Source organism: Cupressus sempervirens, chromosome 11 (assembly GCF_028749045.1).
Source record: "Cupressus sempervirens isolate cs-2001-9-10 chromosome 11, ASM2874904v1, whole genome shotgun sequence".
Lineage (NCBI taxonomy): Eukaryota > Viridiplantae > Streptophyta > Pinopsida > Cupressales > Cupressaceae > Cupressus > Cupressus sempervirens.
In genome coordinates this window covers 376,675,421-376,797,316 of record NC_143128.1, presented here as the reverse complement: position 1 = coordinate 376,797,316, position 121,896 = coordinate 376,675,421, and the positions used below count along the sequence as shown (strand labels likewise).

Here is a 121,896-nt window from a genome sequence, read left to right as displayed (position 1 = left end):
AAAAGATTGAAATTAATCTCTAAAGATAAATGATGATAATGCATGAAATTAAAAGTTTAACATTTAAATCTACAACCACATAAATAACTCAAGTCATATCTAAGTCACACATAAACATCTAATCTGAAATGATAAAAAAGAATCAAAAGATTGAAATCAATCTCTAAAGATAAATGAAAATAATAAATAAAATTAAAATTTAACATTTAAATCTACGACCACATAAATCATAAAACGTCATGTCTACAACTACAGATCTAAATGATAAAAATGAATCATAACATTGAAATCAACCTTCACAAGAACATGTGCGATAGATCATTCCATATGGGCCCAAGACATCATGGTAAAGGGCATCCCATGCAACTTACATAATTAGCACTGTCCCAATAAAATATCAAATGCATACTTTTTCAAATTGAAAAAGGGGAAGAAAAACAGCCGAGCCTTCGCTGGACCGTTTATAATCTCCATAATAGAGTTGATTAAGAATTTTGGGTGGCAGGGAAGATTGATTCGAGGCAAAAGTTGGTCGTATGTGATGGGAATGGCCGAGTGGCATGAATATAAGAATTGAGAAAAGCAGAGGAGGGAGGAGGGTTTGAAGCACAGCAAATATAATGGGGGAAGGCAAGCCGAAGGTTGTGGTTATTGTGGGCGCCTCGGGAGCTGGTAAGTCTCGTCTTGCCATTGATTTAGCTCAGCAGTTTCCGGCCGAGATCGTGAATGCCGACTCGATGCAAGTAAGTATTTTCTATTCTATTCATTTCAATTCTCTTCTCGTTGTTCTCTCTTCTTGTCTATCATACTCAAATGCAATCCTCGCAGGTTTATGAAGGCCTGGACGTGTTGACCAACAAAGTACCATTACACGAAAGAAAAGGTGGGCATTTAAATTGAATTCTCAATTGATTACTTCAGTCTTCTCCCTTGAAATCCCACCATTCTCATAGAAGATGTGATGAGTTGCTTTTTCATTACCATCTAATGGTGCCGTGAATGTTGTATAAGATTCCACTTGGAATGTATACAGCTGCATATAGCTTTAAAATAAAAATCTGTATCTTTTTCTAAATCGATTCATCCTTTGTCATCTGGGTCACGTCGTAGCAGAACTAATACCTTTGTCAAATTACCTAATAGTAATGAGAGATTGACGACGGTCACTAGTCTGACACAGAGCAGAGTTAGTTACAATTCAGTTTTTTAACATGTTCCTCTAATGTTTTCTTGTGTTATCTTAAGTACTGTGTGCAAGATGTGAAGAGTGAATATTTTGTGGCTCAGACTTTAGATGAAGCCGTGGAAAAGGAGTTACAAGGCAGATCAATTATAGAATGGACAGGAGGATGTGTTTTGGAGATAGCAATTTTTCGTTTACCAAGCAGCCTTTCTCCAGGTTTTAGGGACAGGGGGATGTGTTTTGGAGATAGTAATTTTTCTTTTACCAGATATTGAAAATGCAGGGTAACCAGTATTGGAAAAAAAAATTAAAATTAACATATGAATTTTGAAATACTAGACCAGAAAACACTTTAGACAAGCTAAAAGAATTGTGATATCGCTATTAGGATTCAATTGTGTAGTTTTTTGAGTCAAACTTATTGACCCATGTTTCATGAGTAGTGGTTTACAGGAACTCACCTCTCATGAGAATGAATGGAACACTTAACATTCATTGCATGTAGGTAATGCTCATACTCACAGGGTTTAAGCACTGAGACTTTCCGGGAGGTTTCCCATCCCGGCACTACTCCAGCTTGAGCAATCTTAAATATAGAGTTTCCTCCATGGTTAAGTCCACAACATTTGTAAAACCTTCAGCTAGTGTCGTGCCTTATGAACCTTTGTGAGCATCACCTAGATACAATGAGTGCTAAGTGTTCCATTCCATTTCATGAGAGATGGGTTCTTGTGAAGCACTAATCGTGGAACATCCTGATAGCAATATACAATTTCTCATGTTGTGAAAAATATCACCTACTTACAGCTAAAACAAATGAATCCAAATAAATAAATATTTAAGTAAATCTACGGAAAAAATCAAATATGAGCCCTTACAATATCAGCCTGAAACAGATTCTGAATTCAATTTGGGTGGCGTAAGCTTGTCTATTATTGTTGACATTGAAGACTTTGTTTGAAAAAAATTATGTTACGAATATTCTAATGGATTTTCTCTGGAAAGAATACGATAAAGATCCCTTATTGTGGGAAGCCTCCCATGCTTTTGCAATTTAACATATAACAATTTTTTTTGGGATGCTTCTTATGTCTTAAGTTTTAACAGTTTAAATTTGACTTATCATCCATGCTGAACAAGGGTCTCAGCTGGCATTTGAATAACCTTGTATCACCACCAATAAGACGAGATCATAAGTTTGGTTTCCATTCGACAATTCCCTAACTTTCATTAATCGCGGCATGTTTTATTACTAATTCCTTGCTTCTAACTAGTGATGCACTCCTGTGTACGTTCTTGCTTTTCTGTATCAAAATTGATGTCAAATAGTTGATGTTTATCATTTTGTTTTTAATTGCATTTTGGTTCATCTGGAGCTTGTGTTAGGAACGAGTCTTCCCAGTTCTTGTGTAAATGGATTGGGATTATATATAGTAAATTTCAACAGGTGAGTGCTATCTGTATAGCTTTATTAAATTGGAAAGTCTACCTAGATTACTCACTTTCCTCTCTACTCTATTTGAGAAGGCTTGATCTCAGTCACAAAAAGTTCACAGAAAGCCTTCCACTCTTTCTTTTGTTTTTGGTCTCTTTGCTGCCCCCAAGATGCTAGCAAGTCACCAATTTTAGGAAACAAATACAGGGACTTTACAATTTCATTAAAAAATGGGATCAGGGGGAGGGGTTTGGTAGGATGTCTTTCCCCTGTCCCCAGAATGGCCTGATGTTCAGGATGGGAGTTTTGGCCCTGGTGATGGTTTCCCAGGAAATAGTGGTACAGAGTTAATATGTTCTGTTAAAATAGAACTGGGTGAGGGATTATTACATATGCCAGTTAGATATCTCACCTGTGAATTGAAAGAAGTTTTTTGACTTTGGAAGAATAACTTAAAAAGTGATTAGTCCCTTGATCCTTACTGCACAAATTCGGTTCCTGTAATGATTTGTTCAGATAGTTTATGAAGGACCAGAGTCCGTGGTCATGCCAGAATCCTTATTTCACTTTGGAGTCTTATAGTCTGAGTTAGTAAAATGGCCATACACAACACCCTTACATGAATTGGTTTGACCTGAAGCTTAAGACCAAGAATCAGGAATCTTCTCTTGTGTACCTAAAGTTTTTTGTAACTTCCACTAGCATGGTCCATGAAGGCTTGGTCCTATTAGTGTGCCTCATAGTGTTGTTGAAGCTGGGGTGAACTAGCAAGTAGTTGCAGGGGAAACCTTTGACCTTGTGAAGAAATCTTCTTCATTACTTCATGTGCTATTATAAAGGGTGTCTTGCTTAGCTATTTTTATCAGGACATTTCCTTTTCACATCTTGTTATTTTCTGTCGTTGACATCCAAATAATCAGTTTTTTGTCTCAAAAATCAGAAAAATGAGAACTAATATTGAAAGGCTAAGAGTAATAGATTTTAGACCAGATCATATTTGTTATGATGAATTTTCATGTTCAGTTTATGTCAGGTTTGGTTTTGCTTCTTGATTCATATCTTTTCTTTGTGGCCTTGTGTATAGTCATTAACATCAATGAAGAAAGTTTTTATAAAACTATTGTCAATTTGACATTGGATTTCTTTAATGTAGATTACAACTTAGAGGTTGAAAGTTGGTTGACATGGATTAGTTCTTAAATTTCAACTTACACATACCAAAACATCTCAATACAAATCAAAAGGATGAATTTAAATGTCATAAAGAACTCAGCATCTGATTTCATGACTTATTTTCTGACACTACCAAAATTACTTTAGGAATACCATCCATAGTGCTTACTAAACTTGGTCATCGTAGAAAGGGCTTTGTTGAATTGTCAAAAAATTGTTGCATCGCATCTTAGGTGGCAATTGTATGCACAAAGTTAAGGACAATACTAAATCTAACAAGGAAAGAAGGTTTCTCTATGTGTACTCTCAAAGGTACCAATGAATGCATTGAGTTTGTAGCAAGCAGTTAAAATGTGTAAATGATAATGCAAGCAATAAAACAAATTTAAGAGACACAAGGCAATAAGCATGGTGCTTTGACAATATGTATTGCAATACGATAAGGAATAGTCTAAATTAGGTAACACGCTGATCAACATAAATGAGAAACATGTCAGAGGTGGACACAATAGAGATGCTTTTGGAGAATGTGTTAATGTAGTATAGCCCCCCCGTCGAGTAGAGCTTCCATGTTGCAAGGTTTGAAGGCTTTGGTTTAAACTCTAGAAAGGGATATGGAGCCTTATGAGTCAGGTGAGTCCTTGTTCCTATGACCCTAATATTCGTTTGCGGCAAACCCTTAACAAGTCTATAATTCCTATCCTATTGAATTTGATGAGGGAAAAGTTCTTTTCTTTTTTCCACTTAAGGAAGCATCTAGAGAGCTAATCTAGGCCTGGTGTATTTCTCACATGCCGAGATGATTCAGTTGTTTGTTTCTTCAAATATGACCTTTTTGGGATTAAAGTATAAATAGGGTATCGAGCCTTATGTCAAATTTAAATAATGCCAAGGTCATTGGCCATGGTTCCTGAAGTCAGCTTGGTCCAAGTGATAAAGCAAGGCAATTGTGCTTCACAATCTATGGCTGGTGACATGAGGCAAAGATGGATAATGATACACAAGGGGCTGAAAAGTCCAAGAAGTTATATTAATAATCAAACTTTTAGGTATAAGTCCACAATTTTATATATTGACATTTAATGTTCATAAAATATGCCTTTCCTAAATAATTATAATATATAGAATGTTTGCAAGTAGTTTGAAATCTTGTGGAGTTATACAAAAGAAATAGTTTTGGAGGAGCTCTTCAGATTTGGACAAAGCAAAATTTCAGGATTATGATTCTAGCATTTCAGAGTTCAGATTGACATTATATGTTTAGGTTTCTATGCCTTAGATATAAGATGAGGGAACCTAAGGCATTCCAAGGACACTTAATCATGATAATGCACATTGTAGCTCTAAGCAAGCCCAAACAGCCCCTTTATATATCAATGGTACATGCAAATCATTGATAAAGCCCTTGCAAAAGAAATATTGCTAGAGCATTTTTAGAGTGTGTATGTGCCACTGCCAAACTAGGGTTAGCGGCACTTAGTAAAAACTGATCACAGCCTTTATTTATAATAAAATTGTGTGATAGTAACAAGACTTAAAAGGGCTGACCTTATAAATAAGTCTAGGCAGTGAAATTAATAGCAATTCAAAGGGGTCCGACCAAGACTATGAAAAGTGTAATTATTCTCAAGGGGCCAGTTGAGATTATTAATGATTATCAGTGGCCTGCAATTAAAGAAGAAGATTGGCAACTCCAACTTCTTAAAGAGACAACAATGTTTAAGAGTTGTCTCTCTCAAAAATAAAGAGATAAGAGGGAAGACCATTACATCGGGAGGGCACAAGATCAGGAATCAATTGAGAATCATCTATTGGAAATAAAATCAATTCAGGACATAACAATTTAGAGCAGAAATTCAGGATGACACTCTGCAATAACGGTATTGGAATTTTTTTGTACCCCGATATTTAAAGCAAACATCAGTTATCACAAAATTTTTTTTTTTTAAGGTTGACTTCATTGCAAAAAAATAGTGACTCATGCCAGCAATTGAGTACAAATCAATGAGGTACACACAACACATCATTGAAGGCACCCTCCCCAAAATCAATGGTTCCTTTCCCAATCATGTTCATATATGTATATCTGGCCATCAAAATTGGTGGCGTGTAAGAAGGCTCAAATAAAGAGAACATGACTGTGAAGATCCATATGATGAGAAGTCCCTGAATCTAGAAGCCATCTCCCTGAATCATCACCTATAGCAGCATAAAGAGCTTTTCCTTTTCCTATTCCAAAAGTGCGACCCTTTACCTTATCGAGTCCTCTTTGTTGTGAAGAAGAAGCTGATGAGCTTCCTGATTGTGTTGAGGGCAAATTGATCTAATTCTTTTTAATGAGATGCTTCAACTCATCAATTTGTTGACATCCCATTTGTGCTCATCATGCCCTGATTTCTTGCAATATGCACAAGAAGGCAACTCTTTCTTGGATTATTCTCCGGAGGGGATGAAGAAGAATGCGCACTATCCTTTTGTGGATTTGGCTTGGATGACTGCTGGTTCTTGCCTTTCCCTTCGCGAGCCACCAAACATGCGACTTAAAAGACTTGAGAACCCCTTCTCTTGTTCAAGCATCAACGTATATGTGAGTTCATCAAAAGATGGTGTAGTGTATGAACTACTAGTCAACTGTTGGGTTTGGAAACTAGAGACAAAGGCTGCATATTCAGGTTAAAGCTTGTCCAACAAATTGAAAACCAATCGTGCATCCTTTTTATCAATGCCACAGTCCTTTAGTTGTGCTCTAAGCCCATTTGCTCAAGTTACATAGCCTTGGATAATATCAAAGTTCTTAGGATCTAAGTTTGTTTGATCATTGTCTAATCTATAGCCTCTAACCTCATCAGTTCTGCCAAACAAATTAGCAATTTTTCCTCAAGCCTCTTTGACTATTTTACACTTATCAATGTGAAAAATGAGATCAAATTGAAATATACTTTCTCAATGCTCCAAGAGCCATAGTATTTTTATGATCCATTTAACTTGAGCATTTGGATCAGCTTGACAATTAGATGGTGCTACAATAGCACATCAATGTAATGAGTTAATCCTTTCTCCATTAATTCACTCCAAGCATGTATTTTCCATGATGCATAATTATATGGAGTTAAAAGATGAAACTTAGAATGCATAATGCAAATAAAAGAACACAAAGAGAGGCAAAATCACCAAAGATACCCCCGAAATTTACACAATCAAATAACCCCCCCCAAAATAATTATTCTAACACTTTATACTTAGTGCATGTACAATTGCCACCTATGAAACAAGGCAAAGTGGACTTCTGATTGCAGTGATTACAACTGCAAAAATAAGGCTATAGTGAACTAAAATAAACAATGAACAGTATCCATCAAAGATCCTTACTACTACAAATGCCAATATACACCCAAAATGGACCAATGCTGAATGTGATATGTTCACTCACAATGACTATCTAATAGCAAAAATGAGAAGACAAAAAATTATGCACTTTCAAAAGAACAACACTTGAATATGTGTTTGTGTGAGCTCAAACAAAGCGCTGAAAGTTGCAAAATCAAGGATTAGACAGGTACACTAATTAAAAATTTGCAAATTAAAAATTTTGGGTGGCAGGGAAGATTGATTTAAAGCAAAAGTTGGTCATATGTGATGGGAATGGCCGAGCAGCATGAATATAAGAATTGAGAAAAGCAGAGGAGGGAGCATTTGAAGCACAACAAGTATAATGGGGGAAGGCAAGCCGAAGGTTGTGGTTATTGTGGGAGCCTTGGGAGTTGGTAAGTCTCGTCTTGCCATTGATTTAGCTCAGCAGTTTCCGGCCGAGATCGTGAATGCCGACTCGATGCAAGTAAGTATTTTCTATTCTATTCATTTCAATTCTCTTCTCGTCCCACCCTCTTCTTGTCGATCATACTCAAATGCAATCCTCGCAGGTTTATGAAGGTCTGGATGTGTTGACCAACAAAGTACCATTACAGGAAAGGAAAGGTGCGCATTTAAATCGGATTCATCAATTGATTACTTCATTCTTCTCCCTTGAAATCCTACCATTGTCATAGAAGATGTGATGAGTTGCTTTTTCATTACCATATAATGGTGCCGTGCATGTTGTATAAGATTCCACTTGGAATGTTTACAACTGCATATAGCTTCAAAATAAAAATCTGTAACTTTTTCTAAATCAATTCATCCTTTGTCATCTAGGTCACGTCGTAGCAGAACCAATACCTTTGTCAATTACCTAATAGTAATGAGAGATTGACCATGGTCACTAGTCTGACACAGAGTAGAGTTAGTTACAATTCAGTTTTTTAACATGTTCCTCTAATGTTTTCTTGTGTTATCTTAAGTACTATGTGCAAGATATGAAGAGTGAATATTTTGCGGCTTGAAGCCGTGGAAAAGGAGTTACAAGGCAGATCAATTATAGAATGGACAGGAGGATGTGTTTTGGAGATTGCAATTTTTCTTTTACCAAGCAGCCTTTCTCCAGGTTTTAGGGACAGGGGGATGTGTTTTGGAGATCGTAATTTTTTTTCCCAGATATTGAAAATGTAGGGTAACCAGTATTGGAAAAAAATAATTAAAATTAACATATGAATTTTAAAATAGTAAAGTAGAAAACACTTCAGACAAGCTAAACAAATTGTGATATCACTATTAGGATTCAATTGTGTAGTTTTTTGAGTCAAACTTATTGACCCACGTTTCATGAGTAGTGGTTCACAAGAACTCATCTCTCATGAGAATGAATGGAACATTTAACATTCATTGCATGTAGGTAATGCTCATACTCACAGGGTTTAAGCACCGAGACTCTCCAGGAGGTCACCCATCCTGGCACTACTCCAGCTTGAGCAATCTTAAATACAGAGTTTCCTCCATGGTTAAGCCCACAACATTTGTAAAACCTTCAGCTAGTGTCGTACCTTATGAACCTCTGTGAGCATCACCTAGATGCAATGAGTGCTAAGTGTTCCATTCCATCTCATGAGAGATGGGTTCTTGTGAACCACTAGTTGTGGAACATGGGTCAATGAGTTTGAATCAATAAATTACAGAGTTGAATCCTGATAGCAATATACAATTTGTCATGTTGTGAAAAATATCACCTACTTACAGCTAAAACAAATGAATCAGAATAAATAAATATTTAAGTAAATCTACGGAAAAAATCAAATATGAGCCCTTACAATATCAGCCTGAAACAGATTCTGGATTTAGTTTGGGTGGCGTAAGCTTGTCTATTCTTGTTGACATTGAAGACTTTGTTTAAAAAAAATTATGTTACAAATATTCTAATGGATTTTCTTTGGAAAGAATATGATAAGGATCCCTTCTTGTGGGAAGCCTCCGATGCTTTTGCAATTTAACATATTATAAAGATCTTTTTTGGGATGCTTCTTATGTCTTAACAGTTTAAATTGACTTATCATCCATGCCGAACAAGGGTCTCAGCTGGCATTTTAATAACCTTGTATCACCATTTAACTTGAGCATTTGGATCAGCTTGACAATTAGATGGTGCTACAATAGCACATCAATGTAACGAGTTAATCCTTTCTCCATTAATTCACTCCAAGCATGTATTTTCCATGATACATAATTATATGGAGCTAAAAGAGGAAACTTAGAATGCATAATGCAAATAAAAGAACACAAAGAGAGGCAAAATCACCAAAGATACCCTCGAAATTCACACAAATCAAATAACCCCCACAAAAATAATTATTTTGACACTTTATACTTAGTGCATGTATAATTGCCACCTGTGAAACAAGGCAAAGTGGACTTCTGATTGCAGTGATTACAACTGCAAAAATAAGGCTATAGCGAACTAAAATAAACAATGAACAATATCCATCAAATATCCTTACTACCACAAGTGCCAATATAGGCCCAAAATGGACCAATGTTGAATGTGATATGTTCACTCACAATGAGTATATAATAGCAAAAATGAGAAGACAAAAAATTATGCACTTTCGAAAGAACAACACTTGAATATGTGTCTGTGTGAGCCCAAACAAAGCGCCGCAAGTTGCAAAATCAAGGATTAGACAGGTGCACTTATTAAAAATTGCAAATTTTGAAAAATCTGTCCACCAAAATTAAAAAATACCTGCATAGGAGTGAAGTGCATGAAATTCTACTTCAAGTTAGGAATCTTGCATAAAAGAAATGAGTTAGAACCCCAAAGTTATGGGGTCTCAAACTCCGCTTGCAAATCAATTTGTCAATGGTGAGGCGTTGAAATTTTTCAAAAATTGTTGACACAGTGTTGATGTTATTAATTCTTGACAATTTTGTACCTGTCACAACAAAATTGCAGGCTTAAAGTTGATGCCTAAACACCCATCATTGGGAAAAGCTTCCTTGCGCGTGTGACACATGTCAAAATCCTATCGGTCCTTTTGTGTGCTATGTGGAAAAGCCTGTGATCGCTTCATATCATTGATTTTTCTTGCACGTGTCTTATGATCCACATGTTACTTTGACTGTCAATTGGGATCTCAACATGGCTAGTATGTTGTGTACCTACTTCTTGCATGTGCTTTGGTGTGACAATGACTTTGGTCCCACATTCTATGTGCCATATTTCTTTTACTCTTTTTTATTGGTGATCATACAAGGGATAAGTAAGTTGCTTGGAAGTTAGCTGTGTATCATTGACCATGGGGGAGATCGATAGGGGGCATATGTAGATGCCATTGATGGTATTTAGTAGGAGCCTACCGTGATAGGAATTGATGCTAAGGTGGTGGGAAAATCTTAGATGTCGTCGAAACTTGTGGTCTTTACTAGGAGGGATGGATCTGCTAAGGTTGCTATGAGTTCGAGTCAATGTTGGTGGATGATAGGTGATGTCAAGTACAATTTTTAGTAGGGTGTACATAGGTAAGTCGGCCCGCATAAAATAAAGAAACTAGGAAAAGTATACAGGCATTCAAAGAGCCTAAAACACAATTTTTTCCTCAAAGCACTATGGGAAAAAATTGCCTGAAGTAGTGCGAAAAAATAGTTAATATAATCCCAAAGAATAAATTTGAAATAGAATCATACTGCTTTTGATTGTCTTGGCCATGCAACTCAGTCTGCTTAATCAAATTTTCCTTGAATTCAACTTTCACTAAATGTAGACAAATTTATAGTCAGTTTTACTAAAACAATCTCCTAGATGCAATGGTGAGGTCGATTTGGTCCAAGGCGCTCCCAATAAATGTTGTTCCCTAGATATGAGAATATGGCCACTTCAAATGCAAGATCTCTCTCAATATAGTACACAATAATGCTCCAATGACTTTGATACCATGTAATAATAACTCTGATAAAAGCTTGCCAACAACAACATAAGATCTAGAGGCCAATGCATAACACAAAGACAACAGAGATGATATAGACGAGAACATACTGTATTCTCATTGATGATGCAATAATGAACCAACTAGATTCAATAGATACAATACAATGTGGATGTGCTTGCTTGTATAGGCAAGACAATAGAAGACTATGATAATTAGTTGATATGTTGTAATGCCCCTTTTTATCTCTCCATGGTTAGTGGTTTGGATTAGCCTATTTGTGGCCATTGTAGGCTAAGTCAATTGGTTCAGTTGGTAGAACCAGAGGCAAATTCCCACTCTAGAAGAGGGTCAGTTATGCCCATGTTGCTATAATTGGCCGTGCACCTGGATCCGCCTTAGTTGCAGTGATGACCTGTAGCACCTTAGAGTTGACTAGGCTCAAAGATTTACAAATTATAGTATGAGATTGTTAGAGATGGACCTTTACTATTCTTAGTAAAGCAATTAGATGTGTAGTGGATGCATTGGTTGACTCCCTTGTTCAAACGGAAGTGGAGAATAATGAGTATTCATAGAGTTATGTTGTTTTAATTATTAATAAAGTAATATTTTATTAATAATTATTCATTTATGACACATTATGAAATAAGGTTATAATTGCACTTTGATGAATGGACCAATTCATTGTCAAGATGGGGCCAAATGATTTAGTCATGTGCATTTAAATGTCAAATGTCAAAAGGAGGCCTATTTATTATTTGTTCCCTAAGTCAACGTGAGCACATGAAAAGCAAACATTTAATGAATTAAATAAAAGGAAGCAAAGTCTTTTTCATTTGAGAAATACAAAGCAAGTTATAATTTAATTATGAATACAATCTCCATCAAAAGCAAATACATTTTCAAGTTATGAGAGGAATGAAGCTGAAGATAGACTTGTTTTGGATAATTATATAAAGCCAAAACACTAAAAGTCAAACCATTCCATGATGTTGCTTTTTGTTGATTCCATGAAGAGAATTGTGCAAGTGTTTGCAACAGTATTTGGCTTGAGGAGTTGTGAATCTCTCCAATTATTGGCACTTTGAAATGGTGAGAATCCAGGGAAATTGTAATGTTCCCAACTTGGATGACAACGATGTAATTGTACATGTACTACTTCATATTTATTTGTAATGATTTTTATTATTTAGTAATCTAGAGGGCAGTTTACTTTTGAACTAAAAGTTTTATTATGGTCAATTTGGATCTAGTGGTTCTTTTAAAGACATGTTTTTGTTTTGTTTCCAATATTCTTTTGATTCTTGGAAATCCAACTAATATGACAATTGTGATTTCTAGGAGTACCTCATCATCTTCTAGGCACAATAGATCCAAAGAAGGAGTTCACATCTAAGGACTTCCGTGACATGGCTATCCCTGTAAGTCTCTTATTATGATCTGAAAGTAAGTTTATGTTTTGTTCATGTACAGGCTTTGTTTTTCTATCATGGACAATAAATAGCTAACCAATGTGTTTTCCTTTGGTTTGATTTTTCTCTTTGTTCATTGAACGCAGAGAAAAAAATATACAAAATAAGAATGTTATTCCAGTTACTATTTTCTGAATCAGATTGGATCTATAAGTTAACATACACTATACATTTTATTCTGTATCATTCAATAGCTTTACAATGTCTGATCTTTGAAAGAAAAACTTTTTCCCTTTCATGCATCGTTGATTTAAATGTGGGACTCATAAATCTTGCTTTTTCTTACCAGATTATTGATTCGATAATTTCTCGCAAGTGTTTGCCTATCATTGTTGGGGGAACAAACTACTACATACAGGTAAATCACCTGCAAAATATAAATTATGGTCAAAAAATGTATGTTCAGTGAGTAGTTCTCAAAGGAAATATGAACATTTTCTTTTCCAATCAACTACACAGATTGTATAGATAAGGTCAATAAACGTCAATATGAAGTGCAATCAATTTATCAAATAACAATACCTGGAAGATACAGAATATGAGCACTAGTGGATTTATTCTATTTCAATCTGTTACAGATGTGGAATTCAACCAGTTGCTATCCATGAATGATATGAGAACATGTTAAGGAAAAATCATCTTTTTCTGTGTCTATCTAATACAATTTACCAGTGAGCTTTATGTAAAGTCATATCTATAAACATATTAGGAACTTGTGATGTGTGTTTTGCTCCACTACACATACAAAATTGAAGACTTAGTATTCCATGATGAAACACAGAATGTGCAACTGTCTCTTGAATAAGGATGCTCATATGCTAAACATTGTAGATGAATTGTTTAATAAAATGAAACAACCTCAAGATTCCTTCTTAATTGTGGACTTTCACTTAATTTTATGACGTAATAGCTGGTTATCACAAATGCACTTACGCTATTCATTAAATAGATATCAACTTGACTTTGATTTCTTCTCAAATAAACTGCAAGGAGATAAAAGCTATCTAACTCTAAGAATGTAAGAGAATGTGGATGATGGAGTGAGCTTTTAACCAATCTTTGCTTCACCCTGTCAACTAGGCATAAGAGGGTACTAGCTTCTAAGGATGCAAGAATGATTTTCACATTGTCAATGCTTATCCAAATACCCTATGAAGGCATAATTTGAATGAGCATCTCCAGTAGAAGTTTAACACTTGCAATATAGGCTTAGATCTAACCTTGTACTATTACTTGCAATCAACAAGTACCAAAAGGTATGGACACTAACTTCACCATTATATACTATTCAACAATATCTTCCACTCATCTACTTCTACCTAGCATGGAATGGAATCTAATCTAAGTGAGAAATTGAAGAAACCCTGCAATACTTAAAAGCAACAATAAGTAATCCACCATGAAGACCAACACCGAATCATCAATTACTTTTATACCATTATGGCAACAATTTCATCAAGTCTACTCTCCTACTCTACTACTAGTAGCTAACTTCTTGTTGTAAAGTTTTTGCTAAATCCTTATCTCTTAATCAGACTTTCAATCCAATCTTATATGCTGAGAATGATCTTCTAAGTAGTATGAATATTGATGAAATTAGTGGTTATTATAATGTAGATACAATACTAAATATTTAACCTTTAATTGTGATAGAGAATCTTAGATATAAATTGCAGGATATAAAATGCTTATAGGAGCAGACTGCTATAACTGTGTGTCCTATAATCTGCATTTACAACCTACTTATATATCCTTTCTAAATGTTATGTCCCTTCTTCCTAACTTAGCACCTATAGGAGAGATATATATATCATTAAATGCCAACATTAGAAATATATTACTATTAAGAGGAAGTATGGTCTGTACTATCAGACTTGTACGTTTATCTTGGTTAATATTCTTAACACTCCCTCTTAACCTGATAATCCTATAGAGAGATATTATATCTAGCAACACCAGTACAGATGAATAAACAAGAATTAATACTCTATATCTATTTATCTCTTCTTAGAATCACACGATACAAAGTCATATTAATAAACCTGTGATATGACAAATCGCTGCCACTAGTGATATTATAGAAGATAAATCTGAAGAATAATCTCTTCATTTATCCAAGTTATGATTTCATAGAAACTGGTATTTCCATATCACAACATGATCTCGAGTTTTAAGATATACCAGAATACAGGATAAACTTGGAGAATACTAAGATTCATCCTTTATCCAATTTGTGACCCATGAACATAGCAATGTCAATATCTCAATATGATCTTGAACTCATCTAGATTTTACAGTAGAACTATACTGTTTAGCACATTATCTAAGAGATCATCACCTCTCATAATGTTTTATACAAGTGTTCATTATTTTCAGAGATCGTCACCTCTTAAAATAATGAATAAAAATGAATACACATGGTGGAGCCCATAACAGTCAATAGCCTGACAAAATAAAATTATTTTATTAATAATCAAGAGAGTACAAATGGATTAATACTCAACCATACCAAGTCTCCTCCTGAAGTATTCCATCTTCACTCTAGATAGAGTTTTGGTGAGTATGTCTGCTGTTTGATCTGCAATGCAAATGTATTCCAATTTTACAGAATTCCTATCTACCATATCTCTTACATAATGGTAAGGAATTTCAATATGCTTGGACTTGTCATGGAAAATTGGATTCATTGAGAGCTTGATGGAACTCTGATTATCACAATGAATAATCGTGGGATTCATAGCTTGCCCAAATAATCCCACAAGTAAGTTCCTTAGCTATATTGCTTCTCGGGAGGCCATTGCTTTTGTAATGTATTCGGCTTCTGTGGAACTCTGTGCTACTGAAGATTGCTTTTTACATATCCAAGATATCATTGCTGATCCCAAACTGAAACAACATTTTGAAGTACTTTTCCTGTCTTTAACACTTCCACCCCAATCTGAATTAGTGAATCCATGTAAGTCTAAAGCAACTTTCTCATATTTGAGTCCAAGAATGCATTGTAAGTATTTCATAATGTGTTTAACTGAGACTAGGTGAATCTCCTTCGGTTCACACATAAACTGACTTAAGGCATTAATTACATAGCAAATATCTGGTCTTGTATTTACTAAGTACATAAGAGACCTAATCATCTGTCTATAGAGAGTAGAATCTATGGATGGTGATTCTGCAGCTACTTCCTTAAGTTTATGTAGATTAGTCTCCATTGGAGAAGACATAAGTTTGCAATTCCACATTCTAAATTTCTTTAAAATATCTGATGTATACGTTCCTTTATTTAGTATGATACTTTCAGAATTTTGCCGTACTTCCAGTCCTAGGAAGTAATGAAGGAGTCCCAAATCTTTCATCTCAAATTCTCTAGTTAGATCTTTCTCGCACTAATTTATGAGATGATCATCACCTATTATTAGTAGATCATCAACATACAGTATCAGAATTACCATATCATCTTTATCTCTTTTATAATATAAATTTGGATCAGCTTCATTCTTGGAGAATCCTAAGCTAGAGATGCTTATCAACTCTTTTGTACTAGGCCCTGGGAGCTTGTTTAAGCCCATAGGTAGCTTTCTTGAGTCTGCAAACAAAAGCGTTAGGATCATAAGTTTCAAATCCTTCAGGTTGCTCCAGATATACTTCTTTTGAAATCTTTCCATTTACGAATGTTGTTTTCACATCTATCTAATGTACCTTCCATCCCTTTGATGCGGCAATTACTAAGATTGCTCTTACGGAGGTATATCTGGCAACAGGAGCAAATGTTTCTTCATAATCAATCCCTTCTTTCTAAGAAAATCCACTGGTTACAAATCTGGCTTTATACTTCTCAATACCACCATCAACAACATGCTTTATTTTAAATATCCACTTGGAAGAAACAACAAATTTTCCTTTGGGTCTTGGAACAATTTCCCAAACATTATTTTTCATGATAGATTGGTATTCTTTTGTCATAGCTTCTTTCCGAGCTGTATGTTTAATAGCGTCAGAGGGATTGGTTGGCTCTGTTTTGGATAAATCACTTATGTTAGCTGTATAACCAGAGAACCTTTTAGGTCTTTTGCTTTCTCTGACTGTTTCGGAAGGTGCAGCAAAGTCTTGAGCCTCTTCAACTATTTTAATGGCCCAAAGTGGTTTGTTCTTTGAATTTTCTTCAAGGTTCATATTTCGAATTTCATCTTTGATTTCTTCTAAGTTCTCCCTCTGGGACCTAGATTCATTATTTCTTTTAGAACTAGATATAGGAGAAGGTTTATCAGAACTTATGACTCTTTTGAATGCAAAATGTTCTTCCAAGATTACATCTCTGCCAAGTTCAATAGTTTTCTGTCTAGGTATGAAAATCCTATATGCTTTAGAAGTTTCACTATACCCTACAAAAATACCTTTCCTCCCAGAGGGTTCTAACTTGGTTCTCTTTTCTTTTGGAACATGGATATATACAAGACATCCAAAAATTCTAAGATGACTTATATTGGGTTTTACTCTAGTAAATACTTCTTCAGGTGTTTTATCTTTAAGATAGGAGTGAAGACTTTTGTTTTGAATATATACAATAGTACAAGAGGCTTTTGCCCAAAGATAATATTCTAGGTTTTGGTAAAAAATCATATAGCCCTATTAGCTTCTATAATTGTCCTATTCTTTCTTTATGTTACCCCGTTTTGCTCTAGGTTATAAGGAACAATGTACTCCCTCTTAATTTTTGATTCTTTACAAAACCTTTTAAACAAGTTTGAGGCATATTCTCCTCCGTTATCAGTTCTAAGGACTTTAATTTTATGTCCTAAATTTTTTTCAGTTAATGCTTTGAATTTTTTAAATCTTTGTAGGATTTCTTCTGATTCCTTGCATTTTAAAAAGTAAATCCATGTTTTCCTAGAGAAGTCATCTATGAACAAGATATAATACCAGAATCCTTAAGAGAAAAAATAGACATAGGTCCACATAAATCTGAATGAATTAATTCTAGTACATTATTTGTTTTCCTAGTACTATTATGAAAGGAACTCCTGGTGCTTTTACTCAGAGCACACCTTTTGCAAATACTAGGGTGGTCTTTATTTAATTTGGGTAATCTAGTAACCATCTTTTCCATAGTTGATAAAGTTTTAAAATTGAGATGCCCTAATCTAAACTTTCGTGGACTAGGGTTTGAATGGATTGATTGCCATATTTCATTTGAATCTTTAGCTTCGTGGACTAGGGCTTGAATGGATCGACTAGATTCTGTAGTCAATTCATTCAAATATCCCTTTCTTTGACCAATTAACTTTGCTCTCTTGATGGAAGAGTTCTTAGCCCAAGTTAATACTTTTCCATCCACGAATGCAACATTGTGTCCATCATCTTCAAGTGCTATAATTGAGATTAGGTTTCTTTTAATCCCTGGTACATAGAGTACACCTTTAAGAAGAAGAATATTTCCTGATTTTAGTTTCAAAGTACAATTTCCAATTCCTTCAACGAAGTGTGCTGAGTTATCACCAATGGTAACTTCATTGTTAACCTTCTCTGCTAAAGAATCTAGAGTTTCTTTGTATCCCGTTATATGTCTAGAAGGTCCACTATCAATTACCCATGCTTTATTTGAAATTTCATTTGATATAGAGGAATACAAAACACGGTTCTCAGGATCATAAGTATCCTCTTCTCTAATGACATTTGTACAATTTGCCTGTTGTTTGGAATTTTCAGGGCAATTAGATCTATAGTGTCCAAATTTTTCACATTTGAAACACTTTATTTTAGATAGATCTTTCTTGGGCTTTCCATTCTTGGACTTGGAATTCGCATTTGCAAGGGGTGGAATTTTGTGGTGCCACAGGAATTTGGTTTCCTCTAGGGCAGGCAGAATCTGTCATGCCTAGAAGAATTTCCTCTTTGCTACTTTGCTGTTTACACTTAGTCATTTTCTTCAGCTTAGAGGGATTGTCTTTAGCTCAGAGGGTAGGAGGATTTATATAAAATATAATATTAAAGTATACTTTTCTTTCTTATACTTTAAGCTATATTTTATATAAATATTGCCAAGATGTTTGAGATAGCTTTGAGCTTTATAGGAATTATAATAAAGATTCTAGATTTTGGGAGTTCTCAAATAATTTCAGACAACCAAATTTTAGGATTCAATATGCCTTCGACAGTGTTATAATATCCCTTACTAGATTTGATGCAAACTTGCAACAAAAATCACAAATTCGTGGTTTCGACATTTGATCAAACATGTAGGCATGAAAATAACTTTCAGGTTTACCACACAGAACAATGTTTTATATTGTTCTGCAATTGTCTGACAAAATAATTAGTGGAGCTCAAAGTAATGAAAACAATGATTCAATCAAGACTAAATATAAAGATAATTCACCATTAATCATGCAGTTCTGATGGAAAAGTTTCAGACTTTAATCACTCACAATAATTTCATTCCCTTTTGATTTGCAAGAATGAATATAAACTAATAATACAAATACCTGGAAAATATGCACAAATATGGCCTGTGAGTAATGATACAATTATTTTGATGCTGTTGTTGAATGATTTTCTTCAGATTGGCATACAACTGGTTGGCTAAACTTTTTGTAAGTCTAAGACTACAACTTTCAAAATTGTGACTTTAGGCAATGGCGTCGTGAGATAAATCTCTCCTCTCAGAAATAGGGGAGACTCCCTTCTTTCTGTAGGTGGCTTCAATAGAAACTTAATTGAAAATTACAAAAATGGCAGTTCTCTTAATAGATTCCTTTTTTCAAAGAATGTTGTGCAGACAATTTCAATTTTCAAATTCAACTAAAAGGTCCTATTACTACGAATATTGGTGACTCGTTATTAACATAAGAGCAACTCCTAAGGCAATAGTTAACTATAAACCTAGGTGAAATAACAACAGGAACCCAAAGTCTCTTGCAATTATCTTGAATTTCTCATTTAGTAAAACACTTGTAAGGCACAAAGTCTTTTGTCTAGTGTCTTTTGTCACAATAACACCTCAAATTAAAGCTGAAAGTCTATAGCTTTTAGTATTTTAGAGCCATTATTAACTATAACAATTTCCCTTTTAAAGCTCAAAGCCTTTCAAAAGGCAAACTGAAAACTCAAATGATTCGTACAGGGAAGGTATAATAATGAACTCAAGAATGATTAAACAATGCAACATAAGAAAACATTATACAATCTTAAGACTTGCAACACAAAGTTTGGAAAGTCTTGGTTCTCTTATTCAATTTTGAAAATTGCACCATGAAACACAGTTTTCAATGATACAATATTGCAAGCATAGCCTCCTTGCCTAAAATCAAAAGATGAATATTTGCAATGAGAGAAAGGTGGAGAGAACAACCACCTTGACTTATTTAAAAACTACCTTTGACTTGTTCAGAGACTACCTATGATTTATATAAAAACTACCTATGACTTATTCAAAGTTACATGCCTAATGCACTTGCAACTTGATTGCATGGAGCGACTATACATGTACATGTTTTCTTGTAATTATAGAGTGTTATGCTTCTACATGCAATCTGTCATAAACACTACACCTATTTCTAGAAAGCATAAAAAGTAAGTTTCTAGGACCACTTGAATGAAATTTTCACAGAGTATCTAGGAACTTCCCAAACTTTTGCAGAGACACATACAATTGCTGCATCCGATTCACCTGTATGCTGTGTAATAACTGTTACAATCTGGATTACATTTTCACTTCCAGAAGTAATATTAGTACACTCTGCCAGTTTGTTTTGCAGATTATTCAATGAAGTCTTTTAGTTTGTTAGTATATCAATCATTCTGAAGTCAAAGTTGTACACTTTAAGCTGTAGATGAATAACTCTTGCGAACATTGTCAAAACACCCTCTTCTTCAGCAAGTTCGCCATTTTCAACAACTACCTTGCATGTCAGTTCTTGAAAACATCCACTGATCATCTTGTCTTGGTTCTGAAACCACTATATTACTCTCAACCACTAACCCTTGCAGAACTTGTTCCTGGTTGACCATCAGAAGCAATCAATCATAGTACATTTCCACTAATGAAATGATCTTACAATTGCACAAAACATCTAATTCAACTTCTTTGATACTTCTCCAAACATCAAGATCTGCAACAAGGAATTTGAGCTACTAATTGAAAAAATTAAGTTCTTTCAACTTGGCTAAAATTTCTCTCCAATGCCTATCCTGTAACTATCCTGAATCACGTGCACACCTAGTCATTCTAGGTGACAATACCAATCATCCACGACCTTTTCTTTATCAACTGACACAGAAGAGGCTTTCATCTTCTCTATGATGTCTAGCAACTGTGCATTTTCCTCCTTTCTTTTGTTCTTTTTCTCCCATAGCTTATCATTCTTTTGTGTAAGTTAACTGCATCATGTGCATCTTGTTGACAACCCAAACGTGTTTGTTTACCAAATTCAACTCTGGTGAAATTGCAATCTGCGGATTGCATTTCTTCCATAGGTTTCTCAACAAGAGGCTCAACTACCTCCACATACTTGATTTCATCATTGCTAACCATGACCCTCAAAACCATTTTTGCCTTTTTGCTCTTAGGGGCCTTGGTATTAGTAACACACCTGAAATCATGATCTTCGGGTGGGAGTTCCTCTTTTGAGTGATTGCGTTGAGTCAAGGAGGAAGCAAGAAATAAGATCTTGTTGTAGATGTGGTAACCAATGTGGATACCAAATCAGCCTGTGCAACCGCAGTCACAATAGGTGGCATCTTAGTCTGGATGGCAAGTGGAGTAGAACTATTGTGAGTAACCTCAACCATGAACTGTTCAAATTGTGCTGAAGTGGCATCCAACAAGGCTATAGATGAAACTATCATACCGGGGATAGTAATGGAGTATGTATCAAACAGACTCTCAAAAATCAGATTTTGGTGCATTGAGAGGATCACAGGAGCAATTGAGGAGATATGCAGAGCTAGTGTTAGTAAAAATAGATCCTCAGGAGGAGGTGCCTGCTTTGTGGAAAAAGTATACATGGCGAATCAAGCAACTCATCCAACATAGGTGCAAAATTGGGAAGTGCTGTGATAAATGATATGTCCATAGGATGAGGTGCCATAGTGTTGAGTGTCGTTTTTACCCAATGACAACGACAAGAATTTGGTACAAATTTCTCTCTTGAAAGGATAATAAAATTAACCCCAAGGTTCCTTTAAGCTGTTTGTCCAGCACCTGGATAACTCAATTGAAGACTGATGTATATACTCACAATGAGGCCTTTGCTGGTTTGTAAAATTTGCAGGGCTGTAAGCAATAATAATGATAACAATTTTTTTGTATTTCTTATCTTTTATGATGTTGCAGATTTATCAGTGAAATGTGACCAATATCAAATAATTCACAAATAGATTAGGATAACGAGTATTAAAGTTTTGCCTAGAAATAATGATAAACAACAATAAAGAAGAACAAAAAAGGTACAAAAGACACTAGACATATATCCTAGGAAAACCCTTCAATCTAGAGGGAAAAGTCCAACCAACCAAAAAAATGTCACTTTTATTGATAATAAATATTCAAGTACAATGCTTTTCACTTGATGTTGTGCATCATGACACTAAGAAATTGCATGTATATAAACTGAAATGAGAGACTCTTCATATTACACCCTAAGTTCTCTTCAATTTCCAAAAACAAGACTCTTCGTGTTTCCAAATGCATGACTCTTTGCATGACATGTCTCTTAAAATAATATTATCTCAAATCTTATCATAGATATCTTCCTCAATTGTAAACACAATATAAAGGTATAATCTCAATTTCAATATATTGAAAAATCAAAGATAAAGATCTCTATCACAACTAAAATATTCAACTCTCTCTTAACAAGAGAGAGATCTTTAGTATGGCAGGCACGCATAGCTACAACCAAAGATGTTAATGATAAATTGTCATCACATAGATTCTCTTTAAAAGATGTTATCTCAGCATAACACTGCTCATCATAGCAGCATAAAATTAAAGTCACGGAGTCACACATATGGCTTCCTCCATGATTCATCATAGAGGGTGGAATGAGGGCTTTCACCTCAGACTTGTCTCGTAGATGAATGCATTTCTACCATGCCTCATCGTAGAGGGTGGATACACCATACCTACTCACAGAGGGTGGAACAAGAAATTTCGCTTCAAACTTCTCTCACAGAAAGAACTCATTAATAAAGGTATTTCACCTCGAACTTCTATCACAAGGAAGAACTCATTGTCAAGAGATTTCACCTCAAACTTTTCCCTCTTAGAAAATAACTCGTTGACTAAAGATCTCACCTCAAACTTCTATTTCAGAGCAAAGAATTCATTAACATCATGTATAAGATTGGCTGAGATTCTCTCTCAACAGAGACTCCCTCTCAGTAGAGACAACTTTGACCACCATAATAAGATAGCTGGTTCCAATTTGACCAAACAAGAAGCAATTATAGTGCCACATAAGCTTGCCAAGACATCTCCCTATGCCACATAACCTCCCTCCGAAGCTGAAAATTCTCCCTTTGAAGATCATTTCCAATATATGATCTTCTTCCTTTAATGAAGAAATGTATCATCAATTAAGTCTCGTGACTACAAGCAATGTCCTCATGTTAATGAATCTCTCATCATCTCATCGCATCTTGATGTGTCTTGCAATCAAATATAGAGATCAATGCTAAAAGCGTACACTATTTCCTGTTATTTCAAAAGCTAATTACCATCCCTTTGTAGTTTAGTTTTCTTCTGAACTCATGCAGTTTTCCTCATTGCCATTAACAACCTCTTGTTATATAGATACTATTCCCAATTTGAATCCTTCTTGTCCACGTTAGAACTATGGACAAAACTTGCAGAGGATGAAGACCTCTATAAAACAATAGAAAACAATATCTTGTCCATTACAATCTTCTCAATGCCATCATGAAAACAAAAGCGACTTCCTTTCCTTGGATTTGGCCTCGATGTACTTGCAATGCTTCAAGCTTGTTAGTGATTGACTCAATATCTCCCTCTGCAACTTTTCTGTGCAGTCATTTGCACAACCACCCCCCTTCCTCGGGTGGCTTATCCTCCTTCCTCTTGCTTTCTGTTTTCCAATATTTTATCTCTACGCCCAAACCGTAGAACTCTCTGGAACGACGACAACCCTATCAAGAATGAAGCCTACAGTAGAAGCATAATCCTCAACACAGATTCCAGCTTTATGTAATTCTTGAAAGTTGCGAAACTGCTTCCTCAACACACATCATAATGATTAGAGAGGAACATCTCGTTCAAGTCATGAAATTGCTTCCGACCCTTGATCGTTTCCTTTGACCACTAATACCAACGAATATGCACCTCAACATTCTTCCTCTTACTACTCTCACTATTGCCTTTGATTTTCTATATTCTTGCTACGAATGGAGGCATGTCTGAATCCTGAGCATGCATCAGCACACACTCTCCAAGTTAAGTATGATAACACATAGCACTTCATGAGCTTGTACCTCCACTTCAGGTTCTCTACCTTGTCATGACATTGCTTCACAACCTTGGTTGACTTGGGGGCATTGTAGTGGGTGTTGATGTAGCGTAGGATATCTTCCCAATCTTTGATCTTGAGGTAGCCTTTTATGATGCAACACTTGTTGCCACAATTCTCTAGTAGACACATCATTGTGCCAGAATGCCACTTGCATCACAATGCCATCCCCTAGAACTAATTACCAAAACATATATATATATATATATATATATATATATATATATATATATATTCCCCATTTACATCTGCACATAAATTCAAGTCTGTCGAGGCATTCAATAGATCCAGGCAAGGAAGCTGCAACTCTTAAAGGCAGTGGAAGGTGTAGGGTTCAAGCCATCCCATTGGAGCCAAAGCTTATAATTGACCCTTCTCCAAACATAAACCCTATTTGCAAAACTAGTAAAGTCATGACTTGCCAAAATTCTGGAGAACTTCTCCATATTGTTGACAAATTCCCTAATAATGCAAACACCAAGCAAGGACTTATGCGGGTAAGAAATAGGGCTTCCGTTACTTGATAAAATATTTTCAACCTTAAAGAGGGTTATGCTTAGAGTTACAAATTCATGGAGCTGCTGAGGGCAAGCATCCATCAAATGAGGAAATGGAAGCCAAATAGGCTCACGGGAAGCCATGCCAGGCCACGATTAAATGAGACAACCATTGATTAAATCCTCACAAAACTCTATGCTCACATCCTAGGCTAGTTCAAGCACTCTGAGCTCGTCTTTAATGACTTTCTTTTGATGACATGAACACCAAATATGAGAAATCTCCAACATTCCCAGGCGCTAACTCAGTTTCCGGCTCAAGCTCCTCCGTTTAGGCTACTTGGGAAAGGAAAGGACGACCTTATGTAGAGAATTCTAGTGGTCTTTGTCATCTCGGAGGACCAGGGATTGAACCAAGCTTAGTGACAACTTTTCCTTATCACTTCAAAAATTGCTCATAGATATTCAAGCAATCTGAATGAATTAAAAAACAAGAGACCTTTATTGCTGTTATGTAGCCTGGCTTTGATACCATATTTAAGTTTTGCTTAGGAATAATGAGAACAACAATAAGGGAGAACAAAAATAGGTACAAAAGGCACAAGACATTTATCTTAGGAAAACCATCCAATCCAGAGGGATAAACCCATCCACACCTAAAAAATGTCACTTTTATTGATAATAAATATTCAAGTACAATGCTTTCCTTGATATTGTGTATCATTTCACTAAGCAATCACATATATAAATTGAAATGAGATACTTTTCATATTACATCCGAAGGTCTCTTCAATTTCCAAATATAAGGCTTCATGTTTCCAAATGCATGACTGTTAACATGACACAAGTCTCTTAATATAATATTATCTCAGATATTATCATAAATGTCTTCCCTATGATTTTTCACAACAAATAAATTGCAGCATTAACAAACTCTAGAAAATCTAATGATAGCAGAGATTAATCATAATAAAACAATTGACTCTTTGAATCCATAAATCGACAACGCATAATTTATAAATTCACACAAATAGTAGAAATATCACACCACAAGTGAAGCACTAATTGTATAAAATTTATTATGAAAATTGCTGACCTTAATTACATTATACAATCTTGCTTTTATAATGCCTCAACTCCTAAACTAAGAAACCTGTAGCTAGGGTTTTGACCATGCATTAAATTCAAATTACAATGCAAATACATAAACTTCTATTCACAATTACTCCTAAACTAGTTGCTAACTATTATGCAGAGATTTTTATCCATCTTTATTGTGCACGTAGTCATTACATCTTAATAGAGCTCTATAAAACTAAAAGGAATGAAGTGCAACAAAAACAGGTCTTCAACTTGACTTTGATTTTCACTTTATCTTTATTGCTGAATTCGTGTCCATGGAAGTCTCATGATATGCAACTAGTAGATACTCCCAAGACATGCAATCTTATCCAAAAATCCACATAGAAGACCTCCAAAACTAGAACTGGCATAAAAAACACGAAAACACATTACTGGCCGAAATTGTTGGAGCTTTACTCCAGCTCTAAAATTCTGGCTGCCAAAATTCCTTGAGTGCTGATCACTTTTCGGAGTTTTTGGAGTTTTGGATGTTCGAAAACTCCGAAATTCTGAACTGCAAAATTTTCCAAGTCCATAGATTTGCATTTTTGCATTTTGGGTTTTTTGACTCATTCCTTTGGAAGGATGTCTGGGTGTTTGGCATGAAACCTATCAATAATCTCAGTGACTTCTTGGACATCTCAAATCAGTAGATATTTGATCCTCCTTTGTTGTTTCTTCCAAAACTTCCTTATACGCAATGCCAATTCCTCAAGCTCATCTATCTTTCACGGACTTCTGAATAAATTCCTATTAGAGGTCCTCCTTATTGTTCACAGCTTCAAATGTCCCTTTAAACTGCCAAATCACTTTCTCTACTAGGTAGAACTGAGTCCTTTGATCATCTTGATATATTTGAGACTAACTTTGTTGAAAAAGTTATCTCCCCCAGATATCCATTTCACTGCCTCCCCTCTCACCTCTTCTCTGTAACTGAACATCTGAAAAAGCTCAACTGTTGCAGCATGTATGGTCACGAGCCACCCATCAAACTTATCGAGCTCAATTCTTTGATATAAGTTGAACAGCTTCTAGAAGCTTAGATTCCTTATTATCCTCTAGTCGGATCTGGTTGCCTCCCAAGTATGTGCTTGATCCCGCAAACTGTTCATTTTTTCCACCATAGCATTCAGCACCTTTTTATTCTCTATAATGGAATGATGTAACCAAAAAATTGTTATGACACACTCTTCTCTAGAGGCTGTGAAATTGACCTTCCATTGTGATGGAGCCCTATTTTTGGGTCTCCATTTATGAACCTTTTAATCTAAATCTTTAGTTAATAGAAAAGGGTGAGGTTCGCAAAGATGAGAAACATCATGTTGTTCAAACATTCACATTTCATAAGTTAGCTGTGGCAACGAAGGACTTCAGACCTGAATTTTGTTCAAGTGTGACTTGCTCATAAGTGATGAGATTATTGTCTTAAATGTCTAACAGTCAAAGGCATTAAGGATATATATATATATATATATATTGATTGAAGTCAATAGAAGTGTCGAGAGTCTATGATGAATGTTTCACTATCAACACATATGATAAAAGAGACTATCAGCATATACACTAGTATAAATAGAAATGACATGTTGATGGTTAAGCAGAAAGTCGAATTCATACAAGTATGGTTCTTTCAAAGTTATTGCCTATATATTTTAATGGGAATCCAAAAGTATGCACTGATTTAAATGAGAGAGACAATGTCTACAACAGTGACAATTATACAGCAACAACGACGGTTCAATTTTAGATGTAAACAATACATCCCTGCAAGATTCCAACGAGGCTGCTAATTCAAAGAAGATTTAAGAATGACAACATCATGAAAACAATGTTCCTATGCAAAGAAGGATGACAAGCACATTCTGAATGTTTGGTTGCATAATTTAAGCTGAAACAATAAAGTGCCAGTAAATTGGTATCATACGTGCTCTGAAGGTTGCCATTCAATAAACAAAGTTCAATATTACTGCTGCTAAAGATATATTTTTCGGAAACCTAGCGACATCTAATATTCTCCATCCAAAATTGTCAGATTGTGGACTGGCTAGGCAAGGACTTGCAATGGGAAATAGCCATGTGACGACACCGGTTGTAGGCACAGTGGGATTTGCAGCTCCTAGAGTGATGTATGGAGTTTTGAAGTAGTTCTGTACGAATAAATAACGAGAAGAGAAGACCAGATGCCATATGTAAGGGAGGATACATACTATATAGGGAAACTGAGATTCGCTTGAATCTGAGATCGTTTGGCTTAATTCACAACAACGTGACATTGTTAGCATTATACACCGATTATTACAAGGGATCGGATGCAATTCTATTGAACGCAAGAATGTTGTTTAAGGGTTTCTACCAGCAATCGAGGATTCTCATAGTCCACATGCGGGAAGTAATTTCACTCTTTGATATGTACAAGGCAACGCTCCTTCCAATCAACGAACATGCAACAAGATGGGCCCGTAAAAGGTTATTGAATCTATGAATGGCAGATATTTAAAATGATAAAAGTCCACCGAACAAGCAAACAATATTGAATGAGTATGGAGGGCTGGCCCTTTGTTTTGAGGAAGTTTTGATAAAGCGAGTATGGAATAAATAGTGAATTGAATCGATGGGACAAAGACGGAAATGAATGAGAAGATGCCCGATAAAATTGAAGATAAATTTGTCTCATGCCGCAACAGCTGTATCAAGCTGCAACAATAATCAAACGTGTAAAGAGAAATACAGGTCATCGTTCAAATAAAGATGGCAAGTATCGGTGAATAGAATAGAGAAAGCTCTACGGTCAGATATCTTAGCACATAACGACAATATATACAGTATGATGGGCACAGTATGGAGAGAACCGAACTAGCCAGGTGTATCGTCGTTGTGGAGAAATGCGGGAGGAGTAGAGTGCGACGAATATAACGACAATATATACAGTATGATGGGCACAGCACGGAGAGAACCGAACTAGCCAGGTGAGTCGTCGTTGTGGAGAAATGCGGGAGGAGTAGAGTGCGACGAATATATACCAGTACTCGCGCGGAAAATTTCCCTTGTCTTCAATCGCTCACTCCATTAAATCTTTAACTTTATAAAGACTATCATATGTTCCCAGCAGTTGACATTGCGAAGCATTAAAAGGTGAGCGGTTTTTAGCAAACAAATAAAGTTGCGAACCCATGTGAATAAAGTCATTAATTCAAATTTTTTATCAAATATCGGTCACGAAGAGATGCATCCATTCAAATAGGAGGTCATATTTATTATATTATATATGACATAAAAAGAGGAAGACATATTGAGAAAAAGAACAAATGTTTTTTTTGACAAGAAGTATTTTTTCATTCACTTGTAAGGAAGAATAAGGAGCTTAAATATGACTTTGTAAAATAAATAAATTTATTATATTTTAATGAATAATTTGAAGGCATGGAGAATTAAACTGCAGTTGATTTGTCTTTTATAATTATTTAAAAAGAATTCTGTAAACAATTTATGTTAGGTAAGTGGACAAGGTCATCTATGCCATTTTAAACTTGACCATCACAGATATTGTGAAATATATAATTGTTTTCTAATCTGTGTCTAGTCTGTCTCACCGACCTTAGGAGTTAAAGTGCAATCTGGACTAGTTTAGAATTGCTTATATATATTTGATCCATCGTGTCTTGATTACTAAATTGTTTATAGTTTTTGTGCATAGAACATTATAAAGTTGTACGTTATAATCTTCATTTTAGTTGACTCTGTTGCCCAAATAAGCTAAAACGCTAGTCTTTTATAATTGAAGTATTAGATTTATATTTGAAGCTAGAAAATCTATAACTTCTTACAAACCTCAAATCCATTGTTTAAACCTTCAATCATTTCAAATACTCAGTATTCAGTTTCATTTTGATTGAGCTTGAGGACTTTGCCAACCGAAGAACTCACTAAAGGTTAAATTCACTATAGAAAAGCCTTGAATCCGGTGATTAGGTTCGAGGAGAAGGTCTACCCGCTTAGGTTTAACAGAGCTTGAAGTGCAAGGGAATCAAGGTGATTCTCGTTCGTTGGCTAGAACTGATTGCGGGATCTTGTTGGAGAATTGGCAAGCTCTTGGATTTCCAATCTACGGTTTTGGGAATCAACACATTGTCCACGTGTATTTAAAATAGAATCAGAAAGAATATTCAAATTGACTCGCTATTCAAGCACAACTTGTAATGTGGCCTTAAGGTTATTAGGGTCAATGGGACCACCATCTTTGCAAAAAATCTCTCAAAGCCTTATTCCACTTCCTCAATTCATGTATTTGGGTTTTATCTTGGTCTATACATATGAGTAGATGCTTTAAGCCCATGGCCACTAATGCCTTCCCACCTTCTTGGGTTGGTTATCCCAAGTCCATTTCTTCAATCATATAATTGTGGTGTAAGTTCTTCAATGTCTTCTTGTGCTGGAGGAATTGCAACCTAAGCCTTCCATTTACCAACATCATGTGTGGCATAAGATATTCTATTTGCTTCTTTATTGGACTCTGCCTATTTGAAGGAGTGTCCTACTGTGAACATGTCCAAATCCTTGTCGGTTTTATATGTCCTCTTCCTTGGTTTGATTGCCTTAGATAAGCAGACAAGCTTTGTTGGTCAAAAGTTCGTAGGAGATTAGCATGTCCTTATTGGTAGAGGGAGCATCTCTTTGCGGTCCCTACCTGTTTCTCTTCCTTTCTCTTAGGGACATTCTACTCTTGCCTTGGCAGAGATAGTAGAGCTTTGTCCATATGACTTTTTGGAGCCTATTGCTTTGATGACTTCTGTGTATGAGCTGATGCATCTTTCTTCTTCTTCTTAGGGTCTCACCCTTTTTGGTGTTTTTTTTGCTATAACTCTAACCATAGGAGTGGCCATCAACAACTGTACCAAAGACACCACAGTAGGAAGAGGAATAACTTTGTGAGGCCGATCCTCAATTACCTACTGGGAGTCATCGCCCTTAGGCTCCTTCATTACTTGTTCTTTCCATATCTCCCCTTCCTCAAGGGCTTCCCTTTGATCTTGTTGTCTCTCCTTGGTAACCCCCTTCTCAAGCTCTTAGAAAACTTTAGTACTTGCGTCCTGAGAGGGGTTAACAAACATTTTCTCTTGGTTTTATTGTGGTGTTATCATTGCTTTTGCAGGCTTATCCATCCTTTGTTTCTCTATCGGTTGTTGAGTACTTTGTGTGGTTGCCTTGGTGGTTCAAACAAAGTTAGGGTTGTGGAATACAATGGGAGGTGGAGGAAGGAAATAAAAATTTACAACAATATCAAATACATTGGAACCCAATTCCTCTCCAACCTTCTTTTCTCCCTTTGTTGACTCATCCACCTAGATGGTATCTCCTGGTCTTTGAGGGGGAGTCAAAGCCTATTGCTTCTTCCTTCTAGCGGTCTTTAGAGAAAAAACTTGTCATGTCCTATTAACCAAAGGGGTCTTCTGTTCATCTTCTTCCTCTTCCTCTTCTAGGAAGTTACCTATATATGGGGAATACATTGTATTAGATCTCTTCTATTTGTACAACTTGCCTTTCTTCATCTTCTCGGGCCCCTATTCTTTAGTACTTGTACCCGAGGTAGATGTATATACAAAAGTAAAGAGTCCTTTTGCACTTACTGTCGTGAACTTCTTTGGAGCTACAGGAGCTTCCTTCTCTTCTTTCTGCACCTCCTCTTCGGAGGGAGGCTGATGTTTCTTTCCCTTTCCTTTTTGTCCTTGGTGCTAACCTTATAACATATTGACCTTGGGTGCTCATATAGTGTCTTTGGTCTCAACAGAGCAGTGGGATTCCATGTAGGGATATTTATCTTTCTGCACTTACCCTCCAATACTAGATCCATCTTGAAAGGCTTGGAGTTCTAGTTGAGGGTAAGATTTGAGAAATGACTTGCTTTGTGATATATATCATCGTTTTCTAAAGAAGCAAGCGCCACATTCTCCACTGCTCGTTTGAAAACCTCATCTTTGTTATACAAGGGATCAAATACATTATTTGAATCCCTATCCTAGGCACATGCAAGAATGTCAATCTACAAAGCACATTTTGCTAGCACCAAAATTCATGTGGTAGTAGTTGAATACGAACTTCTTAATCATCCACACAATTGATCTAATGATCCTCAAGCTGAGGCTCATCCATGTATCCCTTTCCTTTGATCTTGCTAAAAAATCCAATAGGATCATACATGGGGCAGATGAGTTTAAAGTCCTCCAAACGAATATTCCTCCCATTCAACATTGAAAGTCCTAAGAGCCTTAATATTCATAATAGTGCATGCACCGATGGAGATGGGAAAGTCCCAACAATGTTTCTTCTTCTCCTTAGTGATGTCATAGGCACTCTCTAACTGCTTGCCAATCTCTAGAAGCACCAGCTTATCAGAAGGGTGCCTCGACAACTTCTTTGGGTTAATGGTACACCTCGACACTCGGATTTGTGTCAAGGTGTGGAACTGAATATAGAATGCTTTGATTTGGCTTACTTGAGCAACAACTTCAATCGGTAGCCTTTTGGCATAATCACCCTCAATGTAATAGATGCCTATGAAGATAAAGGATTTATTCACAATTCTGAACTCAATATTTCACCCCTTTAGTTTCTTCTTAACAAGCTGTAGGTACACCATTTGGGGCCATGATTGATTGTCTTGAATAGACCCATGTTTGGTCAAACCTAGATATTTTGCTCTCGCGACCAATAAGTAAACAACATATGAAGTCATATAGAATTTAGGGTCATCTTTCACTACCTGCAACTGATCATGGATGCAGTCACTTATGATGGTAGCCTAGTCAATCTTGTTCTTGCAACTCCTAATCTTCTTTATGAAATGAACTATCCAAGGTTTAAATGCTCTTGTTGATGGTAGACCCACCACTTTGCTTAGTAGTACAACAACGTATCCAATACCTACAACCATGTAGCCCTGCTCATATCTACCTTATCTAATTGAGCCCATGGAGCCATCTCAGTCAGATACTTCTCTATAATCAATTTGAAGGCTGAATCTATATTCTCGAGCAACCACTTATTTCCGCTTTCCAATGTGATCTTGTAGAAGGTGTCCACTTTGGAGATATGGAACACATCTATGACCTCTGGCTTGAGGTCCAATACAACTCCTCTTATTGAGTTCTTCACCACCTTCTCATTAAGCACGTAATGATGTGCAAGTTTCATGATGAGATCAAATGATTGCACTGCCATTGGATGCGTAGCTGCAATAACAAAACCTACCAAGACCCTACACATCTCAGATCTGTCCCATGGCTTGAGACATTGTTACAGAAAGTCATCCCAATCATGGTTCCCCAACTTAGTGTCCTAGATCTTGGAATGTCAATAACCCAACCTTGAAGCAACCATGTTTCCTTGGTATTTGTACTTGATCAATTTAGGCTAACTTGCACGATAGACGATCCTGAGCAATTTTTATTGAAAGCATCAAATTATACTATATGAATACTAAGAAACTAATCAAAACTAACTTAAAGACCTTAAACACTAAGATGCAACTGACGACACTGACTCAAAAGAGCAAGAAGACAAAATTTGAACATGTCAGAGTTATGGAGTGTGAAGAAATGACAAACTGCAAAAAGACCAAAAGTGTGAAGATTTTAAGAAAATACGAGTTTTGGGTTATGTGGGTCAAACTTTGGACTTTTGGATATGTCGGACTTGTTGAAGTCTGACTAGACGAAAAGTTCGAAGGCCTTGTTCACTTGGCATTTTGATTTGCGGAAGATGTATTTTGGAATGGCGGAGTTTGTGGATTTATTAGACATCGAAAGTCTAACAAGTCTGAAACTGTAGTGGACTTAGCTGATTTAAGGGGATATGGGCAAATTGGAGTGGAGTTTGGAGGCAATGGGGGTGTCAAAGTTGGCAGACCACCAATTTTGAATGTTTGAAGACCTTGGGACGTAAACACTAGAACAAGATCTTTGGAGTTCTCAAGCTTTCAAACTTCGAAACTCCAAAATGTATGAGGAATCTGTGAAATTGAATGAAAAATAGGAAGGGACAGTTTTAGAGTTCCCAGACTTTTGAAGATCGAGAACTTCAAGGAATTTGAAGACTCTGAAGATAGAAAACTGAAGAAACTAGAGAACTTGCCTAAAACATGCAAATGGCCAAAAAACAACAAGAACATGACTACGAAGACCCTAAGACGCTAGATGGAGCCCAACATAATCAGCCTACAAACACGCCAAAAGCCAAAACTAGAACTAGGGCACAATAGACCGAAAAGGATTTGAAAAAACAAAAAGAACAGTGAAGATCCTAGTAACCAAAGGCAAACTACCCTGTAAAGCTGTTGACCAGGAAGGCAAGAAGGACGTAGAGGGCTAGGTCATGTTGGAGCACAAAATTTAGAAGCACTGGAAGCTCAAAGACTCTGAGCTTGAAGATGCGAATGAATACAAATGACCTTGAACGCATTTAAATAGGCCCAAGCCTACAATAACGTCACCACAAATTGGACCAAAACCCTATTTTAGAGTTTCAAACACCAAAACATCAAAAACTTAGACATCAACCAATGATTAGATGTGGTGGGGTTTTGGAGATGTCAGACTAGTTTGAACACTCTGAAGACTGAACTGAAAAAACCTAAAAACTAGACTCAAGATCAGACTTGCAGGGTTATCAAACTTATCAGAGTACGAAAAGTTTGACAATACTGTAAAAGGACTTGGATGAAAACAAACCAACTAAAGGACCTTAAGACTTTTGGAATTGTTGAACATCGGATGTTCGACGACTTTGAAACATCCAGACTCAAACCAAAACTATTTACCATATTGGGTAAAGAAATCAATGCATATAGACAATGGATCATAATAGCAGAACTTCTTATATTATTCGCATAAGCCAAAGGATTACATACAAATGATTCTGATGATTTACAATGACCCAAGAGGGTGTATAAATACTTTTCGAAGAACCTTCCCGAAGGGGTCTGTCGGCTACATGACAATTATCGAAGGGCCCATTGGCTACATAACAAGAACCTTCCCGAAGGGACTCGTCGGCTACATAACAAGAACCTTCTCGAAGGGACCCATCGGCTACATAAAAGAACCTTCCCGAAGGGACCCATCGGCTACACAATATCTACCGACGACATACATCTTGTCAGCTACACAATATTTACCGACGGCATCATCCCCCCCAAAAAGAAAAGTTGTCTCCAGACGACAATTACAAAATATCTGAGACAAATTAACAAACGAATTAACTGATTAACTACAACAAGATAGATCTGCCAGTGAAAAAGGTCGTTCATAAAGTCTAGATCATCCTCACTCGACCCTCCTTCCAATCTCAATACTCCCTCTTTATCAGGTTCCATTCTCTTCTTCCCCTCGTCATCATTCTCGCTTTGACCTTCTGAGTCTGACGATGCTGCCTTCTCACCTACCATTTGTGTGTGTAGGTCAATTATGAATCTTTTGCCTCCGCGCTCCATTGAGAGAGTATTCTTCTTCTAGTCGTGCTTAACTCTTGCTTGCACTAGCCATCCATGGCCCAGAATAGCATCGTACCCTCTCCTCTTCAGCGAAATGACGATGAAGTCGAGCAAGAACGACTGTGTTCCAATCGTCACTGGTTGTGCTGTCAGGACTCCCAATAGCTTGATTCCATGTTGATCGGCTGTTAGTAGTTGGAATGTAGGTGGCCACAATGTTGGCTGCCCCAACCTTTTCCAGGTGTCCTCTGGTAACACATTGACACCGCAATCATTTCTGTCAACACAGTCCCAAGAATTCGCATTTTGACGACTGTCGGATGTCGTTCGGATGAAAGGGCTAACAGCATCGGGTTTTCTATACTTGTGCCACCTTCTTTCTCCCTTCCTTGCTCTGCTGGTAACTTAGTAGTTGGAGCTATGTTCGTGAGTGCCGTACGGAGTTGGGGCATAGTGAGCAACAGATCATTTATTTTGACGGATACCTCGGTTTGTAATATTTGCTGTACGATGTTTTGTTCTACGCAATTCTGTGCGGAGGTACCAGTAGTTTCCTTTAGGTGTGCTTTCTTTGCCTGCGTTGCTTTTTGGATCTTTGCCCGCGTTTCCTCCAGTCTCTTCTTTTCTTCCATCAGGTTCGGGTACATTTTTGCTTGCTTCGTGTGATGGCCAGAACCTCCTCTTCGTCTGTCCTGACGGTGATCAAATTTACTTGATCAAATTTACTCCCGACTTTGGGCACTTGGCATCTTTGTGATCGCTGGGTCTGCACCATCTGCATAATAATTTTGGTCCACTTGCCATTGTACAGTCTCGGGCAAAGTGGCCCCACAAATTACATGCCCTGCATTGAACTATGGGTCGACTGTTCACATCATATTGAATTCGACTCCTGCAACCATTATTATTGTTGCCACTGTTGTTGTTGTTGTTTTGATTGCGCTAATTATTTCTGTATCCACTCGATGTGGCACCTTCCGTAGTGGTGTTTTTGCTTCCTCCTAACGCAGATGCCTCCTGCGTGAGGAACACTTGCTGCGGTGCTCTTGTTTTCAGGTTGAAAGGGCATTCCTTTGTCGAATGACCCATGATTTGGCAAATCTCGCAAAATTGATCTTTCGAGCAAGATCCCTTCGTATGGCCTTCTTTCTTGCACTCGGTGCACCATAGTTTGTTTCCCTTGGTCTCCCTCTACATGTTCTTGAACTCTTTCATCATCCAAATCATGTCCTTTTGAAGGGCGTGGACCTTCTTGCTATTGCCTTCATCATCACTGCTATCTTCTCTTGAAGGTTCCTCGTCATCTGAATCACACGAGCTACTCTTCTTCTTCTTCTTTGTCGTGTGCTCACTTTCTAGGTTCATTGCCCGATTGTACGCTTCAGTGTATGTTGATGGTGGCACGATCTTCATCTTCTTTCGCAACTTTAGGTGAAGGCCTTCAATGAACCATCTTTTCTGTAGCCCATTAGCTGGCTTATTCTCCATTTTATTGATCAAGTCCTTTAACTTCCTGGCGAAGACTCAGACTATTTCATTCTTCCCCTGTTTAGTATTGAATATCTCCGCTATAATTTCATTATCGTCGCGCAAGAGTTGAAATTCTGCGATAAACTCCTTTTCAATGTTATCTCAATTGTTTAACTTTTGTGGATCCGTATCAGTAAACCAATCAATTGCCACCCCTCGTAGGGTTGCTGGAAATTGCCTCATCCATTCGTTTGTATCCGTTATACCATTGGCCCTCCAAATTGTTTCGCAGGTTTTACAATGTCAGATGGGATTAGCTACTCCATCACCATCAAATTTAGGCAACTTCTCCTTTGGTCCCGCCATCCTGACGCTGACACTTGGTATCCCAACGTTGATGCTTGGTATCCCAGAAGCTGTGCTGTTTGGTGAAGAATGGTCTCCGTTAAGCGAATCTGTCCCTTCTGGAAGTGTATTGTGGACGAAGAGGTCACTCCATGCTCTTGCTCCCTCAGCACTCCGAGCCGTGCGAGTCGATTCTCTTCCGTCTGGATTCTCTTCCCTCGGCGAACACAAATTCAAAAACTCCTCCCTTGCTTCTTCCACCAATTCCACCCGCTGTCGAGTCTCTTCCAACAATTCCTCTGCGCTTCTGTGTCCGTCGACAATCTTCTGGAACCTCCTGCGTTCGGCTTGCTGTGCCAAAATTAGATTTCCTTGTGCTATGTGTATTTCGTCCTTTTCCTTTAGCTTGTTCTTATTCTTGTTCAGCTGATTCGGCATTACTCTTCATTTGCCTGCCTTTCCAGTTCCATTGGGCAACGGCGCCAAATGTTTACCGTACTTTGTAAAGAAACCAATGCATACAGACTATGGATCAGAATAGCAGAACTTCTTATATTATTCGCATAGGCCAAAGGATTACATACAAATGATTTCGATGATTTACAATGACCCAAGAGGGTGTATAAATACTTTCCGAAGAACCTTCCCAAAGGGGTTTGTCGGCTACATGACAATTACTGAAAGGCTTGTTGGCTACATAACATGAACCTTCCCGAAGGGACCCGTCAGCTACATAACAAGAACCTTCCCGAAGGGACCCATCGGCTACATAACAAGAACCTTCCCGAAGGGACCCATCGGCTACACAATATCTACCGACAACATACATCCTATTGGCTACACAATATTTACCGATGACAAAAACCAAAAGAACTACTAGGGGCAATTGGGATTTCGAAGCTCCGAAAAGCTGATAACAACGCAAGTCCAAAAATACTAACAAATAAGATAAAACAAACTAAACATAAGACAAAATTGACAAAACAAAAAACCCTTGAAACTTGAAAAACCTAAAAGGACTGACAGGGTTCGCCTCATAACATACCCAACTATTGGGGACACTTGGTAGTGAACACAATCTGACTCATCAAGAAAGCAAAGGCATTCAAACTTGAAGGAAAGCAAAAGACTCCATAAGTAGAAAAGGAGTCCCTATTTTGGGCAAGTGCTTGAAATGAGGCGTGTTTTGTGAAACCACAACAAATAGCCCCAACAAAAGGAGGAAATGATGAAAGCATTTCATTACTAACGACTGCCCTTTGAACTCTATCTTGCAATAAGCCAAACACAAATATCCCTTGTGGAAAAAGCATATCACCAATTCTCAAGTTTGTAATCTTACCTTTCACAACCAGTAAGTTTGTGTATTCATTCTTTCGAAACATGGATGAAAAGGATTCAAGTAAGCAGCAGCTGAAATCAACCTTCACTGGCTGACATAAACTTCCGCAACCTCAATCTAACCTTCCTTTACTGTCAGACAATAGTTTCAGCTCCATTAGGGATTGCTAGAATCACCCTCCTTTATCCTCTTGACCAGATATGAGATTCCATTCAAAGGGGTTTTTATCCATCAACATTTTTTTATGCATTTAGCGCCATGCGTGATCTATTACGATATGATTTGGTCACTTCTTCAATCTTGATTGCAAACTCTTTTAATGAGCAAAGACAATGATTAGACTATCCTATCTTATTATTTGATCTTCATTTTCTTTCATTCTTTTCTCTTTTATTTTCTTTTGAATACTAAGGCAACAGTTAAACTACGCTACCATGGTGTTTGAACTTTGATTCTTCAAGTTGACTTTATGATTTTGCATTTCTCCTTTTGTGTTTTGAAAACTCGCAGGTAAAGAAGTAGGCAAAGAAGGGTTTTGAGAATCAAAGTCACATGCCAACCAACTACAATCATTTCCAACCAATTCTAAACCCAAGCAACCCACAACTCTTGCATCATGTTTAAGTGTGTAATGTGGTGAGAATGATCAGCCTTGAGTTCCAATGTGATAGTAAATGATAAACATCTCCTTGATGATTCGTGTATGTAGTTTTTTGCAATGCACAATCCTTTGGATACTTTGACTAAGAAATACTTTTACCTTCCATTGAGGACCAATTGGGACGAACCACCTTGCCTTGAACAACCTGGATAAAACACATAGATTCCCCGACTCAAAAAAAAACAAAAGACCAAACATAAATGAGTATAGTACGATGTCAAGACTCCAACCCTTCAAGATCCAAAATAATGCTTGAGAAACTGTCCATTGACAGAAAACAGGATGAATTCTCTATGTAGAGGACTTATCCCAGAAGTATTTTCTCCTAAAGTTTTTGCTACTTGATAATGGCCAATCCACAACTGTTAAAACTTAGTGTGACTACTCGGCTTTTCTTTCGCCTTATCCCAAAGGACTAAGTTAGAAATCCTAAAAGCTTTTACAGTAGTTCTCTTGTCAAACCAATGGTTAAATATAGCCTGCTGTTTGGAAACATGTTCCAATGCCAAAGTGCTTTTTTTGTCAAGATCTAAAAGATTCATCAACCTGACCTGAACCCTATCCTCATCATCGTCATAACCTTTCATAAATTTCAGCACTGGGATTTTTAGATTCATTGGGAAGACAAAGTCTTGACCATAAACTAACAAGTAAGGAGAGGTACCTAAGGCATTCTCAACCCTCGATCAATCCATACTGCATATTTCAGTTGTAAGTGCCAATCTTTAGGATTCTAATCAAGCAAATGCTTAAGAACAGTAATCAAATTTTTATTTGTGGACTCAACTGCACCATTGCCTTTTGGGAATAATTAGATGAGAATCTAATAATTATTTGATTATGAAATGTGCACTAGGTAAGTACAGCTGAAGAAAAAGAGGTTGCGTTATCACATACCAGAAAAAAGGGCATTTCAAACCTGTGACAATTCGTTCTTTGAGGAAACCAATGAGGATTTGAGGAATCAGGAGTCTCCCTTGGCAAACAATATTGTTATTAAGGATTTGTCATCGGGTGAGATTAGCATCAGTTAGAATTAGTTATAAACAAATGCTAATAGTATTATATATATTGAGGCATGACCACATAGGGTGATGCCACTACTTGGTTATATTTCAATGTATATATATACTAGGTTCATTTCTCATCTGCAGATTATATCAATAACATTGGAATATAGATCTCAGACTGAAATCAGAATACTAATTCACAAATTATATCAGATTAAGAAATCAAGTAATCATATAAAGAATGAATAGGTCTGTCAAAGAAAGGAAATCAAACTGAATCAAAATTGCTTAGTCTCCACCAATCAAGATCTATAAAACTTATCAACATTTATTAATCTGAATGACATACGTCTATAAGGGAAAGTTCCCCACTTAGTAGTGAATGTGATCTTTAACGGATCTTCCTCCTAGACTATCACTTGGTTATAACTAGAATATCCATCCAAGAAGGACATCATCTTTGATCCATTCACGATTTGCAACACCTCGTCAAGAGAGGGTAGTGGGTAGTTATCCTTTTGAGAGGACCTATTGAGATTCTAGAAATCAAACACAAAGTCTGATTTCACCATTCTTCTTATGTATAGGTACCAAATTAGCAACCCATGTAGAGTGCCATATGGGAAAAATAATCCTAGCATCAAGCAATTTCTGGACTTATTTTCTGTATTAAAGGTTCAATGATTGGGTTTATAGGTCTAAGATGATGAAATGATTTTGCATCTGACTTCAAAGGAATATTGTGAGTTATAACATCCATATTATATGTTTTGAGGTCCTCATAGCTCCATGCTATGACATCCTTATACTTCGTTAACAACTGAATTATGTTACCCCTCTCTTCATCAGTGCAAGCCTTACCAATTTTCACATACCTAGGCTCTTTTGTAGTGCCCAGATTTTAAGTCTCACAATCATCTCTACCTTTCTCCAAAGCTGGTCTCTTTCCTTTAGCTAATTCATCTTTATTAAAAATACGCTCTAGAGCAACCATCCATTTTAGAAATTTTTTTTTTTCAATTTTACAATCACGTCCTTGCCTTCCTCTTCAACTTGTCCTTTTGATTCATCGTCAATGATTTGTTTCTCAAATAATCCACTACACATAATGAACTCAAGGATATGTTGGTCATTTGGAAATCTTTGAAAATTTGTTATGTTGTCGGAAATAGATGGGGCAGCAACTAACTCAATTGAAAACTTTTTCAACTTTGTTGGCTCCATTGGTTGCAATGCATTGGCTGATATAGCCAAAGCATCAACAACAACATTTCTTCTTCTAGGGATTGATATTATATTCAAGGCTTTGAAGTCTTCAATCAAATCCCAAACTCTTTTCCTATACGCCATTAACCTCTTATCATTGCAAGAGTATTGTCCCTTTATCTGCCTAATCACCAATTGCAAGTCTTCTTCAAAAACCAAAGCTTTCATGTTATTTTGGAGTGCCTGAGGAGACCTTGTACCAAAGCTTTATAGTTTGCAACGTTATTAGAACATATAAATTGTAACTGGTATGCGACATAGAAAGACTTACCTTGAGGGTTGATTAACTCAATGAGGGCTCCAACTCCTTGTTTGCACTTGGAACCATCTAACCTTAGCTTCCATACCCCATAATCTTTAGATAGTTTGGGCTTAGATTCAACATTAGATTTGGCTTGACCTTTAGGCAATTATTCTGCTGTAATGGGTGGAGCATCATCATTAGATGAAGTATCTGCCTCGGATGAAGATATCTTATCACTATCCAAAGGTAAACCTCTGTTAATGTCCTAAGAGACAGGTTTGGCATGTTCCTCTTGCTTTACTTGTACTGCTTCAAGCAATTCTTTGAGAGGGGTTTGAGTTGTCATCCTTAGGCGCATCCACCTCTAAACCATCTCGTGTTTTAGTTATTCATCCTTGACCCTCCATGTGATGCCCTAACCTTATCGTTGGAACATAGTCCGTCATACCTTCATATGGTGGAAAACCTCCCCCATTGGAATATTTGTTATTGAAAGTGCAAATAGGTATGGAATCACTTGATGAATCAGAGTTTACATCTGTTTGACAACAGCTATTGCCCCTTTCACTCCTTTTTTAATGTTTACCTATCTCTTTGTAATCAAATATGTCTTTACTAATGTTCAAATTGACACATCCCATTTAAGATTTGTTGGTTTTCATGGATTGCTGCAAATGTACTAAGCACTGCCGGATATGTTGGTATGTGTTTTTCAAGTGCAGATCCGAATGCATATATATAGGAGTAGAAGAGATGCGTCTCATGAAGAGACATGTCTCTATGTTAATCACTATTAGTTATGATAAGTTAATTTCCATTAGACATTATTAAGAACAACAATCTATGTGTGTGTGTGTGTGTGTGTGTGTCTAATTGATGATTAATCAAATGCAATCATGTTTAACCAATAACTATTGGGGATTAACTCTAGATCAATTCAATCCGATTGAAGCTACAACTTTAATACTCCCTCTTAGCTAGGGAGGATTGTTATAGAACACATTATGCTCTCAAGCATATAGAGAGATATCATCTCAAAATGATATTCTTGAAATGACATATTTAAGGATATCAACATATATCCATTAAATCAGATATAATCCGACTGATATTATTTCATCAACACCCCCTCTTAGCGAGGGAGGATTTAAAGACACAACCATCTCAGAAAATGGTGATTCAATTATGAGAAACCTTTTCAATCTCATATTTGTGTGATATGAGCACTACCATCAACACCAAGATGCCTATCAACAAGAATATCATATCCTAGGAAGATATGAATTATCTGATTTTTGGCACACTTTGGGACAATACTGAATGTAGTGTATTAGATAGCAACCTTGATCTCAAGGACAACAAGGTAGTCTCCATTATGAAAAGTATCATGATCTTTGGCACACTTTAGGACATCAATTTAATGTAGTCTATCGTGATAAGTTAGTTATCATGATCTCCGACACATTCCAGGACAACAAGTTAATGTGGTCTATCATGATAATAGATCAAGAACTCAAGAACCACAAATGTAGTATCATGATCTCTGAAATATTCTGAGACAACGACTTAATGTAGTCCATCGTGATAAGTATCATGATCTCCAACACGTTTAGCGACAACAACTTAATGTAGTCCATCATGATAAGTAGATCTCCAACACATTTAGCGACAACAACTTAATGTAGTCTATCGTGCTATGTTTGTTATCATGATCTCCAACACATTTTGGGACAAGAACTCAATGTAGTCCAGCATGATAACAGGTCAAGTTGTTGTTAAGATCGTCACCTTACAATAGCAACTTCACAAACACATCAATGGCAGATCATCACTTTTGATGACATTAAAAATAGTAACTCATATGATATCCACCATGAACCATGTCAAAGGCATCTACCATAGCTGTTCCTAAAGGGTGGAACAAAAGATTTCACCTCAATCTTCTCTCTCACAGAGAAGAATGTGTTACAAGGAATTTCACCTTGAACTTCTTCCTCATTAAGATCTCAATCTTTTTACGTCCAAGGTTGCTTGTTGGACTCCCTCTAAAACAATGCTCAAGATCCTCCGATGTCAACTAAAGTAGATCCTCTAATTACTCACTCTTGAACTACTATCATAAGTTAATCTTAATGACCAATCTTGATCGTAGAACACAATTCCACTGCAGTCTGCTCCCTCTTGATGAAAGAGCCCCTTGTCCTGTCTTTATTTCATAGTCTCGTATGTTATTACTTCCAACTAAGATATTTTACTTCCCGATTATGACAAGTCAAAAAAACTGCTCTCCCCAGATTAAAGTAATCAAACCTTTGAAATGATTGAGCCCGATAAATTAAGATGTGTTTTTTCACTCTTCACAATTGATTAGGACTTACAACGATGTTTGTAACATCCCTGAGTTGTTGATGCCAAATAATCAAGGAGGCCCGATAACTGTAAATATGACTCACTGTAGGAACACTAGCCACATTGGTATTTTTGGATTTCAAGGATGTGCTTTTTAACTCTCCTTGTGGTCGCTCTGCATGTATGAAAGTTCATGTTCACGTTTCATCACCCCTTTCAATGGACTTCCGTCAACAAACTACGTATATGTGAAGTTTTTCTACTTGCAATCCGAACTCTCCAACACCTGACAACACAAAGTAATAGTCAAGATATATATTCCTCCACCGTAGGATTGGAGAGGCCTGCTGTTAATATAAGTTTCTGGCTCCACATGAATACTTCTTCAGTCTGCAATACGATTATTTTCTCCCCTACAATATTCGTGGACTTTATAAGGTTGCCTGATGAATTTTCAATTCTCGCAAAATTCCCTGCAAGACAATCTTAAAGTCGAGCACCATCCAGAAAGAAAAGGGCTTCAATACAACTCTTGTTCGGGAATTACAGACACTTAAAGATTAAGTCTCAGTGTTATGCAAGAACTTCATATGCCAATGTTACTGTCTCCAATTTCATTGGATAAGTGTCGTTTGATATTCTTTCCAACTTGGGCTGAAATCGATATCCTACAGTGTAGAATGTCATTACTCACGCAAAACTGACAATTTCTTTCTAATTCATAGTGAATATTAAAATCCTAACAAGTTTGCACCCTCTGAAGGGAAACTTCAGAAATATTGGTGTTTTCTCTGGCTCACTCAATTTCACTTCTACCACATATCTCCTGTGATGCTTACTAGCGCTCCAATACGTTACAAATACACACTCATGATGCCCATCGATGCCATCCTGGTCACTATTTGTTGTCAAAACAGACCAAATTCCTATTGGATGCTAGGTGTCGTTCTTTCTTTCTATGAGATTTGTAAGGCCCAAAAAGAATCGCACAAAGAGAAAAAGAAACAAAATTCTCTTCCGCTTTCTCAATTGTAGTCTGATGGCTTGCGTTCCAATGACACATACATTATTTAACCCCTCTTCTTTAACTGTGATAGTCTGTTTGATTGGTGAAAGAAATCATACAATTTTATCACTGCTACTGATATTTCTCAAAATATTTATGGTGAGTTTAAACTCAAGGAGGGAACCGTATGAAGAATTCTGTAACATCCACATGCAACTCCGTCTCTGTAGGTCATACACTTGTCAACTATTCTCCAAAACGTTTTCCTGTGATCACAACCATAGCACCAAACGTCCCACTGGTTATGCAAATTTCAATATTTGAAACGAAATACCAAAGTTTTGCAAATCTTCCTTCACTATTCTTTTACTCCGCCAAGAATGAATTTTATGGCATATATCTCTCCACTCATATATTAGAACGAGAACTATAGTCACAGAAATGATAAAACGGGTCCTGCAGAAGCAATAAGAGTCTCCTTTGAACAAAATGGCATGCAATTTTTAATTCTGAGGAATACCGTTGGCTAAAGTTTCAAAACATTTCAATAGCCCAAAAAATACAATGCGTTGCTTTTATACCTGGTGGTCCCCACATAATATTTGCTTTGTTTACTGAATTCTTCAGGAAAAGGATAGTGATTTTCTCTGAAGGCATCACACATGTTTAGTCTTTTAGCCCTAGCATGTTCTCCAGAAAAAAAAAAAAAACATAACAAAGGCTATTTTCTCAACTTATAATGAGCTTCAACGGTACCAATTTTTTTCTTCCTCAAACTTGTCCAATTGCCACACAGACTTAGATCTGGGAAAAAAAATCACTGGTCCTCAACAATTTATTCACCAAACATAATTTAAATTTTTGAAACCACAAAACTTTGCCAGAGTCAACAAAATATAGACTGAAAGTAGTAATATCCAAAACTGATTAACAGTTCAGAACTGCAAATTTGTTACTCATGAAACTTCATAGTATGGCATGAAAATCAGCTTTGATACCACTGTAATACCCCAGTAGAATATTTTTCCAGTACTTTCCACACAATAATTTTTCTGAAAACCATATACATATTTTGCAAATAAAACCAGTAATGAACCAAAATACTCATTAAAATATTCAGTTTTGATAGCACTTCAGAGTTGTCCTTGTATTATAAATCAGCAATACAACAACCAAAAGCATAAAATCCAGTATTAAAAAAACTTATTGTTACAGTCAGATTGGAGAGAAAATACAACATGCACCTGTAATCCTAGATGTAAATCCACCTCAGATGATGAATCAGGCTACGTCCAATCCACCCAAAAAACCCTGAGGTCTCCGTCCTCAGGCTTCAACAAGAGAAAGTTAGCAGCTTCCCAAAGTTCTCCAAAGAGGAACCAGAAATTCAATCTCAATCCCAAGCATCCTCCAAAATGAACTCCTCATCCCTCTTTTATGCTCAAACCAGTGACTCTTTAGTTTCCTTTTCCTTTTCCTGTTCTTTTTTCTTTTTCCAGTTTCTTTTATAATATTAAATTGGCCCATCTATTAATTTGCGTTAAACTCTCATCAGTCAATTTTAATATATTATGAGGTTAACTGCAAAATTCCTTATGTCCCAAAAAGGGGACATTACACTTAAGGAATTATTTGCTCTCTTACTAAGATTGAGAGCAAAAAATGAGAAGAGAATCAAGGTTATCAGTTATAATCTTGATAATTATATTCCATTCGGTTGTTATATTCTTTGAAAAGTTTCTATGCAAAAGCTAGGTCCAGATTTGTACAAAGGGATTGAAAAGGTATACATGGCTGTAAGTTCTTAATAATCTGCATCCATTTTGGAAAGGTTTGCCCTCTTGGCAGATCTGAGCACTGCAAACTCACTAACTTGCGTAATGTAAGTGTGAAGTAGCTGCTTTTATTCATGGCTGTTCCATGTAGAGGGAGTTTGAGTTCTGTTTCTTCAACATGCAATTGTTTCTGTTTGAGTTTTTTTTGATAAGTGTTTTTTTCATCTTTAATATTTTCCTCTTTGAATGATATAAATTTTATTCTGTTAAGATGTTTCTGTTTTTTTACTTAAATAAGATAAGATAATGAAGACCTGTGAAAATATATTTGGAATCAGGCTCTTGTTAGCTCATACTTGGTAGATGATGTGATGGATGCTGGAGACAAGGATCTCAAAATAGCTGAAAGTTCTCTTGATAGTTGTGCATACACAGGTAACTTGCCCATCTCAAACTAGTGAGAACTGATGAATACTTGATACAATATATTTGAAGATCATTTTAGAACTACGTCTGTACTCTCTGAGAAGATACTATGATATATCTGATTTTGTATCTGCTGTGTTTGTAGGAAAGGATTGTAACCAAAATAAAGGATGCACTCGTGTGGTTGGTAATGGAAGTAATCCATTTGACCGACTCAAAGAGATTGATCCTGTTGCAGCAAATAGACTTCATCCTAATGATGTCAGAAGGGTACAAATTCTTTTATTACAATTCCCATTATCTTTCTATATGTATCTGATGTAAAAATTTTAGAAAACATGATAAATAAAAGCTTTTTCTTCTTTCCTTGCCCTAATGAAGTTCCTCTTAACTCTTTTTGGCTATTGAAATATTAAGTTTAATTGTTATATATGAAGGGGAGTACCTGTGGCAAGTTTGATATTGTTCTAGAGATATTGTGATGACGTAGTTGAAATTATAACCTTTTCCTGTCTTTTCTAATGTCCTAATGTACAAGAAGAGAACCCCAAGAGTTACCTATGAATCATATATTCTCATATTCCTATGAAGTTTACATTAGAATATTATAACTGCCAAAGCTAAAATCATGTCAAGACATGAAATATACTACTGCTCAATATCTTGTTACTCTATTTCTAAGGTCTTTGGAATCAGGATATACATCTATCTTCCCAATATCAACAAAAAAGGTTTCTTGTTTAAGAAATAGTATTCACAATCATATGAACTTGATATGTTGCTAGATAGATAGACACGTTTCTTTACATTTGATCTACTTATACTATTTGTGGTTGGTAGTGCCAAATATATAACATTTTCCATAAGGTAACCCATGGGGTCATTCTTGAAAACATGGAAAGAAGATAAGTTGGGTTAGAATAATATGAAATGCAAATAATGACAATGTAAAATATTTCAAGATAGTATTAAAATAAGCGAATGCACAATTAGCTACATCTGAGGGTAAAGGTCTAGATAGTCGTACCGCAGTAGGTGTTTGGTTTGTAACTAGAGCTTGCATTGTGTAGGTTTTTTTAGATATTTTTATTTTGTGGCATTTTCCACCATTTGAATTATCAAATACTCAAGTAATGAAAACCACACTATAGTAAATACATTGTATGTATAAATAAAATCTAGAGTCATTTTATTTAGATTTAGTTTTTGTTGCTGAAAATTTTCACAATTTGGAGTTTTTAGTACTCAAGGAATGACTTTCAAGGTGCGAGTCCTATTGGTGTGAGTTTTGTTCTAATACAACATGCAGGATCGAATAATTACTATTTCAAGATGAAACCCCTAATCTCCAGGTCTCTCTTGAGTAAGGATGCTTATATGCTAAACAATGTATATGGATTGTGTGATCAAATGAGACAACCTCAAAATTCCTTCTTATTGTAGACTTCGACTGAATATTATGATGCGATGTGTTAGTTATCATAAAGGAACTTACACTATTCATTCAATGGATATCAGCATGATTTTAAGTTCGTCAAATCACTTTCAACCAAATAACTTGCAAAGTAAAGGGTTTAGAAATTCAATCTAACTCTAATAATGTAAGATAATATTGATGATGGGATGATCTCTAACCAATCCTTGTTTCGCTGTGTCAGCTAGGCATAGGAGGTGCTATCTTCTATGGATGCGGGATTGATTTTCACACTGTCAATATTCAACCAAATTCCCTATGAAGGTGCAATTTAAATGAACATCTTCAATGGAATTTAAACACTTGAAATTTAGGCCCAAACTAACCTTGCACTGTTACTTACAATCAACAAGTACCAAAAGGTATGGATACTAGCTAAACCAGTAATTACCATTCAAGAATATATTTCATTCATCTACTTCTACTTCTACTTAACATGAAATAAAATCCTAATCTATATGAGAGATGCAAAGAACCATGCAATATTCCAAATGATAATAGATATCCACCATGCAAGCACAACAATGAATAAAGAACAAATTTTGGTAGTACTTTGGCAACAATTCTCTAACATAACTCCTCTTTACAAATGATGTGAGTAAACCTTTATATAGGGTGCTTAGTTACAATGAATGGCCTTGATTGATTTGAAATCAAGGGCCAAGATTAATCCACATAAGCCCCAATTAGGGTTTCTATAACCATAGCTACAAAAATTAAATACCTGTCAAATATAATTAAGCACCTCCATGTGGACCAATAGAAAAGTTAAATTTCTCCCCAGTGAGCAAAGAGAAAATTCAAATGCATAACAACCAAATAATGTGCAATAACTAGTGGATCAATGAAAAGAGTGAGCTTGTAGAAGCCACCAACTAGTGGACCAATGAGAAAATTCAAATGCTTACAAGAGCCAATCAGCAAAAAGGCCATGTGGGCTTATGCCACTTGGCACCAAATGGGTCAATCAGAGCTAGGCATTTGTTTATCAACCAATGAGTGAATTCCGGGCCACACGGGCCTACAGCACATCATCACCTTGGGAAATGTGCTTCTCATCCTCATTTTTTCTTTCACATTCAATGAACCTGGATACAATTTCATTAATCATCTCCATTGGGCCACTTCACACATTCTGACTGGTTGAGCAAAGGGCTGCCACCTCAACATGCTCGTCTAGGAACTTGATAAATACCTGTTACTTGCTGATGAGAAATCATTGTTAAGCCTTCAATTGTGATGGCTGATATTCTCAATTACTTCATCTTTAATATTCTTCATCCTTGGTCTCTTACTCTTTGAATAATTCTTGTCTTGAACCTGGCCTTATGGTGATAACTGAGTCTTTCATCTTAATCTTGGATTTTCAAGGGAAATCTAAGATAGCATTCCCTCTTAGGTGTAAGCCTTGTCTTCTTTTTTGAAATTGCTTTGCCTTTCTTCTGTCTTGATATCTTGGAGATGTCCTAGTGTTCCTTGATCTTGGACCAAATCTTGTCCTTGGCTTCGTATCATCCTGTCTTCAACAGTTTGGAACCATGCATGATCTTTTTGGTCTTGATGTGCTTTGGTCTTGGTCTTGTACTTGCTGCTCGAATCCATCTCGGAAACATCTGTTGTCCTTTGACTGCTCACATTTCTCCTTCACTGTCCTTCACTGGTAAATCCTTTCCTTCGCCTTGAGGTTTCGGCTCCTTTCTCTATACCTAGGGATGCAACAAACACTACAGTTAGGATTTAGCTTTTTTCAATCAGGTTCGTTCCAAAATTAGAGAGCAATGGTAGCTGGGAAATTAATTGGTACTCTAAACATGTGCATCAGAATTATAAAACTGATTGATCTATGGCTGTGACACCATAACAAATTTAGAAAATTGATCCATTTTCACCTCTAAGTGACCTATCACTCATGGCAATCTGATTTCACTTAGCAAATGCAAACATGATTGAGATCCAAGAATGAGGTCTGATATGAAGTTACACAATTTTGGAAATGAGTGTAACCACTGTAAATGGTGATGAAAATATGATGGGAGGATGAAATCTCAGGGCCCGAGTTGCTTCTCTTGGATATGAAACCTGGATAATCAGATTTGGATTGTTATTTGCCAGCAACTAATTGAAATTGGGGTCCTTTCTACTGATTTATTATTATAATCAGGCATGAAATCAGAATTAAATTCATTGGTAAACACATTCAGATGTCCAAAATCAGAACTTCAGTGCTGATAAAGGTTTGAAATTAGAGTCTTAGCACTGGCAATTGATTCAAATTGAGTCACTTTGCTGGTAGTTGCCTGAAATTGTGGTCCAATTCTCTGATGTGTGATTGTGAAAATTGTTTTAGCTTGCAGATTTGAATGAGAAACGCTATGGACTGATCTCTGTCAGCTCCAGCAAATAAAGTAATTGAAAAGATCTCCACAATCTACCTTGAATGGTTTGAAGTTTTGAACCCTTTCAGCTGTATCTGCAATTTCAAAATGATCTCCAGATTGTAGCAGCTATCTTGCTTATATAGAAGATTGTTTGAATATAATGCAATTATTTTTTAAATATCTTCAATCAACTATTTAATAGCAGCTACCTCTTGCATTGGATCCATGGTGTATCATCTAAGGAAATGATTTGCCTCTTTCAAGCCTTCCAATTTGCATCTAAATTCAGGACTTCATGCTGGGTGGAGATTTGAGGAAGAGAGGATTTTTCAAGGAAGAATTCCTCTAATCAGATGAATTTCAACCAGAATTCATGATGCTCATAAATTTCTTTATCTTTCAAGTCATTCAAACTTCATCACCTCTCACTTTTTAATCCTCAATCTTCATGTCCTCAAACTCAAGGACCTAGGCCACATCAAGATTTTGATCATTTATGAGGAAGAAGGTTTCAGATCTAGAGGAAAATTTGGGGGCAGAATTCCTCAAATCAGTGTGATTCCGACCACAATCCTCTTCACTTAGACTAAGCCAATTTTGCCTTTAACCTTTGGCCATTGCCTTGGCTGCAAACAATAGCCCAGGTTGGGTTCAAATGAATCCTCTTTCCATGCTCATGATGAAGTCTGATTTGGCACTTTTTCATCCCTTCTCAATCTGATTGACATGCCTATGTGATATCCTATTATTTTGATCAATAAACAAAAATGCAATAAGGGCAAGAAAACTACATATACCTTGTCTTCTATATATTTCTGCATTTTGTTCAGGAATTAGTCATCAGTACACCATGTATTCTACTCATGTTTCTGTAAATGCATTCATTCATGATGTGTCATTACCTACCTGTGCATGCATACATACATACATACGCACATATGCATGCATACATACATATATACACATCCATACATACATGATCCACACCATACATAAACACATCCAGACCATTATACCAGTCTTCATATCACTGATATATATATATATAGAGAGAGAGAGAGAGAGAGAGAGAGAGAGAGAGAGAGAGAGAGAGAGAGAGAGAGAGAGAGAGAGAGCATTATGTACACATATATATCTGTATTATGGTATATGTAAGTTGTATATATTTTAGAAATCCTGCATATTTTACACTATTTTTGGTCTCCCTGCAGATAAATCGGTACCTTGAGATCTATGAAACAACTGGGACTCCTACAAGTGAAATTTTCCAGGGATCACAATCGAAGGTATGTAGTTTTAGCGACTCTTGGAGGATGTATGATAGAAGTGTTTAAACTGAAATGCCTTATAGTTTATAGTGCAAGTCTCTAATAAAATGCAGAAACATGGTCCTTGTGATTTAAATAAGGAAGTTGGTTACAGTTGCCATGACCCTGTTGAAAGCATCATTTTTAGCCACAGTACAGAAAAATTGTTAACTAATCTTTAGCCACATTTACTGTATGGTGCTAATCTGCTTATATTGTGTTGTTGATTGCTGATGTAAAATAATCTCTACACTGTAACATTATGTAGTTGGAAGCTGTGTACAAGTAGAACTTGTATGCTTCTCTTCTATTGTTTTCTGCTATGTTAGTATGTTTTGTTGGTTAAAACAATATGATATAAACACTAAAAACTAATTTGACATTCTATTGTCGAAATCTCCGACTGTCAAAAACATCTTTCTTCACGCTTCAAACTTTGAAGCATAATGTGTCAAAGAAGTCCTAAAATCACTTGTGGACAAAAGACTGTCAAAGCAAAAATCTGAATTCTATAGAGTGCATATTATTAGAATAAGATTATAAAATCAGATGTATTGAAAATGATCAGAGGTCAAGTTTAAGTCTTAATTTTGCATGTGATTATGGTTTGGTCAATGTTCTAGAATTGTAAGAGTGAACAGTCATATGAAACTTGAAAGTAATAAATATCTTTCTCAAACAGTAATTTAAAATAAGACAAATTGGCCACAGAATCTTGTGAGTTTCTTGCTGGAACTTGCTTGGACCCCTCAAGCCTGACAAAAGACTTGTACTGCTGTAGAAACAAGTTAAAAACCTTATTTTTTAGTTTTTGTCATTTTTATAGTCAGAAATTTGTATTTCAAGAAGATGAAAGGATTGCCAAGAGATATGAAGGATCTATTGACAATTGGATCTGATTTCACAGGTATTCGCTTTGGTTGTTTTGTTTTTCTTTTTCTTTTTTGAAGCCATGCTGCTTCCCTTTCCCCCCTAAATTACTAAACCTAGATTCTCTAGAGTGTGCAATAAAAGGTAATGAGTACAGCAGAAAAGAGCTTGCATGAAAGCATGGCACAATTGAGGGCACACTGAACTACAGTTATGCGAGTTTAGTATGAGAGGAGGTACGGATTGCCCCAAATGGAAGCTTGCTCAAAGTGCTTGCCAAGATGTCAACATGTGCTGCCAAGTGCAGAATGAAGTGCTATCAAAACCTAGTGTTCTGATTTCCATCTATCGGAAGAAGAATTCAGAAAGGAATAGGACATGGGAACTTATTGCATCAACGATGGATTCCATAATCATCCTTGATTCATATCAAAGACAATTATGCAAATTTGATCAATGTCAAATTGGAAAATATAGATCTGATCAATGCCAAATAGGTAGATTACTGTAGAACAGATTAATGCCGAAGTGATAGATAACAAGTGGATTTTGGATCAATGACGAATTGGCAGATACTGATATGCAAATTAAAAATAGGATCCAATAGAAAATTCACCAAGATATTCTTACAAAATTAAATGCAACAGCATTCTAGCCATAAACCACCTAGAAATTTCCAATGTACAATTATTATTATTTTAATAACTGAGACACTGATCTATTGTTCAAAACAGTGCATCAATAATGTAAGTCGATCTAAAGACCAAAATAAGGTATTGGCAGCATACTTGAGAAGGAAACAGATTGCATAACAAGCAGCCATAGTTGACGTACATTATCACAGGAAAGTGAAAACTGATAATAGATAGTAGTAAACTCATTTAAAATTATGTTTATCAATGAGCAATCAACAAAGGAGTATCCAAAAAATCAAATTATCATACCACAACTATTGGCAACAAAAGTAAAACTCAGTAAGCAACTAGAAAGAACAATATTGATCTTTAATTCTAGATGTGAACAGCTGCAGCAGTAGTACGGCTTGCAATCAATGATGTGCTGCTTACATTAGTACCGATATTGAATTTAGATGACTGTGACATCTCTTTTGAGAGGTGTGACTGCTCACCATAATACAAAATATAGTAGTTCTGGAGATATATGATCTGCCTTAAAGTATATAACTGTCCTTTTGGAAGTGTTGTGTCTGCAAGGATTTTGTTTTGACTTTATTTATGATTTGGTGCTGGCACTTCAATATAGAAAGTCACTTGAAAAAAAAGTATGACTGGATAGTAACGGCTCTTAAAGAGTACAACCAGGTTAGGCAAGTACAGCCTGCTCAAAAGATTCTGAAATTGCTGTGATTTCCCTTCAAAGCTGTTATGAGTTGCACAGAATGACGATATGCCCAATATTTTTGAGTCTTTGATAAAATAAGAAAATAAATTTGATGTCACCTTTCAATTGTAATATTTCAGAAATGGAACCATATTTGATCAGCACAATAAAGCTTACTAATTCAAACTTTGAAACCACAAGCATACAACACGATGGTGGTTTAGATGAAATCAATCAAATGGCTGGGAGGGTTCATGCTCAAAACCATCTTAGCAAAGGGATTTTTTCCTCAGAAAAGGAATTTGTAGTCTTTATCTTGAAGAAGAAATCCATAAAATGAGCAGGAAGACTCTTTGTTTTGTCCAATTCTCCTCATATAACTTTTCTTGAGAATATAAACACACACACATTCATACACACATACATATATAGTCCTCCTTAGTCATAAGAGCATATAATATTCTTTTTAATTAAGTTTTGGATTGGTCCTAGAGACATTGTTTAACCACACATACAAAAACTAAAACCTTTTTAAAAACATAGCTTGCTTTTTAAAAACAGAATATAAAGTTAATTTTTGATAAATAAAATAAAATAATTTCATATTGTCTCTTTTGTTCACCCCATTAGCCTACATGAAAAAATAAGGAAATATGTTAAGGGTCTTCATTAATTTTACACCTAAGAAAGAGATTTGACATATACTTCAACCCCCATAATTTTCTCCATTGATACTTTTGAGGCTAATGATGAAATCTTCAAAGACACGTTTCTAGATTAGTTGTAGATTGACAAGGTTATGAAAGGGAGCCTCATTTCTTCACCATTGATGCAAGTTTTGTGACTAGTTCAACATATAGGATGAAACACTTAATATTTTAGGTGAAACACCAAATATGAAAGCCTCTCTTGAATAAAGAAGCTTGGATGCTAAACAATGTATGATTGTATGGTCAACAAAGACAACCTAAAGGTTCCTTCTTATTGTGGGCTTAACTTAATTATTGTTGATGCGAGTTTTATGCCACTACAATGTGTAGCTGTAGAATTGAATGCTTAGTATTCTAGGACGAACCACCAAATCTCCATCTCTTTCTTGAATAAGGATGCTCATATGCTAAATAATGTATATCAATATACACCACCACCAAGTTAGGTGAAACCAATATATGCCAAGTGGAAAACACCACCAAGTCAGGAAAAACCATTGTCCACCAAGTGGAAACCACCTCCAAGTTAGGCAAGAACATTATATGCCAAGTGGAAACCACCACCAAGTTAGGCAAAACCACTACGAACCAAGTAGAGACCATATAACAGAAGTAATTGGTAAATACTTGCTTACTATTAACAAAGACCAAGAGGTCATTATATACAAAAGAATGGAACGATGTTTCCTTAGGAAATGATCGTAAAGAATAGAAACATTCTATTCTAGCTGAATGGAAGCTAAAAAAGTTACAGCTAACTAAAGCTAACTAAATATATACAATAGATTACCATTAACTAATAATAGCCGATTATCAATTATCATAATACCCTCCCTTAATGGTTAATCTATCTATAACACCAAGCTGACCTTTGAATTTGACAAACTTATCAGGACCAAGAGGCTTGGTGAGAATATTTGCAGTCTGATCTATGGTAGGTGTTGGTTCCCAAAACTGCACATCGGAAATCCAAGAGCCTGCCACTTCTCCGATAGGACTTCTCTATCAGTTCTGACCAACGAACGGGAATACTTCTCGATTCCCTTGCACTTTAGGCTCTGCTAAACCTAGGTGAGTAGACCTTCTCCTTGAACCTGATCACTTGGTTCAAAGTTTTTCTAAAGCGAATTTAAGCTTTGGAGTTCTCCGGCTGGCAAGGTCCTCGAACTCAATGAAAACTGGATGCTGAGTGTTTGAATTGAATGAATTGTAAAATATTTATTAATAATAGATCTGATGCTTGTAGGAAGGAAAATATAGATTTTCTGACTTCAATAATAAAAAGACCAGTCCCTCTGCTCATCCGGGCAATAGAGTCAACTTCAATGAATTTTCACGTACTTCATAAAGTTCTTATGCACTTTTATTGCTAACAATTAAATCATCAAGATGTGACAGACCAAATATTACACAATCTTAAATTAGTCCAGATTGAGCTTTAACTCCTCTAGTAAGGAGACAAATTGGACACAGATGCAGAAACAATTTAAATATTTCACACTATCTGTGATGATCAAATTTAAATGCTAGATGACCATGTCCACTTATTCGACATTTAAATTGTATACAGAATTCCAGAAAATAATTATGAAGGACGATTCGCCTGTACTTAAAACCTCCACACTTTTAATAATAAACAAAGAACATTTTATTTTATTATTAAAATAAAATAATAGAATTTTTATTACAAAGTCATAATAAGTCTCTTATTCCTCCATACAATAATAAAATATAAAATACTTTCTCCTAAGAGAATATGGATGTCTCTGTTTGGATCTTTGAATCTTACAATGTCCTCTTTACTTCTCCCATTTATATCATTTTTATCTTAGAGACATGGCCTTTTAAATAAAAAGTCTTACCTCATAAAATAGTCGCTCCTCTTCAAATAATCACACCCTTTTTAAAATAAAACTGATGAGTCCCAATAACCAATCCCTTTTAAATCTGCAGTTATTGTGATCACAACTTTTAATCATTTATTATCCCAAGTCTTAATGTATCCCTCGGGCCCTTTTAATCATTGACGACATCTCCATAATTGTAACTTTGGAGAAGATGAGTTGTAATTTATTTCTCCCATTGTGAATCCTTGATTCATCGCTTTGCCTGTATGAAAATTCATTGTTCATCATGCACAAGATACCTTTGATGCATACGCTGGTTTTTGGCTTTGATCGTCTGGAGATTCTTGAATTTTCAACGCATAGAAACTTCTGTAGCTTTTTATAAACTCGTATGCTCCTTGCTTGGCTTCCTGATTTTTCTTTGTTTCTTCCTTGGATTTCACCGTCCAACTCCTGACGCAATTCATATGCTTGTTCTGGTGCCTTCCAACATGCCGTTTGTGCATATCCTCGAAACTTTTGTTAGCCTTCATGGGATGATCCTCTTTGGTTGTTGAGAAAGAAAATAGAGGGAAGCACTTGTGTAATTCACTTGGCCTTGGGTGTCCAAATTCTGGGCACATTGAAATCCTTGGGTTGCTTATCAGATCCTGTCTACAAGAGAGTGGTAAAGCAACAATCATTCTTCATGCTGGGAAAAGTCAGGTTTTGAACTCATAACAAAGTGGAGCGAGGACTTCATTCATTCCTTGGAAATTTTGAATGGTTCATCTTCAGCAAATATGAGCAAAATACACTTCATGGTTCCTTGCTAGCAGAATTTCTAAAAGAGAAAAACAATATCTAGATGTGTGCTTTAAATATTGCTGTTATTTATCCCTGCAATCACCAAGCTTCAGGTATCCTGTACCCTAGATGTTATTAATCGGAGAAATCCAAATCATGTTTAGGCTTTAAAACTTTGGATTTGGGGATAATGTCTAGACATTAATCTTCGTCTAAAATGGAGAACAACCAATTGAGAGCAAAGAAAACACTTATCTTTTAGATGATGATTTATTCAAAAATTTTAGAAGTGAATGAAATGCTGGAGACATCCGTATCATGATTCCCAATGTTCTGTTCTATTACAGCATTAACAATTATAGTATCAACCAATTGCATTTGTTTTTGGTCACTTGGTCCAAGTCCTCAATGTGATGAAGATGTTTGGCAATCACTGCTCATGATCACTCTAAAATATTCTTTTGTGCCCTGAACATGGTGCCTGGGAATCTAAAATTTGCCAAATTTTAGAGTTCCATTATTAGGAATGTACTGCAAATCTACTGTCCCGTCTTCAAACAGCTGTCGTATGTAGTGACAGTGAACATCCACGTGCTTGGTTCGTTCATGGAAGATTGGATTTTGTGCTAACTTGATAATTCCTTCGTTATCAACAAACAAAGTAGTTGGTCTTGCTGATGACATTTGCATATCTCCAAGCATCTGACAAAGCCAAAAAACTTCACATCCTACCTTAACAGTCCCTCTGTATTCGGCCTCTATACAGGAGAGAGAAACTGCATGCTACTTCTTACTGGTCCATGTGACTGCACTAGATCCCAAACTAAACACATATCTAGAAGTTGACTTTTTATCATCAACAAAGCTTGCCCAATTTGAATCTGTGAACCCACTGTCTAGGATTAGAACTTTGAGAATACAAAAGTCCATACTTTGAAGTGCCCTTCACATAATGAAGCACACGCTTTGCAGCCATCCAACGATAAACTTAGGAGCTGTCATAAAGCGTGAGATATAGTTGATTGCGAAGCTGATATTAGGCCTAGTAGCAAAGAGGTAGATGAGGTTGCCTACTAGTTGCCTGTATGTAGTATCGTCAATGGAAGGAGAACCACACTTGGTTGATAACTTGAGACCTTTCTCCATGGGTGTAGATGCAGGCTTGCAATCCTACATACGAAATTTGTCTAACAAAGCCCTAACATATTTGGACTGAGAAATGAATATTTTAGAAGACTGTTGCCAAACCTCAACACTTAGGCAATAATGCATGAGCCCAAGGTCACTAATATCAAAAGACTGGCATAAATTCTGTTTGATTTTCTGAATCAAACATGCCGAACTACTAATGATGATCAAATCATCCACATAAATGACTAGAAGGATGATGTCACTGTCAGTAGTCTTGATGTACAAATTGAGTCTAAAGAACTCCTCTGGAAGCCTTGATCATTGAGGTACTTATCAATTTTTATTTACCATGCTCGAGGGGCTTACTTCAAGCCATAGAGAGCTTTTACCAATCTGAGAACCTGATGGTCTTTACCAACAACCTTGAAACCAGGAGGCTGCGTCATGTAGACCTCTTCATGGAGATCACCATTCAGGAAAGCACTCTTGACGTCAATCTGATGGACCTTCCAACCAAACTGTGCTGCCATGGCTAGGACTAATTAGATGGTGCTCATCTTTGCAGTAGGAGCAAAGGTCTCCTCATAATCATTGCCCTGATCCCGAGAAAAGCCCTTCGCAACTAAACAAGCTTTCTACTTATCCAAAGTATCATTTGATTTGTATTTGATTTTGTAAACCCATTTGTAGCCAATGGGTTTCTTCCATGGTGGAAGATCAAAAAGAACCTAAGTGTTATTCTTCAACAAACTTTGGTGTTCAGATGTCATGGCCTATTCCCACTCTGGAATTTCTTAGCCTCAAAATATGCTTGAGGTTCAAACACACTGTGAATGTTGGCTATTAGAGAAAAGTTGATAGACTTTGTAGGTCTACTCTTTTTTTGAGCAGTTCTCCCATCAATGAGCTCATCGTCACGAAGATCAGCAAGTGTCTTAGCCCACCACTTAGGCCAGAGAGGAGAACGACCAACATTAGTATCAGGAGATGCTTGGTGATCAGGTTCCTCATCAGAAGAATTTGGATCAAACTGAGGTGAAGCATCTACAAATCGAGGTGATCTTGTAGAAGCTGGATATATCTGTGCAGGGATCACTGGTATAATTGGAGCCACATAAGCTACTGGAGCCCTCCCATCAAGTGGACCTAATGGAAGTCTAACTCTCAAGTCATGAGCCTTCATAGGTTGGTTTGCTAGATCAAGAATAGGAGCAATAAGCATGAAAGTTCTTTGCTGCTCATCAAAGACTACACATGACTGTAGATGAGACGAGATGTCTCAACATCGATAAGGCAATAGGCTTTGTGAAGGCTACTGTATCCAGCAAGCACGAGTTTCTGGCTCTTGGCATCCAACTTGGTGCGTGACACATCATGGATCCAAATAAAAGCAATGGAGCCAAAAACCTTCAAGTGACTAATTTTGGGCTTGCGACTTGACCAAGCCTCTTCTGAAGTTTTACCTTTGATTGCCACTATGGGTGACTGATTCAAAAAAGAAACTGTAGTGTTGACTGCTTCTGCCGAAAACTTCTTTGGAACATGTCTATGTTTGAGCATGGATCGAGCCATCTCAGTGATTTTTCTATTTCGACATTCAACTACACTATTTAGTTGTGGTGTGTGGGGTGTAGTTGATTGGCGTTTGATGCTAGAGTATCCAAGAAGCTAGAGAAATCATTAGAACAAAATTCCCCCCCATTGTCTGATCTGAGAGTAATAATAGACTTCCCAGACTGTTTTTCAACTAAAGGTTTAAATTTCTGAAATATAGGAAATGCATTTGATTTCTTCTTAAGGAAATACACCCACATTTTTCTACTGAAATCATCAATAAACGACATAAAGTACTTGGAACCAAGAACAAAAGAGTGGCCATAGGGCCAAAAATATTGGTATGAACAAGCTGAAGTTCCTAAGAAGCGTGCCATGAATCGCTACTTGTGAAAGGTGTGCGATGTTGCTTCCCAACCTGGCATGCATCACAAATTCCTAGTTGTTGAGTCTGAATCTCTGGCAATCCAAGAACAAGCTCATCCGGAGCAAGTTGTGAGAGATAATGCACATTTAAGTACCCATGTCGCTAATGCCAAAGTGTACTAATAGAAGACCACTGAGTAGCCATAGCTAAGTCCTGAGAATCACCAGAATCAGTAAGTCTGAAAAGACCATGATCCTCAAGACCCACTACAATAGTAGAGTGAGTCGCCTGATCAGTGATGGTGCACTGATGTGAATTGAAGGTGAAATCCAAGTATGGAGAATGTCGCAGTAACTAATCGACTGGGAGTAGATTTAGTTCCATCCCTGGAACATAATACACATCAAGGAAAATGAGATTCCTTCCAACAGACTGAATTTGAATGTGGCCTTTGCCGACAACACTTTACTCTTCTCCACCAAAAACAATAGAATTTGAATAAGGATGGTAGTCAGTAAACCAGTCTCTGTGGTGAGTGCAATGATGAGAGGAACTTGAATCAATGTACCAAGCAGACGACTTGACATGATCTATAGGTCTTTTAGCCATGAAGGCATAAAAAGCAGATTCCATCTACTCAGTATGCTCTGTACTGTTCGCTTTGGGCTATAAACCTGATTGCTTAGATTGTGCAACTAAGTGTTTCTGACATTTAACCTTCGTGTGTCCAAACTTGTGGCAATAGTTGCACTGAATGTTTTTCCAGGAGCCATCTGATGCTGGAGCAGAAGACTTTTGTTGAGACGACTGCTGAAACTTGCCTTTATCCTTCTAAAAGGATTTAGTAGCAAAGGCTTGTTCTATGAAGGTGGAGCTGGAATTGCTACCGAACTATTGTTTCCACCAATCTTGTAGAAGTAGAAGTGTGTAGAGATCAGTGAATTTCAAATCAACACCAGAAGATGTGATGTTGAGAGTCTTGATAAAATGCTCATAGGACTTTGGTAAACTCCGAAGAGTGATAACCACAATGTCCTCTTCCTCCATCTTGCGACTAATGGCAAGCAACTAATCACGTATTTCCTGAATTCTATTCAAGTGTGCCTAGAGTGAGGTTCGCTCATTTATGACAATAAAAAATAGAGTTCTTCAAAAAGAAAGCTCTGCTTTTGTCAGAAGTCTCATGAAGACCGTTGAGATGTGTCTAGATCTTGGCAACTGTCTTGCCGAATGGAATTCGAGAGAGGTGATCATCAGCCACAGATAGTTTGAGAAGCATCACTGCCTCCTGATTATTTAGATCCCATGTATCTTGATTAGTACCAGGAGTAGTGAAACGCTTTGTATCACCCAAAACAAGTTGATCAGTGTTTCGATATTAAAAAATGGCGATGATTTGCTGCTTACAAGTGCCATAATTTCGACCATTGAATTTTGAGTTTTGCTTGAGCAGAATGTTTGTCAGAGATACCATGAAAAACAATTGAAAATGTGAAAATATATAAAGGTACGTTCTTCGAGGCAAAAAATGGAAGACTTAGAAAATTTAGAGTGGCCTAGAAGAGAGCTCAAAAAACTTAGAAGGAATATGTTAATCTTTGAATCTGCTGGCTCAAAATCGAGGCACCCAAAAAAATCTGATGACAACCTAGTTGAGCTCTCAAATAACTCACCAAGAATCTGAAATCAACATAAATTTTCTAGCTCAAAATTTAGGGTTTCGAGCAAAACCGTAGCTGATGGCCATGGAGGAAGAAAAATGGTGATTTCTATATTAAAACAAAAAGCCGATTGGTGTTCTAGATCGCGGCTACAGGTAGAGGTGGCATGGAAGATTAGTGGGTGAACGCAAACATTAGCGATTTCTTCAGTAAGAAAAAAGCAGAGCTGTCAGGCGAAACACGGCCCAAAAATAATGGCGATTTCTTCAGGAAAAAGAGTAGAGCTATCAGTAAAAATGCAGCTAGTAGAAAACACCAGTGAATGCCCATAATGAAGGCGTCCGACCATCGAAACAATACCAGTTTGGGGTTTCGGGATGCAAAAATAGTAAATGCAATTTTGTAGTTTTGTGTGATGCTGTGCTTTTTAGCTTGCTGAACTAGAAAGGACACTTTTTTTAGTTGGGAGACAAGAGAAAAAAATGCGATTTAGCAGAGATCCTCAACAATGAAGATCCTCAACAATGAACAAACCCTAGCTGAAACTAGAAATAATGAAGGGATTTGTACATACAAATTACTTAAAAACAGAAACCCTAGCCAGGTTGTTGAGAAAAGCCTCGAAAATAATTTCAAATTTCTTTTAGCAGATAATTTCTAAAGAAATTATAAAATTTTCAAAAAAATTGAAGTATTGGCTTTGATACCATAGTACGGAAGTAATTGATAAATACTTGCTTATTATTAATAGAGACTGAGAGGTCATTATATGCAAAAGAATGGAATGATTTTTCTTTAGGAAATGATTGTAAAGAATAGAAACATTCTATTCTAGCTGAAAGAAAGCTAAAAAAGCTCTAGCTAACTAAAGCTAACTAAATATATACAATAGATTACCATTAACTAATAATTGACGATTATCTATTATCGTAATAGACCAGCCACAACTTAGGCAAATTCAGAACTCGTTTGGAAAAAGGTGAATACTCAAGTGTTTGGTGGAAACTCCTATCAACTTAGGCAAAGTGTTGCAAATGTGAAGTGGAAAACATCCTCCATTGAGGTGAATTTGAAATCTAGAAGTAGAAACCGAGCTTGACTTAGGCAAGTGCATCTAGTGATCAATGAAGATTGACTTGGACTTGAGCAAACTTCATTTCAACTCAGAATGGCTTATCAATTTGAATATTCATTTTTTTAAAATTTTAGTTTGTTTTGTTTATTTATTTTTATTTTCTTATTTTTTATTTTTTATTTTTTTAACGTTTTAATTTTCTGTTTATTTTTAATCTTAATTGTTATTTTTTCTAAAATCTTAAGTTGGTTAATCCTTAAGTTATTCACACCCGAGCTAATCTCTTTACAAAATAGTTATATTTCCTAATTCATCAGTCACCATTAGTTTCACATTTCCAATTAGTTGCCAATCCACGTGATTTGAATTTTGCTTAGTTTGATTGAACTTTACTATGTCTGATTCGTTGATGTAACATCCAGTTTTCCCGGGTCTAATTTATCATTCAACATACTCAAGGAATACAGTTACTACTTCATTTCATAGGAAGAGAGTTATATCATTCACGTTCATGTGAATAAGATTTACCGTTAAAACAGTTACACAGAATTTCTTAACTAAAAACTTGAATTACCATCAAATGAAATTACTACAGAAATTGAAAATCATATACCTCAGAAAATTGAGTTCAAATCAAACTAGGGATGTTTCTGCAACCACCCAGGTTAGTCCACAAATACACTATAACAATTTCATACGATGACTATCATCTACAAACCACTATCTTCAATCCAAACGATAATTTTAAATAAATACCACTATATTTTAAATTAGGGCATCACATACCATTGTATCAATTAGTGCATCATTTACCTTCGGTTCATTTAGGGCTTTTGATATTTCTATCTCACTTAGGGCTTTTGCTACCACAAATTCATCTAGGGCTTCCGATACCACAAATTCAATTAGGGGTTCCAATACCACGGATTCAATTAGGGTTCCGATATCATTGTATCATTTAGGGTTCCAATCATCTCTCAAATCAATTGGGGCTTCAGATTCCTTTTCCTCTGATTACTTAACTGTGACAATATCTCAAGATTAGAAAATATACTTATAATTGATATTCATTTAAATGAAAAACAATCCACGAATCTATCTCTTACATTTAGATGTAAATAATAGTAAGAATGAAATCCACTCAATTTAATCTTACCTCTTCATAAATAATAATGATAATACCTGTTTCCAATAAACATAGGAATGCATAGCTTATCTCTGTCTAACGCATATCCGACATCTTGAGAGAGATGAAACATTGTTAGGGGCTTTACCACCCAACCTCGGACCACAACATATCTCCACACGATCTCTAACAAGAAAGGCCCTTCCTACTCGAAATTGACAAGGAACATCTTACCATCCACTGGGCTTCTTGGTAATTAACTCACCGTACAACTTGGCAGTAGAAGATCACAATAATAGGAATATGCATGAGCTATTAATTGATAAATATTGAAATGTCATAGCTATTACGGATTCAATTATCATAGATTCCTCTTTTTCACCTCACCACCCTTTTTCTTGGCTACACAGCCGAGTGAGTTTTAGGTATTAGGAATTTCCAGATTAACCTGTTCTGCCAATTTTACATGTATCCAACATTTCACAAACTATGTTCATACAAAATGAATAATATATACAAAATCGAGTACATTTCTAGGATATGCCAGCACCATCAGATGTTTTTGAAAGAAGTCCAGGTCATTTAAATTTCTATTTCCAGATTGGAAATAATGAAACAAGCACTGATATAATATTTTCAAAACCTAGTTCCACACGAGAAAGGCTATCCAGACCCCAAGAAGTTAGAAGACATTGGCACAAACTTTGTTGATTGATAGGTATGGCCCTAATTAATAAAAGCACTAAATGTTGAATTTATATTGCTACCTGTCTACTCACTTTACATGGCCACCATAATTTCAATTTATACCATAACTGATATCAAATAAAGATAGGAAATACTGTCTTAAAGAAAAGGTTGTGCCTCTGTAATTTGTAGATATTCATTAAGTAACAAAAATATCAAAAGAAAATAGAATGACAACCAGTGAATCATTGGGTGTATAAGACATCAAAATATGCCAATCTTCTCCATAGGTTCGGTAGCAATACACCTGATCGATTGAGGCATGATGACTTCTCTAACACGAAAAGGGAATTGCGAAATGGCTTGCAATACTTGCTGTCATTTGTATTAAATAAATGTGAAGGCAGAGAAAGAAAATAAATATTCGAGGCAGTCATGACTGAGCTACAGTGTTCTTATAGGTTGCTGGGTCGAAATGCAATACGTGACCTAAAAATTGAGAACAACGTGCGCTTGATTAAATCCGCCAATCGTGACTCGGCCCAAATTCTAAATAGAAGAAAACCTTAACGTTTGGTATGAATCCGACTACTAGCTTAGAGATCTGCGGCTTGATAGATTCCAATCGATGGGCACAATATGAACTCGGGTTCACTCTCTAAATTATGAGAATACCTAACAAGGGTTTGATTGCCAAGAGAATTGAATTTTGAAAGAGGAAGAAGAAGAATGGATGCTAACAACCAAAGAAATCCATAATATAGAGTAAGCATGTCTCTACGGCTACTTACAGTTACAAGATTTATTTCGAATTCCCCAAAAGTCTAAATGAATTTAAAAACATAAATTCTATTAAACATGCCAACAATAATCGGTTAAAAGCAAGAAAAATAAAAAGGAAGAAAATAGAATTGGAAGATTAAAATTCAAATATTATATTAATACAATTATTATAATTCGAACATTATTATAATGCACAACTATTAAATTATTAAATAATAATGGTGCCAAATCATTTGATTATATTTAAATGAACATTTATAAACAATTATTAAAAGTACTATGACAAAAGATAATTTAAAATCCTTTAAGATACGTTTTATATTTTATCCCATTTATTTAAATTAAATTATTAAATAACTCATGCAAGTCCCGTAGATGTATTTTGGCTAGGTCCTTTACTCGTTTGCCCAGTGATGGTGATGCCCTGCCTAATTCTTTTCTGACAATGTTTTCACCCCTTAAGCATGCTCCCTGCAAGGAATTTCTCCGAATTTAAATTATAAATTATATAATCATAAGTAATCAGAACAATTAACCTTTCATCCTGATTCCATGAATTTGCGATTAACGATCAACTAACATGTCATTCTCACTTGAAATCATAACGACCAACTAACTTACCATTTCACCAGATTATGTCAAATTAAACTGCCAACTGACTTCATGTAAACCTCAATGGCTATATTTCAAGCTAGGTCAAAAATTGGGATGTAATAGTTGATGCTTCAAATGTTTCTTCACCTCCTTGGTTTTCATGACTACCTCCTCATCTCAAGTTCAACCATCAAAGCTAATATTCTAACATGTTGCTAATGTATTCAACCCTAATACCTACAACCAACTAAACTAGCACTTGCTGAAATGCAAGAAAAAAAGAGGGGGGGGTCCCCATGTTTCATGTGACAATGGTGTGAACACCTCGCAACAATTGTATGATGCAATATGTTTGGTTATCACTTGGGGACATGCTATTCATTTAATGGATATCAAGTTTGCAAATGCAAATGTTATGGCAATGACAGCTTCTCAACTTCTTCTAACCAAACAAACTGCATAGGGAAGTAGGGTTTAGGAATTTAATCTACTCTTAACAATGCAAGAGATCATTGAATATGAGGTGAAACTCTAACCAGTCCTTGCTTTGCCAAGTCAACTACACTAAGGTGGTGCTTGTTTCTAAGGATGCAACTATGATTGTCATAGTGAGAACATTCACTCAACTACCCAATTATGAGAGAATTCAAATGAACATTTCCAATTGAAGTTAGATGCTTGCAATCAGATCTAGACTAACCTTACATTGGTATTTGCAATCAACAAATATCCAAAGTTGCAAACATTAGTTTCACCATATTTCACCAACAACAAAATCTTCCATTTATCTACTTAACTATTTCTACTCAACATAAATGAATTTCTACTTTAAGTTGGGAAATGAAGAAACCATGCAATACACGAAAATGATACAAGTAATCCATCTGTAAAACCAACCATGTATTAAGAACAAATTTCACCTAAGTCTCCCTCATACTTTTTCTTACAAACTCCCCTTTTATTTTGTCCAAGGGATCTAAATCATGCTTTGAGGTTGTTTCAATGATTCCCGTGTCAAATCTGAATGTTCTATTTTTTCCATTTTCATGCTCTTATGTCAAGATTTTGTCCGATTTATCATCTTGGTTCTTATTCCTAACTTCATACCACATCTTCAATTCTAGGCTTCTAACTTGTCCAAATTGTTTACTTAAAGCTGATCATTCTAAAATCAACTTTCCTTCATGCACATTAGACATGTTTCAGATCAGATTTCAATCCTTGTCATATCATATATCTCAATTTTTAAGGATCGTTGAAATTCAAATCATTCTCTATCTCCTTTCACAGATCAAAGCTTGAACTCCCCATCAACCTCTTTGATCCCCTCATGTCAACCTCTCCTAAGTCCCACTCTTACTATGGAGGATCTTAGTACTAGATGCCTTGGTTCACCTCTACTTTGTGGATTTTGACTTCCTAATGGACAAGGGACTTGCACCTATAGCTTGCTCAAACTCAACTTTTAGACTCAAGGACTTTGAACTTGCCACTAAGGCTACTTGATTTAATCACTCTCCTGCCAAAGCAAAAAGAGGGTGTTCCATTCACAAATGAAGTGATGGTGTGGAAAGGTCACAATGTACGCCTAATGCATTCCAAGAAGGGTGATCCGGCAACTAGGCAAAGAAAATCGAGTGCTTTAATCACACTTTTTTTGGAAAAATGCAATTTTAGCTCAATATTACAAATAAATAATTTATAACTTATCAATGTTGTGTTTGTAGATTTGTGATAGAAAGATTGAGGTACTCAAATACCAATTATTTAAAGGTTAATGTTTTTTGTGCTGTGAAAGCCTAGTAGTGCTTCTCAGTGTGAATACGCTTAGAGTTTATTTGAAACTCGAGATAGTTTCAATGACCTTTTCTTCACTCAATAAAATCTTCATCTCATTCTGATAACAAGGAGAGAGGAGTCTTGCGATGTCATTGACTATAGATGACATTGATCCATAATTTGATTGAATTGTTGAAGATGTGGATTTAATGCTCTTTGACAAAGATCTTGCTAAATTGGAGAGATAATTAGCAACAACAAAAGCATTAAATGATGACACATTTGAGGAATCATTCAATCTAAACAATGAGGAGTCCGATTTATCTTCTAATTTGAAGCTGGATACTGCTGGGAGGGCAAAGAAGTAAACTATATATGTACATTAATTGAAATTTTAAACACGGGTCTTTGAGAGGCATGAATTGTATGATACGTAATTGTTGGTTTGTGACAATATGATCAAAAAACTCTTTCAATTTATCTAAATTCATTTTTTATGCTTCTCATGCATTATTTAAGTTTACTCTGTTTAATTTTTTTACATAAGTTTTTTACTGGGTGCAAGTCGGAGTCAAAGATTTGGACTCGTGAGTTCTAGCCAAGATCATTTTTTTCACTTTAATTCAAATGTCCATGAGAACATAGAGGAAGATGTATAGGGTGTATGGGTATGCATTCTAGGAGGTACTGTTCAATAAAAATATGCCAGGGGACTGTTTAGATTCTTTACTGACAGAAAAAATCGAATGTCTCTTTCAAACAGAGTAAAAACTATTTATGTTAATAGGTAGAATAATGGTTGGACAGAAAACCCCACTGAAAAAGGGGAGTGAATGTATTGTCTTTTATGACTTCATGAGGTGAAATGTTGAAGTTATTAATCAGCTAAATAAAAGGATTTTTTCTAGGAGATGTAAGAAAAGCAATATGAATGTTCTTGAAAGCATACAATAATACGAAAAAAGCTTGTGCAGGAAGCTATATGTAATTGTTCGAGAAAAATATCTCCCTCTCTTGGAAATGGTTTTCATTGACGTTGTGATAAATGCAAAAATCATTGTATTATGATCCGGCCTTTTGGTAGAAAACTGTCTTTATTCTGTATTTCATGTTGAAATGGAAGATTTGTTCTGATTAGCATAACTATTTATAGTTCCCACAACGATCTGCATGTAAATATCTTTGCATCATCTGCTTCATATTGTTGTCTTCTTCCAGGTGAATGTCAGCAAGCAGAGCACATGTGTTTTTAGTGATGGAGCCATTTATTTTGTGATTTCTTGTGGCAGGGCAGAATTGGGGTAGAGAAGATTCTTTTAGATACGATTGCTGCTTCTTGTGGGTGGATGCTTCATTGCCTGTACTGGATAAATATGTTGAACAAAGAGTGGATGTTATGGTTGATGACGGTCTGCTAAAAGAAGTTTCTGGGTTTTATGATCCTAAGGCTGATTATACACGTGGTTTGCGGCAAGCTATTGGTGTACGGGAATTTGAGACTTTTTTTACGGTTTCCCCACCAGATAGTAAATTAGCTGTTATAGGTAGTAAGGAGCCTGCAAACTGCAGATCAAATGCAGAAAACGTGAATATTCACGTCAATACAAAAACTGAGGCAACTACCCAAGAAAATGGTGACTGTTGTGAAATAGCAGAAGTAAATAAGACTTACCACAAGATCCTCTTAGATGAAGCTATTAAAAGGATGAAAGCACATACTTGCAGACTTGTACGCCAACAAGTATGTTATTGCTACAATGTCTTTGTTTTCTTGGTTTTATTGACTTAAAAGAAGATTCAGATCTTGTGGAACCTGAAGTTAATGATACCCGTTAGATTAGATCATATAAATATTTAATAATGAAGTCAACTCTTCTTCTGGTAGGAAATGTTAGCAAAATGGATGCTATTTCTCTGAAAATTGTCTTTTGTCTTTTCTTGCAGAAACGACGACTCAATCGGCTGAGGACATTCTATGGATGGAAGTTGCATCAACTTGATGTAACAAAAGCTCTGGAAACCAATGGGTGTATGATTATCTCCCCTTGGAGCTTATATAGTTGGGATTGCTGTAGTTTTAAATATGTTTGAATCTCAAGCAGTTTCTTCTTTTAGATGAATAATATATTTTTCTCGTGGAATTTTAGTGCTATCTTGTAATTGCATCTGTGAAATTGTAGCAAGAGTAGTGTGTTTTTTTATGAGAGCTCTTGATATTCGTGATCTGTACTTAGTTGTATCTGTTAGAAATCTGTGTCATATCTATCGTATCTTATAACATTAACAGATAAATCTGATTATTTGTTTACTTGGTAAATTTGGTTCCATTTTAAGATTTTCCAGTTGAGCATTTTAAAGTTAGGTTATTATAGGACAAAATTCATTAGCCCTGAATCATGTAATTTCTCTAAACATTCCTGAATGAGTCTATTATTAATAATTTATACTTTTATCTGCTCTAGATCTGTCCTACAGGGCAATTATTTTCCTCTTTAAAGGGAATGTGTAGTTTTAATTTCTCACGAGACATTCCTTTGAATCCTTTTAACATTAGGCCAATTGAAACAATCACAGTTTATGGTTTATACATAATGCATTATTGAATTTGTTTATGAATAATTCCTTTTGGAGGCAACTATTGATCTTGTATATATGCTAGTACAAGATTTTTGAGACCATCAAACAATTGCCAAGGATATCAACAAATTTTGTTGACAAATGTGACTTTTCTGTTTCTTCAAAATGTTCCAACATCTATACAAACTCTGCTGCCTACTTTTAAGCTAGAAGTTGACTTAGCACTTTCTGGTTCTTGACAAAAAAATTTAGAATTAACCTAGATGCACAGGTCTCAAGCCCAATACTCATAAACAACATAGCTTATATTCCGACATGTAATAGGTATTAGTTTGCAGCTGCAAATCTTATATTATTCTGCATATCTGGAGGGTTACCAGGCAATTGCTATGTATTTTTAAGTGACCAAGAAACTGTTCAATAATATATTCATCAATTTTACAAGGCAGTTTGAAATGTCAGACTTTTTTGACATCCTTAAGGTTTTGTTTATTATGGGCTATAATCAAACTTCAAATAGGAAATGGATCTTGTGACTATCAATTCTCATCACAAGACTTTTTGTTAGCCTAATAGATTGAAGGCAGCCTATAACTGTGATGTTCATCTAGGACTTTTCCATGAGTCAAACAAGTGACAAACATTTTCTACTCTCGGGTACTTGTTGTAGAGGCTAGACGGAAAGGGAACTGGGCAGTTATTTGGAACCTCAGCGCTGTTATTTGTGACTCTCCTCCCCTCAGTTGGGAACCAGAACTGGCCTTCAAGGTCAAATGACGGTCTCTGCAGCAGTTAGACAGGAGGCAGCTTCTCAGTGGTTCCCTGCTTGTCAACTGTTGGATTGACAATGGCACTTTATGGTCCTTGTTGGGTCTTTTTGAGGATGGTGTTGATTCCACTAATATTCTTGTCATTACTGAGACCCATGAGAGCCCTCTTCGTCCTCTTCCTGGGTTTGTCGGGTCCCAGTGGCATTTTCAGATCTTCTATTGTCGTCCTTTTTCTTATGCCAAGAGGCAACCACTGTTTTGCTTTACTTCCTGAGTTCAACAATTGATTCTTTTCTGAGTTTAGGAGTAATGCTGATGGATGTAGTTTGCGCATACCTTGTCTTGTTCATGACTAGTGACCATTTGGCATAGCACATCCTCTTTTCCTTGATAAGACGAATGAATTCATTAACAAAAACAAAAAATTATTATAGTAGAATTATTACTGAAGTTGAACCACTGCAAGATCGTTGTAATAGATTTTTTCTTTGAATAATCTCAAACATATACTTCTTCAGCCACCATTGTAGGCTCCCCCACAGTCAAGAAAGATGCTAAGAAGCCTGGTTCTCGCTAGTCTATATTTTAGCACAACAAAGAAAATAGTTTATCCTCCTAATCTTAACAACAAACCAACAACACTTTCTCCGTAGCTGCTCTCTCGAGTCACATATAAGACAATCTGCAAACCTTGACATGTCTTGACGTCAATGCGATGTCACATTTTTCATATCAGGTTCCTCCAACTTTTAGATGTCTGTGGATCACTTTCTTTGAACTTTTGTTACTGCTTACCATTTCAAAACTGGACATCATTCCAACCAGATATTGTTCCCTTACGACAATGGGTTAGAATGATATGGATATTGTGCCTCGATTGTCCAGTCTTAATATCATAGTTATCAGTGAGGCTGTCTTCTTACATCATACTCTCCAAACATGACAACTTCCATTCAAAACTAGCAGACCATTCACATTATGATTTCTACAAGTTTTGTTGGTTCATAAACTAGCAACACTAACAATGTTAAAGCCTCCTGTTGAAGCACACAACCACCTCTATTTTAATCACCTATCAACAATTGAAATGTTTTGTTACCTCAAGAAGATGCAACTTAGCAACTTAGGTCAGGTTTGAGAATTTTTCACAGAAACCTCTTGACGCAGAAGGATGCATTCCATTGAGAAATTGTAGTTTCACACAAAAATGGTATGTTTGTCACACAACGGATACTCAATAAACAATCAACTCAACTTGAACCTTAAGACCAGTGTTGCTAGCCAAAATCTCCTTAGGAAGCTCGATAACATTCCTTCACCCAATCAAGCACTATAATTTCGAGCTCACATAGAAGGCTATGGTGTTTTATTTCAATGGTAATTGTGGAATTCCCTCTCAAATCTAGATGCAATAGCTTGGGTGCTCAGTTCAACTATATTAGTCGTGCCAACCCAATAGCAATGTGTCGACTGGAGATAACTTTGCAACTTCACCATTCTACAAGGTTGTTTTTGTCCACACATCTCTTCAGTAGTCATTAACTCTGTTAGTATTCTGATGTTTTCTCTGAATGATATTCCCACTGTTTAGGCATACTCAGTAGTTCCATCAAAATCTGTAAATCTATATTGGTTACGAGTGACAAGTTGTGGAAGAAGAATACTTCTTAGCATCATTCCAAATGTCACACTGTTCCAATGTTAGTTTCTTTATGGGCACACATGCAGGCCCATCATGAAGGTGACTATGGGGATTTTATTGATTTGGAATAAAATTAAGTTCTCTTAAATTATTTATCATATTAAGGGAAGTAATTGATAAAATACTTGCTTGATATTAACAAAGATCAATAGATCAAATATATACAAAAGAATAAACAATGTTTCCTTAGGTAATGATCATCAAGAAGAGAAACATTATATTCTAGCTAACATATAACTAATAGCTAACTAAAAGCTAACTAAATTTTAGAAAGATTCTAATATTTACAATAGATAACCATTAAAGAAACTATCTATTCTTGCAATACCCTCCCTTAATGGTTAATATATCTGCAACAACAAGCTGTCCTCTGAATTTGACAAACTTATCTGGATCAAGAGACTTGGTTAGAATGTCTGTAGTTTGATCCGTTGTAGGAACATACTGTAAGTCTATTGTCACATCTTCAACTAGCTTCCATATGTAGTGATAGTGAACATCCACGTGCTTGTTTCGTTCGTGGAAGACTGGATTCTACGCTAACTTGATAACGCCTTCGTTATCAACAAACAAAGTGATCAATCATGCTGGTGTCATCTACATATCCCCCAAAATCCGTACGAAGCCAAACAACTTCACAACCTGCCTTAACTCCCCCTCTATATTCAACCTCTTGGAGGAGAGAGAAACTACCTACTCTTCTTACTAGTCCATTTGATGACATTGGATCCCAAATTGAACACATACCCAGAAGTTGACTTTTTATCGTCAGCAAAATCGACCCAATTTGAGTCTGTGAACCCACTAAGTCTAGGATTAGAACTCCGAGATTAAAGAAGTCCATATCTAGGATTAGAACTCTGAGATTAAAGAAGTCCATAATCTGTAGTGCCCTTCACATAACGAACCACACACTTTGGTGGGATCCAATGATCAGCCTTGGGAGCTATCATAAAGCGTGAGATGTAGCTGACTGTGAAGCTAATATCAAGTCTAGTAGTAGAGAGGTAGATGAGGCTGCTTACTAGTTGCCTGTATGTAGCATCATTAACTAGAGGAGAATCAGACTTGGTTGATAACTTTAGACCTTTCTCCATGGGGGTAGATGCAGGTTTGCAATCCTACATGCAAAACTTGTCTAACAAAGCCTTGACATATTTGGACTGATAAAAGAATATACCTGAAGGCTGCTGCCAAATCTCAACACCTAGGCAATAATGCATGAGCCCGAGATCAGTCATATTAAATGACTGACATAAACACTATTTGATTCCTTAAATCAAAATTCTTGAACTGCCTGTGATGATCAAATCATCTACATAATTGACTAGAAGGATGATTTTACTATTAGTAGTCTTGATGTACAAATTTGAGTCTAAAGAACTCCTCTAGAAGCCTTGATCATTGAGGTACATATCAATTTTCATGTACAATGCCCTAGGGGCTTGCTTCGAACCATATGGAGCTTTCACCAGTCTAAGAACCTAGTTTTCTTTACGAGCAACCCTGAAACCAGAAGGCTGCATCATGTAGACCTCTTCTTGTAGGTCACCATTTAGGTTAGCACTCTTGACGTCCGTCTAATAGACCTTCTAGCCAAATTGTGTTGCCATGGCTAGGACTAATCTGGTTGTGGATGTCTTTGCTGTAGGAGCAAAGGTCTTCTCATAATCAATACCTTGATGCTGAGAAAAGCCCTTCGCAACTAAATGAGCTTCGTACTTATCTAAAGTACCATCAGAGTTGTATCTAATTTTGTAGACCCATTTTCAGCCAATGAGTTTCTTCCCTGGTGGAAGCTCAAAAAGGTCCTAGGTGTGATTCTTAAGCAAGCTTTGGTGTTCAAATGTCATGTCCTGTTCCCACCCTGGAATTCCTTTAGCCTTAGAGTATATCTGAGGTTCAAATACATTGTGAATGTTGGCCATGATAGCAAAATTAATTGACTTTGTAGGTTTGCTCTTTTTTTTAATTAGTTCTCCCATCGATGAGAGCTCATCATCTTGAAGATCAGCAAGTGTCTTAGCCCACCACTTAGGCTAGAGAGGAGGACCAACATTAGTATCAAGAGACACTCTATTATATGGTGCCTCATTAGAAGAATCTAGATCAAAATCAAGTAAAGCATTTGCATATCTAGGTGATCCTGTAGGAGAAGCCAAAGGTGTCTGTACACGAATTACTAGTATAACTGGATCTGCAGGAGCTGTTGGAGCCCTCCCATTAGGTGGACCTAATGGAAGCCGAACTCCCAAATCACGAGCCTTCATAGGCTGATTTGCTGGATCAAGAATAGGAGAAACAAGCATGAATAGTCCTCATTGCTCATCAACGACTACAACACAACTATACAAGAGACGAGATGTCTCAGTGTCAATCAAGCAGTAGGCTTTGTGAAGACTACTATATCCGACAAACATGTGTTTTTGATGCTTGGCATCCAACTTGGTGCATGACGCTTTAGGGATCCATAGGCAAGGGAGCCAAAAACCTCTAGGCAACTGATTTTGGGCTTGTTACTTGACCAAGCCTCTTCTGCTTTAGGGATTCAAACATAGGCAAGAGAGCCAAAAACCTCTAGGTGACTGATTTTGGGCTTGTTACGTAACCAAGCCTCTTCAAGAGGCTTACCTTTGATTGCTACAGTGCGCGACTGGTTCAAAAGATAAATTGCAGTGTTAACTATTTCAGCCCAAAACTTCTTCTAAATATCTGTGGTCAAGCATGGAGCGAGCCATCTTAGTGATTGTTTTGTTTCGATATTCAACTACATTGTTCTTCTATAGTGCATGGATTGTGGTTAACTGACACTTAATGCCATGAATATCATAGAAGCTAGAGAATTCATTAGAACAAAATCCCCCCCATTGTCTGACCTGATGGAGCTCTAATTTTTGCAAAGGATTAGATTCTCCATTTGAGAAATAATGTTGGAATCAAAGGCTTAAACCAATATTTTGGAATTAGATGTATATTTTTGAAAGCATACACATGAATAAGAAGAGTAATAAGTATAATGGCCCAATGTGTAGATTTATTTGATGGAAGACAACAACAGAACATCAATACAAAGAAAGTCAACAAGAAGCTAGACTATGCTAGTAGCAAAAGTATCACAGAACTAGCAATAAAGAAATTGCTTCATATGTGAGCAGTGGATATGATAGCAAGCACGATATTATGAACAACACATGGATGATGGGGATAAATGTTTTACTATTGCATTGGCTTCCATTTTCTAACCTGAATGCAGATAGAGGTTCACTTGGTAAAGCTCCTTCTATGTTTCATGTTCTAGAGACATGTCACACTAAAGATTATGTCCCTACTCTCTTAGATTCATTGGGTATGAGGTGGCTTAAATGACTTACTTTAGCATTTGAGTGCACTTTAATAGAGATGAAGGTTCACAGAGAATTAGTTCGATTGAAGGAAGTGATCAAAAGAGTTTTTTCCACACGATGTAGAGAATGTGTCTCTCATTCGTCTTCCATATTCCACCTATAATACTCTACACTAAAAAGTAGAGGATATGAGAATCTACAACACCTAACTAACAAGCCACTTCTCAAGAACATTACTTGTTCGCTGGTAGCCATCCAATCTTCAATATAGCAATGTGAATTGATCTATTTGGAAGCGATAAAAAGAACAAGCACAGTGGAAAGTAAAAGGGCAAGTCAAAGTTAGATAAGTTGAATCTAGTATTGAATATGGTGTCATGAATCTCCACGATATCATGCTAATCTATTGTGTAGGCCCTGGACATGGCCCCAGAGATCAAGAATAGGCTCTTTCGAGAACCGTGGTCTTGCAGCGAACAGACTCAGATGTTTGGAGGCCACAAAGGAAGTCATAACAATAGAAAATACCAAATATTGAGGGATTAACAAGAGCATGTAAGGATGGTATTGGTTTTGAATACGAGCAATCTACCTAAGACGCACAACTCAGTGAATCTGAAAACAAAACTTTTGATGTCAAAGAAAAGGAGAGTGCTAGAGTATGAATGATAACAAAGAATTAGGTCCATACAAACGATTATGTGCGAACATGAATTCTAGAGCCTTATCCAAAATAAAAGGAATTTGTGTCTGCGTGTAGTAAAAAGGAATATGGGCATGCTATGTTTCCATATTCTATACGCGACTTCTGCTGGTTAAGAAGATGATATTGGTGACGGATGTGAGGCGGTGTCTTTCCCAAGTAATCTTTGACAAGAAAATACATACATTTGCGCGATTCTGGAAACCTTTCTCTTTGACATTCATATCATTCGGAAATACAATGTGTCCACAATTTAGAGATATAATATTCTTGCAAATGGTTCGCTTTGGGGTGGAAATGTTTTAATTTACGATCCCTGGTAATAATCAAGTAAATAACAATAACAATAAAGGAATGTGATTGAATAAAAGAAAAGTGACATGGCTTTTCATTTTGAAAAGTCACAGTTTCAAACTTAAAAGATATAAAGATATATAGGAGTTGTAGGATATGAGATAAAGACATATTCAAAAGACATTCATATTCTGAAAAAAGCATTTTATATTACTTGTACAGAGGGATAAGGAGTTTAATATGACTTTGCAATATAAATTCAATTAGTTTATTTTAATAATAAAATAAAAAGTCCTTTGTTTATTTCTAAATGGCATGGAGATTTAAATTGTAGATGAATCGTCCTTTGTATTTATTTTTTGAAATTCTGTATACAATTTAAATATTGGATAAGTGGACATGGTCATTTAGCATTTTAAATTCGATCATCACACATATTGTAAAATATATAGTTGTTTTTGTATTTGTGTCCAGTTTTTCTCGCTACTAGAAGAGTTAAAGTTCAATTTGGACTAATTTAAGATTGCATAAATATTTGATCTGTCACATCTTGATTATTTAGTTGTTGGCAGTATAAGTGCATAAGAATTTTATAAAGTTGTACGTGAAAATTCACTAAAGTTGACTCTATTGCCCGAGTTAGTAGAGGCACTGGTCTTTCTATTATTGAAGTCAGAAAATCCATATATTCTTCCTACAAGCATTGAGTTCATTATAAACAAATCTTATACAATTCATACAATTGAAGTACTCATCATTCAATCCATTTTGATTGAGTTCAAGGACTTTGCCAGCTGAAGAACTCACCAAAGCTTAAATTTCACTTTAGAAAAGCTCTGAACCAAGTGATCAAGTTCAAGGAGAACGTTTACCCGCCTAGGTGTAGCAGAGCCTGAAGTGTAGAGGAATCAAGGTGATTCTTGTTCGTTGGCCAGAACTGATTGTGGAATCCTATTGGAGAAGTGACAGGCTCTTGGATTTCCAATCTATGGTTTTGGGAACCAACATGACCTAAGAGAAATAATAGATTTCCTAGACTCTTTTATAACTAGAGGTTTAAACTTCTGATATACAGTAAACACTTAAATTTCTTTTTAAGAAAATAGACCCACATTTTTCTACTAAAATCATCAACAAACAATAGAAAATACCTACACCCAAGAACAAAAGGAGTGCACATAGTGCCACAAATATCAACATGAACAAGCTGAAGTACCTGAGAAGCCCAACATGAATCACCACTTTTGAAAGGTGTGCAATGTTGCTTCCTAGCCTGTCATGCATCATAAACACTATGTTGTTGAGTTTGAATCTTTGGCAATTTGAGGACAAGCTCTTCCTGAGCAAGCTGAGAGAGATAATGCACATTTAAGTGCTCAAACCATTGATGCCAAAGAATTGACATAACACCACTGAGAAACCATAGCCACGTCCCGAGAATCAGCAGAATCAACAAGTCTAAAAAGACCACGATCCTCAAGACCAACTTCAATAACAGAGTCTCCCTATTAGTAATAGTGCACTGATGTGAACTGAAGGTGACAACCAACTGTGGAGAGTGTCGCAATAATTGACTGACTGAGAGTAGATTCAGTTCCATCCTTCGAATGCAGTATACATTGAGAAAAATGAGATTCCTCCCAGCAAATTGAGTCTAAATGTTGCCTTTGCCGAGAACAGTGTACTCTTCCCCACCAAAAATAACTGAATTTGAAAAAGGCTAATAGTCAGTGAACTAGTCTTTGGGGTGGGTGAAATGACAAGAGGCACTTGAATCAATGTACTAGGTATACGACTTCACATGATCTGCAAGTCTTTTAGCCATGAAGGTGTAAATGCAGATTTTGTCTATCTAGTGCTTTGCACTGTTCGCTTTTAGCTGCGAACCAATTTCTTAGATTGGGTAGGTAAGGATTTCCAACACTCAACCTTCATGTGACCATACTTGTGCTAGTTGTTGCATTGATGTTCTTTTTCTTGGAGCCTTCTGATGTTGGAGCAGAGGACTTCTGTTGAGAAGAAGATTACTATGAATGAGTCCTGCCCTTATCCTTCTGAAAGGATTTAGCAGCAAAGGCTTGCTTTGTGGCCGTGGAGTTGGAACTATTGTTTCAATCGATCTTGCTGAAGCAGAAGTGTGCACAGATTTGTGAACTACAAATCAACACCAATTAAAGTTATGTTGAGAGTCTCAATAAAATGCTCGTAGAACTTGGGTAAACTTTTGAGGGTTATTACCACAATGTCCTCTTCCTCCGTCTTGCGTCCAATGGAAAATAACTGATCACAATATTTTCTGAACCTTATTCAGGTGTTCGTTGAGAGATTTTTGCTTATCCATGACAATAGAAAACATAGTCTCTTCCAAAAGAAGGTCCTGCTTTTGTCTGAAGTCTCATGAATTTTCTTGAGATGCTCCCAAATCTCGACAGTTTTCTTGTCTGATTGAATTTGAGGGAGCTGATCATCAGCTACGGATAATTGGAGAAGCATCATCGCCTCCCGATTATTCTAATCAAAGGTCTCTTGATCAGTATTAGCTGCAGTTATCATGGAGCACAAATTTGTAAGGCTCTGCTTATGTTATCATGACCCCTTATGGCAAGGAACAAGTTTGATATATTCAATGCAGGAACTGTAGAAAGAAAATGAAATTGGAAAGGTCTGCTTAATTCCTCTTAATAGCTTAACTCCTCTTAACACAGACTGGGAGAGGAAACGAAGTTTGGGAACCAACACTCCCAAGAGACTCTTCAATTCTTTTCTAGCCAAGGATTTGAATATTTGTACAAACAGTGACAGGGATAAGCCCGGTCTAGGTGAATCACAAGAAGATTCCAAGAAAGGGGACAAACCAAACAGAAGTTCAGATCACCCACGTCTTATTATTATTCTTTCAGAAGAGTTTCCTGTGGAAGCTGAGGCTACTAGAAGTCTTTTAAGGTCTCAACCTGTCAAAAGGTCAACATTATTTGTATGAACCTTTCTCCAATTAAAAAGGAAATACTTCCCTGAGTCTATCTGGCTTGGCTATATTGAGAGCTACATTCTCATCTACTGGAGAATCTGATACTGATAAGCTTTCTTTGGGGTCTCAAAGTGCTAGAGCAGCTGCTAAGATCTTGGTAAGGACATTACTAGAAAACTAAAAATCTTATCGAGCCAACACAAATTGTCTTGAGATGAAGAAGCTTTTTAATTGCAAAACTATTACTGAGTAGGAAGAACAAAAGATAAGTTGTGAATGTATGGAGTGTCTACAATGGTGATATGTTAATGGAATTGACTAAAGGAAGCCATTTATACAAAGATAAAGAGCATTGATAGATAAAAGCATTAATTTATTTTATGCAGCAATTTCTTAATAAAAAAGGAATATAATTATAATGTTTGCAGCAAGCAGAAATATAAGAGCCCGATAAAACCAACAGCAGGATTATTCCTAAAAATAGCTCTCCTTCTTAGTCAGATAGGTCACCTATCATAGATGAAGGAAAATAAATTATGTTTGTTGTCTTTTGAAGAATGACAATATAACTTTACTATGGCAAGGCTTTGCAGCATATATTATAATATAAGTGCTTCTATTGTGAAATATTAAATGGAGTTCCATGTTGAACACAATACATATGTCGGGCAAGGAATATAAAAATATCGAAGTGATAAAGGACTATATTACAATTAGCATGGTCATCGATTTTTGGGAGTTGTCATAAGATATTGAGACATATTTAGTTAACTGAACTTTGGGAATTTATAAAATTTGAGGTGTATGATTGCATGCAAACATTGCCGCTGAAGATAATTCATGGCTAGCATAATCGATGCTCATTCAATAATCGCATTAAGTCTGCAGTTTGTCTAGAAAGACTCGTCGATGACAGAGTTTCTTCCTTGCATGATTTTGATGGTTGAAGATTATCCACTTGTGAGGAGCTTTGCTATTGGGTTGGTGGTGTGGACAATCCTGGCAGGTATTTGAAGAAGTCATCATTCATAATATTTAAAGAAAAACTACAGAAGACAAGGAGTTGTCCATTACAAAGATACCTGTGAAGTATTTGGGAACAGTGAATTTAAACCAAGAGTTTATAGATGAAAAAGTTAAGAGTCTCCGAGAAACATTGCAGAAGCTACAGTTCTTGCAAATCAAACTGGGTTCACTATGGAGTTAACTGGTGGTTTGGAAAGTTGAAAGCCTTTGTAACTGATTGCTTCCCAATTCAAAAGTGTGTTGAACTCATAGAGATGACTGTTGAGAATTATGGTGCCCAGTGCCACAAAATCCCTCTATAATGTTATCACTCTATAGAGACAAGAGGTCTGAGTCTCTACAGGATTGTTGAAGAATAGGTCTCGCGACAATTGTGAGGCAATGAAAACTTGAAGACTATATGCCTGTGTTCGATTACAAACCACTAAAAAAGAATTAATGACTCGAAAGGCAAGGATGGATGCAAAATTATGTGACAAGAATGCAGTATTTATTAAATATGGAAGTTCAATTTGATGAGGACTCGGCAAGGATTGACAGGTGATGAGTGGATGAAAGATTTCACGCCATGGAAGTAACAATACAAACTTAGTGCGATCCAAGAAAAGCGTCGGTTAGAAAGTTTTAAATAAGTAATTAAACATTAGTTTTGAAAAGATGCGATTAACATTTTAAGGATTATGTCTTGAGTTAAAAATAAAGCAACAAGACATATTTGGAAGAGAAACAAAAAGGACATATATTTACTTTTAAGTAAGAATGTAAAATATTAAAGTGTGACTTTAATATGACTTTATATATTATATTTCAATAATAAATAAAAATCTCTTTTGTTCATGTTTATTCAAGGCCTCAGAGAAATTAAAGTTATGATTAAGATTCGTCCTTTATGATCAGTAAGAAGATTATTGGATTATCCTAACAAGGTATTTTGCATTGGATTTTTCCCCATTCTCTGTTCAATAATTAGGGATCTTGTGAAATAAATAAGTGTTTCCTTGTCTCTGTCTAATTGGACTTCTGTCGAAGAAGATAAGATCTTTTTGGACTAACATAGAATTGCACATAAGAATTTCTTTTGCAGAGCTCATGAGTAATTGATGATATTTAAAAAAAATAGTTTGATAAAGATGTACATAATAATCCTTGTTGTAGTTGACTTTGTTGCCCGGATAGCAGAGGCACTGGTCTTTTAAAATCAATAAAATATAATTATTGGATCTATAATTGAAGTAAAAAATCTATATACTTCCTTCTTCCAATCATCTAATCTATTGTTAATAACCTTACATAAACATTCGACTGTTTCAAGCAATCAAATAACTTTATATTGATCGAGTTTGAGGAATTTTCCACCTTGAAGAACTCACTAAATCTGATTTTGCTATACAAAAGCATTCAACTAGGTGAACAAGTTTGAGGTGAAGGTTTACCCGCCTAGGTGTAGCGAAGCCTAAAGTGCAGGGGAATTTGGATTATTCCAGTTCGTTGGCCAGAACTGATTGAGGAATCCTTTTGGAGAGTTGGCAAAGCTCGTGGATTTCCAATCTTCTATTTTGGGAACCAATAAGTCGAATGCTATGTAACACCCAGAACAATTTGATTAGTATTTCGATATTCAAAGATGGTTAAGATCCGCTGCTTCCATGTGCCATAATTCTAATTATTGGATTTTTGATTTCCCTCAAGCAAAATATTTGTCAATGATGCCATGTCATGTTTTTCAATGGAAAATGTGAAAATCTGTTAAGGTATGTACTTTGAGGCATAAAAACTGAAGACCCAAAAAAAACGAAGAGGTACCTAGAAGAGAGTTTGGAAAACCTAAAAGGTTTATGTTGTCGGATTTTGGCTCTACTAGCTCAAAAATTGAGGCATTGAGAAAAAATAAACAACCCAATTAAGTTCTCAGAGAACCCCTCAAGAATTTGTGAAAAGTTTTTGAATTTGGCACAAAAATTTAGGGTTTCGAAACAAAAGTGCTCAGCTCCAAGAAAGCTTAAAAAATGGCAAATTTTGCGAGAAAAAATGGTAGATTCTGGGTGTGGATCAAACACGAAGGGATTTAGAAACCCTAGATGCCTCCAAACAAGTAGAAAATGAGCATGAAATAGGTCAAAATGGCTGTCATTTTTTGTAGAAATAATGACCACCAGTTTGCTGAACATCTCCCAAACATGCCGAAAAGTGACGCCTCTAACTTGAGAAAGGGGCATGAAATAGTCACCTGGTATAGCCAAAAATATGACCAATAATGGTCACAAATTTTGTAGGAAAAATGACAACTAAATGGAAGACACCCAGGCTCAGAAAAAGTGCAGAAATCCTAGCTCACACAGTAGATCGGCGGAAAATTATTTTTTGTTTAAAAATGAAAATTACTATTTTTATTCAATTTTTTTCCCTAGTATTTTCTCTAATACCATATTACAGGAACTAATTGATAAAATACTTGCTTGATATTAATAGAGCAATAGATCAATATATACAAAAAATTAAACGATGTTCCCTTAGGAAACGATTGTCAAGAATAGAAGCATTCTATTCTAGCTAACAGATAGCTAACAGATAACTAACAACTAACCAAAAGCTAACTAAATATTAGAAAGATTCTAATATATACAATAGATCACAATAGATAAATAGAAATAGAAACTATTTTTTATCATAATGTCATACCCCACATTATTCGGTCTCACCACACGAAAAATATTTCCAGGAGCCCAAGTTGAAGAAGCATTAATCTTAAACAACTACACATTGCATTATGACTCTTAACTCATATTATTGACACTAAAATTTACATATATTCCTATAGCCCTATAGCGGGAACTTAATTGCCTGTAATCAAGAGTTAGCCTATCATGAATAATTCACAAATGATAAATTTGGCAGACCTTTGGTAATATTCACGATAGAGGCATATTAGATACATACATTTCTTGTCTTATAATACTTGATTTAAAAAAAAAATCCAGGCTTTAATCTCCACATTATAGAATAGTGGACACAACCAAAAATATTCCTCAGACGCAATACCTACACTCTAGTCTTGTGTCAATATTGTCGTGCTATGGTGTCCCTTCACACTTAAATTTCATAAGATTGATTTCTCGTGCCTTTCAGCAATCGGTTCTATAACTTAATAACATGCAAAACTCAGATTCTTCAACTTGCCTTATCCAATTTATAGAGTTAGTGCCGGTTCCAATCATGATGCTTTCTACAAAAGGATTTCTAATGCTTGTCGACCTCTATTCTCAATGGTTTTGAACAGCCACTGTGGCTGCAAACCAGGGAATATTAGAATCTGTGTAAAGCTCCTTGTTCTTCCTTTCTTGCAACTCCACAACAATTTAAATATTATTTATCATGCCAAATATTTATGTGGGTTTGTCTACAACTTTCAGAACCTAATATGAGCTTTGGTACACTTAAAATATAAATTAAACATAGTACATGTAAGCACTTCCTTATGGTAAAATAATGTAATGATAGATCTTAGAATAATCACCTCTCCCTAGATAATATGCATGACACTCTATATTAGAAATATTAAACGCCTAGATATAAACCGTTTCACAATCTTTATACTTTTGCAAAATTTGCCTCTGAATTCAATTTTAAGAATGCTAACCCCTCTAGGCTGGCAGGGTATACTACTCTGATACCAATAAGGCTCAACCACTATACCAAAAGACTGACCTAGTGGTGAGGGCTGCTACCTAGGGTGTTAAGGGTGACATTTCAGGGCACTGGATTGCCCCAATTATGCAGAACTTGGACACATGGTTGCCAAGTCGCACCACTCGTGCATGGGACAATACAATCAACATGCTCCGTGAGTCTCAAGCTCAAGACCTCAATTTGATACCTTTATAATACCCCGCTAGGATATCTGACTTAGATTTTTAACACAAAAATTTCAAACAATATTTGCTTGTAGTTGTTTTCAAATTATCTAGATAAGATAAGATAAGATAAGATAGTAATATTAATGTCCAATAAAAGACCAACAAAAGGTCTATGGGATTGGAGGATTACAACAATGAGGCTGACAACAGCAGGAGCACACAAACGTGTTCAAAAATAAATACAAACAACAACAAAAGAAAGCAAACAAAGAACCAGAGAGGAGGCCAAGAGAGAGACTAGGAGTCCTTTATAGGCGAAAAGAAATTAGTCACTGAATGATATGCATGCCGATGAGTAAAGGCCTTGCTCTGTCTGTGGCCACTGGCCACTCATAGAGGAGTGTCATTGGTGTAAATAGCCGGTACGAGATATGATGCATTTGGAATGTCTAGTAGATCTAATGGAGGTAGAAGGCCTTTTCACACCACACAAAGGAGATAATGGTGTGAAAAAGGCAGTGATGAGCTGAGTAGACGAGCGCTGATGCGGAAGCAGTGACTGTATCGTGCTATCACAGAGCATAGTGGCCCCTTGAAGATGAAGTGCAAGACAATGCTGATCATAGTAGCTGAAAAAATCATAGAGAGAGAAGTACTCCCGTAACAGACAAAAAAATCTCCCTCTCATCTCATAATAAATAGAGCAACGGAAAATGAAATGAGTCTCAGTCTCCACCTCACACAAAGTACAAGCCTGCAAATCCGCTCTCCATTGTCAATATGATGGCTAGTTTGAACCCGAAGATGGTGAGAACCAACTTTGAAAGACCCCAAAGAGATACGTAGGTAATGAGACCACCTTTGGGAAAGGTAGCTAGGACGAACAATAATCCCATCAAACATCTCCAAAAAGTGCTTCGCGTAAAAGGACATCCATGGGCGTAACCCACCAGGAGGGTTAACCCAAGTAGTGGCAATGTATTTACAACTTTTGCTGAGAGGGGAGAAGATGATGCCGAACATAATTTAGAAAAAAAATTCAAAATACCCAACATAAATATAGTTTTTAGAAATAATATTGCAATTAAATCTTTAGTAAGAATTAAAAGATCCAATTGTAGTTAACAAGATTGGATAATCAGACATATGAATATGTACCAATAGTGAGACACCAAAGTGATACCTCCAATGACAGACATGTTAGCATGAATGCTGATGACACTACATTGGGGGAGTATCCTAAGCATTGGAGAATATTGACATGTTGCATTCATGATTGCATTTGTCATTGATGTCAACATAGCATGGTTTCTGTAAAGACTGGTTGAGTAGTAGATAGAGATCTTGACGGTACGGACAATGGTTTGATTGTCTGGTGTTGCGCAGTCATAAACATGTTCCGCACAATGTTCTGATGACATGGTTAAGTGCCCAGAGTCTAAGTTGAAGACGTATGGAAGATGTACCTGTTTTACAGAAAGCAATTATGTTGTGAGGTTTTCACACCATCGCCCCAAAATTTTTGGGGACCCCCTTTTTCGGGCAAGCCTTGGCAATTGTCGCAAGTGTTGGGAATTTTTTGGTTGCCTTAGCAAGATTTGGAGTGGTCTAGAGATTTTTGAATTGACAATTTTTACACCTTGGACGCCTTTGGGCTAGGAGGGGATTTGTTTTTTTTTTTTGTTTTTCATCCGGTGCAAAACTAGATTTTTTGGAACATGTAATTTTGTTTTTAGGCCAAGCAGAATTCAACAACATTTTATCAATGGTTAAAATAATATTTGGTAGGATAAATTTGCAACTTTTGGACTTAGAGGGATTTTGAAAATTCGATATAATTGTATAAGCTTGAGCATTTTCAAAATGAATTTGTTAGATTTAGTTGTTTTGGAAATCTTAAAATTTTTCGGTGAAAAGAAATGTTGATAGTGAAATTGGATTTAGAGTTTGAATTTCTACTGGTAGGAAAAGGATTTATTTTGTTAAAAAATTGAAATTGGATTAAATTACATAATCTTATTAATTTGGTCGAAATTTTGCCTAGGGGATTTTAGAAATGTTAAAGGAAATTGGTAATTTGGAATTGAAAATTGATTTTGGCTTGTTAGATTCGATTTTAATAATATTTTAATTGCCAAAACATTGTTAAATGAAAATTTTGACATCTCCTAGGTTAACCTTGTTTCCATTTTGCAATTTTGGATCAAAATGGCAATTAAATGGGCTAATTTCACTATAGGGCTAAGTAATTTTAATGTTGCATTTAAATTTGGGCCGTTAATTGAGGGACTAAATTTTGTTTCCCTCCAGGCAGGTCAGCCAACTCTGGAGGCAAAAAGTTTGGTATAAGAGGGGGTTCCCCTCCTCTTATTTCCTCATTCCTTTTTTCCTCCTCCTTGCACGAATTTCTTCTTCAAGTTGGGCGAATTTCCAGTTACGGCAATTTTGAAGTCTGATTTTCCTTTCAATAGCAGTGATTTTTTTCTGAGTGAATTTTTGCCCTAAGGCAATTTTTTGGGGTCTGATTTTCCATTGCTTGGCAGCAATTTTTCCTCCTTGGTTGGGCGATTTGTGGTGAAGAGGGCTATTTTTGTGAGATTGGCAACAATTTTGAAGTCTGATTTTTCCCTTATTTGGCAGCGTTTTCTTCTTCAGTGATGGCGATTTTATTTAGTGGAGAGGCAAAGTGATTTGAGGTCTGAATTTTGGCAATTTTCGGTGAATTTGGAAAACTGAAATTCTGATTTAGAGCAGATTTTGCTGCCAGCAATTTCCTTCATTTTGGGGGATTTTGGCAAGAAGATCAAAATTCAGTAGCATGAGCAGATTTTTGCAAGCAATTCATTTGTTAGGACATCATATTTTGGAGGAGGATTGAAATTTCTGAGATCTGATCTGAATGTGAAGAGACTCAGTTATTGGTAAAGATAGATTTAAGGTAAACTTCTCATTCATTTTTAGAGGTGAAGATTGGTTTTAAAGGCAAATTCTATTCCTTGTTCTTGCTTGGCTCATTTCCCTTATTTTCTTCTTGTACTTTTCATCTAGCACTTCATCATTTCCATTGATAGGCTGAGGTTGGGAGATATCAGTGTAGATTTCATGATAGGACACTTGGAGAGGCAGAAATAAGCTAAGACTGTCCTAGGTTTTAAGTTGGGAGATATAAGTGTAGTCCATCCTAAGGTAACGAAGAGGTAGAAATAAGTGGTAGTCTCACCCCTAGGATTGAAGTTTGGAGATTGATAAGTGTAGAGATAGGATTTGGAGAGGCAAAAATAAGCTAGATTCCATTGATAGAAAGAAGGTTGGAGATTGATAAGTGTAGTCCATATCATTTAGAACGAAAGGGCAGAAATAAGTGTTTAGGATGGTAGATATTAGTACAAGCAAGAACTCAAAGGGAACGAATACCAAAAAAGAGAAGGAAGACATGATGCCTAAGACCACCATCTTTTCGAATGTGAGGCAAATAAGTGATACCAATATCGGCACGGTGAATATGGTACAGTTAAATGATAGATTGAAGGAAGGACAGTCCCCCATGGCAAAGAAGATCTACAGGAGCGGAATTGTACACATGGCGGCTTTCCCTCCTACCTTGCCTTGTTTGGAATTGGTAATGGAATGTGCATCCCGGTTTGATATTGTGACCAAGTCCATTTTTGATGAAGGGAAGAGAGAGGCATGATATTGGTAATGATGGATCAGGCAACCAAATTCTTTCAGGATAATTAGGAGGCTTACTTCATTCATTTAAAGCAAAGTTGGTTACACGAAGGCAAGAAGGGAGTTACCAAGTCGTCAAAGCTCACTATGTCAAATTTCAAATCAAAATACGACAACCTTATTGTGCTTCTCAGCCGGATCATGGGCATGGCTCAAGGTATGCAATTTGAAAATTGGATGTACTTCTTTATTGATGAAATTGAAAATGAAAAGAGAAAGTTTGATTGGGCTAGAATTATAAGTGAAAATTTAGAGTTGCAACTAAGGACAATACAAATTCAAAAGCAATTCTATATGGGATCTTATCTTTTCTATCTGATTGTGAGACTATATCAAAATCGTGGACTTGAGGCCTTAGGAGTGATTGGCAATGGGCAATGTTTGGTGCACGAGTGCTATCCACAGCTTAATTTACACAACACCAAAGATTATAAGATGTTTTATGACGCTTTTGCCATGAAGATGGTAAGGATACTACAAGGGACACTTGCTAGGAGGCTCTCATTGGAAGCGGAAGTAAAAGTTAAGAAGTATGGGAGTTGGTTCATCCAATTTCTAGAATTCACATATATTAGAGTAGTAGGAAGTATAGTTTGTCCCAAGAGACTTCCAAAGTACCCACCCAACAAGATAATTTTGATGGAGTTGGCTAGGCAACTTGAACATGATGAAAAAATGATGAAACTTAAAGGTGAGATAGGGATTACCTTCTCATTTGGAATAGGCAATGATACTTGCCCTAATCTTGTCACCTTTGTAGCTACGAAGGAGTTAGAATGGTATCATCTAGGATGGTATATAGCAAGGCAGAGATTTGATCCAAATGGTCTTTTCAAGGCATCTCACGAAAACACATTCAAACATATTCCTACTATAGAAGATTTTTGTGCCAATGCACAGGATGACTTTCATGTGAGGAAGCTAGCTTTCTCAAGATTGTTAGTGGGCATAATGAGGGCAATTAGATGGAGAGGCCTTGATATTCCCAATCAACTGGAAGATGATGAAAATGTACTAAGAGAAGATTATGATACAGTGGATGGAAAAAAATTGGGTCTAGTGGATTGGAATGATCATTAAGACCCTTCCTTAGAGGTAGTTACAAAGATAGTTGATCTACATACCGACTTGTGGTACAATGAGAAGTTAAGGCAATTACAAAGTCGGAAGGTATGCCTTACTTATGAGAAGATGAAACTGGAGAAAGAAGGTCCAACAGAGTCAATTGGATAGAAAGGTGGGGGTAGTAGCCAACAACAAAGAGCATTTAAGAGCAAGAAGAGAAGTTCGGAGGTTGAGAAAAGGAAAGAGCATCACGAGCCTCCAACAAAGAGACAGAATGCAGCATCGTCAAGGGATAGCATAATTGAGACTAGGAGCCAAGAGGTTAATACAAGTGGACAAAGGGTCTCAGTAGAGGTGAGCTCTGATTTGAAATTAAGTAGTTACAGTGATAGTACTGGGTACTCTCCTGTCTCGGATAACCAACATGGAGATGGTATGACAGTCACTAGTGAAGAAGAGGATAGGCCAATTGATATTAAGTAAGCCATGTGCCCAAGACAGTTGGTGATGCTTTGCTAGTCGAACCAAATCCAAATTTAGGAAGATGCATTGCACCACTGTGGTTAAGGCAAATGCTTATGCCAAGAGGTGAGGTGATGACTGTCTGAATAGTGAAGATATTCAAGGGTTAGTGGGAAAGGAAGATAGTGAGAAACAGAAACAAATTGCAAAATGGTGGCAAAGGTAATTAAAAGTGATGATGAGGGTCATCGAAAAGTTCAGATTGCTATACTAAAGGTTAGCAAGGTGGATGAGATTGTAGCCCAGGAGTATGAGATAGTAGAACATAACTTGGGAAGAATCACGGATGACATGGAGTGTGAGGAGATCCATGAAGGAATGGTTTCAATTAAAGAAAGGTTGAGGAAGGCAAACGAGAGGTTTATAAAGTTGGAGGCTGAATACAGGTATTGGAGAGATTGTTAGCCTATCCAACAGTTGCATCAGGTAGCCCTTCAGCAAGATAGCGGGAGCAACATAGAAGAGATATCAGCTCAATTGCATGAAATCAAGCATTGGATCAGTGATATAATTCAAGATGGCCATTTCTTTCCAATTTACTGAAGAGATATTTGGAAAGAACCAAGTTGGTAGATGAAAGAGGAATGAGTATAATGGAGTCTTGGTTTGTTGCTTTGACCATCAGATTGAGGATACCTGAGGAGATACAGAATGAGATTGCACAACATAGCCTAGGCGTTGACACATCCATTTCGACCATTATGAGCGATGTTGGGGCTGCACTTGATTTTGAAGATATCAAAGAGGAGAACGTCAACAAAATAGAGTTTGGGTCGAGATTGGATGAGTTGGGGAAGGTTGCCATCAAGAAGCATTTGGGCACCCTTGCCTCCCTCAGTGCCTTTATTAGATATGCGAAATAATATGAGAAGGATCATTAGAAGACACTGCAAGCATCGAGCAACATGATGAATACAGTTGAGCTCAAGATGAAGTACACGCCTTGCTCTCCCATGAAGGAAGTCGACGACAGGCTAGCCAAGTTCATTGCTTGGGCTAAAAAGATGAAAGAAAAGGGTAGAATTATATTAGAAGATCATTTGATGTAAGCCCAAGTGGCAATTTCTCCTTCATGAGCAAGATAGGTGTCTGATTGTGATTGGCTACCATTTTGGTGCCTTCTCATTGGTTGCCACTTTTTCTTTTTTTCATTGGTTCATTGATGAGGTGGCATCTTCTCATTGGCCGATGGGGTGGTAACCCTAACTAGGGTTTCTGGGATTTGATCTGGATTGTTGATTTTGCCTCTTAACCTTTACTATTGATTGTAATTTTGGCCCCTATATAAGGCCATTTGCTCTCATTTGTAAAGGGTTGAAGAAAATTGTTGCTTAAGATAATACCAAAATTGCTTCTCTTTATCATTGTTGTGTCTTGCATGTTGATTAAGAACACTTGGTGTTGTTGCATGGTTTCTACTTCCAATAGTTAAAAACTAAAAGAGTTGAAGAAAATTGTTGTTTAAGATAATACCAAAATTGCTTCTCTTATCATTGTTGTGACTTGCATGGTGATTAAGGACACTTGGTGTTATTGCATGGTTTCTACTTCCAATAGTTAGAGTTAAATTCAATTAAAGTTGTTAAAGTAGATTTTATTTCAAGAAAGTTGTTAAGTAAGAGTAAGAGTAAGAGTAGATGGATAGTTTTATGGTGATATTAGTGGATGTTTGATAGGGATCTATAAACTAGGCCACTAGCATCCTAGCGGCTTGTTAGGAAGCCTTGTGTGGTAATCTAGCATTTTTTCTCTTGAATCATTGCATCTATGGAAGTAGAGCCGCTGATAAGCTTTCATCTGATTTGATCCCCATTTGCTAACCTTTCCATTCATAGGAGAAGAAGTAAAGTAGCAAGTAGTTTAGTGGTTGGAGTTAATTCAAGAAGAATGTTAGAAAGGTATAAGTCATTGGTGGACATTGCCTCCATCATCACGATCAACATTATTTGGCACTCATATACATTGCAAAGCTAGATTTATCACCATCACAACAAAAGTTCAACATCCTTGAATGAATAACGTAAGCCCGCTTACGTGATTAACCAACAAATCACATTAGTATAATTGAGTTAGTATCCACAGATGTAAGGAACCTTGGAGTTTTTTCTCATGTTCTTCATGAGTATTTACTTTTCAAGAGAGGGTTGAGTGTTTGGTATTCTATATCAAATATTCAATTCCTATATGTTATGTAGTGGTACAAAACTGACACGAACAAGTTCCTGATGTTTGTCTGCTAGATTACATCTAAGATGTAGTAAGAAGATGCACAGTTAGGTAGTGATAGAGGATAGTCAACTAATGACGTTAGCGAGTGCGCAAGCCTTAGTATTGCATGTGTGAAGTTTTGTATAGACTATGAGCCGATAGTGCTATTGTAATTGTAATTAATTAATTATCTTATAATAATTAATTGGCAAAGCCTCAAGGCCGACTCAAAGAATTATTATGAAGATATGGTATGAAGGAAAGATGTTTTCCTTGTTTGTAAGTGTATCCATTGTTGTATGAAGTGCAAAGTGCAAAAAGGACTAGAGTTCTTACTGAATGCATGTAAGTGATCTAAGGGATTAGTAGATGCGAGATTTGTGATTTGGTTACAAGATCAGAAGGAGCAAAAGTCTGGTTGACAGGACAGAGAAAGAGGAAGGAACAACACAATACAATTCTATTATTTTGCAAGGATAATACAAAGATCATTTGGACAATGGGTGCATTGGTCTTGCCCTTGAAGCTATTTGGGCAATGGGTCCAATTGTCTTTCACAGCTCTTAATAGGGTTGGCACAACTCCTAATAGAGTTGAATTCTCCTAACAAAGATTCAAAGTCTCCTAATAGCAACTCATATGTATTGAATGTATTCATAGACTCCTAACAGGGTCCATCCTCTAACAAGGAACATTTATATTAGTACATCATCTTGTGGGTACTATCCATTGGAGTTTTCCCTCTGATCAAGGGTTTCCCTAGTTAACATATTTGGTTTTATTGTGTATGAGTATCTAGTTGTGGTTTCAATTTATATTACTCATATGGTTAAGTTTGTTTAAGGTTGACAATTGTGATAATAGTTGGATAACTGATTCACCTACCCACCTCCCACCCTCTCAGTTATATCAGTGGACTATATATTCTAACAAGGCATTGGGTTTTTGTCCACCACCTCTAAGCTCGAGTGTTACCACCCTTAAATCTGCTGAAAGCTGAAGCTTAACAAAACTCTCCAAGAGAGAAATGTAATAAACAACATATACCAAGTATGGTCAAATGAATCTGACACTTGTCTTTTAAAGCCCGATGCAGTGACTCTAGTTCCCCTCCACATGTTTCTTTGACTCTTTTTAAAACCATGTTTAAAATAAAAATATACTGATTTAAGGAGGATCATTGCAAATGTAATGGCACTATTTGTGTTGTATGTGTTTTCAAAGTGCGGATCCAAATGTGTGTATATAGGAGTAGAAGAGTCATGTCTCATGAAGAGACATGTCTCTATGTTAATCAATAAATTGGTTATTCTAAGTTAATTGCCATTAGACAATATTAGTAACAATATATATATCTTTTTATATAGTTCTATTATTATATATCTTTATATATAGTTCTATTGTTATATACTTGGATTCTTGTATTTGCATTTACATTTATTTTTGGTGTTTGTATATATATTCTTATACATAGATATAGACACTTATATGTTGATATAGTGTGGTTGTTGGTTTCGCTTCTAGTAACAAGATAAAGAACTAATTATTTTTTTATGTTGTTATTAGCGCTTCGTTTTACCACTAGGTGTTTTTTATATCGTGTTTTTCAATTACTTTTTCTTATTGGTTTGTTGACTTTTCTTTCTTTATTGGTGATTTTAATGTCTTTTGCCCTTACTAGTTTTCTTTTCTTCTTTTTATTTATTAATTACTTTTAATTTCTCTCCTTTTTGTATTTGGTCATCATTTATTTTTTAATCTTATTTTTGGAGGTTTTTTTTATTTCGTCTCATTCCTTGTGCATGTTGTTTTCCCTTTATCTCCTAAGTTAGTCCACATCTGCAACTCATTTTTTCTGTTACATCTATTGCTCTCATTCATCTTGATGATAGATCATGGAGTGTCATCCAAAATGTCAACGCTAAAAATAAATACACAATTGAACCCATAAAATGTTTATGTTAATTATAATGGATTGTGGAATCTAATATCTATGAAGCTACAACATCAACACTCCCTCTTAGCTAAGGAGGATAAAAACAAGATGTAAAATTACTTCAATGTAAAATCAGGAATGACATGTTTGAAGGATATCTTTGATCAGAAGATATCCATCATTTAAGTATCATCTCATGATATGAAGAGTAATGGCCTCAAAATACTAAGTCACATGATATTAACCTAGTACTAAAAAATGTACATTTGATAATGTATCCTCAATAATACTTACCATAGAAACATTCATGCTTTATTTAAAGAACTTAATCCACCACGCAAGATATAATCTATCGTGATCTGTCTTAGACATCATAAGGTGTCCATCACAATAGAAGTCCATGGTCTATTTAAGGAACTTAATCCACCATTCAAGTTGTCATCTGTCATGAATTGCTCAACATCATAAGATTTCCATCACAATAGAAGGCCATGGTTTGTTTAAGGAACTTAATCCACCATGCAAGTTATCATCTATCATGATCTTCTTAGACATCATAAGATTTCTATCACAATAAAAGGCCATGGTCTGTCTAAGGAACTTAATCCACCATGCAAGTTATAATCTATCATGATTTGCTTAGACATCATAATAGAAGATTAAGTTACCGTAAGATCGTCACCTTTCAATAACTTCTACAAATACATGTGATAATTATTTGGAATTTGTCACTTCCTCAAGATGTACACAGGGGTTAGGCCCATTAAAATAATGGAGTCACACACAGATTTTCAGACTCTCTGAATATCAGTCTTCTGAGCTCCTTGTCCAATGTTGCCTTTGATGAAGTTTCAGACTCCCTCTGAATCTGATATCAATCCTTTTTTTCTTGCAAGAACATCCCCAAAGAGAAAGGAAAAGATCAAGACAAATAGCTCTTATAGTACATATAGAAATATAAATAAGAGATTAACTAAAAAAAGGTAAATAAAGGTAGTTCTCAAGACATAATCATAATAAAAAATACTCATCTCATTTTTTGGAGCAACTATCCAATGATATCCTTTGTAATGTGAGTTCTTTCTTCATGCATGTGAAAGTCTTATTTGTAGTTTCTTCTAGCATTTTCTCACTTAAAATGGCTTCCACTAGATCCTTATATTATTTTTTATACTATGTCCAAGGTTATTATATCTCCTCGTATTGTAATAACCTTATATATGTATTGTTGCTTAATCATATATTCCTATATTGGATCGGTTTGCTTTTACTTCCTTCCTCCTAATCGGTTGGTACAATGGAACCACTACCTTATCATAGCTTCCTTACCTTTTATTTATAAAAAATTAAAGCCACCTTTATCTTTGAATGGAGTTTGACATCGGTGTGTTGTTTAATATTCCCTTTACTCTTATTGGGGTTGCCAACGTGGGATGTCAATTCCTGTTCGGTCTTATTCAACCTCTTCTAACAACTACCTTCCTTAACTTGTCTTCCACTCGACTTTTACCAGCTTTGACCGGGATGATTTATGTTTTAGGTCCCTTCAGTATAGGAATAAGCATTCTATTTTCCGGGTGACCCACCTTGTTATTTCCCCTTTCTTATTATTCTTGGTGCTGAAACACAGTGACTGGATTCTTCTAGGGACGAAATCCATTAGAACCAAGTATTGGAGGGAAACCCAATCTCTTCAGAGATGACTTTGCTCAGAATTCAGAAGAAAGGTGCCCCAACTGAGGTAATCTTGTCTGCGAGTGCCGGAAATCTTTCCTATAGTTCAAGCTAGTATTCTTTTTTACTTTTATGGATGAGAAAGGAGAATCTTGGGAGTAAATGTGTAGTGAATATAAAGAGCTAATTGCCGGTCCATTCTGAAACGAATGACACTGCATATATTGGCAACTATGGCTTGAGAATATACAGCTAGGAAGGAGGAAATATATACTTGGTTGTGTGTGCACAAAATCAGATTTTGACACCTGCTATCTTTGTGTCTGGGCAGCCACAGTGGCTGTAGACATTAAGGAAAATATTTTACCTTTGGGAACCATAGCAGCATTTGGACTCATTGCTAGGTGTGGGAATATGAGCTGAAGTGAATCGTCTACCCTCTAGAAGAATGGGTTTGAACCCTACCTGGAATGGCTGTTGATTGTGTGCCTTTATACAACCTTCATTGAATTTCCTGTCGTGTCTTTCGATTCTCTTCCAGTCAATATATTATATGCTGCTCTGTATAATTCCGTAATATCTTATAGATGATTACCAAGTGCAAATAAGATCAACATAGTTTCCCTTGATTCGGACCTAGTCTGATACTACGTTGATTTAAGTAGGATCACTGCAAATGTAATGGCACTATTTGTGTTGTATGTGTTTTCCAAGTGCGGATCCAAATGTGTGTCTATATATATATATATATATACATATAGGAGTACAAGAGTCATGTCTCATGAATAGACATCTCTCTTTTATATATATATATATATATGAGTAGATATGTCTAACTGACGATTAATCAAATGCAGAAATGTTTAACCAATAACCATAGAATCCAACTGAAGCTACAACATCAACAAAACAACTTATATTAATTCTCATGAAGCTTCGAAAAAGTCATTTTGAATATTTTGTTGAGCTGTCAATCAATTTTCAATGTCCCCCTAAAAGGGACATTACAAAAAAAAATCGGCTTAACTCTCCCTTGGCTGGATTTAGATAGTCGCAAGGACACATTCACTTGAGATGTGGAGAGTTTCAAACGATAGGGTAGATGAGAGGACTAGTACTAGACAATAGGGTGCATGAGAAATGATGATCTAGACTCAAGGATGCATTCCCACACTTGAACCTTGGATTTTTTTCATGTTAAATGTATAATTCCATATTGAATCAAGGATTTTAATTTTTATTTCATTTTTCTTTTGCTTCTCAAATTTTTGGAAATGTTAGGCTGGGGGCCTAGCTTGATTGGTGAGAGCTTCTTTGTATGGAGCACGAGGTCACGAGGTTCATTCTCCCCCCCAGCCCATGCATTATCGGAGGATGTGTCGTGCTAGCGTTATTGGTCATAGTGGTCACATTAAAAAGTTTACCGAATGCACTGCATTTTATAAGGTGTGCTATACGTGATTCCTCTAGTGATTTGTTTTGGACTCTTTGGTGGAAATTTGACTTAGTCGTGGATTCTGAAGGAAAAATTTGTATCAGACAAGGGATTTCGAGTAAAATTGAAATTCGACAATGTCCTATATTTTCTTGCATTTCTTGATGGAATCATGGCTTCATCATGAAATATCAATCATGAACTTGGAACTCTTAATCAGAAACTCGAACTTGATAAAGATTTTTCATGTAAATCTTGCCTTGAAGCCAGGTTTTGAAGGGGAAACACAAGCTTGACAAGGATTTTTTTGGAATTTCAACTTTTTCCAAAGATTTTAGAATTTTCCCTCTTTTGTTAAGGTCAGCAACCTGATGTAATTTCCTTCTCAAGCTTGGAATTTTTACTTATGTTTCATTTTTTCCGAGTATTGAATTATTTTCAATTATTTTTATACCATGATTTCATAAATTTTTCATCCTTCACTCTCATGCTTAGAGAAGATTGTTTTTATCAGTTTCATTCCCCAACTCACTCTTAATCTTGACAAAATGAAATCCTTCTCATCTCAAGGAAAGAGACTGCAAAATTATTTCCAAACCTACAAAAATTATACCAAACTAATCTTAGCTAGTAGCGGACAAGAGGACTTACCGTTTAGGGCATGTGTACGTTTACAACACAACAGATTGGTTTCCATGTTTTGGAAACCCTGCAAGCTTGGGGATCAATCAAATTCAGCTATAAATTATGAAATGTACAAATTTCTCTTAATTCAACATAATGCATTTACTCTCAAATCTCCAAGCCCAAAAATCAGTAAAGGAAATCTTCTCAAGTTTATGTATGAAGGTGGGAGCTGAATGAACAAAAACCCATCATGCAAGAGATTCGACTTGTACAAAACCTGTCACAACCTCAACCGACTCACATTTTTTACTTGCTAAAGGAAGCTGAGTGATCATAACATCGTCAAAAATAATAGAGTGCTGGCAAAGGCAGTCAACGCTTTAGCAAAAATCACTAGTGGAAAAGAAGAAAAGTAAACAATGGCCTCCCAAACCCCCTCTCCAACCACACCAATTAGAATGGCATCAAATAACATATCTTGACTAGGATTCAAAAGTTATCCTCATTTTAAACATGCTTCATTGAAATAAAGGTAGAAACCCCAACAGCCACTTCCTTTTATGAGCATCCTTTTATTGAGCAGGAAGGAGAAGATGATGCCCAAGTAGCAAACATGAACCCACAACCGTGCACAAACCTTGCAGAACTCGTAGATGCCATGCTTCAAAGTAATATATGTAGTAAGTCTATCCCAAGTATGCTTATAGCTATTTACTGTTCAAAGATAAATTACATTTTATTCCTACTAGTTTTTTATTATTAGTTTTTACTTTTTCAAATGTATTATATTGTATATTATTTGTGCTGCTATCTTCATACTGTCTCCCAAAATAATTGCTGTCTTCGAATTCTTTCCCTATGCCAAACTTATAACACTCTTCTGCTTACAACATTCATCTTACGAGTAGATAATATATTAGAATGATCCACCATGGATTCTAGAGCAACATTTATATAGCTTGTGCCTTACTCTCCTAAACCAAACTAACCAATTCTTAATGTTTTGTTTCCTGGCACAAAAACCTCATGTCTACTCACACATACTAAATGGTGATCAAACCCTACTATAACTCCCATGCAAATAAGTTTTGTATATATGACTACCACTGTCTACTCTTTCATGGTATTTTGTAATTGTCTTTGACCAAAATGGTCACATAACTTAGGGTTATGTGGGTTTGAAGATGCCTTTTGCAGAAACTTGTACAGTGACTGAACCATATTTGCAGTTGTTTTTTCTTTTGCCTAATCTCAAATATATGTTGAAAGTCTCATTCACTTGCACGGGATATTGTGGAATTATAAATATTGTACCAGCTTGTTCCCTGAAGATGAAATTCAAGAATCACATCGTTTCAAGTGAAATGCATTTCTAGATTGATTTTTGAATAGCTTCAGCTTATATATGAGAAGCTAGGGAGGATTTCCTCCTCAACAAAAGCTTTGATAATGACTAATGAGCATTTTATTGCTTGGGTTTAGGAACCAGACTTTTTGGGTTCTTTTTAGTTAAAATATTAAAGTTTGTAAGTAATTTGTACACTTCTGTTTTAATTTTTGCATGATCTTTCCGATGGTTATTATTCTTACTGGACCTTGGCATCTTTTCTGTAATCATAAGCTCGGTTTCATTTTATGAGTAACTTTTTTTTAAAGAAAAAAAGAGAACCTTAAAAATAAATTGTCTCAATTTCATCTTTATCTAGAAGTGTTTGTCAACATTCTTGCCTTGCTCCCAGATAACTCATCGTAGAAAGGTCTGCTTCTTCTAACAAGCCAAATGAGCTTCCTGGAGTTATGATCTTTGTAGTGTGTAGGGCCGTGTTTGGGTTAAAGAGTAGTGTGATTTATTTAGGGTGTAATGATGTAAATAAATTATAACCAACCAGTACATTACATAGACCTTCATTTTTTTTGTCTATCATTAGTTAGGATTGTAAATTATTTTGTTTTTATTTTACAGCTGAATCACTGGAGTTTTGGAAAACAATGGTGGTTGATACTAGCATAAATCTGGTAAAAACCTTTTTATCTGAAAATGCAATTGCCTCAAACTCAAAGGATGTGGTCAGAGTTGATTCCACAGATGCAGATAAAGGTCGAGATTTATGGACACAATATGTCTGTGAGGTCAGCTTTGATTTTTTGTGATACATTTGTTATGGAGATTAGTTCAGAATACAGGTCTGAGGTGCTCTTTTTTGGGTTAATTTGTACTGACAGGATTGTGATCGTGTTCTTCGGGGAGCACATGAATGGGAGCAGCATAAAAGCGGACGTGCACATCGGAGGCAAATTCTTCGACAGAAAAAGAAATATGTTGCTCAGAAAAATGCACAGGCTTGATAAGTCAGTATGAAGGCTGTGATGAGCTTTTATGTTGTATAAATTTGGGATTGTTAACCATCTACAGGCTTGTGTACTATTGGTTGCAAAGTGGCTTGCGATAAATGATGACTGATGATACAAGATAAACTTTTGATTATGGTGAAATTTGAACTAATTCATATATGCTTATCAAAGGGATTCTTCGAGAAAACAATGATATCGATGGTATATTTAGTCATGGAACTTGCACTATCTTATTTAAAAAGTGAAGCGCCATCTAGTGCATTAGAACTTGAGGGTATCAAATTTGCAAGTCTATTTAACATGGAAAATTGGATTGAATATCTGGGGGAACCTTCATTTTCCTCTAATGAATTTGAAAGATGTCCATCGTAAAATTACCTCTTTCTAAAATTGTTAATCTGGTATGCCAATCAAGAGAAATAATTTGATTATCCAAGGTCTAATGATACTATGGTTCTCACTTTAAATATCCGAGTAGAACGCACTATAGAATGGTTGTCAATTGCACTCCCAAGTTTTATTATTGAAAACTCTTATTTAGAGTTTCTTAGACAGTTTTTCACTCATGGAAACTGAATACATAATACCTTTTGGTAAATGGCATGGTGAAATTTTTTCAGAGAACTTCTCATTGGTCTGAATTCCCATTTTTGAGAATTTAAATTTTAGCAGTCAGCTTGTGCATTCTGATTAGAAATAATGGGGTCAGCTTGTGCATTCTGATTAGAAATAATGGGATACATCAGACGGTAGTTGAAATATTTGTACTTGGCAATTCCTTGCAAAGGAAGTTGCTTAAGTTTACTTAGAAATGCACTTTATTGCAAAATTCAGTGAGGACATGCATCTAATGAGTTAGTAAATAAGTAAACAAAAGAAACAAGCTAAGTCTGGATATGTTTAAATGCAAATTGGGTACAAAATGACGTCCTCGTGTAAAATGTTAATGGCTGTAGCCTAATAGTTTAAAGAAAAATTAAAATAGCAAATTGTCCTTGTAAAATTGTAAGGGAATACACTATCAAAATAATTTACATCTTTCGATAAGTAGGAGATAATTTCCATAGCAAGTCAAATTGTGATATTGCTATTAGGATTTAACTATGTGATTTTGAGTCAAACTCATTGACCCATGTTTCATGAGCAGTGACTCAACATGAATCCATCTCTAATGAGAATAAATGGAACACTTAACACTCATTGGATCTAGGTGATGCTCACAGGGGTAGTGATTCAACATGAATCCATCTCTCATGAGAATAAATGGAACACTTAAACACTCATTGCATCTAGGTGATGCTCACAAGGGTGAAGCATTGGGATTTCCCGGGAGGTCACCCATCCCAGTACTACTCCAGCCTGAGTGCACTTAACTATAGTGTTTCTTCCATGGTTAAACCCAAAGCTTGTAACCCCATTTGCAAAACCTTCACCAAGTGTTGTGCCTTATGAACCATCCATTAGAAAGCCCCTTAAGCTCATCAATCGATAAGTAGGAGATAATTTTCACAACAAGTCAATTGTGATATTGCTATTAGGATTTAATTGTGTGATTTTGAGTCAAACTCATTGACCCATGTTTCATGAATAGTGATTCAACATGAATCCATCTGTCATGAGAATAAATGGAACACTTAGCACTCATTGGATCTAAGTGATGCTCACAGGGGTGAAGCACTGGGACTTCCCGGGAGGTCACCCATCCTAGTAATACTCCAGCATGAGCGCGCTTAATGACGAAGTTTCTTCCATGGTTAAACTCAAAGCTTGCAACTCCATTTCCAAAACCTTCACCAAGTGTTGTGCCTTATGAACCATCCATTAGAAAGTCCCTTAAGCTCATCAATCGATAAGTAGGAGATAATTTCCACAGCAAGTCAAATTGTGATATTGCTATCATAATTTAACTGTGTGATTTTGAGTCAAACTCATTGACCCATGATTCATGAGTAGTGATTCAACATGAATCCATCTCTCATGAGAATAATGGAACACTTAGCACTCATTGGATCTAGGTGATGCTCACAGGGGTGAAGAACCGAGACTTCTTGGGAGGTCACCCATCCCAGTACTACTCCAGCCTGAGTGCGTTTAACTACAGAGTTTCCTCTATGGCTAAACCCAAAGCTTGCAACCCCATTTCCAAAACCTTCACCAAGTGTTGTGCCTTATGTACCATCCATTAGAAAGCCCCTTAAGCTCATTTATCGATAAATAGGAGATAATTTTCACAGGAAGTCAAATTGTGATATTGATATCAAGAATTAACTGTGTGATTTTGAGTCAAACTCATTGACCCATGTTTCATGAGTAGTGATTTGACATGAATCCATCTCTCATGAGAATAAATGGAACACTTAGCACTCATTGGATCTAGGTGATGCTCATAGGGGTGAAGCACCGAGACTTTCCGGAGTTCACCTATCCCAGTACTACTCCGTAGTTAAGTGTGCTCAGGTTGGAGTAGTATTGGGATGGGTGACCTCCTGGGAAGCCCCGGTGCTTCACCCTTGTGAGCATCACCTAGATCCAATGAGTGCTAAGTGTTCCATTAATTCTCATGAGAGATAGATTCATGTCGAATCACTACTCATGAAACATGGGTCAATGAGTTTGACTCAAAATCACATAGTTAAATCCTAATAGCAATATCACAATTTGACTTGTTGTGGAAATTATCTCCTACTTATCGATTGATGAGCTTAAGGGGCTTTCTAATGGATGGTTCATAAGACACAACACTTGGTGAAGGTTTTGCAAATGGGGTTGCAAGCTTTGGGTTTAACCATGGAGAAAACTTTGTAGTTAAGTGCGCTCAGGCTGGAGTAGTACTGGGATGGGTGACCTCCCAGGAAGTCCTGGTGTTTCACCCCTATGAGCATCACCTAGATCCAATGAGTGCTAAGTGTTTCATTTATTCTCATGAGAGATGGATTCATGTTGAATCACTACTCATGAAACATGGGCCAATGAGTTTGACTCAAAATCACACAGTTAAATCTTGATAGCAATATCACAATTTACATCTTCCTCTCCCTAGCTCTAGTTAAAACTAGGGGAAAAGTAGAGGGTCTAGTCATAACTTCCTAGCGTGGTTGTGCCTCCTAGCTCAATTTGACTAGTTGTGGCACATCTTTCATCCTAAAATTAACCATGTTAAATCTTGTTTATTAGACTCTCAAAGTGTTGATTTGTGGTCAGTCGAAAAAATCAAATTGATGAATGCAATCTTCAAACATTCATTATTTGTACTATCAATTAATTATTGATAATTTCATGACATTGATATTTATCAAACCTATTTGTGTAAGATCGATTATTTATTATGTGTAATCAATCACACATTCACATTATGCATATTTTTCTTGATATGGACTATGCATTGATCAATCAAATTTCCTGCATTAACAACTATTACTACAATAGTACATTGAAATACCATTGTGGATATTATCACAACAATATATTGAAATGCTATCATGTATAGTACCACAACAATAATGCTATCATGGATGTTACCACAAATATATTTTGAAATGCTATCGTGGATGACTAAATAGTAGTATCATGGATATTAAACATCATTGTTATTGAGCATCGCTCTAATCACATTATGTTATGAAATGGCACCATTACACACACACACACCACACACAAAAACAAGATCTTGGAAAATACTGAAAATGAAAAGTGCAAGTACAAGAAAAACACATTAATATTATTTACCTTATCAAGTATCAAAATATTATCATACTAACATTAATTTTGATCTCATATTCTAGTTCTACATTAGAGACATTATAAAGTTAGAGATAACAGTTGAAATAAATTTTAAATTGCCTACCATTTAAATGCGATGTATTTTAACATGGTATCCAGTCTATTCAAGAAGATCTTTATTAGATTGATAGAAGAGATCATCTAGATTTTTAGAGTCTATCGAATTTCTAGAATATACAAAATGGTGAACAATGTTAGATTTGAAGATTGACTTGATGGAGCATCAAACTTTGTATCTTGGAAATTTAGAATAATGCTTACATTAATAGAGCATGAGTTAGAATCATTTGTTGAAAAAGAACTTTCCATTCCTAGTGAAGAAAGTGAAAAGAACTAGGGATTAAAAACAATAATGGAGTAATGAAAATCTTAGCAAATGTTGTAAAATATCATATAGTTCCAATTATATCAAAATTAAGTGCTACATATGAAATGTACATAGTTAAGGGACACGTTATCCACCATTGGTCATATAATTGATAAATTTTTTTAAACGATGCTAGCCATTAATGGACTCACTACATCCTTGGAGTCTTTCATACATGGAATAAGTGGTCAATCTAAACTTCATAAATATTCAAAATAGTGAACAATGTTAGATTTGGAGATCAACTTGATGGAGCATCAAACTTTGTATCTTTGAAATTTAGAATAATGCTTGCATTAAAAGAACATGATTTAGAATCATTTGTTGAAAAGAACCTTCCATTCCTAGTGAAGAAAGTGAAAACAACTATGGATTAAAAACAATAACCAAGTAATGAAAATGTTAGCAAATACTATTAAAGATCATATAGTTCAAATTATATCAAAACTAAGTATTGCATATGAAATGTTTACATTTTTAGAAAACATGTATGAGATAAATAATGCAAGTAGAGATCTTGCCTTGAAACAACAAGTACATCATGTCAGAATGAACAAAAGTGAAACTATTACATCATACTTAATGGGAATCACAAAGTTAAGGAACCCATTATCAACTATTGGTATTATAATTGATATCAAAAAATTAACAATGCTAGGCATTAACAGACTCCCTACATCTTGGGAATCTTTCATACAAGGAATAAGTTGTCAATCTAAACTTCTTAAGTTTGATCATTTGAAAATTGACTACATCCAAGAAGAGTCTAGACTTATTACTAGAGGAATTGGTTTGAACTATCAGAATAATTACATACAAGTTCTAAACTCTCATTCAAGCAAGAAATGAAATAACTTCAAGAGGATGAAAGGGAAAGACACAAAGAGAAAACACTCATTCAAAAGAAAGTGAGACCTATCTAAAGTACAATGCCTTAGATCCAACATTGGTCATCTTGCAATGAAATGCCTAGACAGACCTAAAGCTCAAGCTTCCATTGCCAAAGTTAATAGAGAAAGACTATATAGGATCTATGAATGATTTGTGTTTTATAAAGCCATTTTAGGCCAAGTAACCATCAGTTTAAATACTTGGGCCATAGAAAATGGGGCATCTCACCACATAACTAGATCTAGACAACACCTAGACAATCTTTTAGAAGAATCAAATGAATAAGTCACTATTAGGAATGGTTCTAATTATCATGTGAAAGAAATTGAAACTTGCACCATATAGTTGAACTCATACATCTCTCTTTAATTAATAGGTGCACTATTTGTACTAGGTATCAAATGAAATCTAGTTTCCATTTCAGCCCTGGAAGACAAAGGACATGAAATTATCTATTTGGATGGTAATGTTCTAGCTTGGCCTAAAAATTGAAACATTAAGAAAGCTCACACTATTGGAGTGCAACATGAGTGTTTATACAAACTTTGCACTTCACTTTCTCAAGCATTGATTCACAAATTCTCAAACTCAAGTGAGATTTGGCACAAAAGATTAGGGCATCTTCATTTTCACACCTTGCCTTCAATGAAGGAACTTGCAAAGGATGTGCCCTAGGGAAGAACATTAAAAATACATTTCATAATAGTGAAAACGGGTCTAAAGATATATTAGAGCTTGTTCACTCAAACTTAGGTGGGCCAATGACAACAAACACCTTAGGAGGATTCTTGTACTATGTAGATGACTATTCTAGGAAAATTTGGATATGTTTTTTGAAATGTAAACAATCTAACAAATTTTTATTGATATTCAAGGAATTTAAGGCCTTACTAGGTCAAGTGATAAAATTAAAATCTTAAGATCACACAGTGGCCGGCGAGGGGTGAATACACATGATAACTTCAAAGTCTTATGTAATAATGTTGGGATTAAGAGGTAGTTTATTGTTCCTTACAACCCAACAAAATGGGGTAGCTGAAAGGAAACACAAAACAATTGTAGAAGCAACCAAAAATTAAATCTCATGACTAAAACATTAACATTTCTCTTTGGGCTAAGGTTGCTAATACTATTGTCTATATTGAAAATAGATGTCCTCACACCCTCTTCAACAACAAAACTCTTGAAGAAGCATTCACAAAAGAAAAAATTGTCAAAAGTCATTTGAGAATCTTTGGTTGTACGATTTACATTCATATAACCAAAGAAACAAGACCCAAATTAGAACCCTCAAGGAAAAAGAGAATATTTGTTGATTATAGTGAAACATCTAAAGTCTATAGAATTTATATCCTAGGACAATAATTAATTGAACCAAGCAAAGATGTAATTTTTGAAGAAGATATTGCATTCAAACGATTCAAAAATGCTCATGAAATAGATATCAACGATCATAAATTTCCTCAACATATAGAAGAAGATCCCACTCCTGAGATTCATAGGGAGACTTGTGAACAAATAGAAGACACCAATCAAAGTGAACCTATGGATTCTACTGATGCGTGTAGAAAACTACTATAAATCACAAAAGACCTCTTTGGGCAAGAAAAATGATTCAAGAAGTTAGAAATTATGCAACTCCAAGAGGAACCTTCAGGGAAAGAAAAATACCACAAGTATATTGTAGCTATGTGGCATTTCTGAGTGAACTTATCAAATCAAAACCTTCTAATGTCAAGGAAGTGCTTAAACATCAAGTTCGAAAATATTCTATAACAAAATAATTTCAATCAATTCTTAAGATTGATGCTTAAGACATTGTACCTAGACCTGAAGACAAATTATTAGTTTCATCTTAATGGCTATTCAAAATCAAACATATTGTTGACGAAAGTAATTAAAAATATAAAGCAAGATGTACCTCTTTCAAAAGGGATTGACTATATTTTTCTCTTGTTGCTCGATATACCTCAATCAAGGCTGTGATTCCTATTGATGCATTAAACAAATGGAAAATTCATCAAACAGATGTGACGATTTCTTTTCTTAATGGTGCAATAAAAGAAGAACTCTACCTAGAGAACCCTAAAGGATTTACGATCCATAATAAAATATCTAATGTTTGCATATTAAAAAAGACTCTATACAAACATAAACAAGGTCACTAAGCATGGTATGAAAGAATAGACATATCTTTCAAGAATAGGATTCACGAAAAAGGATGCAGATCCAAACCTTTACTTCAAGGTAAAAAATGGTGAAATCTTAATTTGTATTCTTTATGTTGATGATTTACTAATTATAGGATAAGACCACCTCATTACCGAGTGCAAACATGATCTAGCATATGAATTTGACATGAAGGCCTTGTTAATCTCAACCAGTATTGAGAGTAATGGGGAGGGGTTGAATCACTACGTTCTATAAAACCGGTTGTTGGTCCAAATTCTTTAACTAAACTTAATGTAAGTCACTTGACAACTAAAACCAAGATAAATGCAAGTAATTTCACACACAAACATATTCATCAAGTTGACACATATTTTTATACATATAAACCCTTAATAGAGGGTGAAAACCATGGTGGAGATAATATAACCACTAGCCCTTATAATGCATTTAAAGGGATGCGTTGTTAAGAGATACATGTGTTTCTTCTAGAAATATGTCCTATTAGGAATACATGTAACCTATCAAGGTTACAAAAGCCTCTGAAAGCTACATTGTTAGAGGATTTATAATTCTCCTTACGAGAGACACCTAGTTATGGGATTTTATAATAAGCTTACTAATGAAGCTTTCCCTGTTAAGAGATACAAATAGATGCAATGGTAAGAAAACATACTACGTGTTTAGACCTTAGATGTGGAACTGGCTTTCCTTGTAGATCTCTGCTTCATATCCTTGAACATACACTGATCTTCCTATTTTCTTGGTGAGTTCTTTGATCTTAACTCTCCCCTTGGTTGTTTGCAACAACTTGTCATTTTATCTTCTTTATCTGCAACTGCTTCATCTACTGGTTTTCTTCTTGCTACACTTTTTTTTCTCTACTCTCTTACTCTCGTTTTATAGTGGCAACAACTTTCAACAACAACAACAACAATTTTTTCCTTGGTTGTTTATATCCTTTCTTTGATGTCAAGTCACAATTACCCGTGACCAAATTATCCTACTCGCTTTTGAATTCAAATCTTGAATTCCATGTCTAGCTCATTCATAAGAAACTCTGGATCCTTATTCTTAGGGCCTAGATTGGTAGCCTTGCCAGTCATTCTATAAACCAATGGTTGCCTTCATCCTTTCTTGCTTCCACTATTTTTCTCTTACCTCCCATCACATCATTGGTGACTCATTGGTGATTGGCTGTGTTGGCATGGGTGTGATGAAGTGTGTGTGCTGGTGTACTCATTGACTATTATTCATTGACTTCCTTCTTCTTATCCTTTCTTTGACCTATTATCACATATTTTTCTAATAAAATATGTTGGCCATCAATGACGACATTTCATACTTCTTTCAACCTTTATGCCAAAGAGATTTGTAGGGTCAGTAATCCCCCCTTTGGCATTGATGGAAAAACATCGTTTACCAACCATCTCCCTTTCTTCTTTGCGAAGTTCCTTTGATGGAAAAAATGGTTACTGTTAACCAAAAATGCCCTCTGACCAAAAATTGAATTCAAAGGCCTAAGGATACCCTAACATTCATATATTTAAAAATTAAAATATTTGGGGATGTGAGAATACTTTGCTTATATGTGTTATATCCTAAGTCCCAAGGTATAGTTCATGTTTTAATATCTCCACGGGCTTGCACTTTCCCAGCCATAAATCTTCCTAGATCAAAAAACATCACTTTGCCACTTTGTAGAAAAATATGGACTTTATTTCATGCGACAAAGCGACAGTATGACACGCATCTAGGTGGGGTCATTTTTCTTCTTTGATCAACACAATCATCAGCAAGTTTTCATCTACCGTTAGATCTTCCTAGATCTTTGGCCATTGCCTTGTTCCATTATGATGTTAGAAGGGTTTTATGGAAGGCGACAAATCAAAATTGTGATGTGTGGACTAGGTGACATCATTCCCTTGGCAGGCCAAAAAAGTAAAAACTTTTTAGGTGACATGAATCAATGTCAAATAGTTTGATGCACTGACGAGTTCTAATTGGTTTAGGTTTTGGCATGGTTGATAAATTGGTTGCATGTTTTTAGGCTGTTAGATGGAAGAAGATCAACGTCTCTCATTATGTTGCTATGAGAAAATGATCAATCTTAAGTTATAGTGACATGGCAAGGTCTCGACATGTGTCCCTAGTGGACACCATTTCTTCAGATCGCAAGAGGTGAAAGGTTAGAGCTATGATGATACAATCATTTTTCCATGCTATAATCTTATGATCTAGCATAAGATCATGAAGCTAATTCTCAGAGTTTCCAATGTTATGATATTCAACTATTGTAGCATCGTAGAAGTGTATGGTCACAAAAGATGATAAGGAGGGTTGCAATCTTGCAATATGTGGTTGTCGTAAGATCGTAGGTGTGGTTGAAGAGTCTTCTAAAGACAAAAAGAAAAATGGTTTGTCGTAGCATCGAGGCAATTGTCAGATCATGAAGAGACTTCAAGGAAGACCTGATGTTAACACGAGTTGATGATCGTAGGATCATAGGACCTTGGGTTGACCATGGTAAGGGTGTTTCACTTGTCCAAACTGAAAAAGAATTTGACCAATATAATTGCAAGAAACGTATAGGATGAATGTTGAATATTATTGACCTACTGATACATCTAACTTGGTGTGCTAATAGAAAGGAAGAAACAATTATTTAATGGAGGATCAAAATTTTTGATCATCTGCAGATTGCTTTCAACATTTCCCATGCCTAGTAAATGCAAAAGGAGCACACACTCATCAATTGGTTGTCCATCCACCCAACTGTGCATTAATGACTTCCATTTCTATCTTCTCAAGGTCATTCTTTTGGAAAAATATTATATTTTCTTGCATCTAGGGTTTGTTCCAAGATCAAGTTTTCTCTATCTTTATGATTGACCTCTACAATCTTGATGGTGTAGGTGTGCTTTTCCTTGGAGTGAAAGCTTTATGAGTTATGCTTGAACTATAAAAGTAAGTTTTGTACCCTTTCAAAGGTTGATCTTTCTTTGATTCTCTAGTATTGCTTTCCATGTGTACTAATTTAATTTCTTATGCCTCTGAGCCATTGTAATTTTTTATTGTATCTCTTTTAGCCATTAACACACTATGCGAGACTCTGCCTTTGGTTAATGTTCTTGTCTATATTTTGCAATTTGCATGATTGAATCTATTTTGACATTTAAGTGATATTAAGTGAAGTTTCTTCCCATAGCATTCTTTTGTTGTCTAGTCTACATGTGATTGTTGGATTAAGAAAATTTTGAATCTGTATTCCTTGAGGTTATAATTGGTTAATTGTGCATTTATGGGTAGAGATAAGATCAAACACTCTATTTTGGTGCTTCACCTCCTTAGAATAGATTAGGTAGTTTGCTTCTATGCATTCCTTCTCCCTCTTCCTCTTCAAGAGTAGTTAGGTGCATCTTGATAGAAAAGGAAGCCGACCTTCTTTGGAGACTCAACCTCACAATTCAAGTCCCATAGCTTGGAGGTTGTTTCTATGTTTCACAAGGTTATCCTTAGGTAAAAAATTTGGACAAGAGTAAAATTTTTTGTGACAACAGTTACCATTCCTTTTCCTGTACTAGTGAGGACCATGTCGTTAGTAGATGGACTTGGCATAGATTTTTGAGAACTCCCCCTTACAATGTGTCGATCTCTCTTTCATTTTTGTGTCATTTTCATTATCTTCTTCTAGTTTTTTTGTTCCTATTCTTCTCTTCATTCTGAATTCTCCTGCATTTTTAATTTTATCTCTGCCAATAATTTTCTTCCCCTATTTGGCTTTCTCATTCTCCCCTTTCTTTTATGTATTCTCCCCCATTCTTTGTTCCTTATTCTCCCCCTTTTTGTCATCAATAAAAAAGGTTCTATGGGGTCATGGCTATAGGTCGTTGAACATAGCTTGGTATTGACCTTGTATGGAACAAGATGAGTCTCCAATGATGCCTTCAGATTTGTGAGAGAAATGATCTCACTTATTGTACCACCCAAGAGTGTTTCAAGTTTTCTCATTGTCTTGCCCGAAACTCTAGTGAGTAGTGCATTTGTATTTCCAATATGCATTTAGATGATGCTTGTTAATGGGGATAAATTGTAATGTACTTCCATTAGCATGATAGCTATTTTATCTTTCTCATCTTTGATCTAAAGAATGGGGATTATTGTCCTTTAGGTTTTGGACAAATAATTAGCTGCAAAATCAATAACTACATTAAAGTTATCTTTTAAAGTTTGCAATTCCCATTGAGCTTGATGTAGCTTCTATTCTAGATTTGGTGAGAGTGCTTGTGGATCTGATGTCTTCTTTATGATGAGTGATAAAGATCATAGAGTTTTATTTAGTTTGTCCTTTTCTTCAAGTAGAGTGGTCTTCCTTTGTTCTACCATATTGTGGAATGTATACATTCTTTTGGCTTCTAGCTTCTTCTCCACCAGTGCTTCATTGCTTCCCTAACTATCCTTTACCTTGTCAACCAATATGGAAAGTTGGTTGATGAGATTTGTATTAGGATCATATGTGACATATAAGTCTAATTTTGTAATTATGTTTTTGGTGATTACTAGTTTTCTTCCTTGTTGCCCCTTTTTGATTTTTCCTTGGCTTATCAATTGCTTCTTGTAATTATTTATTTATTCTAGATCCATGTGTTTGACCAATTCCTTCTTTTCAATAATGAGAGCATCTAGTTTCTCCTTTCCTTTTTTTGTGCCAACATCCTTCTCATAAAATTTTCCTTCATCTTTAGAGCTCAAAAAAGATGTTGACGATGAGATTGTCATCATATGCCTAATTGACATTCTCTTCTTCTTAGAGTACTCGCCACCTTTCCTTCTTGACATGCTTGGTGCTCTCTTTCTACTCACTTGTCTATGTGTCTTGATTTTGAAGATGTAGGTCTATTTTTGATACCTTGTTTCTCTTTGTGTTTCTCTACTTCTTCTTTAGCCTCTTCACCTCCCTTTGTTGATAATTCTAGTTCCTCCTTGATTCCTAGGGAATTTTCCTTTGAGGGTTCATCATCTAGTATTTATACTAGTTTAGTTGATTTATCCCTCTTATCTTCATCTTTTTCTGGCGATGAATTGAAAGAGATGGTGACTATCTTGATTGTTTCACCAATCTAATGATTCAACTTGCTCCTTAGGGGTTCATTCACCAATCTATGTAACTAATGGGGAAATTGTCAGTTGTTCATCCTATTTGACTTTAGCTGCAGGCCTAGCTTCTTCATTTGTCTTAGGTGCAATTGAATCCTCTTGAGTCACACTAGTCTCTTCCTATTTCTCTTCTGACAAAACATCTTCCAATCTTTGAGGACTAGGATTTTCCTATCTCCTTTCTTCAACTTACCTTTCTTCCTCACCTCTTGTGCTAGTTTCTACCTCTACTTACTTGGGCTTATCTACCTCTATGAACTCTGAATTGGATGATTCCTTTGTGCCTCATGGAGCTTGATTTTTCTTTAAATAGACATTAATTTCTGGAGTTATTTCCTTCAAATGTTGGGCTATGCATGTTTTTGTCTGGTTGGTTAGATCGATCAATATGTCTACGTCATCCCTTGTGTTATTGAACCTTCGTCTATGAAAATTTGTGATTAACATCTTTTGAGACTCATTCAAACTTTGTCTAAACTTGATTAGAGAATCTTCCACTATTTTCTCATAGTCCTTTTTTCTCGTTCTCCATTTGTCATTCAATATTTTCCTCAATTATTTGGGCAATGATAACTCAACATCATATGGTTTTCTTTCTATTATTCTCATGTTAGTCAACACATCATTTATAGCCTTTGTCTTCTTTTCATTAGAAATCTGAAAATATATTCTTAAGGATAAAGTAATCATGTTTTTTACCAATTTTATTCACAATTTCACTAATAGAAACCATTTTAGATTTCTTCTTACCTTTATTTAGTGTCATTGGTGTTTCTATTTCCTCTTCATCAGTGGTCTTGGTGATCACAACTACCCAAACTGCGTCATCTTTAGATTCAATTTATTTCGCCTTAGGTTGATTCGATGATGGTTCTTTTCTTTCTAGAGCTTTATTCATGCGAGGGGAGTTATTTCTAACTCTTCTTCCATTTCCTTGGTGCTTATTGTTAAGCAGCATGGATCGAATTATGCAAATGTAATTTTCATTGCCATTGTAATTGATGATTTTCAAATGTAGATTTGGATCTCATATAAATATGAGGAGTAGGAGACATGTCTCACAAAGAGACATGTCTCTATAGCTAATCATCATTGGTTAGTATATTTTAATATAACTAACCATATGTATAACATATATATAAATTATTATATATTTAATATAATGTGTAATATATATATATATATATGTACATATATAGATGTATATGTATATGTATATATAGATGTATATGTATATATATAGATGTATATGTATATGTATATATATAGATGTATATGTATATGTATATATATATATATATATATATATATATATATATATATATATATATATATATATATATATATATATATATATATATATATATATATATATATATATATATATATATATATATATATATATATATATATATATATATATATATATATAAAGAATATTTATCTAATGATGATTTACCATTTAATGAAACTTATAAATATGAATCTGACTAAACTACAATTTAACACTCCCTCTTAGTTAGGAAGGATTGATATAGAACATACTATGTTCTTGAGTATAAGGAGATATCATCTCACTATGGTATCCCTAGAATGGCATATCAATATGAATTCATCAACACACATATGTAAACTAACATATTTAACATATGGAATTTTCTTCAACTCACTATGAGGTTATATATGAATATCAATGTTGTAAGATACTATGTGTTAGAACCTTTATTCATTCAATTTATTGCATCATTTATATCCTCTAACATTCTTTGCAAGAACTCTCTGTATGTTCTACTATGCTAGATGCTTACTCTGCCTAATTGCTTTTCCTTTTTCTATCTCAGATTAATATCGTCTAGTATGAGTGTGGATTCTCTGAGCTAGCTTATTAATTTCATAAATCTTGCTCCTTGACATCCATAAGTGTTGCATAGGAGTCTGCATTTTTTTAGTGGCAATATCTCTTGTCCCTCATTTTTGTGTCTGATCTCAGTAGTGTTTATATTTTCAATATAATTTGATGTATCATCTTAACATAAAATTCTTTTCTTTATGGTGTGGTTTTATAATTTTATCTATAGTTGCGTATCTTTCTCAAACTTTCTTACTAATCTATTTTTACACTTGTAGTTTGGCTTTGATATCATGTTAAGCAACATGAATCAAATTCTGCAAATGTAATTTTCATTGCCATTGTAATTGATGATTTTCAAATGCAGATTTGGATCTCATATAAATATGAGGAGGAGACATGTCTCATGAAGAGACATGTCTCTATAGCTAATAATCATTGGTTAGTATATTTTAATATAATTAACCATATGTATAACATATATATAAATTATTATATATATAATATAATGTGTAATATATATATTATATAGATAATAATATGCAATATATATAAAGAATATTTATCTAATGATGATTTACCATTTAATGAAACTTATGAATATCAATCTGACTGAACTACAATTTAACACTTATTACCTTGAATTGTTTTTTACTTAATGATTTAGATACCTAGCTCCTTGTAACTCTTTTTGGAGTTGGTTGTTGAGTTTCTTCATCTCAGAGAGAATTGCATATCTTATCTTTGCACAAGTGCTAAACCTTGGTAAGATAAATCTTTCATCTGATACTACTAAGCATTCTATTTAGGATTGTTCCTCTTCATCCTTCACTTCATATTTAGATGGTGTCAACCAAAAAGTTAGTTGTTTAGTTGTACACACAATGCACTTGTCTGTGCTCATTAGAAAGAAAACTTGATCTTTGTAGCTCTCCACCAAAATTTTAGGTATCCTTTCTCTCTGATTCATCTCCTTCTAGAATTCTTTGAAGTATTCCCACAACATGACAATTATTTTTCCTTCTAGTTTCCTATGTAGTTCACCTATTTGTTCCATTACTAGTTGGTCTTCACTCCACCTAATGTTTAGGATCTAGGAAATTCTCCCCTTAGGTAGAAGAACATGCATACAAGTATATACCCAAACCATAGGGTTTGATCCTTATGATCATTCACTATCTTTCCCATGTTCTCCATTATCTATTTGTGTAGATATCCACATAGGTCTATCTTTGACTTGTTCTGGATGGCTTAAAATGCTTTGAGTGTTGTCTCTAAGGACATTTTTTTCCATACTAGTGTAACACAATTTGTAGCCCAACACCATGACCACAAACCTTAATTTAGGATCTGAGATCTAATCCATTTTGCAACCCATTCTATTTTGTGTCAAAATTGCTCCAATCAACAAAACTTCTTGCCTTTTTGAAACAACATTTATTTATAGATCAATACATTGAAGCCAATTACCCTTTCAATCAGGGCCTTTATGATCCTATATTGGTTGTCCAACCATAGGTACTACTCATGGATTCTGTATGAAAAAAATCACTGCCACTCTATTTGGAAGAAATTAGGTATGCCCATCTCTCTATTTAGCATGGAACTCTCTAGGTGTTTGTGCTACCCATTTAGGGCTTCTTTTGAACAAAATGTGTTGTAAAAATAAATTATTTCCTTATCTCCAATATCATAGATTTAAACTTCTAGATACCCGCTTACATATTCTATGTGAAGAACATCATTATAGAACAACAATAGTGTAGTTTCATCTTCCACCTCCTTACCCTTTCACATGATTTCCTGGTGTTCTGGATGAATACTTAGTCAATTGTCGATCAGGTTTAATTTGTTAATTTCTTCATCCATTTTCTTTTCCTATTTCAAGGTTATTTTTTGTGCAGATCTATAAGAGATTCTTTGCAAGTGATACCTTCACAAATTCTCTTATGAGCTCTTAGGATTTGGTAGTATGAAAGTACAGGTGATTTCAATAATGCAAAGTATCAAATGACTCTTGATCTTGGTATTTATGCTTTTTGATTTCTGGATTTGATTGTGTCTAGTATTTTTTATATCAACATTTTGGATCATACTACATGATCCATCATCATGTTCTTTTCTCTCTAGCATCCTCATGATGGATCATGTAGTATGATTCGAAGTGTTGATGTTAAAAAAAACTAGACACAATCAAATCTAGAAATCAAAAAGCATTATTATGGATTCTAGATATCTAATAGATCTCCCTCGTATTTATGTCAAGAAATTGTAACATTAGGGTTAAATGGTTGGTAAAAAGATTTTACCTACCATAGGACATATGTCATTAATGCTTTAGATCATTCTACAATAGTTAGTTTTTTTCTTCTTGATCTTTCATCAATAGGTAACACTTTTTCTTAGCATCAAAATCTCCTCTCCTTGTTTGCATGTCTACTAATTTAGGCTAGGTGACCTATTTATGATTATTTTCATTTTATCTTCTAAACCCTCTAAGCATCATGAGCTTAGTCAGTTTGTGAGGTCTCACCATTGACCATTGAGTTTTCAGCCTCATCCTTGACCACTTAATTCGTCTTTGTTCACTTGGTGGCTAATTCCTTCTCTAGCTATTCCTCAATCTTGTTTTCCTCTTTTTTGACTGGGGACTTACTACCTTTTCTTGTACTACATCTACAATCCCTTGTAAGATGACCAATCTTGTGGCAAATATAACAAGTCATTTCAGTACATTTCCATGGTCTAATGTTGTTTCTTGGGTTCATCGTTAGCTAGCATTGAGTTACAAGATGACGTTGCTTCTACATGTCTTGCAAATTGGTGTGGGAAACTTATCCTTTCTAGTGGGAATCATTTCCTTGGTAGATCTTTCATCATTTTTGGCTCTTATTTTGTAGTCTTCTTCTCTATGCCCATACTTGTTGAAGTAATAAAAACATCCATCTATTTCTAATCACCTAAAAATGGTCATCTAGACTGTGATCCCCTTTTCTATCATTTTTGCATAATTTATCTAATAGTTATCCTTGATCAAATCTCCAAAAATAATTTTATTTGATTTTATCCTATAGTTTGACCACTTTATCCTAAGTTCATATTTAATTAAAAGAAAATGTCCACCTTTTAATTAAATAAAATTCTCCACTCATCTCTTATCCCGAGTTGCACATACAAAAGGATTCCCTTATTTAAAAATAAAAGAAAATACATTTTTGTCCCACACGGGGTACAAAAGTCAACTCTTCATCACAATTGGTGGAAATACTTGTGCACATGGATCAATCCCACTTTCAAACTCCACCCTTCATCACATGCATCTTGCCTAATGATCTCTATCATCCATTTCTCTTTAAAAGGGAGAGATCTCTCCTCACTTCACAACTCCACTCTTTTACTAATGTTATGTTGCAGGATTGAAGATCTCATACTTGTGGAGCTCCTCTTCTTTGTATCTTCTATTCTTCATTCTTCATGCTTCCTATTCATTCTAGTTTCTCTCCATGCTTATAGCTTAAATCATCAAGTCTAAATAGAGATTGAAATATTTATTTTCTAGTTTATCTTGCATTCTACTTTCTCTCATTTAGCTTTCATTTGCATTAAATTCATTCTAGATTATTGGATATTGGCACTCTTGCCTCTACTCTTTGAATCTTCCATTCTATGGTGCATCTTGCAAGGGTTTTCATAGCTAAGTTCACTTGAGAGCCACCATCTCATAGCTCTTTCACATCATATATAGGAAGCTATAAGTCATCTCTTGAGATTCTCACCTTCATGAGTATTCTCAAGAATAATGGTTTATAGAAGTGTGACACTTTTTGTACACACATTTTTTGCACCCACCGTGGGGCTAGAGCCAAGTTTTTAGCTCCATTTTCTTGTTGGTATTTTAGTTGCATTCTCATTTCTAGTTTTTTTATAGAAACTTATTGCATCTAATCAAGTGGTTTCAGAGGTTTTCCACTTTTTTTTTAAGGCTAACCCTTATGCAGATTGGTTTGAAGGCCAAAACCCAAGTTTTTCAACGATTTGATCATATCTTTCCAATTGCTTGGTGTTCGGATCTAATTTTTTTTGGTAGGATAGGGATGCATCCAAAATGTCTTAGTCCAATTTTCAAATTTTTTTGAGTTGATGTGCATTTGTTATAATTTTTTTCTTCATAAAAAGTCATTTTTGGTCACAAATCATAGATTTTTTGGAAAAATTTACATTTTCATAAAGGTTTGTGAATTCTTCAAGGGGTTAGTTCTTTGTGTTTTGAATTTAGAGGTCATATTAGGGCTCAATAACTCAATTTGGAAAAAACTATTCTATTTTGGGAAATGGGTCCCCAGGGAAAACATGAAGAGCTATTGCTGAATTTCTTACATTTTTGGAAAGCTCTTTGGTTTTTAGTAGGGGTATCTTCTTCACATTTCTATTTTTGTAGCTAGAATAATAGCAAAGAAATTAGATCTTGTTGACTAGGTCAAAAATAAAAAGTAAAAAAGAGAGAATTTGTGATTAGTTTGCACTTTTTTTTTCCATATTCTTGATTGAAAGACAACTTGGATTTTTGAGGCAAATAAGAACTTTATGTTGTAGGTCTTACTTATTTTTGATGCCCTAACCTTGTTGTTTTGTAGGGATTTCACAACTTAATTGTCAAAACAAATAAATCAAACACATGTCAAAGACTCAATGTTAAGATGTAATGTCCCCATTTTAGCAGTTGACCAAGTGTGTGTGCGTTAGCCTTGTTCTACATGGTCCCGAGGGCTAACGAAGGGTTTAATGGGATCTTGGAGTGTTTTGGCCTAGTCATTTCTAGTTTGGGCCAAAACGAAGTTGATTTACTCAGTTTCAGGCATACTTACTATTTTTAGTAAGTCGGCAGGACATAGTGCAGGACAATTTTGGTGATTGGATTCGATACTCCTCGGTGAGAGCTTTCCAATGAGCTATCACTCGCATTATTCGGAGTTCGATTGCTAATACATTTTAATGCCTGAAGTTTTATTAAAGTAACGTCTAATTTAATTGTAAAATATTAAAGTGTTACTTTAATATTTATTTTATGGTGATGTGTACCCAAGGGAGACATAAGGGGTATTTTAATATATGTTTTATATTACACATCTTTTATCCCACATTGCCCATATGAGTTGAGCAGACCCGTGGGAATAGAATAAAAGGAAGCATCTGTGGCTTCATTAGGCAGGTTGAATATGAGAAGAAATTGGTATGTGAGTTGCAGCTCAGTTCTTGGCATTTGAGGACGTCTATCCTCTCTTGTAACATTCTAGACGTCATTCCCTTGGGGTTTGGCCTTTGGAATTCTTTGTTTTTGGCTTCATTATCAGGCAGTTTAGTTGCATTTTCGGCTACAGGCAGATTTGGTATTTTGCTCATATCTTCTTCACTACTTGTCCGACGCTTATGCCGCTTTGAGGGAATGGTATTACGAAGGTAGTGGACTGATTGAAGGACAAAGTATTGTAGCAGCAAGTTCGTAAGCATGGGCTGGAGTATTATGACAATATTGCTGAAGTAATTAGTGAGTTGATAAATCTGCCATGTATTTGGTTTTATGAATTCTGAAAATAACATTTTATTAGCAGCAGTTCATTTCCACTTTGCATATTATTGTAGTTCCTTTCTTGTTTATGTTGTATGATACCAATTCCATGCATGAAACACAACAAACAAATAAACGTTTGATTTCCGGAGTTATAAGGGGTTTTAGGAAGTTGAATGCAAACTGTTTGACATAATTCCTTTCAGCAATTTGGTTTAGTTTTTTGGGACATCCAGGGGTGCCCATTACAGTGGTATCAGAGCTATAAGTCCTGCCATCCTGTGGAGGTCTTATAGGGAATTTGGAACAGCCGGATAGAGGGAAAAAGTAAGTAAAAAACACAGGCTAAGCATTTATGTTTGAGCATGCGATAGGGGTCTTATAATTTTCGCGATACCAAAGCAAGACAAAATAGGATTTCAGACTTGCAAAGCAAACAGTCTAGTACATCCGTGCAGGGGGACATTGAATTCAACCATACAGACACAGAGGAGATATTCTGTGATCAGGACAATAATATGGGTGATCGAGATGACAGGAATACAGGATTAGGCAGAGGCAGAAATGCTGGTCCAGATCAGGAGGAGGTACTGTTCTGACAGTTACTGGATACATTAGAGCAGGGGTAGTGTATGCAGCAGGAGCAGAATAGGCGAATGGACATGATGTTGCAGCTCATGGCTAGACAGATGGGTGTCAATATTAATCCAGGTGATTCCAACAACAGAAACAATAACAACGAGGGAAATAATAACAACGGGGGAAACAATAACCATGAAGGCCAAGGCAA

The 121,896-nt window shown here is 35.8% G+C and overlaps 1 protein-coding gene across 3 annotated transcripts; it reads left to right on the top strand.

Moving 5' to 3' along the window:
• The first annotated feature begins 399 nt into the window (after window positions 1-399).
• IPT2 (tRNAisopentenyltransferase 2) lies at window positions 400-101,541 on the top strand. 3 transcript variants are annotated; one of them, XM_089808748.1, is made up of 11 exons: window positions 400-743; window positions 829-883; window positions 12,425-12,504; window positions 12,845-12,913; window positions 46,984-47,080; window positions 47,217-47,341; window positions 52,135-52,209; window positions 69,836-70,282; window positions 70,486-70,570; window positions 100,939-101,105; window positions 101,199-101,541. In XM_089808748.1, the coding sequence occupies exons 1-11, from the start codon at window positions 621-623 to the stop codon at window positions 101,319-101,321; spliced, it is 1,446 nt and encodes a 481-aa protein (XP_089664874.1). In that variant the 5' UTR covers window positions 400-620; the 3' UTR covers window positions 101,322-101,541. The 3 variants fall into 3 exon arrangements, with proteins under 3 accessions (XP_089664874.1, XP_089664876.1, XP_089664875.1); XM_089808749.1 differs by lacking the exons at window positions 400-743; window positions 829-883 and adding exons at window positions 7,474-7,626; window positions 7,712-7,766; XM_089808750.1 differs by lacking the exon at window positions 52,135-52,209.
• The last annotated feature ends 20,355 nt before the right edge of the window (window positions 101,542-121,896 follow it).

Bases quoted from the DNA above. Each gene is read 5' to 3' on its own strand.
- IPT2 (XM_089808748.1), top strand. From the start codon at position 621: ATGGGGGAAGGCAAGCCGAAGGTTGTGGTTATTGTGGGCGCCTCGGGA. The intron at 47,081-47,216 runs GTAACTTGCCCA...CTGTGTTTGTAG, and splicing joins TGATAGTTGTGCATACACAG to GAAAGGATTGTAACCAAAAT. The intron at 70,571-100,938 runs GTATGATTATCT...TTTATTTTACAG, and splicing joins AGCTCTGGAAACCAATGGGT to CTGAATCACTGGAGTTTTGG.